General features: G+C 34.1%; 2 protein-coding genes across 2 annotated transcripts; one reads left to right on the plus strand and one right to left on the minus strand.

The window, feature by feature from the left end:
• The first annotated feature begins 280 nt into the window (after nt 1–280).
• Nucleotides 281–28,665, plus strand: LOC123565424 (neuronal acetylcholine receptor subunit alpha-7-like). Its single transcript, XM_053549105.1, has 9 exons — nt 281–409; nt 1,877–1,928; nt 5,983–6,242; nt 13,763–13,807; nt 14,210–14,319; nt 18,478–18,658; nt 25,696–25,963; nt 26,364–26,450; nt 27,513–28,665. Exons 1-9 carry the CDS (start codon nt 281–283, stop codon nt 28,319–28,321), a joined length of 1,941 nt encoding a protein of 646 aa, XP_053405080.1. The 3' UTR covers nt 28,322–28,665.
• Nucleotides 28,666–46,250: 17,585 nt separating this feature from the next.
• On the minus strand, nt 46,251–93,085 carry LOC123566612 (limbic system-associated membrane protein-like). The gene is made up of 8 exons (XM_053549709.1): nt 92,775–93,085; nt 58,875–58,984; nt 53,160–53,364; nt 51,442–51,588; nt 49,522–49,650; nt 48,300–48,587; nt 47,694–47,840; nt 46,251–46,936 (listed from the first exon to the last, which is right to left on the minus strand). Exons 1-8 carry the CDS (start codon nt 92,848–92,850, stop codon nt 46,821–46,823), a joined length of 1,218 nt encoding a protein of 405 aa, XP_053405684.1. The 5' UTR covers nt 92,851–93,085; the 3' UTR covers nt 46,251–46,820.
• Between the last annotated feature and the right edge of the window lie 51,094 nt (nt 93,086–144,179).

Below are 144,179 nucleotides of genomic sequence, written 5' to 3' on the forward strand. Positions count from 1 at the left end.
GGTAGAAAATTCCGCAGATATCTGAAAGATGATGATTCCGCGGTGGCTCTGGTGGCAGAAGATTCCGTGCAGGTTCTCATGGTCGATCATTCCGCGGGGCTCTGAAGGCTGATGATTCCGCAAAGGCTATAGTGGTTGAGGATTCTGCGGAGGTTCTGATGGGTGATAATTCCACGAAGGCTACAATGGTTGAGGATTCTGCGGAGGTTCTGATGAGTGATAATTCCGCGAAGGCTATAATGGTTGAGGACTGATGAATGATAATTCTGCGACGGCTATAATGGGTGAGGATTCTATGGAGGTTCTGATGAATGATAATTCCGCGAAGGCTACAATGGTTGAGGATTCTGCGGAGGTTCTGATGAATGATAATTCCTCGAAGGCTGTAATAGTTACTGATTCTGCGGAGGTTCTGATGACTGACTTCTAATCACAGATATTCTCGATTTTTACAAATGGCTTCTTTTATATACTATAAACAATGTCTGGCACATGTAACATCAAAGTTTGGAGAAATTACGTAAACAATTTTTGCCTGTCTGCACTTTTGTTAGAGCAAATAGTTTGCCTGGGAAAAACGCTATCAGCATAATGTTAAACAGAACCAAAGATCTGACCGCATATTTTCTATTGAGTGTCAAGAATCTCAAATGTCGGTCTCATTTGTAGGCTGTAAGTGACAGCGCCTTCGTTGATGATTAGCGTCGAAACTTAATAAACACCCTGATTCTTTGTAGTTTCTAGATACAGAAAACATCGTGTGAACCAGTCAGAATATCCAGTTAACATTCAGCAAGATAGTGCCAATCATGAATGACACAAAATCATTTGGTACTGTAATTATTTCAGCATCAATTTCTCAAATTTAGTCTCACAAGTGTCGTACAAAATTAAGCACTGGAAAATACATGGGAAATACGCACACATACATACAACGTTCATTATGCATTTCCATTTAAGGTCGTCGCACTGTCTCTGTTAATGATGTTGTCGATCTGTTTAGAAATTTTAAGGCTTTTACGTAAACATGAATAATTTTGTCTGAGATTTTTCTGCAGCCGTGGTACATGTTTTAGATGTGTAAATGTCTAACTCTATCAAGATAATGATAATTAATGTTTTCTCTCAGAAAAACACAAAGATAACGGGTTTTATCTCTATTGTATCTCAATACAAATTGTTTTCTTGAGCATCTGGATGTTTTGTCCTCCTCTTTGATACAAAATTACCAACCGCACGTTTACAAGCTTGATTTTAGCAGCTACGGTGGAAAAAGACCCGGAGTACCTCTCTAGACAGATGGCCACCGTAAACCAGTTTTGTTGTCACTTTGGACCTTTTGGTCATGGAGTCCTCTCAATATTTTATAGTAGTATTCCGCATTTATAATACATGAAAAAAATCTGTGAGTAGATAGAACACAGCAGATAGGTTTGATCGAGTTTATTCACGAGAGGCAAGGAAATGTGCAATACCCCTCACACCCACTAGCACTGGCTTAAACAACAAATTTTCCCAATGATCCTAAATGACCAGAAAATACTGAGTCCAAGTATGGCCGCCACACAACACTTAAAGACTGTATTTATCATAGTTAAAAATATATGTGAGAAGATCCTTTGGAAGTATAGAGCCCAACCGAGCAATATAATAGTTTCACTACCGCCGGTACTATGGGTGTGAGATATGTCATGGATATACTTGAACTAAATTAAAGAAAGTCTACTGATATTTTACTTGTTTTCGGTCTGTGCTTTCAAAGGATCTTTTTATAGCTTTGATTCCTTAGATAAAAGAACCTACATCTCCCATGGGGCTTCAGTTAAATGCATTTAGATCTAGGAGTTATTAAAAAAAGAAATTATATCTATTTCAGCCAGACATTTGCCAGGATAAACATGTTTTGTCTTTGTTTGACACTTTCAAAAGTAAACTTACCGTAGGATACATCTTTGTGGTCTTTTTTCTCAAGCAATGCGCAAAGTACTTCTACGAAACAGAAGCCTTCCTTGATTAGATAAAATAGTTAATTAATATTGATGATATTTCTCTGCAAACATTGGGTGGTCAAATTGTCATGAGAATGAGGAAAATGAATATAAATACTCGTCAAGTGTCACGAAAAAATGACTGTAATTGTCACATAGGAGAAACTTCTTGTAAACTGTTTACATCACGCCCCTTCAAAATTAGTCATTTCGATTCCAGTACAAAATATGTCTGATACTAAGTGCATGTGTACTTTTTCACTATGTGCAATAATTAGTGTCTATCGTTTATTTCATCAAGAATGTGAATTAGCTAGTCCTATTTTGTACGATCTTCGTGATTTGCACGTAATTCGCGTGAAATATGAAATGTACACTTTATCATGATTACTATAACATGAGCAGTGCAGAAAGAAAATGCCGGTGTACATGTTATTCCCTACCCCTAGGTATTCTATAAGAATCATGGTTCTTATAGAATAACTAGGGGTAGGTTATAACATGTACACAGGAATTTTCTTTCTGTTCTGGTGCCAGTGGAGCAATGAACCAAATAAAATCTTTTAATATGACAAAAGGTTAAGTAAAATGTACGCTACGGACATCTGATTGCCCTATGGTGACTAACATACTAGTAAACAAGATTGATTAAATGCTATTATGTGTACCCCTTTCATTAACTACAGCACGTTTGAATGGGTCAACAGTGTTGTTGCACTTATAAAATAGACTGGCCCGGTTTATAGGTTGGTCAGCGCTACGGATATGTATTGTTTTTGCCATCAAAATATTTCTATAAAATGCTTCTTCCCCTTCCGTTTGGAACGGTCCTAGTTTACAAACACGTTTGTTTATTTTATGGACTGTAGCAAAGCGCTTCTCTGGCAAGGTTTTTGGACAATATAAATTAGTTTCTAGGGCGTAGGCAGCAATCGATTAAAACTTTTTGCCACGGCCCCACTAGCTAAGCGCATTTTTCGATAACGTATTTGAAAACTCAATTCACATGTTTCCCACTTGAATGAAACCTATTTTGTTGATTTTTTAACGTTTTACAAAGCTGTTAAACCCTCTTGTAACATCTATATTATTTTACACACTCATTACATTAATGAAAAGACCAGAAATTTAAAACAGTTATTGCTGGCATTCAAGGACCATTAATTCAAACAATGTTTTGAATATTGAATTAACATTGATGCGACCTGTCTATCAAATTCCCTGAATGTAAATATTTTTATTGTCAGCTTAATACAATGCTCATAAACCTAACATAATCACATTCAAGAAGTCAAACCATCCATAAAGGTGCTGCCGTGAACTATAGAACATATCAATGATAACTCTTTGAACTTGTTCTGGCCATTGTAGTATTTTGTTTCTTTCTTTTGTTTCGTTCTTTTGTTTTTGTTTCGTACAAATTTGATTTATAACAATACAAGACAGCATTTCCAGCGATATATATTGAGAAAGACATTTGATAGCGTGTGTAGGCTGAACCTTGTAAAAGTACAACCTAAATTCAATATTTCATACCAACGGCACGTATTTAAATTTTGAAAAGAGTAAAACAGATTGCTGTTATCTGTGAAATAATATTCCGGGAAAGAAGGATATTTCTTGCATACCAGACGGGGATTTCCGTTCTTTTTACCGGTGCTGGAAAAATCTTACACCCCGGGCGGTAAGATGAGTCTCGTGCTTTAAATGACGTATTACGAACTACGCATATATGTGGGAGATTTATGTAGTAATTTATATTTTATTTCAAAGAAAGTAATAAAAATCCAATACCTTGACAGTTCCTCTTTGTTCCTGATGGTATATTTCTCGATTCAAAACACGTTGTTTTATCAAAAAATCATAACGTTACGCTGCAACTGATGAAACAAAACCGGAACTAAACATTGTTATTTGTCTTTGAAACGTCATGACGTCTTTCCTGTTTACGGACGTTGGTTTCCCGCGCTTTGTTTAAATGCGCTGCTATAAGAAATAGTTCTAAAAAGAAAGCCATTGGATTGATTTTTTTAAAATATTATTTCTTGTTATCGGTATGCAAGAAAAAGATTCTGTCACGCTTATAGGTTCAGGTAGGAATATCCGGCTCTTGGGTAACTGTTTAGGCGGTAACTCGGTAGGAACCTCGTTACCGCCAAAATAGTTACCCTCGAGGCCGGAAATTCCCATCTGCATCTGCAACCAGTGAAAGAATCTTATAGTTGTGTTATAATCCAGTATGTCCTAGATTATTGTAATATTTTCTGTCATTTGGGACTATAAAACCACGCAATATCTTTATATTAAGGTACCGCTTAAGTTAAGGCGTTTATAATCGTGGTAGCCATGTGACCGGATATGTCCGGATAGAGCGATGAACTTTTTCTTGATAATATGTTTCCCTTATCAGTCATCCACAATTCATTTTACTAACAATAAAGAGTTCAGGTTACTTACAAAACCCGGTTAACTGTGTGTAAAAGCTAGGCAGGGGCCAATTTATTACGATAATTTTCAACATAAACGGGACTAAAACATTTGCACAGTACATAATATTATACTTATAGTTTATATCTTCGACCAATTACGTAAAATCAACTTTCGTTTAGAAAGAGTATCTTTGTGGTTACATATTTCATTCATTTTGCCAGTGCATCAGAGAAACGAGGTAAAAAACGCCTTCGTGGGCTTCGATAACTTCGGTTGTTTTTAAACAAAATCCTATCATAATAGTGAGACTTTGAGACAGGCCGGAATAACATGCGTTGGTGTATATGCACTTGAAAATAATCTTTACCAAATAGTTGACATTTTTTCGAATATTATTGAAATTGTATGTTAACTATTTTAATGGTATATTGAGCTGATTGGCATACTTTTAATAGAAATATGTTGGTAACCTTTCTATATCGCAGTACTGTTGAATCACATAATTGTAATAATACAACAATACATCTTGTTAAAAAGACCAACAAGAACGTCACATTACCTGAACAGGTATACATACCTCCCATTTCTTTTCAAATACCTTTCCCAGATTGGTATATCATATTATTTCTGAGTAAGTTTTATTAAGTATGTCATCGCCTCCCACTAAATGCTCATTCTTGTCTGGCCGTCTGTGGGTTGTTTCCCGATTAAGAAAACCACCCACGCTGTGGCGTATTTTCATGGCCAGATATTTCTAAAAATCTATTTGTATAACTCGACTTTTATTTCACTCTGTTTCATATACATCTCTTATGGCTTAATAAAGCCCAGATATCAATCTCTACCTAGTCTTGTGTTGAATTTTTATCCATACAAGCTTCTATTGAGCATTTGGTGGTTGTCACGGGTAACATAAATAAGCATATTTCTCTATAAGATGCATTTCCTTAATTATGTTAGCACGACGTCGTTTTAGTTTCTTTTTCTTATGACTGTTTTCTTAAATAATAACGTTCGCTCATTTTAAAGTTCACTACAGTTATATGTATTTTGTGATTGAGGATGAGGTCGTAAAATTTTATGATGAAACAAATCGATTTTCGACCATTTTTACAAAGCGTATTTTGTCTTAAGGTTTGTAAAATGTCAAGATCTGAATTTGTCTGCAAAAAGATAAGTACATTTTTGAAATATAAATGACGTTCAGTAACATTTCAAGATTTCAACAAAATCAAGCTTTAATGTGTTGTGAGCATAAAGCCAACACAATCCGTTTTTTGAAATGTCACAAAAATACACTAACATTTAATACTTACAAACGATCTTGCAAACAGCTGAATAATCTTGCATTCATCTCCCAGCCAAAGCCAACAAAATATGTATACTTTCTTGTTACCTCTGTTTCCAACACGTATTCGACCTAGCATTTACTTAGTTATTGCGCGCCATTACTAAATAATCTCCAGAAAAAGTGTTTCATGGTCTGTGGACCATAGGCACCATTATCGTTACCATAGTAACATGTGTTTAAATGATAAAATAACACGGATTTCATTATTTTCAGTTGTATCATCCGAAACTCACCTGAGAATAAACGACATAAATAATAACCCTGTGGAAGAAGACACAACTTATAAAGTTCAACAAACGCAGACTGAGGAAGAATTGCCAAATGTGCCAAGCTACACCCGAGGCATTCCGGATGAGCAACGTCTCATGCTCTACCTCTTCAATGGATATGAACGTACTGTCCGGCCTGTGCGTAACGCCAGTACACCTGTAGTGATCAGGATGGGACTAACTCTGACACAAATATTTGATATGGTAAATTTATAATATGTTTGTCGTTAGATTTTCTCTTAATTTGCACAAGTTATTCCTTCCGTACTTGTAAATTAGTAAGTGCGTTAAGAAGGAACTTACATATTTTTGTATCTTGTTTATTTTACGATTTACAATACTGTGGTGACAGATTCTAACTAAATTGCCGATATTGCTAAAGACTGGTTGTTATTGTTGTTTTTGTTGAACTCTCTGCGAATTCCTTCCATAAACTCGGGGATGTTATACCCTCGGATCTACTTTGGCATAGGTTTTGGTGCGGAAATATAATCTAATATGTTTTAGCATTTCTTAATTTAAATATAGTCTGTTAATCAATGGCGTGGACCACCCTTTAGCTATTTTGAGTAATTTAGAAAAAACTACTTTGAGACGCCCTTTATTCAATCATTGTATTATGCAGATTTATAGACCTGAACTAAGGTTGACAGGATGAGGTGAACATCACCATCTTCATCATCATCACCCCCACCACCACCATCATCATCATCAACATCATCGTCGTTCTAAATACGTTCAATAGACATATTCTGGTGTGGGTGGCCATAATGCATATCAGTTTTCCACCTTAAATGTAGTATTTACACGCAAATATATCATAACGCTTTATCAAAATGTTTTATATCTATATAATTCTAAATTCGATTATGTATTCTAACTAAATTACTATGATTTCTAAAAATTGACTTCGTCAAATTCCTTAAAGTTTCTGCTGTGTTTGTAATTCTTAATTCATTTTTATTGTAAGCCATTCTACGATCTTTTACATCGAATGCAATTTTAAAGACGTTCCTTTCGTTTCGCCGGAAGTTTTTCCTCAAGATCTCAAAATTGCCTCTATCTTAACAAGACATCCAGTAAGTAGATTATATTCTTCACAAGCCTCAGTACGGAATGTCTAGCACGTTGTCATTTGTATTCGGCTCGCCTATTTCATTTTCGGACAAAAATAAATGCATTGGTAAAGGACGCTCTCTTACGAAAAGACAATCAAAGACAGTGGAGATAAATCGAACGTATCCCATGTGGATTTTACGAGAATTCTTCAGATTTCCAATAATTAGCCAGTGACAAATCACCAGGAATTATAAATTCCCAAAGGAAATCTTTTAGACATACAATACAACATATTCAAACCCACCGAGGCCTTAATTACATTTTTTGTTATTAACGTTTTACTCCTAAGTATGTTTTCTATTTATTCTATTGTCACTGAATATTATATTGTTTGAAACTTAATGCTGATATTGACTAGAGCACGTTAGAGCTCTCAATTATACCATTGTTTCATGGTGCATGAAATTAATTGTTGTCTTATAACACTCTAACTCATCCGTACAATATATGTAAATGTAACATTAGATACACGAGAACGCCGACCTAAATAAATAGCAAAACATTAACACTATCTTTTACAAAGCTGAGGTCAGATTATACATGCCATCAATATAATAATGAACATGTTTGCCAGCTTTGAAAATCTCTGAGTGCATCGGATGCAAATTGGAAAAGATGTCAACACTTTCTGCAGAAAAATGGTGATTGATATAATGAACAATTTGCGTTAAGCATCCAATAGACACCGTTAATGTAAAATGTCCTACTGTAATAAAATTGGCAGAACATCATTGACATACTGACATTTTCTTGTTACCCTATTTCTATCCGTATGTTGCTACATACCTTCAAAATTTATCTATGACTCCATTTTTAGTGTGGAACATAACGTGCATGGTATTTTATTTGGTTGTGGGAGAAATGTGGAGTGCGTATTTTTCTGAACTAAAAACTGGACGAATGAGAATTATATTCAATTGATTTTTATAGGTCATATAGCGACTTCCCATCTTTTTATGGTGGATTAAGACCCCAGGTGTCCCTCCGAACAGTATGTCATCACTGGCGGGCACCTGGATTGAACATTGACCTTCCGGGAGCCAGCTAGACGGCTTCCTGACATGAAGGAATCAAGGCCTCAAGTGAGGCTCGAACTTACATCGCCGAGAGGCAAATGATTTTAAGTCAGCGACCTTAACCACTAGGCCACCTTATTTGACGATACATGTCAAGTTTGAAGGTTTGCAGCAACATAACGACGGAGAAATGCCATTATGTCGAAGATAAAGTCATTTTCATTGTCGAGGTTTCATTGTTATTACTTAAAAAATGAGAAGTATATCAGTAAAACTGAAATAATGTGCTATGTTTTGTAATGAAATTCCGTTTTAAAAGGTGCCCCTATAATTTGAAAAGATTTACATTTAGATGATTTTAGTACAAACAATATTCCACAGGATGAAAAATGTCAAAGAAACACCGCCAAAGCGCGAGAAAATACAAATGACAAATCAGAATTACTTCATTAGTCTAGCCAAGTGCCACGATATTAGGTTCGTCATAGCAAACTTAATTTGATTCATGAAGAGTATTAGCTCTAGCAATTCCACATGGAAATACTCTGCCAATATTATATTATATCACATAAGAGAAAGTTGACAGATCATGCAATGATAGCTTGTGGTAGACTTGATCTGTGAGTTCAATATATTAAAGGTGGTTAATCAGACTTTGGCCAAGTAAATTGATTTTTTTCGTTTTACCATGTTAAACAAAGGAATATCATTTACAATTATTTTTGTTCACTGGCTGTCAAATACATGCTAAATTTTCACTTTAAATAATTTTGAAATTTCATTTTCCTATTCTGGTTGCTTAACTAAGAATTAGTTATTTTAGCATATGTATAAATCCAGTAAACACACTTTGCCTAAGGAATAATATAAATATAAGAACTATTATATAATAATTGTCAGAGATTTACATTAAAATATATATATATCAAATCAAAATGCATTAGAAATGCATGTTCGTAAATTTATTATTACCTCCCTTATCAGTTTTGGTTACGCAACAAGTCAATGAATTCGGAAGCTTTGAATTATCTTAAAACTTTACTTTTAGTTCAGACTGTTTAAACATCTCAAAATCAATCAAATGTAAATGTTACAAATAAATTGTAATGAATTCAAAATAAATAGTCCACTTTTTGAATATTTTAATATTAAACAGGTGTAATTACAAAATGTCGTAAAAATAATAAAACATCTAACTCTTTGTAAAGGGTCTTTTTGTATAATTAAATAAATCTATTGCAGAATGCACAAAACTGAAAAAAAAAAATAGAAAAAAAAATGCCTAAATGTGATGAACCACCTTTAATGATATAAATGCACACAGTAATACAGACGGTTGCTGTTATCTCGGCAAAACATGTAGAAACATGAAGTGCCAATCAATTTATCTTTTTTTCCATAATTGAATTCGGTTTATTTAGAATTTCCTCCAAGGAAAGTTTAATTGTGAGCAAGAATTCTTATTGACTTTTCACACGGAATTGTTAAGAAAACGAAATCATGCAAATTAGATACTGCATTGATAGTAATTATGACTGAAACATGATCGTTTTCATTCATATATTCATGCGTTGAAGCCCCTACATAACACCAATTTTAATATATTGCGTACATAATTATATGTTTTTAAATTCACTATAATGTATTTTGAGAAGAAAGAAAACGGTAACAATATTGGTGGCGACCTTCTTTACGAGACTGAACGTGAGAGCCGACACGCCGTTAGTAAACAATCATAAACAAAATGACGTCGTTTAAATTGGTAATCTAAGTTTCAAACACGAATATGTGATTTTCCTTTGGACTGAAGGATATTTCGATTTAAAGAAAATCAGGAATTGTATTTTAATCCAGACGGCAAAGGCAGGGTCTTTTTTGCTGTTCTATCACGTGATAGTCCATGATTTATTTAATGATTGTCTTATTATATCACTGGAAAGAAACTTCGTATTTTTGCAGTAAGCTGCTGTAAAAATATAATATGAGGATTGAACATTAATTCTTGTGCGTATATGGTAGTCCCATTTTAATTCATACCCGCATAAATAAATAATTCAAAGTAATGTATATGTACATGTAAAATAATAATTGTGCATATGCAGCGTTGTTTCAACACGGCTCAATATAACAACTCGAATATATACACTGTGTAAATTCTATTTAGTTTTAGATTGCTAAAGGCAAATGACATTCTGATACAGTTAACAAAAATCAATCTATAAACATTTCTATAGCTGCACGGTCTCCCAGGTCCTCTCAGTATACCGGCTCCCTAAGACCGACGCGTCGGGTTTTGCCCAAGCCGTCTTCTGATTGTGGTCCCATGTGTTGCTTTGATTCTCTCCCCTCTTTGCTTCACAGTCTGTATTTTTATAAAAAAATATGACCAAACTACTATATAAAACGTACCATATTAAGTTTTCAAACATGAAACTTAGTTCTCTATCAAAGTAGATAGATAGATGTTTATTCAGGTTAAAAACACATATACATATACAAGTTACAAATGACATTTATCACACATTAAAACAATTTACACAAATTTAAGCTAAAATATCCAGTAGTTGGGTAACTAAAAAGTTATAGTTTCACAAAAATAAAACACATATTAACTAGTTAACTAAGATCATAATGTAATTTGTATCACAGCTAGGCTTTTTAATACTATGTGTACCTTTATATTATAGAAACAAATGTTAATTAGACTAAGTACATATAATTATCTAATTGTAATGCAAACAGTGCTTTATCATATAAATTTGATATGATACTGTGAGATAAATTAAGTACATCCGACTTCTAAAATAATCAGCTGCTCACTTTAGTTATTGTGAATATCCTGTTGTACCGGTGGATAAAAATATTCAATAAGAAAATAAGGCATTCTTCTTACGTAACTACCATTATATAAATGAAATATCAATTTGGCATATTACGTAGTGTTAAATGCCAATGAGATACAGTACATTGAACTATTTCACGGAGAATCCACTACATAGCAAAAGCTTTTATTTAACATTAAAGTCAACATTGGGAATATATTTATAGATGTAATTGTTGGTGTCTCTTATGCTCGGCCTAAAATTACACCATACATTTTAGTTCTAGTTATATTTATCATGAATAAATCATGAACTATTTAATCAAATTCTTGTAGTATCTAAACATCCTGATAAATCAGACAAAAGATTTTATGATAAAACTGATTTGGTGAAACCTCTGTAAAATAAATCAGACAATTGTTTTGAAGATAAGACCGATAACGGAGACCTCTAAAATTAGTCAAACAAAAGTTTTTATATTTAGACTGATTTGGTGAAAACCTCTGTAAAATAAATAGATATAATGCTTAACCAAAATATATATGTAAGAAGTTTACACATATGTACACCCTCTCAAGAGAAATTCTCATGTTCGACTTTTACAGTTAGTTTCCAGTCTCATGCATATCCATAGATGAAATAAAACTAACTAAAATTATGAAATTCAAATTAGTCATTTTCGCATAAAACAGAGGTTTACCATTATCCCTAGTTGAATGTTCATCTCGAAATTTTGTCGAACCTCTGATGGATTAGAAAGAAATCACCAAGCTGTATTTAAATGGATTTCGTTGCCATGAAATGGAGAAATATGCCAATCACATCGCTTTGGTAACTAAAGAACGTTATAAACTTTACAAGAATGTTTGACAGATATTCTTGATTAACTGAAAAATCTGAACGAGTCAATTTTGAAACAGAGAAATGTTTGTTAATAGTTTATTATATTAGAATTATTGACAGATACTTTTTAAATGTGATTAACCATTCTTACACGATCAAATACAATTTTATAGCTTTTAGCATATCATATCCATATATTCAAAACAGGTAGCACATAAATAAAACAACCAATTATTCTTGGAATAGATTCCAAATCTTAAAAAAAAGCTGCAAACAACAAATGTGCAGGTCAAAATGATCCAGTAATAAACATAGCACACAACCACTTTTATGATACCCCATAACTCTACAGGGATCAGGAATTTAACAGATATGTTGATGATGAATTGATTCACAAGCAGTCAGCAGAATAGTACTGTGGAATCATTTAAATTCGCTGGCATGAAATTTCGCGCAAACGTGAAAAAGGACTGTTTCGCGCGGGCTTTTATTCGCGCATTTTCAATTTATAAATGAAAAAGTAAATTAAAAAAAAATAATAGTGCGGTCTTAAATTCGCGCATCGGTTCTAGCGCGAAATACGCGAAAATTCGTCCTACGCGAATAAAAATGATTTCACAGTAGTTTCTAATAGAGAGGCAATGCATATACTGCGATTGAAATTACTCTGTCTACTTTACTACGATGTATGTCATTCTCTCTCATTCCAATCATTTTCATGACTTAAAACTTGGAAGTCACCTTGGTCACATTTGTACTTCTGATTTTTGATATTTTTTTTCATATTGCTGGGACTTACAGAATGAAAATCAGTGAAGGAAAATGAAATATAAATAAATATCAAAGAATTTTAAAGAAAATTGATTATGTAATGATATATACCTACTACTTTTTAAGATTTTTAGCATATTGTTTCGAATTGAACTTGAATAAAAGCTGAAGCAGCTTCGCCATAGTTATACAGTTGGCTACAGCTTTGACTGTGTAATGCAGATGCGCCCTATGTCATATACTGAATATTTTTTCTTTCTTACCATTTCAACTCTTTGGTCAGTGGAGTAGAGATAATGTTGCTGTATATAAGGATAGAAAACCATTCTTGTTCTCGTACTAATGTTAAGATTCGATTCTTTCGTTTCTTTTATAAGATCCACATTTATTTTACAGACATTCAAATAGATGAACATAGACTTAATGTTTAATATTTTGAGTCACTTTGGCATTCCTAACCTTCAAACGTTTTGAAATGCCGTTCATTTTGCAGAACAAACTTGGTTATACACAAAGTTATCACAATTTCTATATCGGGTATCAGAGTTTCTGCCACTGATTAAATGACGTCACTTGTCCTCTCTGTGTGAATTTCATGCAGAGTTCTTCAAACATTTCAAAAATATTATCTGATTCATTTTATAATAGAAATCAATTATACCCACTTAGTAATTTCTGACCAATCAGCAGATGAAGCACACGTAACAGTGCATTTCATTTTCAAGAACTCGAAAACTTCAGATACCAGTTTGTTCGTACCTTTCCGATAGCAAACAGTCAGAGGCAAGAGATTTATCGTTTGTAAATTGAAAAATTGCAAATTTCATGTCTGAAAGTAAGACATAAGATATTGGGGGTAATAGAATCCAGCGTGAAGTCTGACATACGTAATAGCTCTCTTGTTTTATATATGTCTATGAAGTTTGAGGTTAACATCTTTTTGATTAAAAAAAACACTGTCCATTTGAAACAATGAATGGCACTTCAATGCTTGATTTTGACTTTATCATGTATTTTTTTGCAAATTACAGGCTGCAAACATGGTTTCTTTAGTTGTACATTGTTTTGTCTATTGTTTCATCTGGAACTCCCTAAAATCACAGCGATCCTTTTAGTCATATTAGTTCCAGTGTAAATATGTTTTCATTTTCAGGATGAAAAGAACCAAGTTTTGGTGACCAATGTATGGCTGGATCAGGTTCGTCAAAGATATTTTATAGAAGCTAGACTGTTTATCTTAATAACTTTGATGAAAGGTTTACAGATATCTTCCTTATAGAAGATGTTTTCCACGAAATTAGATGGATGTAGTCGTATCATTAAGGAAAACTCGGACTCCTCCGATCACGAGTCTAGCGGATCAGCTTCGTTATACTATTACATAATCATTCAGTTATGATTTAAATCACTTTATATTTAACATAAATGTTATCAACAATTCCTAAGTTATGTAAATTGTGCTATGAATCCTGCATGTACTTAATGTACAAGAGGTAATATTCGTTGTATTTATTTATATAAAATTATGACCAATAAATGATATCTTTACTTGATTATACATACGGCAGAAATACAAATTAAGTTGACGACTTCTTTTCAGGAATGGGAAGACGAATTTCTAATATGGAATCCAAAAGAATTTGCAAATATATCTACGATAAGAATCCCCTGCAACAAGCTTTGGTTACCCGATATAGTCCTCTATAACAAGTAAGACATTATGTGCTTCCCCATGCAAACTTACAGTGTCTAACTTAACTGACCACGAAACCATAATGCGTTACAACCTATACAAAAGTTTGCTTTTTGTTTTTCAGTACAACTACAAGCACGATCAAAATGACAAGGAGAGATTACATTTTGTATAAAAAATAGATTATTCCTTTTTTTCCAAGTTATCTATTGAATCACAAAAATCATATATATTTGCACCGAAAATGAAAAACAGTAGAAATACATGAGGAAATACAACTCTCCGAATGTTATAAGTACGTAATTCACATTACTTTGGAATGTATTAAGTATATATTATTCACATGACATGTACTTTTGAATGTTTTAAGTACGTAATTCACATTACTTTCGAATGTTATAAGTACGTAATTGACATTACTTTCGAATGTTATAAGTACGTAATTCACATTACTTTCGAATGTTTAAGTACGTAATTCAAATTACTTCCAAATGTTTTAAGTACGTAATTCACATTGCATTTGTTCTTTCGAATGTTATAAGTTCTTAATTCAAATTACTTTCGAATGTTTTAAGTACGTAATTCACATTTCTTTCGAATGTTATAAGTTCTTAATTCACATTATTTTCGAATGTTTTAAGTAATTCACATTACTTTGAAGTAACTTTAACAGCAATTATTTATATACATTTACCTTTCTGATCAGCTCAACTTCTGTCATGGAAAAAGTCATATACGTCAGCTAAATTTGGAAGTCCATGAATCAAGAATTAAGCGAGTTACATTGTGCTTTGTTTTTGTTTAAGACCATTCCCTAAACCCGTGCGATTCTCACACCGCCTTGTACTTTTCACACGCGTTGTAATATTACCATGCGTGATCATCACGCAATACTGGTCTTGAGAAAAACGCATTTCTACATAGATTTGTGTTAAATATTCTATGTGTCTCTGATCTGTTGCAGATCTGGGCAATCGAATTACTGGTATATAGCTATTTCCTTTATATCTCTATGGTATATCAATAAAAACGTTAATATGGCTTGCAGAAACAGAGAAACTATGGAATATCATCACATGATGCATTTCGATTTCTAACATAGCTGTCAGAATATTATTCTTTTTTAAAAGTTTTTCATCTTTCAAACGATGCTGACTAATGGAAAAATACCACGCGCAAATAAGTTTTCCTCGCTTTTAAGTCTCTAGCATCCGAACATCGGCGTTTAGTATTCATTCACTTTTCAATAGCCATACTAATCCATTTTATTGTGGTCACTTCTTTACTTTTTGACCTTTGCAAATTTCAGCTGTAAGTTGGTTATTATAACTTACCCAGTTATCATTTTATCTGAAAAAGGGCAAATATATTTAAACGGCTAGAATATGTTTGAATCCTCAGAATTTTTTGGCCTGTCAAGAAAAACATATGTATCCATGAAAATTATATTTATGCTTGTAGCTATTTGCAAAAGCACACCAAAATCACTCTGCTGTGACTTGATATTACTAGTCATACTAAAATTAAGTTTTAATTCACCAGATACAACCACAACCTTTTCTCCCATTTGTTTTCTACCAAAATGTCCAAAAATACACCCACAATGTGATTTAAATAAAAACTAGCCTTAATATTGGCCTCTATGGCCAGCTCAGTAGTACAATTTGTGTTTAATAACCTGTCCGCTATTTTGCGATTAGATCAGATGGCTCCCGTGCTGGTTTCTGTAATATAATCAGGCCTTGAACAGAGTATAGATTTAAGCTCTTCGCGGTAAAAAAAAACAACAACGTAAGAGCAAGTCGTCATCAGATAGGTGGTTCAACCGTTCCTTAAATAATGCTGGACGTTCACCTAGGGTCCATTAGGATCATCAAAAGTTGGAAAGTCGCTATATGACCTAAAATTCTGTTGGTGCGGCTTTAATTCCATCAAAACAAACATAATAAACTAACAGAAAGGTGCTGAAATCCATGTTGGATATATTAGTACCGGAGATTTATTGTTCACTTAATGCTGCGAATAATTGTAATGCCAGACATTTCTGGGAGTAATTCTCCCGACATATTATAAAAATAAGGCAATCAACACGTTTTTGTTTCTTTATTGGAAACTAGTTCCAACTGGTGGTTATCAGCGTGGCGGATGTGGATGTGTTTATTGGACGTTGGTTTGAAGGGCACAATGATGTACTGAAGACAATTGAAATTTAAAAAAAATCAAAGCCTTGAGATGTCTGGTGGTTGCGGATTTTGCTAGAGTTATTTTCATTTTAAATGCCCAATCTATAAATATACATGTAAAAGAAACAAATACTACTGTGCCTCATATCTAAGATAAACTCTGCCTGACCTTACATGAACAGCTGGAAGTCAGTGATGTAACCATGGGTTGGAATACCTAATCATTGACAGATCTTATATAATCTAAATGGTCAGTGTGAATGGATAGAGGATGAATAAGAACTGCTTGATCATTGATAATTCATCCGCACTGTTCATGAATGGGACTACTTTGTGTAGCACATGAACAAATTCCTTTGGATGTGATTTGGAATCAAATAAAGATGCAATATGATTGTCAGAAATACACTTAACTTTGGTAGCGGGATAAACCCGCAACCAAAAATGGATACATGAAGCAAATAATTTGCATTTCATGATATGATAATATCAATGAAGGAAGTTTTATTCTTTTCAGTTATATCCAATATAGTGCTTTATTGCATTTCTAAAATACCACGATAAAATCTACGGTCATCAAAAATTTTCGACCTACATTGACACAGAGGTATAAATACGTGTCTTTGTGTTAAAAAGTAGCGTATTTAAATGTTGCCAAAATGCAATAGTACTTATTCTTGGATATTATATAAAGTAGCTTTGCGTAGTCAACTATTCCTTGTGGAAGTGCTCAAACTATATCTACTTAGGATGGGAATTTCCATTAGCAGCGTTGTTTTTTTTTCACCACATCCAAAGCAGAGGTTTGTAAAAGTGTCTCTTATACTTGACAACACTGCAAATACATCACGTAATGTATATATACGTCTTTTCTCAAGCTATTGACTACTCAGTACAGTTTCCCCGCCATTCTAATACTTTGAACTGGCCATAAGACATGAAACAAAGTAACCCTGAAATTGTATATCATCCCCCCCCACCCCACCCCTTAAAATATGAACTGTATGATGGAGGAACACATTAACAATAACACGAACAAAATATTAACAATGTAATACAAATAATAACAAATATTTTGTGTTATTTCACAATCATTGTGATCTTACAAGCGGCCACATTAAACGGCGGGTTAGTTTTCTTGATCAGAATGTATTCCAACAATGCTAAATATACTAAAGTACAGCTGAGAATATAATTTACAAGTTAATGTCTGGTTGACACAGTCGGCAGTACATCTGCCAGACACTTTTACGATTTTCTACTGGAATATGTAAATGATTACAGTTGCTGAATTAATAAGGACTATTTTGATGCTTTGGTTTTGGCTTATTTTTTTTTTGGAATTAAGGAACGTTTTGAAATTTGCTTTTGATTGCGCTGTGCAAAGAAAAAAGGAAATTACAAAAACTACTATATTTGAAATATACGTAATAAAAGGAAATACTAACTGCTTTGCGGAACTATGCCCTTTTGCATTACTATATTTGAAACATGTTATAACTGGAACATCAAACACGTCAATTACGTATTTCTTTGTGGAACTATGCTCTGTTGCATTACTATGTCTGAAACATATGTAACAGCAGGAACATTAAAACATAAATTACTATATCCTGTTGCATTTCTTTATTTGAGATACAAACAAAAATGTATACTAAGAACATCTAATCGTACTTCGGTCGTTTCTGATGGCTGTAAAACTTTGAAATTGAAAAAGGTAATACTCCAGTTAATATAAAACTGTACATTTGAGTTTTTGTTTTGGAGTTTGGCGACGTGATTAGCATACATGCGCTTCCTCATGCCATGCGTCATAAAAGAGTAATTTGGCATGTTTCTCTGATTGCACTAATGAACTGAAACAAATGTTATTACGAGGCCTAAACAATCAAACTTTGTTTTACGTTTTGTCTTAATTTGCCGCAAAGACAAAAATTACATCAACCAGTTTTACTTAATTCATTTATCTGAAGCAATCAATTTTATTTACAGCGCGGCAGAATACACAGACGGTTTAATGCCAGCAAATGCTATGGTCCGTCACGATGGCAATGTCTTTTGGCCAATACCAACAAAACTCCAAAGTTCGTGTAAAGTTGATGTCACGTACTTCCCATTTGACATGCAAACATGTAGAATGAAATTTGGATCATGGACATATGATGGCTTTCAGGTAAGAATTATCTCTATACTTTCAGGTGATAGCTTACTCAACGTTTTCAACTTTAAATATCATTCCCATTTTGTAAATAGCATACTATGTACTTAAATCTGAGGAGGACGTGAAAACTTTCAAGTTAATATGTAAAATGCAGGTTAGATTTAAGTTTATGTCTAGGCCCTGATTTTATCCACTTTAATTATGTATGCTTATTTCAGATAGGGGATACAGCAAATGATACAGCGTTTTTCAATTCACGATTTTCAGGATTTATAATATTATGAAAATTTTCAGTTTATTTAAAAATCTGAATGTTATGTCCAGCTATCAAAATTTCACGATTCTGATATACATACCACCGACTGAACTTCAGTTTGGACATAATCATCGTTTTGGAGTTTCGACCGAAGCCCGAGGACTTTCGATACCTAGCTCGCAAACACTTATGCTTTAGTGACGTCATATAAGAGTAATTAGCAATTGTTTACTTACTGCTCAGTCTACTGCTGTAGCTTAAAGAACGTTTAAAGGTAAAATGATACAAACAACAAAAAAAATCATTTACTTTCGTAAACATTGCTTCTGCGACTCTCACAGTTAAGTTTCCCCAGACAATGGATTTACATATGCACATCAATTCCATTTAAGACATCTTTTCCTGGGAAATCTAATTAATAAAGAGATAATATATCTAATACGCAACATAAACATGATAAATTAGGTTTTATTTTCACGAAATTCGCGTGTTTACCGCTTATGTCTGACATAAAAGCAGCTGATAGGAAATTTTATCGATTTCTACGTACAACTGTTCCTTTGACACTAGTGTTTTTCCCACAACAATAAAACTGACAACATGAAATAAATTTTATTACAAAAAGAATAAAGTGCCATTTCTAAACTGTCAAGTAAAGACTGGTTTCAAGAAAATATGAGGTTAGTCATAAGAGGGATTTTTAAGAAATCTGAAACCGGTCTGTTGAAACTCTTCCGTAGTAATTATATACATGCTCAAATAAAGAGAAAGAATATGAACATTTTGTTGCTTTGAATATTTTACTTCAATTAACGTATTCATAAGTATGTGTGACAAGGTATAAGACATGTTGAGATAAATGATGTCAAACATTTAAAACGAAATGAAATATCAAACATATCAAAAGGCATTACAGTTGAAAACTTTGAAATTCAACTTCGTAAAGATGCGAATGGTCGATAATTTCATATTGTCAAATGAGAATATTGGCTCTAGAACAAGAAACTCAAATATAAGCTTCATTTAACATTCAACCAGCTGGTATTGTATACATTTCATGATTTTAGCGATGCAATGTACAGTTATTTAATGGTTTGTTTCGAAGAATGATATTAGAAATAAATTTTCATTAGCTTGACAATTCAAGATTAGGTAGAGCTATTGGATTCCCCGGTGCGTCGGCGTCTGCGTCGGCGTCTCGATTTGGTTAAGTTTTTGTATGTAACCTGATCTCCGTAATCACGTGTGGGAATGGATTGAAACTTCACACACTTATTCACTGTGATAAACTAACTTATATTGCATAGGTTCCATAACTTTATTTTGCTTTTTTTTTTTACAAAATTATGCCCCTTTTTCAACTTAGAAATTTTTGGTTGCGGTTTTATATGTAAGCTGGTATCTCAGTATTTACTTATGGGTATGGATTGAAACTTCACACACTTGTTCACTGTGATGATTTCACATGCATTGCACAGGTTCCATAACTCAACTTTGCATTTTTTTACAAAATTATGCCCCTTTTTTGGACTTAGAAATTTTTGGTAAAGGTTTTGTATGTAAGCTGGTATCTCAGTAATGGATTGAAACTTCACACAATTGTCCATTGTCATAAGCTGATATGGATTGTACAGGTTCCATAACCCTGTGTTGCAATTTTACAAAAGTTTGCCCCTTTTTGGACTTTAATATTCATTCACTTGACAAGGCTGTTGAATTGTCGAGCGTTGCCGTCCTCCGACAGCTCTTGTTTTTTTCAAGTTTTGACTTTGACCCAGCAAAATTTAGAGTAAATGAATATAGACTGGTCAGTAGCACAAACTGAAGACGGCGATTTATATAATGAGTCATGTTATAATGCCAAATACTGAATAAATGTCGTTATTGTTTTCATTGTTTCTTAGCCCATGTCGAAATAATGTAAATTGAATAAATAAAAAATTTACATGAGATTTTCAATGTTTGAAAGCAGTATATATTTCAGTCGCATAAACAATGATGAAATATATAAAACATATAAAACATTCAGACCTCTTACTGCAGTCAGATTAAAAGTTTCCATCTAAAGCCCCAATTACTAAACTGGAGTGAAGGGTTGTCTGGCTGAGTCTCTTCATTGCTTTTCATTGACCATATAGGTCGTATTACTAAGTATTTAAAACTTCATTCGATAAGTCCACTTTAACCACATCATGAACAGTTCCCTGCTTTTCTCCATCATTTAAATAAAGGTTTGCTTGTCCAGAAACCGGGATTGCTTCTTCTAGCCTCCTGGTACGTGCGCATCAAGGAGACTGCATATATACAATTAACTGGGTCAACATTCGAGTAAGTCGTGCCTGACTGAAGACAGTGGGAGTGACCGTAAAAAAAGGTACAGTCATCAATGCATGTTCATCTCGTCGAGCTGCAGCAGCTGTCTCTTTATCACGCTTCCTAAGCACATAGGTTCTCCTGCTTTCGCTACGTTGGCGTTTTAGCATGTTTTATGCGGCCTGGCGCATTTATATCAACTGTTGGCGTTTGCAACGAAGGACAAGCTGGCATTCCATAAGTAGTTAAACTAGTGGTAGACGGACAACGGATCTAGCCGAGGACAGTGGTGCTGAACCTGTTTTTAGGAACCGGAGTGCTGAGATTCTGTCTTGATATCACCACTCCGGACATGACAGTTGCCGGGAAAGACGAACAACGCCAGGGAAGGTTTGGAGGGGATTCACCACCGAATGAAGAAACAAATTGCCAATCATCCATATAACCAAGATTATAGAATTTAGATGTCATCAAGAGTCGAAGAACCGTAGAGATGGACCTTGTTTCCACTACACATAAAAGAACAATATATAAAAGCGCAGATATTTAGACAGACACAGAAATTCAAATCGAAGCAGAAAGAAAACATGATCTGCCCTATAGCACAGTGAATGCTTGCCCATATGGTTCGTCGGTGGCGGGGATAAAGAAAAGATTGTATAACAGGTGCTGCTCATGCAAGATAACCATTTATATACATCTGTGATAGAAACATTTGAATTACTTCCCTTTGAATTATAAATGGGATGAGACTATATTTGTCAGATATGTAGGTGTATATGCTGTTAGTCATAAGAGCAACAATTACAAACAGCTTTTTAGAAATCTGAAACCGGTCTGTTGAAACTCTTCCGTAGTAATTATACATGCTCAGAAAAAAGATATTTGTTGCTTTTAGTATCACTTTCTACTATCGTATTCATAAATATGTTGGAGAAGGTATAAGGCACGTTGAATCAATGTCAGTGATAATCTGAAGATGTCAAACATTTAAAACGAAATGAAATATCAAACATGTCAAAAGCCATAACAGTTGAAAACTTTGGAATTCAACTTCGTAAAGATGCGAATGATCGATAATTTCATAATGACAAACGTGAATATTGGTACTAGAACAAGAAAACTCAAATATAAGCTTCATTTAACATTTAACCAACTGGTATTGTATACATTTCATGTGTTTTAGCGATGCATAATACAGTTACTTAAAGGTTTGTTCGAAGCATGATATTAGAAATAAATTTTCATTTTTTCAAGTTTTGACTTTGACTCAGCAAAATTTAGTGTTTAAGAATGTAGACTGGTCAGTAGCACAAACTGAAGACGGCGATTTATATAATGAATCATGTTATAATACTAAACAATGAATAAATGTTTTTATTGTTTTCATTGTTTCTTACTTAACCCATGTCGAAATAATGTGAATTGAATAAATAAAATATTTACGTAAGATTTTCCGTGATTGAAAGCAGTTGATATTTCAGTCGCATAAACAATGATAAAATATATAAAACGTATAAAACATTCAGACCTCTAATTGCCCCAATTACTAACCTGGAGTAAAGGGTTGTGTGGCTGAGTGTCTTTATTGCATGTAGGTCGTACTGACTAAATATTTAAAACTCCGTTCAGTAAGTCCACTTTATCCACATCATGAACAGTTCCCTGCTTTTCTCCATCATTTAAATAAAGGCTTGCTTGTCCAGAAACTCAGATTGCTTCTTGTAGCCTCCTGGTGCTTTCACATCCAAGAGACTACATATAATAATACCATACTATTACCTGGACCAGCACTCCAGTAAGTCGAGCATGACTAAAGCCAGTTGGAGTTCTCGTAAAAAGGTACAGTCATCCAAGTATGTTCATCTTTTCGAGCTGCAGCAGCTGTCTCATTACCATGTTTCCACGTTTCCAAAGCACCTAGATTCTCCTGCTTTCGCTTCGCTGGCGTTTTAGTATGTTTTATGCGGCCTAGTGCCATTTATATCACCAGTCGGCGTTTTCAACGAAGGAATAGCTGACGTTCCATAAGAAGTTAAACTAGTGGCAGACGGACAACGGCTGCATCACATGGCGGGGCAATGTCAATCAGCTAGATCGTTTCATCTAAGAGCACATCTCGCTGCTGTCATTAGTGCTGAACCTGTTTCTAGGAACCGGAGTGCTGAGACTCTGTAAACACACTATTGATTGATGTCACCACTCCTTGCCTGGGAAGACGAACAACGCCAATGAAGGTGAGGGCGGGATGCACTACCGAATCAAGACACAAATTACCGAGCATCCATATAACCAAGATTATAGAATTCAGATGTCACCAAGATTCTGGGAACCACAGAGATAGACCTTGTTTCGATTTCACAAGAAAGAACATTATATAAAGACGCAGGAATTTAGACAGACACAGAAATTGTAAACGACGCAGAAAGAAAACATAATCTGTTATATAGCACAGTGAATGCTTGCCCATATGGATTGTAGAACAGGTGCTGCTCATGCAAGATAACCATTTATGTACATCTGTGATAGAAAGATTTGAATTACTTCCCTTTGAATTATTATTGTCATGTGACTATATTTAACAAACCTTTGGAGATTTTAGCAATTAAGCAAATAAAATTCATAAGCATTATAGCAAATTCGTTTTGGCGTTGGAAATTTTACATCACATGATGTTTATTTCTGAAATTTGTCTATGTCAATATTTAAAGATGATACCTATATATAATAACTGCATGGGAATTCTTATGAAATAAAATCAACCATAAAAATGGAACTTTCCAGAATCCAAAACCCTCAACAAATGGCCACGGTCATTTAAAAACGAACGGTCATTTGAGATAAGCGTACGTTATCGGACAATGCCCGTTGAAAATACGTTTTGTGACATGACGTGAGAATGTTTGCAAATCTAATGAATATGACGTTTCAGAGATTTTCAACCTTTAAGTATAGAGAACATTGAAACAGTTAAAACAATGTAAATGAAAGTGACAAATCAACATTACAAGAATTTGTGTATTGGTATAGAAAACACTAATTTATGAGTTGTGTCTTTTCGGTGTTTCAACACACTTTAAATATACATGCAATATATATCAGCCCACAGTTTATTAATCCCCCGCCGTGGCGGAGGGATTATAGGAATGGTCTGCGTCCGTCCTTCCGTCCGTCCGTCCTTCCGTCCTTCCGTCCGTCCTTCCGTCTTTCCGTCCTTCCGTCCGTAACAAAATCGTGTCCGGTCCATATCTCCTAAACCCCTTGAAGGATTTTCATGAAACTTGGGTCAAATGATCACCTCATCAAGACGATGTGCAGAACCCATGAGTCAGCCTTGTCGGTTCAAGGTCAAGGTCACAACTCAAGGTCAAAGGTTTGAGTCTGCCATTTTGTGTCCGCTCTATATCTCCTAAACCCCTTGAAGGAATTTTATAAAACTTGGGTCAAATGATCACCTCATCAAGACGATGTGCAGAACCCATGAGTCAGCCATGCCGGCTCAAGGTCAAGGTCACAACTCAAGGTCAAAGGTTTGAGCCTTCCATTTTGTGTCCGCTCTATATCTCTTAAACCCCTTGAAGGAATTTTATAAAACTTGGGTCAAATGATCACCTCATCAAGACGATGTGCAGAACCCATGAGTCAGTCATGCTGGCTCAAGGTCAAGGTCACAACTTAGGGTCAAAGGTTTGAGCCTTCCATTTTGTGTCCGCTCTATATCTGCTAAACCCCTTGAAGGATTTTCATCAAACTTGGGTCAAACGATCACCTCATCAAGGCGATGTGCAGAATTTATGAGTCAGCCATGTCGGCTCAAGGTCGAGGTCACAACTGAAGGTCAAAGGTTTGAGCCTTCCATTACGTGTCTGCTCTATATCTCCTAAACCCCTTGAAGGAATTTTATAAGACTTGGGTCAAATGATTACCTCATCAGAACGATGTGCAGAAATTATGAGTCAACCATGCCAGCTCAAGGTCAAGGTCACAACTAAGGGTCGAAGGTTTGAGCCTTCCATTTGGTGTCCACTCTGTATCTCCTTAACCCCTTGAAGGATTTTCATCAAACTTGGGTCAAATGATCACCTCATCAAGAACTCATGAGTCAGCCATGTCAACTCAAGGTCAAGGTCACAACTGAAGGTCAAAGGTTTCAGCTCTGTATCTCCTAAACCCCTTGAAGGATTTTCATGAAACTTTGGTCAAATGATCACCTCATCGAGACGTTGTGCAGAATTCATGAGTCAGCCATGTCAGTTCAAGGTCAAGGTCACAGCTAAAATCAAAGGTTTTACCCTTTCACTATCCATAGCAGTGGCGGGGGATTTAGCTGTCATTCAGACTGCCTTGTTTCTTATTAGAGTTGTCTTTCTAAAAATAGAATACAACCCCGCTGATTATAGCTGTCATTGAGTATGCATTTGTGTTGGTTTTTGTTGAAACTGACAGTTCAATGGTTCAATTTTTACGTTTTATTTAACAGGTGGATATCACAAACCGAACAGAAGAAGTAGATCTAAGCAATTATGTGAACAACGGCGAGTGGGAGTTAATGAGCATCAAGCCTGTCAGAAACGTTGTTACGTATGCGTGCTGTGACGAACCCTTTCCTGACGTCACGTTTACTATACATATCCGTAGACGTACACTTTACTACATGTACAACGTTATATTCCCGTGCATCATGATGTCAGCATTGACGTTACTTGTATTCTGTTTACCACCAGACTCTGGAGAAAAGATTGCGTTAGGTACATGCACATACCACCATATACTGTAAAGTCATTGTGTTTGTAAGGACTGGTTTCCGTGGATTTTGTGGTTCGGTCCATCTCAACAAAAGAAATGCCGCTCATTTTCTCTTTAAAAACTGAAATTCAAAAATTCAGTTCCTTTCGAAATAGCCATTTTGTCTAAAACCACGAATTTAAATGATCCCGAAATAAATGATATCAGTCTTTATTAATCTATTGTTTCAAACACTTTATTCAATTATGATTTATGTTGCATCGCAATCAACCTTTTAGAACAAATTTGTCCACATATTTACTTATTTACTATTTTTTTTTTTTGAAATATCACAATCATTTGATAGATTTACTGTTTTACTAACTTTCTACCAACATTTATTATGCCATTTTCCTCTTTCAGGAATTACCGTTCTTCTGGCCTTTTCCGTGTTTATGCTCGCCGTTGCGGAAAACTTACCCGAAACATCAGAGTTTGTCCCCCTAATAAGTAAGACATGTCTTTCAATAACCTGTGTAGTCGATAGGGCCGGTAGACCGCTTATAGACCAAATTAGAAGCAAATTATTTTTTATATTTATGCCCAACTTTTATTCATAATTTTCGTTCTGCAGCTGACTTTGTCAGAACAACCAATACCAGGACCCGATTCTTCAAAAAATAAAAACAAAACAGCTCTATGTTGTTTTCACATTTTATAAACGTAGAAATATACTTAAAGGCATTAAAATGTAATTTAAAACCGGACGCAGTCATATACAAATGAAGCAGTTCCAAGCATGTCGTCACTTACAGTCTTTTTTCAAAACATTTTACTTATTACTATTATTATGCTTTTCACACTGAATAAAAAAAGCGTAGTAAAAACCAGCTTGCGTTTAATTTCTACTTTTAAATGTATTTACCAAAAAGGTATTTACCTACTTTAATTGTAATATCCAAATGAGTGGACGTCGATTGCATATATATCTTTTTAAAATCAGTTCCTTTGACACAGACTCTTGTTATATCAAATAAGACACTATAACATAAAATGTCCCTAAAGATTCTTTAACTCTTACCCTGCTAGATTTAAACAAATGGACTGGTCCATCGTTCAATTTGTGCAATACCATTTATTATTCAAAGGGGTGTTCACTGAAAATTTACTGAGTGCAGACCATGATCTTGGGTCTGCACTGGTCGCAAAGGCAGAAACACTTGCCACCAGCTGGCTAAAGTTAATAAACTCCGTTATTTTTATGTTACATGTGCCAAAAGGTGACAAAAACAATTAAAAATAGGCCAATTCATATATTATTTCAAATCAACATAGGCAACATTTTTCAAATTTGTTTCAGACTTTATTGTATTGTTGTAATTATCATTTCCAGTCACAACATCATTATAACATTTTGCAAATGTATGAATCTAAACCTTTTCTATTTTTTTTATTTTGGAAACAAACATTTTAATTTGTCATGAAATAAATGTTTATTACTTAATTTGTATTTCGAATTTTATGTCTATATCTTCAAAATACAAATAAAAACATAATACCAATATTTTGCAGGTATATATCTAACCATTGTAATGGCGTTGACATCAATGTCGGTGATGATGACGGTGCTTGTCTTGAATCTACACCATCGAGGGCCAAACAAACACACGGTGCCACACTGGCTCAAAGTTATCTTACTGCATAAACTCTCACCATATCTATGCCTACAAGAGGAAAATAATGATATAGTGCGATTTATTGATACTGAAGAAAAATTCATAAAGAATATGTCCTTAAAAATCACTCTGGATAATATTCAACAAGCTCTTCAGAATGAAATTCAAATTGAAAACTCACAGCAGGCTCAAAACAACATCAATATCCGCCATCAGCCAGTGCAACCTGACCCACAAACAACCAATTCGCCGATCCTTGAACATCCGGCGTTTCAGTCCGCAAACCACGTATATAACCGCACATTAAATGCTCCTGCTGAACAGCCTCCACGGCAACAATGTTATCATAGTTATGATACACAAACAAATGAATACAAAATCCACACCAGTAACAAAACTGTGCAGATAACACAAGACTCCGCACGTGACCAAACAAAACAGCAAACACCGTCGCATAGTCAGAGTGAAAATAACCGACGAAATAAGCGCCGAGCGAATTCAAATTTAGGCAAAACAAATGAGGAAATATTAAACTCCCTAAAAAGAATTCTCGAAAAACATGAGAAGGAGGATAGGGACTATGAAATTATTCAAGAGTGGCGACGCGTTGCGCAATGTGTTGACAGAATTCTGTTTTTCATTTTTCTGATAGCAACTGTGTCGTCGACATTAGGGATATTGGTTATAGCTCCTGCAACTCAGTAGATTGATATCTTTGTGGATAAATCAGCGATTGTGCCATAGAGAGCTGAAAGAACAAAGTAATTGAAAACTAGAGATTAAGTCACGCAGTGTGTCATATAGAGCTAAAATAGCTAAATAAATTGAAAACTACGGGGGAAAGCCAATGATTTGATATATACAGCTCAAAAAGTAAAGTATATTCGTAACTGTGTGGGTAAGTAAGGGAATGAGACAAAAACAGAACGAGTAATGTAGTGAATTGACTATACTGGTAGGCCATTAATTGTGCCATATAACAGCATCACAGCCGTGGGGTTTAACCGACGACTACAAAGTTAGACATGCGCCTTCAAAATTTCCATAAATACTTTTCAAGTGCATGATAAAGTTAAGCTTTATAAAATGAAGGCATGTTGACGGTTGTGCCATTTGTCTAAAGAACTAAGAATTGAACATCCTATATCGGATTGAATTTCAGACAGACAGCTAGGGTTAGAGATACTGGACGGAAACCATGCTGATTACTTCTGAAGACGATCGTATATAAGCAGTTGAATGGCGACCATCTGCTAGCTATATTCTGATTGTTATTTATAGTATGGCTATAATCAGTATTTTCTGATTGCTATATATAGCATGACTATAATTGCTGTTAGATTTGGTGTACAGACAGACAGTTAATGCACTTATTTGAAATACATATATTCATTCGCAACTGGTTTTAAAACTTAAATGTGTTTGATCTGTATATTACCTGGCTAGAAGTTGTTTTAAACGCTTCCAAACAAAGTTGAAAATTCATATAGAACTACCTGAAGTTTTTTTATTGGTCGCTAAAGACCTTATTGATTTAAAAGTGAATGCAAAATATCGATTATCTTACATTGTATTCGATATCAAATTCTGAACTATTTTCATTCAAAGACAGATGCCTAATCACTTGGTGGGATGGCAAATACAGATAGGCCTCGTTGAAAATTTTCTGATAGACATGATATTTGTTTCCTTGCTATACGTCATACTGAATTGCTTTTTAGCTCACCTGAACATTGTTCAGGGTGAGCTGTGAGTATAGGTGGATGGTCCAGCGTCCGGCATCCATCGTCCTGCGTCAACATTTTTATTTACACATCTCCTCTTAAACTACTGTTCAGAAGTACCCCAAGAAAAAAAAACTTAAATAAATTTTATTTCAATGAACTTCTCAAAGCAAGTTCACCATACTGAGAAACTAAGTCAGATGGTCAGTGTCTTCTCAGGTGAGCGACTAAAGCCCCTTGGGGTCTCTTGTTACCGATGATTATTATTGACGCAGGAAACAATGGGATAACATTGCCAAGTTCCAGAAAATAATTGGTTAACTCAATGTATATTTTATTTTCAGTTTGCATATAAGTTCTAAAAAGTATTCTAACACTTTTCTTTTATATTAACAGAAAAGGATTTTACCGCACACGTTTCGCAAAATGACCTACTTTTAGCTATTCCGGTTTACTCCGTCCTTTTATGCCTAAAAAGGATTCCAGATAAGTATCTCTTCCCGATTTTCCTTCGATTACGTGATTAGATTACTACGCATTTGAACTCAAAACTGTGTTTTATTTGCCATCAAAGCACGCAAAACTAAAATATATTTCCAAAGTAAAAGCACTATTTTTCGCAGTGTCAGTCTGTTGAGTTTTCAGATGAACGGGTCATCCATCATCTACGACGTTTAAACCCACTTCTAAGTAACTTTCCTACAATTCATATGTTACAAGGGCCGGTCAATGAGTTACATATTTTCTTTTGATTTGTTCCTGATCGGTGAATTCCCACATGGCAGGGTGATAACTCAAGCTGCAATAAAACTTCTCCTCGAAAAAAAAAAGCTAAGGAGTTTTATTTCAGGCGGTTAATGCTTATTTCTTCCTTATGCAGAAGTAAAAGCTTCAAATATTTACAAAATTCATTGCCTTTAGAGTCGCCCCTTTCCCAGAACATGTTGGAATTTATCATGCAACTACTATGACAACTGCTGGATCTTGATATTTGGTAGAATAATAATAATGATAATAATAATATTTATTTTACCACGTTACAATGACCTGATAACAAAATTGGTGCCGACCATGTTAAAGAATTTATGTTTTTTAAATCAATTTAATTCCATACACCATCATATTTTCAGCAATAACCGTAGGTCACTGCCTAATTTTCACATATATAATTATCAACCAACACATTTTCTAAAATACGATGCAAGCAGTGAACCGATAAATAGAATAAAAGTTTTTTTCGATTTGATCAATTTATATTTTATTAATTTTATAAATTTTATATCAGAAGATAGTAGACGGTTATTTTCTATTTGCCATACACTTGAAGACTATGATAAGTCAAGTTTGGTAAAGAATAATTTTTTTCTAGAAACATAATCCATTTCAGTATCATAAGGGAACTAACTTGACTGCGGAGAATCTATTTCCATACCATGGTTACCGTTCATTGGCCAGGAACATGAGCAATACACTTTCTACGCAGGATGATAACTGTTCAGTTACCTAAACGTTCCGCTGCATGCTTTCTGCTTTCTTTCTACTGGCAATTCTCAAGAAATTAAATATCCACTTTCTAGATGGGCCATAAACCTTACAACTGATATTCAGGTAGAAATTTCAAAGTAGAATCCATCGAGTACACCAGACGTAGCCGCAGCTACAGACCGCAGACAAGGCCACGAATGTACACTGGAGTAGAAAGATAAAAGTAGATGAAGTTCCAACATGGTACCGATATACAGATGCACATGTGACATCAAGGTTTAGTATGGTAATGCAGCGTACTTCTTGGTTGCAAACAAGTCTGATCTCAGATGAAATATACCAAATTGTACGCATGTAGAGATAAAATGTTGCATCAAACGTTCAATGCCATGATGTTAACAAACTAGAGGTTTTGTACATTACCTTTTTTTTCATTTATAGGAGTTGTATAAATAAATGTTTACCTGCATCAAATGTATATACATGTAATCATTTTAAAAAATGTTAAATGATAATGAAATGATAAAGAAGGATCTTGAACCAGTGCAAAATAAGATAGATGCATAAATGCAACTTTTTATCACAGTGCCGAGTTTCGAAAGAAATGTGACTTAAAAGTTGTTTCACAACTGTAGGCCAGTCCTCTTGCTTGATAAATACTCAGGCGTGTTTCATCAGTTTTGTAAATGTGCGTTCATTGCAAAAGTCTTTGTCATGCTCGTGATGTATTTGGACGACACTGTTTATTGGCAGATTGCTCTCATATCTAGGAAAAAGGTTTTAATATTTTATCATATACCCACATAAATTCTTTAAAAGATATTGCTTGCATTTGCACAAGCAAATATGAACAGGCTGAAAACAAATTCTGTATTGTGCCTTTCATAAATTAATATTTATGAGCTGACCCAGTTCTATAGCTAGCACACACACAAAAAAAAAACACTTTCACTTTTTTTCAATATTGGTAATTGCTAAAGATTTCGGTCATTGAATAGATAAAGTCTTCTTACTGAGAATGTTTCAAGTTTCAAATATTTTTTTTGTAGTTTGTACCTTTTTGACAGATTTTCCTTAGAAAATAAAGCTTAAAAGTTTAAAGTGCCGCATAGCTGACGGACTTGGAACGGGACAAACAATGCTTACAATATAGTATTTCTGCGCGAGTACTTTTCAGCTAAGATAGCTATTTAGTGTTGTTTTAAAAGCAAAAAAAGGAGGGAAGGGGTGGGGGCAGGGGGGGTTAATAAAAGGTTCTTGTATGATCCGGCCAGGCAAATTCCATTCAAGTCGAATACAAAATCCCAGATAAAGCTACTATTATTTCACATGAACAGTTTAAAAATGAACTAAATACAATATTTTAAATGGACCTTTTGGCTAATTCATTTTAATCACAGACAAAGTAGGGACTGTAGCACAATATGGTATTTTCGCAACTTAAGTTCCTTTTAAGCAGTCAGTGAAATATGCCATTATTTGATTTTTGAAGCAGGTTAAAGATGTATTACTTAAAGTGGAATTATGCACATTTTTCTAGTACAAATCTAGCTGAAATAGATGTGTGTAACAAGGGTCTTTTAACCAAACTATCCCTGTTACTAGTACGAAATAATAACTTTCCAAATATGACTTTTCTTATTTTGACTGGGACAGTCTTTTTAAGAAAAATCAAACTGCATGCAGGAGTTGCTCCCCTTCCACTTCAGAAATCTCTACCTATAGGTAAGGGAGATCACTGCGTAGGAGATTGAAGAAAATAACTATTATTTTATTAGTCCGATTTCTTTATTTCAAAAGCATCAACTTCAAATACTTATGCGTCGTTATCGTTAATTGAACACATTAAAATTCACAGCAACCTAAAATTGCTTTTATAATATAGTCGCCAAAAACACACTTTGTGCAGTAAGATGCGCTTAATGCCACTTTAGATGTATTAAAAATGCACCGCACTTATGCGTGCTTGTTAAACCTTATCCTTAAACGAAGAACAACTTGATTGCCTGTAGATTACATCTTTAGACAATTTTAGGACAAACCCCAGCCAAAATTGACATTTACCAATGCAAGTATCAACAGAGTTTGCATCTAAATTCCTGTAGACCGTTTGTCTGTTTACTGTCGGACGTTCCTGGTAGTAATCAAACGTTGCTAATAGCAACGATACAGGACAGAATTAAAGGGGTTAACACCACACTGTTGCATCATGTTTAAATAGTAATGTCTTAAGTTTTTATTTCTCTACGCTGTTTCTATGTCCTAAATTGTAATTTCGTTTCAGAATTCTAAAATTGTAAAAAACGAAACCTTAAAACGTTTTCAACAAGTTTTATCAGTTGCATTTTTAAAATTCAAAATGGATTTTTATTAATTATACTGTCCCTTTTTTTATTAGATAATGAATTTTGCTTTAGTGTAATTGTTAAATTACAAGTCGTGTATATAAAATATATACCGATTATGTATTTGTTATATTTCATAACGCATGCTAACATGCACACTGCAAACACTAGTACTGACTGAACAACTTACCTGCCATTGGCTATTTTGCTATGTTAAGATTTACTGAAAATACATTTTTGAAATATGGATACGTTTGCGTTACAATAAGAATCAGTTGCAAAAGAAACACGAAATGTCAAAACCCCAAATAAAAGAGTCAAAGAGGTTGCATATAAAACTTACGTTAGACCCCAGTTAGAGTTCCACCATATGGCATCCATGGCAAAAATACCTAACCCTTAGAATAGAGCAAGTTTAAAGATCTGCAGCAAGATATGTTTATAATGACTACAGTTACACCAGTGGTGTTTTCAAATGTGAATATAATAGGGTTATTATAACAGCAGCTCGATCTGGGATGATGTATTCGGCTCGAGTGGATTTTGCCAGATCGGATCTCACGAGGCGCGCATGTGCCGAGTGTGATCCGTCCTTGAAAATCCACGAGATGTTGAGACTGTTGTAATGACCCTTTTATTATATAACATCATCTTTTTGTTTGTTTATTTGTAATCGAACGAAATCTTAAATGTTTGTTGATGTTAAAATGAAATGAGTGATGTTTTTTGTGTGTGTCATTTATATAATTGTGTCAGCTCATGCATATTAGTGATAGTAGTCCGGCAACATACAATACGGAAGGTACAATACGGAATTTTGGAATGTACAATACGGGATTTTTTCAGCCTGTTCGTATTTCCTTGTGAAATGCAAGCTGTATTTTTGACAGAATTTATATAGGTATATAATGAATCTTTTCCCACTTGCTTCAGCACAATATCAGACTAAATACATTTTTAAAGGTAGTATATAGGTCACAATAGCGTAAACAATACTCCCTATATATTCTATATAAAACAGACAATGTTTACAGAGTTGTCACATATAGCCAGGCCCATTTTAAATTACAATTCCTTACCTCATTGTAAAGAGTAGTCTTTAAACCATCAAAAAATGTAAAGAAAAGTAGGGGTCATGTATCTTCTAAGAAAGATTTCTCCTGTCACATTTGTTTACTGTAAAACTACATCAAAAATGACCCGGTCATGAACCCATATTACTACGCTTGCTGTCATTGGATTTTACTTCACAAAATACAGCCTTCCCTCTTGATTTTTCTACTAGAATGTCAGCAGTATATCCACAATGAAATTTAAAACAAAAATAGCACTAACAAATACCTGGATTGCCATCTCAGATGAAAAAAATAGTCCCAAATTAACTGTCCGCCATTATGCGACTAGACCAGATGGTACCCAGGCTGGTTCCTTTAGTTTAGTTAGGCCTATAAGGAAACTCAATGCTTCCCTTTCAGACTTTGAACACTTTGATTATCAAAAACAATGTATTTCAAACAAGACTACCATTTTTTTTGTAAAAATTCATAGAAATATTCTCAAAATTCAGTTTCCTATACGGTCACTGAATTTAACATAATTGCTCGGTTAACGCTGATTTTAAGACAAATTTCATTCTTTCACTATAACAGGCCTATTTCTGAAATTCCGTCAAAATTTGTTATCAAATATGTATGACTGTATGCGGATGTCTTCCTTTCACTTAAATATTGCTCTATATAGGATACTTTTTTTCTAAAATTGTATATCTGATATGAAAATGGCCCTTTTTTTTCAAATTTGGGCAGTTTTTTTCCCCATAATTTCTGGTTTGAAATGCATTTTTGCAAAATTATTCAGTAAAACAGGACTTCCAAAGCAATTTTAGCCTGCAGTATTCAAATCTGGAACTGAAAAACAGACAGTTTTCTGTACAAATGCACCTTCTCATGAAAAAATGACAATACACTGGGCACACCTGTCTGGTACTAAAAAAAAGGTGTGAAATGTCAGTCTGCTGGAAAGCCAAGTGAAAGTGCTGTAACTGAGCCCTTTCAATATCTTTGAAGGCTATCACTTCTGGTTCTAATTTCAAACTGCACGCATTAAACACTTAAAAAAAAAATTACCGTAATTACCCGTGAATTACCGTAAAACATAAAAATGGTTAAAAAGCGCTCTCGTAAAATGTTGTGTAAAAGGGTTGGATTTAAACTAGGTGAACAAAGTGTAAACAAAGGTAAAGCATATAATTACTTACCAAACTCTGTTGAAAACAAGTACACCAGACTAGATCAGGAGTCATATGGGGGTAGAATTGTTGAAAATTCTGGTACACTTTCTTTCAAAGACTCAGAAGGCTGCACCACTAATGCAACACCCTTGCGGCCACTGTTCAAACGTGAAAGGCTAATTGATGAGTATACTAGTCCAATGAATAACAAACTTCACCCAGATTTGTTTACAAATAAAGTGTACTGTCCAGCACTGGTACAACAAATGTTTAATTCTGAAATAAAAATGCACTGTGTTGGTAAAAATGCCTGTACAGGTGACTTAATCTTTGATGCCGAGGCTTCACGTCGGTGGGGTTTGGCTTGGAGTGAACGTTTAAAATGTACTAAATGTACCTATATCAGTGATTACTACAAAATGTATGAAGAGGTAGAGAATGAGGGTTCTAAACAGGGTAGAAAGGCTGCAAAAATAAACCTTGGGTTCCAGGCCGGCCTGATGACTACCCCAATTAGTAATACTGGTGCATCTAGAATTCTTGCACATGCAAATATTATTCCCCCAAGTGTACCAGCAATGCAAAAGGCTGCTAACAAAGTAGGAAAAGGGTAGAAATGCTAAAGGCTGATAATATGCAAGAAATAAGACAAAACTTAAAGTCTGAAAATGAAAAATGTGGTTACACTGACAGTTCAAAAGTAAATGTTGAGGGTGATTCTTGTTACAACAACCCACTATTCAACTCTGAAAGCACACCATTCCAAGCTGGCACTATTGTTGCCACAACTATGTGTGAAAATAATACAAAAAATAAAAAAATCATTGGTGCTTATGTTGGTGTTAAAATTTGTAGTAATGCTTCAAAATTACAAAACAAAGGTATTGATGTAAAATGTCCTAACCATCCGGGTCACTGTACAGCAAACTTAGAAGTGACCGAATCAATTGGTAATGAAGCAAAATGGAGTGAAAATGTAGCAAAGGAAATACAAAAAGATCTTAATATTGCAAGTTACACTGGTGATGGTGACAGCAAGAGTCATTCTGGTGTAGATAAAGGAAAAGGTAGCAAAGTAACACACTTTAAAGATGTAAGACATCTTGCAAACTCTCTTAAGCGAGAGTTGTACAAGGCTCCATTCAGTAACACTATGTTCTCTGTCCCCAGTAAACAAAAATCAAATATAAAGAATAGATTTGCATTATCAGTAAAATCTAGATGTATATCTGAGCTCAAGAGAGCTCATCATGTCTATAATGGTGAACTCAGTGTAATAAAATGTAAAATGCCAAAAATTATTCAAACAATTGTTCTGTGCTTCAAGGGCTACTGCGGTGAGCCTTGTAAACAGTACAGCCTTGTTTGTACTGGTAATTACCGTCAAGTTAAAAACTACCTCCCAGCAAATGTTAAAATCAAAATGACACTTTCTGATGAAAAAGCCTTGTTACAATGTATAAGACTATTTCTGGGTCCAGAGAGTATAGATAAAACCAAATTATTGTCCTCTACTCAAAAATGTGAAGCGGTAAATAGAGCATATCAAGCAAGTATGCCAAAATCTGTTACATTTCCCCGAAACTGTCACGGCCGTATTCACAGTCAAATCTTGAGACTTAATCACGGGCAAGCTGGGGCAGTATCTCTCAAGGCAAGGGCCTTGGGTACAAGTCCTGCCCGTGGTTCTGCGGTTGTGAAACATTTGCTAAAGGTAGAACGTAGAGAAAAGCTCTTTCGGTCCTCAGGCTACATTTCGAGGGCAAAAGCTGCAAGGTTTGCCCGTCGAATGCGCAATTACAGAGTACATTCTGAACTTCATTACACTAAAGGGCTCTCTGATCCTAAGCCAGATTACTCCTCAGCAGCCCTTAATGATCATACATATGCATAAAACCTTTCTGTAGAGTAAACTGGCTGGGTCAAAGTGACCTTAGGTGTGTTAATGTTTGTTGTTGTTGTTGTTGTTGTTGTCTCAATATTGCAATAAAATACAATATTCTATTACTATAACTCTATTTATCATTATAATAAACTGATAAATAAATAAACAAGTAAATAAAGTAGCAAATTTTACCAAAGAATACAATCAGGATAGTTCACTCACCCAAGTTGGTTAGATGTACATACATCACCACAGCCCTGTCTCTCATTGTTTATCATCTGAGGCTCTAAACTTAAATGTTCAGGGTTTACACATAAAGACATATGACAAAGATGGGACACATGAAGCCCTATAGGTAGTTCTAGTAGGCTGTGGTGAACCATATATGCCAGTCTGTGGGCATATTCTCTCCTACTTCTTTCCCAACTTGGGAGAGTGATTCTAATGCGGCCGTACTGAGGCCAATTTTGGCCCGAAGTGGGTCCAATCCATTTCAAACAGTGTTTTGTACCAAATGGTACTGAATTTTGTGTTAATTTAGCTCTAATGGCAGTTTGCATGAAATGTAAATCCATTTTTGCAAAGTGCAGACGATATTTTTTGACATGTGACGTCATCCTGATTTTCTTATAGGTCACAATAGCGTAAACAATACTCCCTATATATTCTATATAAAACAGACAATGTTTACAGAGTTGTCACATATAGCCAGGCCCATTTTAAATTACAATTCCTTACCTCATTGTAAAGAGTAGTCTTTAAACCATCAAAAAATGTAAAGAAAAGTAGGGGTCATGTATCTTCTAAGAAAGATTTCTCCTGTCACATTTGTTTACTGTAAAACTACATCAAAAATGACCCGGTCATGAACCCATATTACTACGCTTGCTGTCATTGGATTTTACTTCACAAAATACAGCCTTCCCTCTTGATTTTTCTACTAGAATGTCAGCAGTATATCCACAATGAAATTTAAAACAAAAATAGCACTAACAAATACCTGGATTGCCATCTCAGATGAAAAAAATAGTCCCAAATTAACTGTCCGCCATTATGCGACTAGACCAGATGGTACCCAGGCTGGTTCCTTTAGTTTAGTTAGGCCTATAGTCGTCCTCTGTATTCTCGCGTCATTGGTAATTTCGCGTTATTTCCGTTTTGCACTGCAGCGCCATCTGGACATTGTTTACAAACAACCTACTTTCATTTTCGGTTCAAATTTAATAAATTTATCCATTTTTGGTGAGTATACTTTCAAAATAGTTGAAATACCTAAATGTCCATCCAATTAAACCAAAATCCTGTATTTTTCACTTGTTAACATCGTTTTCGCCAATGTTTTGTTTATGTCGTCTGTTATAGATTGGCCCGATTCGGATGAACGACGATCCCACAATGCCCCGCTTCCCTTAATTCCCGCCTTGGTACTATAATTTCCGAAACGGACTGGATTTAGTGGTCAAATACCGTCAAATTACGCATTGAGATTCCATTTCGCGGAACGGACACTATCTAAATATTAGATCTTATTAATGTTTTGGTTTTGTAGGCTACATACCACTATATATTTAATATTTTTGTACATGTTTTGTATACACTGCAATAAATATTTAATTACAGGGATCAAAATCAAAAAGAGAGAGAAAAACATATGACAAAGAAAATCTTAAAAAAAAGACTAAGCAGACACTTTGAAAGGAATTTCCGTCTACAGGACTATACCAGGTGCCTGAATCAACCCTCAGGGATAGAACGAGGAATAAGGTTTACTTGGACTGTAAATCAGGCCCAGCTACGATTTTCACATAATCAGAAGAGAAGCAACTGATAGACCACATCGTTTATATGGGCAACATTGGATATGGTCATTCAGTCCAGGAGATGAAATATATAGCAGCAGATTATAACAATTATATATTATAACAGGTAATAACAACTTGGACATAATTTCTGGTCATTTTATTTAGGCTATGAGTTTATAAAACCATAAACAAAATCTGTTAAGCAATAGCTATATGTCTACTACTTATTGACGATGCCTTCTTTTTAGGTCACTTGGGTAGACTGTCAAAGCCAAGGAGGGACTCAGTGACTGCTGGTTCTATTCATTTATGGGCCGCTGGGAAAAGTTAAAAGTTGTCTCTCCCCAGAAGCTCGAAATGGCTCGTACCAAGTCTGCCTCAAAGGAAACAGTGGATGCATATTTTACAGAGCTAGGTACATTCTATATTTTGAATGATTATTTCTTTTAAGATAATGACGAAACAAAATTCCTAATTACACACTCGTAAGGTAGTTTATACTAATTTCTTTATTCTTATTCTTTATTGTGAAACAAGTTCTTACAGTGCATGATAAACCGCAATCTGGTAACCAGATGAAAAAAATATGTAGTTCATAGAAATAAGCTAACAGAAAGTTATTTAAATGCGAACCAGTTCTCCCTATAATAATTTCTGTTTTTGCCTATACAGGTAACCTGATGAGAGAGCATGACCTGCTGACTGCACCAGAGAGGATATATAACATAGACGTGTCAGGTTTCTCTACAGAACACACCCCACCAAAGATCATTTGTGACAAGACCACAAAGCCAGTCAGTAACATCACCTCGGTCAAGGAACGTCACCATCATTGGAGGGGTCAATGCCATTGGGAATCATGTGCCGCCGTTTTATATATTCCCAGCAAAACGGTGGAATGACAGCCTGCTTGATGGCGCTGTAGCTGGAGCAGCTGGGGGCATGTCTGAAAGTGGCTGGATCAACCGTGGTCTATTCGAGGAGTACATCATTAATCACTTTGCCAGACACGTTGGTCTGGACAGGGGAGACAGACCATCCACATTGATTCTTTATGATGGACACAAATCGCATCTGTCATTAACACTGACACAGTGGGCCAAGGATCATAGAGTTATACTTTTTGTCCTACCACCACACTCCAGTCACTTAACCCAGCCCTTAGACGTTGGGGTCTTTGGACGTATGAAGAAATTCTTCTATCAGGAGTGTACGCTTTACATGCACGCAAACCCAGGAGTTTCCGTTACCAGACACGAAGTTGCCAAGCTCACAAACAAGCCGTTTTCAAAAGCCTTCTCTCCCATCAACATCATATCTGCATTCAAAAAGTCAGGGATTTATCCTTTTGATTCAGAGAAAACATCAGAGAAACAAACAGCTCCTGCTGCTATCTACAATACTGAGCCAGTTCATGATGTAGAACAAGATCAAGATGTCATCACATCTCCTCTTGCAGATACTTCTACAGTCACAAGTACAACTGAACAACAGTCGTTTCTACAAAGCAAAACCATTACCAAGGTCGTTCAGAGGCCAAAAAAGAAATTCACCCTACCTGTAAAAGTAACTGGAAACCTCCTATCAGAAACAAATATTGAGGTATTACAGGGTCAGAGTGACACAAAAACAACAAAAGTGTGAGCAAATATTAATCAAATCTGTAAAGAAGCAAGATAACAAAACAAACAAACCCCAGCCTTCAACATCTGGTCTTTCAAAGCGAGGTGCTCCACTGTCTGCAGAGGACACTAGTTCTGAGGATGACAGCGATGATGACGAGGATGTGAAAGCCGTTTCCCTCCTCAGCTACGTGGATATCCATCATTGGTTATCATTAAATGGGGCGAATGTGACTTATGTGAGCACTGGATTCACCTTACTTACTGTTCAAAGGTCAGGGTTCTGAGAAGGGACAGCTCATTCAGGTGTACACACTGTCAAAATGAGTAAATTTTCAAGTACCGGTACTGGGTGTGGAAAATTTCACAGAATTGTACAAATATTGTTATAGTTAAACTGTTATTTTTACAAACGGACGCAGTATTCCGTAGTGTACCAGAAATAAACAAGTATAGTGGTATGTAACCTAACAATCATTCCACAACTACAATAACATCTTTAACGCGAAAATACCAAGGACATACAAAATCAAAATGATAGATAGTGTACATGTTGACACGTGATTGTCGGGAGCATTTTAATTATTTTTTGTGTTAAAAATTTTACGTTTTGACAGATAATGAATTATTTGACATTATTTGTTAAAAGAAATACATGTAACTACTATATTTCCATTTGCTAGCGTACTGTATTTATTGTCACTAGTACCGCGAGAATATAGGGGAACAGGCTAAAATCTACAATTTCGAGTACATATTCTCCGTATGCGACTTAGGCCGTCTCCGGTTGTTATGGAGAAAACATTTTCTGTTTTGGCCGTATAGCATATAAGATTATGTGAGCCGCACCATGAGAAAACCAACATAGTGCCTTTGCGACCAGCATTAATCCAGACCAGCCTGCACATCCGCGCAGTCTGGTTAGGATCCATGCTGTTCGCTTTCAAACCATATTGCAATTAGAGAAACCATTAGCGAAGTTTGTTTGTTTGTTTGTTTTGGGTTTAACGCCGTTTTTCAACAGTAGTTCAGTCATGTAACGGCGGGCAGTTAACCTAACCAGTGTTCCTGGATTCAGTACCAGTACAAACCTGTTCTCCGCAAGTAACTGCCAACTTCCCCACATGAATCAGAGGTGGAGGACTAATGATTTCAGACACAATGTCGTTTATCAAATAGTCACGGAGAACATACGCCCAGCCCGAGGATCGAACTCACGACCCCGCGATCCGTAGACCGACGCTCTACCTACTGAGCTAAGCGGGCGGAGTATGGATCCTGACCAGACTGCGCGCAGGCTGGTTTGAATCCATGCTGGTCGCAAAGGCATCATGTTGGTTTTCTCATGGCGCGGCTTTGTAGTCCTTTTAAAGTTGTCATCTTAAAGTAATAATGCAAATACGTTACTTCGTAATAACGTTGATATTAACTCTCAGAAGTATATTGCTACTATTTTCCTGAAGTGATTGTTTTCTTTAACTATATACATACGATTCCTCTTTGATCAGCTATAAAGAACAATAAAAACTGACGCATCAAACTGATAAATGTTTATTCTTCAAATGATGAACAATTATATTACTTATTTACATTGCATAAAAAGCATAAATATGCACAAATACGATCTCAGTTAATTAACAATTACAAGTACTTACTTAATACATGAAACAATTTATACAAGCAAAACACACACACTTTAAAAAGCAGTCTTTATATTCTACTATACTGTATGTTTCATACGGATAGGCAAAGCAAGGCTGAGATGTCAACACTAACCATATCGTCACATTAGCGCAAAAACTCGTTAACTGTATTTGGCCTAAAGAATCAGTGAACCAGTTTTTGCTCTTAGATGAAGATATCTAAATATGGCTATTTATCTCGCCTCCTGCAAGATTCTTGCATTTCTATTGGTCAACAGACGTCACATGGAGACAGGATATATTCCATATCCTGCTAGTACATTACAGGTATGAATTTTGATTAAAAACAAAATGGCTGCCGCATCGCTAGGGTAATTAAAACAAGTCAGATTATAAGCCCAAGCTATAGATATAATTTCCGAGATAAAAAATATTAGTGTTTTCTTGCCGCTCTCATTTTTCCTATCTAATTTAGGTTCGTGAAGTTAGTGGAAATTATATAGAAGAACAGTAACTCTGTAATGCACGGCCGCGATTGACAGGTTGAAATGTTGTTTTAGTTAAATCATCGTAAAGCAAAGGTAAGACAACAGTTTGTTGTAGGATCATTTAATCTACCTGCAAGATAAAGGAATTAACAGGAAACAGGACTAAAGCCGAAGTTTTAAGACATTTCTGACATCGTGTAATCTGATGATTTTTCGAAAGGATGGCACATAAAAGTTTTTCAAAACCAGTTCATAACCTGTATAAATGAGCTTCTGTGTTTTGTGATTCAATCAAAATACAGTTCATTTTGCATTTTATGGCTGGTGTTAATCAACTATAATCAAAGCATGAAAACCTGAGAAGATTTCAGGATTCCAGTCTGCACTGTAACTGTAAGTAGCTTTATTTATATAAAAATTGTGCCAATCAGTACAGCGAGGATGTAAAAGGCAGTCGGCAAGATAAAAGCGTTACAATGCTTGTTGGTGACAGGATACGGGATATAAGCTGTCTTGAAACTCCATATCAGGCTCGAGCTTCACTCTCGCCTGATATGGATTTCCACGACAGCGTATATCCCGTATCCTGTCACCAACACGCAGTGTAACTAATATTATACACCAGTTGAACAACTCATCCATGCTATGTACATAAACATTGCTATGTACATAAACATTGTTTTTTCTAAAACTGAAATACATTATTAGTTAAAGACTTAATTACTTAAAGACCTATATATGAATGTTGTATAAATACATATTGTGATTGAAACTTTAAAAGGATTTGCTTAATTTTCATGAGATTGCAAATATGGATTTTTTTTTTGAAATTTCAACCAGTCCCGTCCAAATGTCATAGAAATAACTATGTTTACCGACAATGTTTTGTTTTGAAAAAAGGTATTGCCCGGAAACTTAAAGGAACACTGTGTAAAATATATGTCTTTTAAAAAAATGGTTTCACCTATTGACACAGGTACTGGTAAAAATAGTAATGAACACGTTTTATGTTTGACCTAGTGCTATTGGCTTTCAATAGATTATTTATAAATACTCCTAATAAATGTCATTCAGAGTTGTGTCGCATAAAATATGAACATAGCGTATCTGAAAACATATCAGGAAAATGAATTTTATAAGCATGATTTTAACCTAAAACCTAGTTACCTATAAGATTCACCTTCAGAGTACATATTATGTCATTCCACAAATAATTGTCTACTGGCTAGAGCTGGAATGTTACTTTTACACCATTACAGTGATGCTCAATGAAACATATGAATTAAATAAACAGTTTTCATTAAAACCTACAAACCATTTTGAGTGGTGTTGAATAACTGCCATTCCTTACAAAACTCAGATAAAAGTAATAAAATGACTGTTTGTTTGTTTTGGGTTTAACGCCGTTTTTCAACAGTATTTCAGTCATGTAACGGCGGGCAGTTAACCTAACCAGTGTTCCTGGATTCTGTACCAGTACAAACCTGTTGGATAGCAAAATCTGTTAATCACCTGCAGACAATATTTCTTTTCTAATACCTTGTTTGCGAACTTGTTTCAAAGTCGACCTAAGATAAACTAGTATTAAGCTCATCTCCAGATCGGACTACTATAGATGCTCTTTTTAACAGATTACACAAGGGATCAATAATAAAACAGTGATATTTGATTTAACATCTTGTGAATATACTATAAAACACTTCTATTCGTTTCTTTTTTACATATAAATTTCACTACATGACTAACGCAGTGGGTAGCTTTTTATACATATATTTTACTGATTACATTTAAGTGCGTGAATACATTGTCGCTGCAATTATTTTATCTTTATTTCTGGATAGATTTTGAAACGTTTCCAACATTTATAAAGAATTAAAATTGCATAATTATGATCTAATGATTTCTCCTTACTCTGATTCTCCATTAATGGATCATCGAAATTGTTGCTGAACCTTTAAAAGAGACAACAAATCTTGATACAGTAATTTTCTTCTTAAAGTGCTTTTTTAGAAAACTGACATTTTCATACTTAATAAGGTGAAAAACATACATTTTGTTAATGTAAAAGAAAAGCACGAACACACCTGAATTAAAAAATAAAAGTAATCGATATTTAAAAAAAAAAAGATTATTTTGATTTGACACGAATCACGGTCTTTTAACATATTCTAAGGTGATTTTTATTTTGATCTGTTTTCATTGACGGTTAAATAAAGATACTTAACCAACAGAAAAGTATCAGATGACTGTAAAGTACAGAAATCAATTCACCCGAGGTATCTTAATACCTTTGATGTGGAATTATGTTTGCACTTTTAATGCAAGTGCCACTGCGTAATATATATTTACTTGACACATGCAAAATTAATTCAATCCTGCCATTCGCGTGCTGATGTGTGTGTTTAGTTTCTAATTTTAACAGATGTTGACAGAAAAGACAAAATATCTGATCTCATTTTCGGTACATTGTACTGCCTTGACGTGAGAGAATACAATGAAATTTGCTTACAAGTTCGTATCGGACATCAACTGGCGTTGGTCATACTCAAAAACACAGTCTAGCTTGACAGTGGTATAAATATATATATATGTCTTTCATACTTAAATATATGACTGGATCTGTAATTACATTCGGCGGTTTCCTTTTGATTTCGTATTCTTCGTATCATACTCCGACAATCTTCGACGTTCACAAGAACGTTGATTTTCGTACCTGTTGGGAAATGCCAAAAAATTTTTACGGTAAGGAGAAATGATAGTAACTACAGGGCCACTATTTCAACGAAAGGTTTTCTGCCTAGCAGCACAAGACAGCAACTAGACTTCAACCAACCAACCTTACAATACTATTCACATATTTAATGGCAATGGTGGGCCTGAAGTGGCTATTAGCACAACTAAGCCCTTATTTGCAAGAGCGCGAAGCCAGAGTGCCAATATAGACATAGGAGTGCTAGTAGCCACGTTACGTTCATCGTCGTTTAAGGAGCTCTTTATATATAAACACAATAACGATGAATCCGTTAATCATGTAATTTATGGCCGCAAACAATTCTATATAGCAATGACATAGGCTAAAATGACGTCAAAATGACATCACACGTTCATTGCGGTCCAGTAACCAGTTATTTTTCCCGCCTCCAGTAATTGTGCCCGCTTCCGGTCACTTGCCTTTCATTACAGGATTTTTCCTATGCAATTTTATTATAATTTATAGTAGGTATGTAATAAAATTCGAAACAAACAGATGCATTGTAGTCAATAAGTCTAACTAGCCGCGTTATCACTTTGCTGAATAAGGTTGACATGGTCTGAGACAACGAGCAAGTTGATCTCATTTCCTGCGGTAGTACTTTTCACTGTGTTAACACATCTGTTCATAAAGGATTAGATATAAGCATGATAAAAAAAAATATTCGTATCCATGTTTCTAACAACTGGTGACATGTAAATGGATATCAGAATAAACTATATAGCATCAATATAATCATATCCATGTTTCTCAAGATCACCGGTATCTGAACGGATATTAGGATCATCTACATCCATATTTATTATCTTAGATTCGTGTCCATGTTTCTACAGAATATTGGCATCAAAATAGGTATCTTGATACTTTAATCTTTAACACAATATATTCGTATCCATGTGGCATTTGAATGGATATCTGGATAATCTAATATTTAACAACACATATTAGAATCCATATTAGACCATCGGCATCAAAATGGGTATCTTGATAATTTAATGTTTAACATTATATGTTCGCATCCATATTTCTCAATATCTCCCTTATTTGAATGGATATCTGAATTATGTAATGTTTAACATCATATATTCAGATCCACTGGCATCTATCACCGCTGCTTTTACAAAGCTGTTTTTCTTTTAAGATACCATTGGCCTTGCGTTGACAGTGGAATGGAGCAAAGGTTTATCAGCTATGTTTTCAACAAATGCTTTCCGCACAACACGATTCACTATCTTTGAAGTATACAAATAATCAAGTGGGTTACGAAGCCCAATGTTACAACTGACATATGGTGACTCTGTCTACATGTTTTCTCTGACCCTGCACGTGACGCGCCGGCATTTCCTGCAAATAAATTAATGAAACTTTGAAAAAAGTATACGTTATGTTTATGCATGCCCTGCAAAATGGTATTACACATTTTGCTGAACAGTCAGAACAGTTTTCCATAGTTAAAGACTTTAGAACTGTTATCATTAACCGCAGTTAGCCTACGGTTGTGTCGTTTTCCAGACGCTTGTAACACTGTGTCATTTAAAACAATGTAAAACTCTAAATAAAAGTCATGAACTGCGATATCAGTATATGATTGCACATAGGAAGTTTTAAATTATTACTGTATGTCATTAGCCTCCAATTTCAAACCATCCTCTTTCGTATATTTGATAATAATGTGCTTAAAATAAACAGTCTTGCCTTTGTCTTACAAATATAAAGTGAGATATTTTATTTACCTTAATGAAAAATCAAGGTTTAACATCAAACATAAACTGCTTGTGAACCGTTTTAATTTACAATTACTGAAATATCACCACCTTATGCCATGACAGATTCAAAAGACGCAAAATTAAAAATTACGTGAAATGGTTTGTACTTTACATAAATAAATATTTATTTGACAAGCGTACAATCAAATTGCATATTGAAAACCTAAGCATAATGTTAAAACAGGTGCTTAATATATCTACCCAGTTAAAAGTTTTATGACAATACTTAATGTACAAAATTCAATGTAAAATACATCAATATTTAATGTAAGATACAAAAATGTTCAATAATTAAATACAGCAATGTTCAATGTAAAATACATAAATATTCAGACCACTGTATTTTGGATCGTCCCAGCTTCGTGTAGGACTATAACGGCTATCTGGGTCATAATAAACAGCTGGTTTCCATGAATATGTCTCTATCAAGGACCCGTCTGTTGTTGTTTTGGGTGTGGTCGTGATCCTTCTTTCCACGTGTTCTACATTGTAGAATATAAATTAATTATCGTGATATTATCAAAAAGTAACCGTTACATTTTGTACCTTCATGTAAGTTAGCCACATGTAAAACGAATATGTATGTAGGTTTCTAAAACTCTTACCCTGCTAAATTGCTATAATGAATTTGTCCCAGTTTCAATTTGGACAGTACCATTAACTGTTAAAAGGGATGCTTACCAAACAGATACGGACTGAATAGCGAACAGTGCAGATCTTGATCAGATTGCACGAATGTGCGGGCTGATCATGACCTACGCTGTTTGCAAAGACAGAATCAATCGTGTCCGGCATGCTAAGGGTTAATATGCGGAATACAGCTATCATAACGATTTATATCAATGTACGCATCACGTTTTAACATGTTGGTACATTATACCGAAATATAAATCTATGCTACACAGTCAGTGTTATTTACATCAAAGATATTTATGACTTACCATAAAGCATCATTTCCTCTGTATCAGTGCCATATTTATTTTCTGCATAGCATTTATACTTGCCAAAATCATCATCATTTAATCTTGCAATACGTAAACTCAGTGTTTTAGTGTATCTGTCATCTTCATAAACTGTTATTCCATACTTATGACTGTTTGTTATTTCCTTCCCTTTCCGTTTCCAGACAATATAACCATGTGGGTTGGCAGTTATCCTACAGTCAAGAATAGTTTCTTTTCCCTTGCTCTGTCCCATTCTGTTACTATATAACTGTATCTCAGGCGGAACTGCAAACAATGATAAATAAATCTGGAAACTTTCGAAACTAAGAATAGAATATGCAGACTGCCTGCTTTGTATCGTCGAGCAGCAAATTAAAATGAGCCACAATCAAAACGCTAAATATGAAGCTTATTTTGGCAGAAACATTTTTTGGTATTCATGTGCAACAAGCGGATATATCTGAACTTTAAGGACTACGGTAGACCTATACCATATTTAAATTTCCATATACTCAGGTAAGTTACGGAATGGTTGATGCTTAAAGTTCAATTTGTTGTTTCAAGTTGTTTTCAGACGGTAAATAATCTAATGCATTGGAAACATCAACAGCTCTTAGGAATTCAGTGAATCATTTCATAATAATTTCATTTTTTCTGCATTAATCAAAGATTCAATTTTGACAGTAAAAGCAGCCACTTTAACACGCGACTCAGCTATATTTTAACACTTTTATTCAGAATACAAAATACAGCTTAAAGTGGTCATATACCCCTCAATCTGGAAAGGTAAGTCTATGTTTATACTAATTATTTTTAGGTCGATTGTGAAGCAAGTCCTAAAACTTATACTAATCACTCTCGACACCACATTCCTGATGGAATCCATCGCCTCGAGGGTATGAGAGAAGAGGCCAGGAAGGGAGCTACATTTCTGTATTTTGGACAAAAACTGTAGCGGGAGTTATATGGACGGACCGACGGATGGACTGAGTGAAGACTATATATACCCACAGAGAAATATTTTGGAAAACATAAAAATGAAAGCATTCTATATTTACAGCAATTATTTTCAATTCTAATTGTATTGTTTGCGTACTTTGTGAACTATTAAGATGAGGTAAATATTCTGAGAGCTAACAATGAAGGTATAATATTCACACAATCCTGAGACCATGTTGTAACACAGCGAACCATACGAAGTCTTGAAAAGGATGCTTACATTGAACATTAACTTTCATTCGTTGACTTGCACCGGGCTCTATGTCATTATTAGCCATACACTCGTAAATGTCCTCACAATATCGTGATATGTTGTGGATTCTTAATGCTTCACCTTCCTCTCCAATAGCTGAAATATAAAGACAAAATTGTGATATGTGGTGGAGCATTAATGCTCAACATTACAATCCGATATCTTAATTAAGCACACAATAACTTGACATATTGCCGACCCTTAATGTTTCGCCTTCCTCTCTAATAACTAATTAACAGAATATCGTGATATAATGTGAATTCCTTTAATCCTTCACTAACCCCTTCCATATCAGAAATGCTACATAGTCTAAAACGGCACAGTTTAGGTTTTCTGGCTATCTCTGAAATGTATACATTTCAAATTATGTACATTTGTATTTGCAACCCTCTGTCCGCATAACTAGGCTTTCACGTCATTGTCATCCACTGCCAAACAATTTAATCTCTGCAATTACTGACTTTTTTCAATACTCGTTCTTCTATAATACTGCTGTCACTAAAGCCTTTTCATGGCTTTCTCCCTTCTCTCTTTTTCTCGCACATAGCAGTTAACCCTTGCTCCACAGTAAGTTTTTGTACACAGCTATAAAGTTTTCCTATTACTTTGTCCGATTAAATCTCAATAGATCTTAGAGAGCTTTATTTGTTTTTCTTTCGTGACAGATTTTCAATTATCTGAAGACTTTATTGAGTTATGTATCAGTTTCCACGCCTTGTCCAACAAAATCGTGCAGCATTTTAAGCCTGTGGCATTTCAAGTTTTCGTTTGTATATTACGGTCCAGCTTTGTACAATTGTCCAAAAATAGTTGCAAGTTTAATGTTGTTGTTTTATTGTCACTGTATCATTTAAGATCAGTTAAATAAGACTTTTATATAACGCTGGAGCCATAACACCATACGGCTGTAGCCCAATGATTATGATGAAAGGTAAGCCATTATAATAATTGCTGAACGGCATTAGTCAGCCTTTATATGCATACTTCTCATTTCTCTTCGTATTTTCATTTTCTTTATTTTCTTCATATTCATACGTAACAGTCTTATTGCTTTCTCTGACCAGGAATGTCACACAGATCTTAAAATATACGTGAAAACGATTCAGCACCTGATATAGGCCATTTTGACGTTGTTGTAGAGCTCGCTGAAATTCCGGTTATCTTTGGTTGTTATGTAATTGCACGTTAGATATATAAACATGGCTGGCTGGCTGTGAAACAGGTAAAACAAACAGAAAGCAGAAAGAGTTAAAGACCAATTCTCGAGCTGCTGCAATAGCATAACGCAAATGTGCACAACCAAGCAATAATAGCAGACTCAGACTAAGTGAGTCTGTACATGAACAGTAGTGATCTGTGTTAATCTTTTAGACCAAATAAGCACTAAGTGGAACTCTTTAATAAAACAATATTGATAAACACCAGATTATTCCAGAAGGACCAAAAACAACACTGTACCAAAGTAATAGTAGGAACTTTTCACAGTGATCCCAGTAACCACATGAAACGTAAAGACTGTTGTTGTGACGGTTTACAGATATCCTTAGGAACATATATATGAAAGCAGATTGGAAGATATAAGTTTCTCATGTGGGGAAGTTGGCAGTTACTTGCGGAGAACAGATTTGTACTGGTACAGAATCCAGGAACACTGGTTAGGTTAACTGCCCGCCGTTACATGACTGAAATACTGTTGAAAAACGGCGTTAAACCCAAAACAAACAAACAAACAAATAAAGATATAAGTTTCACTAAAATGCTCATCATTAAATTCTTACCTAATAATACAATTATAAGGTAATTATTTAAATGACCATGTTATCATGGAATATTATATTGTGACGTACTGAAAACAAATTGTAGGATAGCTATTCAATATTGGAATACCTGATTTCGCTGATTTTTGCTCGTGAATATAGTGTCTATACCACGTGACTGCTGGATACGGCTCTCCAACCACTTTGCACCATAATGCGACTGTTTCTCCCTCACGAACAGTCTGATCGCCGGAATGTTCAATAATAGAAGGCGGCTCTAGATATCAAAAGATGAAAATAATAATGATAAATGAAGCAAATTATTTTTGTTGGTATAACGTGCACGACAATGAAGATTTTTGTCCATTTCATTATTATTTGAACGTAAAGAGTAGCAGGACAGAAAATCTTACAGGCGTGACATGAATTTCGAACAAGTTAACCGTCAACGATGGTCTCGCCAGCACCTAATTTAATAAACGATAATTGAAAAATAGTCGCTTAAATCAGAGGACCTAGAACAGAGTACATTATCTGAAGCATATAGTAGTGTGCGTTAAAAAATTATACGCCAATCTGTAAAGTGTTTCTTAAAAGTCATTTCAACCTGTTTTATACTCTAAACTATCATGCACCTTTGTGAAGCAGAGAAGATTCTTCTAAAAACGATATCTTTAAATAAATAAACAAGAAACGAAATTATTAAGTCATTCATCCGTCATTGGTAAAAGTAGAAGTTTTACAACTTGTAGTTATATTTGTTCTAGCTTGATCCAATTTGAACATCTTACAATCAAATTTAGCTTCAGCACAAATAAGAGATTTATTTGAAATACAGGAACCAGTTGGAAGGGGAAAATCGACACAGTGACGCTATAAAACAAATATGGACTAAAGTTTGACAGTGATGCAAGCAGACGATGATTTTTTGGTTGTTTTATATTTAGTTATAGAGGGCATTTAACGATGCAGAACGTTTTGATTGGTACATAATACGTTTTTGTTTTGAAAAGTAATATATCTAAAATGTAGAAGTAGTACAGATTGAACGTTGTTCTTTTTAATCACTGAAATGCCAAGAGCATTGCAGTATATATAGCATAAGATAATGGTAGACGCAAGAAGCCGAACACCCCTTGAACTACCATGGGAATTTGTAAGACACACGGTAATTATGAACAGAATGAGGACTATGAAAAAGTGGAAAAGAAGGTTTTGGCAAAAGATCACAGTTATTTGCCCTTGGTTGACAATAAGGAAGTGGTTACGCTGTAAATAGTTCCTCTGTTTGATGGTGAATTTTTAAGTGAAAGACCTTCAATAAATGGCATAATTAAATAGAGAAGATATGAAATAGTAGGGCCATTTGGTGGTCAATAAGAAATAGAGAAATAGACAGCATGAGTTATCAACTGTTACATAAATGTTTCCATCGTAGGAAATAGTTCGTATTTGTTTTGAAAAAAAAAACTTAACTAAAATTCATATAAGGAGATGTAAACAAACACATGACCTGAACCTTATTTCATAAAATAAAAAAGCTAAATGGAGACCATATCAATTTACATTGCAAGTTACCCAGTACCTGTATAAATGCGTTAATTATAATCATATTACCAATGTATATATGATTGTGTTTTGGCAACATTGCTTGTTATGAATGTACATGTTTAAACTATTATCGTGTCACTTGCAAAATAAGTAAACATTTTGTCTACTCGGATCTAGCCTCAATATCGTTTATTCTTGTCCCCTACATTTGTCAAGTTTAAAACAACCTTTTTGCATATGAACTGACGTTATACTTTATACAATAATTAAAATATGCACACTTATTTGAAAACGCACCATGAATTGTGAGCAATATTTTCATGCTTTTAACTGGCATAGTGTTTATCTGACATAGATATTCTCCGCTATCGTTCAGCCTCACACTTCTTATGTGCAGATTCCAGTCTTTGGTGAAAGGTCTCTCCACGCTGATACGGAGATCTGTGATGATTCTTTTCTCAGCTACAGTTAGCAGTTTCTTCCTCGGATCCACCCATGCAACCTTTAAAACAAATTTAAATTGTAATTGAAATTATAAGACAATACGAATGATATGATTTCAGGTCTGAAATGGTTCTTATCAACTATAGAATATTAAACAAGATATTCAAACTCGCCAGTTCAGTAAGCGGCTGATTTGTCATTGGCCCGATCTTGAAGGAGTTTACCCACTCCTATATCGAGGAGTTAGAGCGAAAATGTTGTTATAGTCTTTTTGTTTATATTTACTAAACAGTTTTGCTCTGATCTATCGATATATTGGACTCAGTCCTTCCATTTTGATGACGCGCTGTAAACAGTTGCTTGTTCGTCGCTGTTATTCAAATCAAATTTATAACCATCTTCACTTACTCTTCCTATTGCTCTTTCAGTTAGTGGTAACTTGACAGCACTTATACAAAAACTTTGCTGCATTAGCCCCGCTAATCTTGCGAAAATGAATCACAATTTTGACCGGGAGAGAGGTTAACTTATTGCAAGTAACTCGTCAGTGAGGTATCGTTCTTTGTTTAACATCAGTTGTGTAGGCTGATTGCTACCAAATCAAATGTAAGCCTATGCAAGTCTAGTCACAAGTAGTCTGAATATAAATAGTCTTAATCTGTTTTCCTTTCCTTGTGCCTTCCCTCAATAGCAATGTATTTTCTTTTACTCTTTCAGTATGTATTTGAAGCACTCTATCGAAATCGGCATGTTCCTATCACCAGCTAGATAAGAAGTGTTGGCGTAAGTACTTTATGTCTCCAAAATATACATTGAAAGAGGCTCAAAGTGTTTTTTCTTTTTCTTTTTCTATAATTTTTTATGGAAACAGAAGTCTCCGAAACTGATATTCTAGAAAATGTGGAAATAGTGTTATTAAGTGGATTTCATATCTGAAAGAAGTTGGATTTAATGGTGTTCAGCCTGTAGACAATGAACAAATACTTATGCCTGCATGAGGTGTGTAATAAATAATTTGTTTCCAATGTTGGCTATGTATTTTACATACAGCCTCACACGATTTCTAATGTTTTATGCAAGACAATCATTTCTCATAAAATCCATTTAGAGTTGGTGCATAACAAAGTCAAACAGCCTCTACATTCTTTTACGCTTTACACATACCCGCAAATTAATTCGTTTCGAACACCTTATATCTTCGTCTGCAAACAATTACGAAACAAGAAAACAACCAATTTACGTTTGAAAATACTAAATGATTAAACTGTACATTGTATTTGCTAAAAACTTTGTTTGATAGCATCACGGTCACAGAAAAATCACTAGAAGACAGACGAAATTACATTTCAGTGAAAAGTAATACAAAATAGCCATGTTTTGAAGACTAATAGAGGAAGATAACTGATCTGGCCGAGTTGGTCCCTGATGTACAATTTTCCATTTAAGCTAATCCTGCCTAGCAGACCAAACAAATTGCTTTGTTCCGCGGACAAATTTAGATGTAAATGATCATACGGCAATACAAATGATTCATTAGGTACATCGCGTGCAAAATTCTGTACAACACAAAGCTGTCGAATAGTTTAATTTTTTTCACATCATACTTTATAACTGTTTTCATGTTTTCCAACATTTCAAAAGAATTACTGAAGTATGTGTGTTTTCCCGTTCAACGTCTTTTTCAACAATTTTTCAGTCATATAAACGACAATGTCTGCTTGAAGCAGTGAGCATAATACCCGAATTCAAACATCTGCCTCACTGGAACTTCACGCCGTAGACAAATGACATGATTTCCCACCCAGTTACATTATACTAACACAGGGCTGTTCAGTTCTAGTACTATCCTCTCAATGCTGAGCACCAAGCGAGGAAGCTACCAGTACCATTTTTAACGTCTTTGGTATGACCACCCTCACTCTATACACTGTAGTACTTGCCTTACATAGACACGTGGCATGATACCCTACCAAGTCACATTATACTGACACCGGGCTGACCAGTCCTAGTACTAGCATGTTAATGCTGAGCACCAAGCGAGGGAGCAACTAGTACCATTTTTACGTCTTTGGTATGATTCGGCCAGGGATCGAACCTACTACGAATTGTTTTATTTTCTGCTTGACATACCTCACCTGCCTTAAAAAGCCACATTGCGTTCCTCTCTTGGCTAGCTACTGAATACAGGTCTGATTGTATATTTAGCGGCAGTGTACCATTTTAGGTTCTGTTGTTCAAAATCAGGCCGGAAAATTGTACATTAAAAATGTTAACATTTTTTAAAACTTCTTTTTGTCTGTTTTACTTTCAAGTTTTTATATTTTCTCATATCTATTTTCTATTATGTACTTATATATCGTTTCTGAAAACAATTTTCATTTGAAGAAATCAATTGATAGGTATCTTTTGCGTGACTTCATTACATGTCTAGCATGCAGAAAGGAACCGCTGAAAAACCTGGCTAGATAAACATGGAAAATGTTTCCTTTTAAACGAATTAAGTTAAAGATAAGACTTATTTGTTGTTGCAATTTCCTGATATGTCAGACAAATTTCAGTTTTGAACACATGCGTCCATGCTGCAACCGAGTGTCATGTTACAGTCGCTATTTATATTTGACGAGAAAATATATGCTAAATAGGAAATGTCTTTGACAAGGCATTCAAATAGAATTGCAAGGACTAGTTGTAGAGGCAGAACGTACTTTATAGAAAAAAGGTCTACACACAGTTAAAAAATCTTTGAGTAATGTGGCATTTGAATACAATCGCATCAGCCAGCAGGTACCTTGAATTGGTCAAACTTAAGGTAACTTGTAAATTATAAAACGTCTGGTGTTTGTTTTAATCCCCCGCACCAGGCGGAAAGGTGAATATGATATGGCAATGGTCTCCGTCCGTCCAGGCGTGCGTAAATGTGTCCGTCTGTCCAAGAATAGAAGGGCTATTGTCAAAACTTCAAACAATCACATAATTCTTTGAGAAAAAGTGCAGTGTAAAAGAACTATAACTCTATCTTGCTTACTTATTTATTTCCCTTTACTGATTTGGACTTGTACCTCCATTGAAACTTTTGAAATGAATTTATCTACTTCACGAGCGTGGAAACCCAATATGTATAAACCATTATTATTGCATATATATTCAACACATTAGTTATTGATAACATTCTTTTCTTCTCTAACTAATACGTGTATGCATCATGCAATTCATTACTTCAAAAAATTTCTTCTTCTTTGTCATCTTTTACACACGAAACATTTGCTTTGGCGTGGAAATGTTCATGTCCAACATTGCTCTTGTTTTATTTGCTTTTTGGCAATAACTGTAAAAATTGGCCATAAAATGATTTTGCCGCCTTTTTTGCGAGTAACAATGACATATTTTGTAGCCTACACGTATAGCATCCCGGTCCATCTATTACAAGAACAAAATATCAAATCAAATTTAAGAGAACTTCATCTTTTCTATGGAAATTCTTGTCATAAATCTAACGGAACAGTGAAGCAATTAGCACGCTTCCAGAACTCGGACTATCTCACTAAAGTGTATAATTATTCAAAACATGCTAATAACACAAATGGATATTTCCGAGGCCAGCGACTGTCAAAATACGTCATTTATCAAAATGTATTAGAAGCATTGTTTGACAAGTGTAAACAATAAGTATGTGTCTGCTGAAATTAATCATTTCTGATGAAAATCAATCTAGCAAAGTGCGTCTGACGCACCTCTCATTCCCTCATCATAGAGTTAATGTATTGATTAATAAACAGAGCTAAAACACTTTGGAAAGTTGTTGTATCGGACACTCGATCACTTTGACAATAACCCGAAAATGAGAAAAAGCGTCCTTTTATAGCTCATATAATTCTTGCATACTTTTTGACTATTTGTCTATTTCAAGTCGAGTATAAATGTTTGTTATATATATAGAAATAATAAAATTATGTTTAGACATTGGTGTCAATTTAAAATATGCAGAAACATACATAAAAGTATATAAGCTGTGCAAACTAAAAACAAATCTCTTTTGTTGAGATAGTTCATACATACTTTCTTCTAACTTCACTGATGTTCTTATTTTGTAAATTAATAACAATTTTGATTTTTAATATGCAATCAGCCTACGTTAATCTAGCATTTTTTTGCACTTTACTGTTGTCTAATACTTTATCAACAAATTCACCTAAGAAAATGTTTTATACAGAGAGAAAAGGCAATCTTTTATTTGTTGATTTTTGTTATCAGAAAAACCAGTTAAGTATTTCCACTATGCCAATCAAGGTTTTATAGTGACGGCGTCTTGGCGTAGCATGTTATGGTGTTATTTAATAGTGTTAAGGAAATTAAAGTATTACTTGAAACTGTTTCGTCTTACATTTTCTCCATTGATTTTCTCTGTAAATTAATTTAGATTCCGACTGTAAAAAGGACAAAGAAACAGCTGGGCATAGCATTCTGTAACTTCTGATTTCTGATTTCAGAACGAGGCAATAGAGTGAATCGTATTAACTATACGAGCGTCTAGATATCCTATGTCTAGTTTATTGCATGCCCTGCTTGCTTTATTTAATTACTTTACGATTTGTCTTTGGTCGGGTTAGATTAGAAAGAATGACTTCTTGATTAATTAAATGCCATTCCGGGAATCGTGGTAGATATAGACAAATATTTGATAGGTTCTCTAGCTTAATGAAATCACACTAGAACACAGCTGTATACTTGAAACAAAGACAGACGGATTTAATGCAACTTGTTCGCACTTTTTTCGCGAAAATGTTTTTCCTCTCAAAACTTAAAAGAAATGTGTGAAAGTGACTGTTGGAACACACTTACAAATAGTTTTTAAATTGGCAAAGCATGCATTTATGTATTTACGGCAGATTTTCACGTTTTCAAAATGTTATTTAAATTAAGGAAAACCTGCGTTGTATCTAAAGATCTTGAAAAGAACACCCCAAAAATACATCAACAATAGAATTTTGATATAACAAAGACTAGATTTTAAAATCTTTCACAGGTCGAAGGTGTAAATGGAATAACCGGCTTGAGGGTAACTGTTCTGACAGTAACGAGGCTCTGCCGAGAGCCAGGCATTCAACTAGTGACAGATTCATTTTTCTCACATATCGTATATATATGAAGAAATAGAATAGAACGAATGAATTTTAAGCACTGTGTAATTAAAGTAGCGTATGAATTTACGCATTCATTCGTAAAATATAACACGAGAATCATCTTACACCGCTGGGTGTAAAACGAGTTTTTCCAGCACTGTCAAAACATGGGAAAATTAAGCAGATATGATTCGGTCTTTCTGCATGAAATCACTAAAATAATCGAAAATACAATTTCGATACGACAAAAGTTACCATATCAAGCAGTTACATAGGAATCAGATTTTTTTCTGTTTAAACATATAAGGTTCATCCACAAATGCCTCAAACCTGTAGAACAATATAACATATACCTTTAAAAGTTAAACAGCTCGAATATCAGTTTTTTGTCATCTTTGTTAATGCCCAGAAATATACATGTTTTCTGTTTAAACAAACACAACCTTACCTTGTTATCGTCGGTAATACCAGTGATAGTGCACGGCAAAACAGCAGTTGTTCCTGACACAGCTGTCACGTTCAATATTGGCACATCAAAATTGGGCATCTGTCCTTCGGCTGAAATAGAAAAACACAAAAGGTTGAGACAGTTTAGGCTAATTTATTTATTTCATGTTGACCGCTACATCAACTTATTTCATCACAATTGTCTCCTCATTCTTGAAGTGAGCAATCGACATGAGGTAAGAGATATGAGTTACCCTCAAACAACGGAACTAATGGTATCGTTTTTATGCCTTTGATATGACGCAACCAGAGAGCGAACCCACGACTTCCCGCACTCTAAGCGAGCGCTCGGTAACTAGTTTACCTTACACTGTATATAGTAGATGGGTTTCGGTGAGTCTGTTGTAGCTATTCACACGTGTGAAAATACGAACAATCACTATGTCAACATAAAATTTGTGTGTATTAACAGCACTGTAATAGTGCACCATAAATTTGTAGCTAAACACAGATTAAATGTGCACTACCACTAAAAACTGGATGTTTTTAACATAACGTTCTAGCATGACATTTAATAATCATAATGAAGCTACATATCTACTTTGACAATTAACTTGTTAATCTAGTCAAGTTAAATGAATTTAATGAGAACTTTCTACAATTAGAGTAAAGTAAATTTCTCTGTGAAGGATGGGTTTTAGACACTTTTAAGAACTTACAGACTTTTAAAGATTAATTCTATAATTGAATTTCCTGTTTAACAGTTATTTGTAATGGTATGGCAAATTTTAGTTGAGGTGTAACATCCATCAGAACAGAAACACAGAAATATGATAATTTAGATGTGGTGTAGAAAAAAGTTGTTTATCATTCACTGACAGAATTTTGTAAAGTATGCAGTCGAGGACTGGTTTAATATTTAAAACTAAGATATATCTCATTGTATTGTAAATTATGTTGAATTTATTTTAAAATTATGAGTTGTATTTTAGAGAAACAATATTCAGGAACACCGAGTCAATCTATATCAAATCTGATTTATTAACAACATTTGAAGAGTAATTCTGTGTCGTTTTCATGTCTTAGAGCAGCTTTACACTTTATCTGAGCATACAACATTTATCAGTCACAGACGGATTCAATGTTTCTTTATGTTTGATTTTTAACATAGGGGCAACTTTTGAAAGTATAGTTATTAATTATAATTTTTACCAACTTTATGTTTATGACTAATGCATTTTAGTACTATTGAAAATTTGATATGTTAATATCGATCTAACTGTGTCCTTTATTTAAGTATGTACTTTTAAATTAGTAATTTTAAACTATTTGCAAAGTAGAAAATGACGGGTTAGTTCTTTGGTTCAGTATATGTAGTCACTTATGACAATCAACAGACAATTTGTTTAAAGTAAACGTATCAATAAATCAAAATTACTCACAACAAATGTCAATAAACAAATCTCTTTTTTATCATAATAGTTTCTGAACGGCAATCGAACTTCATAAAAGAACAGGGAATAACAAACCTGTTTGCATAATTGGTCATAATTTTGGAGAAAGTAAAACATGTTTGTTAAACGTAGCAATTTGTGATCGATTTGCGGGTTTTCTACAGATGTCATATATTTGTTCAGTTCTAGACGGTATGATTATTGTGTTATAATCATGTTATGATGTTGACTTTATGCTTTGATTTTATTGCCGCGTGCTTTGATCAATTAGAGGGCCATTGTCTGTAGAAGTACTATGCTATTCAATAGGAAATAAAGGAATGGCGATTTTCTAGGATTATCAATTGAAAGATGTCTCTACAGCGTATGCTAAACGTCTTTTGTTTCCCATCTTCTTGGATGGTTATTGATATATATTTGGAAAAATCAATGGTTGCTCACAACTGCAATGATATTAAGGCGCATTAGTTTCTGGGTTATTTTGTTCCATTTTGAACTCATTTTTCTTTTACCAGAATAATGAGAATTTGATACTTTAAGATGCCACATTATAATGTAGGCCTTAGCAGAATACTTTCATACATTTGAAATATAACTTTAGTTTCTGGGTTATCTAATTTTAACTCCTTTTTGTTTATCAGAATAAAAAGAAATCAATATATAAGATACCACATTATAAAATAAGACTTTGCCGAGTTGTTAAAAAAGTAGCCCGCAATTCCGATCAAATTAAAAAAAGAAAGAAACAGTTAACTGTATAAATAACATTTTATATATGTTAATGTGTGATATGTGACTCAAGCTAATGCTCAACCTTTTGTCACGGTATAGAACTTGAAATATATTAAAACGGGGAGAAAATGTGTAGGCAGCCGGGTAGCTCAGTCGGTAGAGCATCGGAACGGTATTCCGAGGCCACGGGTTCGAGTCCCGGTCTGGCTGCACATTTTTCTCACCCTGTGACATTTGGCGCCCAACGTGGGGCCGTGACGGCATTACACTGGTTAGTCCCCGACGCCTGTAATTGCTTATATATAAAGTACCCGCTGAAATTCGAGGACGAATTTCAAAATGGTGGGGAAATATGTCACGGTATAGAACTTGAAATATATTAAAACGGGAAGAAAGTGTGTAGGCGGCCGGGTAGCTCAGTCGGTAGAGCATCGGAACAGTATTATGAGGCCCCGGGTTCGAGTCCCGGTCTGGCTGCACATTTTTCTCACCCTGTGACACTTTCAGGGACATCAAACGTTTTGACGACGTCGTTTAATGTTGAAAACCATTGACGAACACACCAAGGATATGATGGTAGACATATATCTCTGAAAATATTCTCTGTAAATCATAAGTTATAACGTCGTTAACAAGGCCAATTACTTTTCTTTAAAGTACCCATTTTCATACGTTAGACATGTGTTTTCATACCTCAATATTATTTTTGCATTTTTGACGTTAGAAAAAACAGACAAACTGTTTGTATGCAAACTAGCTTCCTCCCATCAATTTATGGTTTGAAAATTCACACGGGTCTGCTGTAGTTTTTACCGATCTAGCAGGAGAAATTCCATTAACTCTTTCAAAATTACTGTCCTTTTTTGTTTTGAATCTTTTATTACGATAATTTTCAATTTTATTGCCGTTGAAAGATATGAAGTATTACTGCAGATAAAAGGTAATTATTTTAGATTGAACAAAATTTTGACGAAATTTATCTTTTTCGAGACTTTTCTTTGACAATCGTGAGCGTCTTGGGAGGAAACAACAATTTATATAATTTTCAGATTGCAAGAAAATGTAGACAAGTGCACGGCAGTCTACAGACAGACAGGAAGCATAACTGTAGAGAGTTGGCAAGCAACATTATCGCAACTCCCATTAAAACGTAAACATTCAAAACTTGAAAAAGAAATGATACACCATTTTAAAAATGCTATTAACCAAAATACCTATCAAATGGTCATGAAGTCCTACTGCATTGTTAGAAACCACAAAAAAAAATTTAATATTGTTTGCGATTTTAAATCCTCTTTGATTTCCTTAATAATGATAAAACGCACTGGTCTGTGCGACAGCTGTTGAGTAGCCCTTAGTTAACAATTGTCAAGGGACTTGCAACATTTTTTTCATTCACTTACATGATACTTTGATTATAAATGAAATAAACTATTTCTATCTATTCTGAACTCCTACGCGGATCGGTGCCATTTACGCTTATTAAAAAAATGAATAGCATACGATAACAATAGTCACAATGTAACTTAAAGAAAACTGAAATGAAAAATTATCAAAGACCTTCAAAATAACCTTACCTTCGTTTTTGTGAATATAACCCCCTTGTCTGCAACACGATGGTTAGTAGTTTAGAAAAATGTATATTTAGGTCTTCAAAGTGAATTAGGCATTTTTAAACATTGCTGATTCAACTGACTAATGCTTTATGTAAAGTAAGGTCAGACTATACGATTTTAGTATGACATTGTGTAGACACACGTAGGATGTCATATTAACGTTGCATGGTATCATGAACTAGGAATTTGGATAGGTTCTATAAGTCGACACAGCTTGCCTTTTTCTAAATTTCATCCTTTGGGCCTTGGCATCATCAGTTTAACAGACTTACCTTTTAAAAATCAATTTTGACTATAATTTTTTTTGTATTTTGTGTACTATAGTAGTCAAAACTGAAAGTTTTTTCCAGGTTTACTCAAGTCTGTCTTGCCTTAACTTTTAGAAGTATGTTTACATAACCCAATTTAACACAAAGAAAACACTATTGCTCTTTTTTTTGTACAAACAGAAATGTAGTTTCATTCAAGATCTTACATAGCAACTTATATGAGCTGGACCAAAAACTTGAGCAAGTTGTGACTAAGTTACTATGCATACCAAAGCTTGGTATGCGACCATTATGGTACAGCCTTGAACAACACACACAAGTGTTTCACACCGTCGATTCAATTCACCGAGACAGGTTGTAGCATTTGTGTTACAGTTTAGACAAGGACATGCTTGCTGAAACCACTCTTCGTAAATTAATTTAACTAAGAACAAGGCATAACGTTGTCCATAGGTTAGAAGAGCAGAATCTATCATCGTATATAAAGCAACACTATTTTAACATTGCCAAGAACGGACAAAAGTTTTAATGCAAGTAAAATTTTATAACTGCTTAAATAGGTGTCAAGATAGACAAGTAAGTTGTTCTGTTGCCATTTTATAACTGTGCGCAATTAGGCGTTATGGCAATTTGCAGACTGAGAGGAAGCAGAGCTACAGGCAGCTGGCGGCGACTATCCAAGCAAAGCCACTTTAAATACGTTGCATTGTCTGCGAGTTGTATTCCTCTGTGATTTTCTATACAATGACATTACAGTCTGATCCGACCGACCATTGTATTATTGCAATTTGTTACTCATAACCAGTATCAAGAGACTCGTTGACATTTTGGCCGGACTTAACTGAGCATTTTGTTCAGTGACACTTGCACATTAATTATAGAAGAAATATATTTCTTCTTTGTCAGTTTGTGTTAAAATATTTCCATTTCAAACTGTTGTGCAAGTTATTACTTTTTCAGATTTCATTAACATTTTTTTTAATTAGATATGTTAACAATCATTTGTTAATATAAAAAATGCAATGGAACAAACATTAAAGAATATAGATTTTAATCTTTATTTAAATATCTTCAATGTAGATCACAAATCACATGTACACAAGTAGAAAACATAATTAACGAGAAATACATTGCCATTCAATCAATGAATTATAACAGACTATGTACAATACAAAACAAATACATTTCATCTAGAAGTTTACACAATTATCTACAAAATAAAACCAAGGAAAAGCTGCTAATCGTTGTTTTAAAAAAATAATTAAGACTTGAAATAGAGAACCTATATGGTTAAAAAACTGAAACAAGATATATGCAGAAATAATCTTTTCGTTTGTTTGAAGTAAAGCCCTGGTTTGGATTAATTGTAAAGCCAAAGACAAACCATAATCTAGTGTTTTACTTTTTCCTCGACATAAACTTCAATGAAACTCTGATAATAAAACAGCTATGCCACAGAATGACAAGTGGGCAATTTAAGAACTTCTTTCGGTCAATGTGTTTTTACAACTTTATGTTCTAACTCTTCAGTGTTTTTTGATAGTCTGTCAATATCTTTTCAGTATCTTTAAAGGCTTAAAAAATATTAACTATTTTGTACTGTAGACACCAAGTTTAGTCTAAACTTGATCTAAGTACATTAAGTTTTAAGCATACTGCTAAATTTTTTAATATAAGGTTAACAAATTAAAGGCATTGCCTTGGCCCGCTGTGTTTCATTGTCCGTTTATAACTGTAGAAACACAGTAGATAAAATTTTAATATATATCTCATTTTTTTTTCAATGCAAATCATGTAAAATTCTTTCATAGAAACACAAAAGAATAAAGTCTTTATGGCGGGTCTTTAAACTGATTCTGTAAGCTGTATGCATTCGGCATTGCTTAACACTGTAAACAAAAATAGAAAAGAGTTTATATAGTTTTTATAGTTTAGTTTAGATTATGTTATTTCTATGTATATTTAGGTAGTATCTTTATAACAAGCGACTCAATGTACTGTACATAGATTCTGCATCACTCTGAAGGTAATATCATTATAACCAACGACTCAAGGTATGGTACATAGAATTAGTATCATTCAGTAGGCTGCGTCTTTACAAGCTCGGCTCAAGGTACTATACATAGATTAGGTTATATCTTTACAACCAACGACTCAAGGTATTTTATACAGATCTTGCATCATTTAGAAGATTCTTAATATTGAATACGTTTTACCAATCTTTGAAACTTTCTTAATATCATTGACTGTGCACGACTGCATATACACGCTGTTTCATCCACACGTTCTTGCATGATTAGTGTAACCCAGAGATTGTTAGTACCTTTTACTCGGAGGACAGCTCAAATCCAGAAGCTTCCCTGGTTCTTTAGCGTGCCAAGAGTAAAGCGCCCATACACGGAAGTCTTATCCCAATGTTAGTAATTTTGGTTGGACGAGCGGATGCTCGAATTCAAGACCCCTTGTTTTGTTGTCAGTCAGTGTTACCGCTTGACCACTTTACATGCGACCACTACTATATTAAATAGCACAAATGTTTGTGACACCATCAATCAGTATTACAAAATCTAAATGCAAGTGTTTAAGTTAATAAGTTTATTTTATTTTCATCCAGAAGGTCATAGACTCATATGGCATAAAATATACCTATGACATACATTTTGTTCGGAGAAAGAATTTGTAAACCACTCTTTATGTAACTATAAAACTTCGAATGAGTCATAACATCCTTAGCAAATTACATTAAAATAATTTGATAACAATGTCGAGCAGGTCGTTGGCATTATTATTTTATCATCAGCAAAGAGCAGGAAACCCTTCCTGAAAACATTCTAACGAACCATTTAAACTAGTAACTAATACAAAGAGGAATGTCTCTATTACTTTGACAACTGTTGAGTTTCTTGTCTTTCTGATTTTGAATCTATTATTACCACCGTTTTCGTGTTATAGCGGTTGAAACATAAACTCGCTTGACGGAAAAGACAATTATTTTAGATGGAACAAAATTTTGATGAAACTATTCTTTGACAGTCGTGAGTGTCAGCACTTCATTTAATTTTCAGATTTACAAGTAAGTGTAGACAGGCGGTACGACATTATTCAGACAGAGTGGAGGCGTAGCTTCAAACAGCAGACGAACACTTTCCAAACCACTTCCTCCAATAGTAAACCTAAAATCGTTTGATGTTTTTTGTTTATAACGTGGCTGCCACATTTATTTTGTGACGAACATAAAATGTATTAATTTCTTCCTATAATCCTATATCCGACAACTGTTTTCTCTTACATATGTCGGAAACGGTTTAGCAGAAAATATTAAAAATCCAATGTTCGGATTACCTCCCTTTATGGTTAAAACTTTACAAATTCATGTGCAGTTTGCATAACATCTTAAATTGCATCGCTTTAAAGCATAAACTTTAAAGACTTAGGGAACTTTAAGGCAACTTAGAAAAGAAATCATACACCAGAGTATGTTCAAGTTGTAAATACGTCCTTTTGAATTGATAGAAACTGTAGAAATGTTACATCTGCTTAAGGTCCTTCAGGCTTTATGATATTATATTCCTGTCCAAACGACAACTGTTTACTCTTTATTTGTATCAAGGGACATTTTGACATAGCTGAACATCCTTTTCGATGACATTTGTATAATATGTATAAAGAAAATATATAGTGGATAAGTGTTTGTTTCAGACTAAGATTGAACTTTTTTTTCAAGAGTGAACACCAGATGCAATATCTTTTCGAGTGACATAGCCACGAAAATGTAAGATATATTACGTGTAAAACATACAAATTTTATTTTTGTTTCATGTTTTGACTAAATTTATCCAATTTATAATTTCTTGCCGGTGAAAAAAAGATATATGAAAATTTTCACTTTGAAAATACCAGATATATTTCACTGTAATAGTTCGATAATTCTCTGAAAAAAAAAACAACAACATGTAATAAATTGCTTCTTTTTATCAAAATATTTCTATTTTAAACTCTTGCAGAAATTATTCCTTCTTCAGCTTTAATCATTGATTATTCAAGGGAATGAATTAGATATGATAAAATCTCATGTAAATAATAAGATAACAACACCTTAGAGAAAATAGGCCCGGGCGAATGATCGAGCGGCACGTGCTAGTGAGAAAATTTATTACAAATCGAAATCAATGTAAGATATCTGTCTCTAATCTAACGCAATTCAAAATGCCTTGAAATAGTTAAATTGCGTGGTATCCCAAAACAAATCCTTAAACGAAAAGAAATTAAGTCATAATTATTATTTGCATTCTTTTAAAGCCACTCCTTCATTTATTAAAAACGTCGTCACCGACTCATAGCCACAGTTTATCGGGTTTTCTTTGTTGTTATTGTTTTTAATTAATGTTCTGCCTCCCTGACGCGAAATGATTACGTCACAATGTTGTGACTTAGAATTTCGGATACCAATAAGGCTTCATACATTCCTGAGTATCAATAAGGCTTAATATTTTATGGAACATCATAAATTCTGCAATTTTGCAAAACTGATTAGGATTTGAACAATAGTGTTAGCTATTGTCTGTCGAAGTCAGCACCACCTAACCATTTAATGGCAAAACCCCGAAAGTTATGAAGAATGTATCAACTGTTTAACGGATTCGCCCTTATGCTCAACTGATATTACCTGGCGCACCTGACAGCTACAGTTGGTTGGGACTGACAGAGCTGCGCCGTATTTCTAAAAAAAGCTTAAAGACTATAGGACAGTTAATAAATAAATTTTCACAACTAAAATTGCGGATTATTTAAGAAATAAGTATCAAAATTAGGTTTATCGTAGAATAACCCGAGTTTTAGAGTTTTTATGCATATGAATATATCACGAAGGCCGAATAACCTGAGATAGATTTTTTTGCTCTACAAATATGTAGGTTATTAGTTTGTCATGTTATATAATAATATCGTTTATTTATGTATCACGTTATTGGTGCAGTGATATGACATAAAAGGTTACTTGTGTTGTATTTGACTTTCCTTATAACTTAATTACACCTAAAATGAAGTTATTTCTCACGTAGCTGAAGCGGACAATCTATTTTAGCAAATGTGTAAGTTTAAATATTTGTCATCCATCATTCTGGTTTATGCACAAGTAACCATGGAAACAAAATGTCTAAGATATTTGTAAAATGTTTAAATTTTCAACCCCCTCTCCCCATGGTTCACATGTTTTGAAAATATGTATTTTACACTGTACTAAATTCTTTCAAAAAAAGTTTTCACTAAGAATACATAGACATGGCTACTTTCTATTTTTCCTTACATGAAATTCACAGAAAACGTTTAAGTCAGTCCTAACATAAACCTTGATCATGAAACCACGAATTATATCTTTAACCAAAAAAACAAAACAAAAAAAAAACGAACAACAAACAAACAAAACACACACACACACACACACACCAATAATAATAATAATAAAACACGAACAAACAAACAAAACCAATCAGTTTTTATAACCGAACTTATGGTCTAAACACGATACTATGGTAACAAGGCAGTCTGAAAGACAGCTAAATCCCCCGCCACTGCTATGGATAGTGAAAGGGTAAACCTTTGATTTTAGCTGTGACCTTGACCTTGAACTGCCATGGCTGACTCATGAATTCTGCACAACGTCTTGATGAGGTGATCATTTGAACCAAGTTTCATGAAAATCCTTCAAGGGGTTTAGGAGATAGAGCTGAAACCTTTGACCTTCAGTTGTGACCTTGAGTTGACATGGCTGACTCATGAGGTCATCATGAGGTGATCATTTGACTCAAGTTTAATGAAAATCCTTGAAGGGGTTAAGGAGATACAGAGTGGACACAAAATGGAAGGCTCAAACCTTCGACCCTTAGTTGTGACCTTGACCTTGAGCTGGCATGGTTGACTCATAATTTCTGCACATCCTTTTGATGAGGTAATCATTTTACCGAAGTTTTATAAAATTCCTTCAAGGGGTTTAGCGGACACGAAATGGAAGGCTCAAACCTTTGAGCTTCAGTTGTGACCTTGACCTTGAGCCGACATGGCTGACTCATAAGTTCTGCACATCGCCTTGATGAGGTGATCGTTTGACCCAAGTTTGATGAAAATCCTTCAAGGAGTTTAGGAGATATAGAGCGGACACAAAATGGAAGGCTCAAACCTTTGACCCTAAGTTGTGACCTTGACCTTGAGCCGGCATGGCTGACTCATGGGTTTTGCACATCGTCTTGATGAGGTGATCATTTGACCCAAGTTTGATAAAATTCCTTCAAGGGGTTTAGGAGATATAGAGCGGACACAAAATGGAAGGCTCAAACCTTTGACCTTCAGTTGTGGCCTTGACCTTGAGCCGACAAGGCTGACCCATGGGTTCTGCACATCGTCTTGATGAGGTGATCATTTGACCCAAGATTCATGAAAATCCTTCAAGGAGTTTAGGAGATATAGTGCGGACACAAAATGGAAGGCTCAAAACCTTTGACCATAAGTTGTGACCTTGACCTTAAGCCGGCATGGCTGACTCATGGGTTCTGCACATCATCTTGATGAGGTGATCATTTGACCCAAGTTTTATAAAATTCCTTCAAGGGGTTTATGAGATATAGAGCGGACACAAAATGGCAGGCTCAAACCTTTGACCTTGAGTTGTGACCTTGACATTGAACCGACAAGGCTGACTCGTGGGTTCTGCACATCGTCTTGATGAGGTGATCATTTGACCCAAGTTTCATGAAAATCCTTCAAGGGGTTTAGGAGATATGGACCGGACACGATTTTGTTACGGACGGAAGGACGGACGCAGACCATTCCTATAATCCCTCCGCCACGGCGGGGGATTAATAAAATACAAATAAATGAAGGGAACGAATACAGCCAACGCAAAGTTAATAGTCATCAAAAAATCTATAAAACTAGCGTAACGATAAAAGCCTGACAATATGTCAGATTTCTCACTAATTAGACTTAATAAAATAACAATTTTGTGTATTGACAGAAGTATTATTTATTGCTTTGATCTTTTGTAATAACCTAAAATACCCGCTGATTGGACCGTCTTAAGCTAAATAAACAATTCGAAGGTCATTTATTCAGATTTGCTTCCTTTAATACCTTCCCTAAAACATGACAAATTTGTCTACTAGAATAAAACTAATTCCGCTTCGAGAACATGTACTAGTTGATAGATAACTGTTAAAATTCTTTAAGATGGCATCTAATTGTTCAACTTTTTCACTGTGGTGAAACTAGTTTTAGACATCAACCATTCGACGGTACTTTGTCCGTTTTATTAACATTTTCTTTTTAAAATACTTGTCAATGACAGATCGGAGTTTTTTTTCTGCGCTCTATCAAAGAAAAGTAAAGCTTCTCGTTGTCGCGGGTTTGTGTAACAGACACCATTAATGTATATTCAGTAAAATTCGCGATTGCTTTTCTTTCGCTAATATTTGCGAATATTTCAACTCTTTTATACTAATCTGCACCATGTTGTACAACACCAGCACTTGCGTTTCGCGAATTCTCAACACCGCGAAATGGGATGATAACTACGAAATCGCTTCAGCAAATATAACAAACGCCAAAATTTACCAAGTTCAAACTACAGATATCAAATATCTACAGATATCAAATATTTCTGTTGTATAATCTTGAAAATCATAATTTATGCCGTGTCATGACAAAACCAACATAGTGGGCCGGTTTGCGACCAGCATGGATCCAGACCAGCCTGCGCATCCGCGCAGTCTGGTCAGAATCCATGCTGTTCGCTTTCAAAGTCTATTGCAAGTAGAGAAACTGTTAGCGAACAGCATGGATGCTGACCAGACTGCGCGGATGCTCAGGCTGGTCTGAATCAATGCTGGTCGCAAACCCACTATGTTGGTTTTCTCATGGAGCGGCTCATTCAAAGAAAAATCTAATTTCGTATAAGTATAAAAGTACACATAGGTCATTTGAACTAAGTAAACTGTCTTTGATATTCTTGTATAGAAAATTCGATCACATTAATTAATTAATCCATTATAGCACGGCACAGGAATAAGTAAGTTCATTAAGTCTATTAAACTTACGTATCTATCCCTTTCAATGGATTCCAGTTTTACGAGATATATTTTTTTTTTCTCAAGAAGGAACAAATAAGTAAAATTTAAATATATATTCTGTATTAATCTTGATTAAGTTTACTGTTTGATTTTGCAAGGACATAGAGAGTTATACTGACACAGTGTTAAATGTGCACAAGCGTCTAGTTACAAGTAACCGGATCAAAACTGAGACGCTTAATGTCAAAAAAGAACTTGCATTTAAGTTTCCCACAATGAGGTCCTAAATCAGTATATTTTATGATTTTTTTCTTTGGTTTTGATGTTTTTTAATGTACACAACAGTTAAGATCGACACATGAAAATAACTAATCGGAAGTAAAAGAAACAATATAGACTTGTTCAGTTCAATCCATAAATATTTAATAAAACCATTATGTTTGCGAAAGCATAAATACATAAATCATTTCTCTCGTGCGTGATGAACATACCAATACGAGAAGGCATAGACATATTTTAATTAATATCATATTCGGCCGCCCATTTCGTCTATAAACAAGTGTTACTTCTATTAACTGGATGCTAGTGTTTCAATTGTCCCGCAGTAGAATCCTCTCTTACCGAAAATAAATAATCCTTCACAGTTTTCTGACATTCTAATTGCACTTGAGAGAGTAAAGATATTTTATGATGTGATAATTTCCATGTTTTAATGTCGAATACGGCTACTTCCCCCTGCTGAAGCAAATTATCCGTCAAAAAAATATGGGTATTTTCATTCATTCTTTGTGAGTCATTTCTTTTGAACAGCGATACAGTATATGAGTCAATGTCAAATTTGGGCAGATTTTGCCGTGTGCTTTTTTCATTAAAATAATGTGAAGTTAATCCAGATGTTCGCTATTATTAATATTGCTGTATGAACACTGAAACGCAAAAAGTAGAGTTCTACCCTTAAGTCATAATAAAAAAACTAAGAATATGTCCAATGCATGTCCCCACCAATAAGATGTCCTTCATGTAACAAAAATAAAAACAAAACAAAAATGGTTTATTTCTTAAGGTAATTGTAACTTAAAGGTCTTATCTGAATTATTATATTATATTCCGAAGGTGTGACAAAGACATTTCATTTATTTTTCGATTAAATTTTTTATAAGGATAAATATTTAGAGAAGTTGGAAAAATAACAAAATGACAAGTATTTACAGTATTGTTACTAATGATTCCCAAAGTGTACTGGATATTTAACAAAGCCTACAGCAAACCATATTCTAACTTAGTTTAAAACGTCCTTTTCATATACTAAACAACATTTTCTTCTTATTATAAACCTCAATTTGTGTTTGTTACTCCAAGGACATATATGTTACTGTAAGGACTCAAATTTGTTACTGAAAGGACAAATACACATATATATTATTTTATGAATTTTATTTGAACATTAACAATGGAATAACTGTGTTAACTGTCAATAGAAGAAAACATGTTTTAACACTTTAACTAGAACATAAGTTTTTGTCCGAACATTGTAAAAAAACTGCACTATTTCCTTAAAAGTGTTACAGCAAAGACATAGTTGTTGCAGAAAGGACATATTTAGCATTTCTTGAATACTTTCATAATTCATGTAAACTGTCAGTGTCTCTAAATGTAAAAAAAACTATTATACCCTAGAGAAATTGCTTTAAAATTAACTCTTGAGCATGCTAGCAGCATACATATCTGCCTTTGTGACCAGTGCAGATCAAGGTCAGCCTGCATGTCCTTGCAGTCTAATCATGATCTGCACTGTTCACTATTCAGTCAGTAAATTTTCAGTGAATACCCCTATGAACTATAACTGGTACTAATTGAAAGATGGAGTAGTCAATTGTAGAAACTTAGCAGGGTAAGAGTTAAAATACTTCGCTGTAACAAAGAAAGTAAACATCAAGATTTTAAGAGAATTCTAAAAAAAATACACGAACAATTGAACTAGTAAGGAACATCGTTGTTAGAATAAATTGAAACAAGAACTGTCTTTAATAAAGTTAACAAAATGGTCTTCGAGTACATACATACAGTTAGGAGATATACGCAAAAGGCAAAATAGAAGTAATAGTAACTATATGCCATTTGAATGTCTAAGGTTATCAAGTTGTAATATACTGAAAACACACTGCGTAATCATTGTCATAGCTATATGTAATGTATCAAGTTGTTTACACCCTGTTTTTACAAACTTTTTAATTAATGCTCAAGATAACCGAGGGCTGATTTCCAAGCACTTTCATCTACTAGGAAATGCCTGCTTTTTTCAATCATTTTTGGTTCAGGTATTATGCACAATATATCTTCATAATTGTACCAACTTAGATCTTTCATTTTTTTTGGCCAGTAGAAACAGTTGTTTTGTTTTTTTCCTATTTGATGCATGCAGTTGATCTGTACATCGGACCCTTCAACATCGTCTACATACCCCGGATAAGGTCTCTTTCCGTATTGGACTAACACATATTTTCCGTTAAACTGATTTATGCTTTGAACATCGCACCCTAATGTTTGTTTATCTTCATTCACATTAATACTTTCTACATTTTCTGATTGTCTAGGTTCAGTATTGGCATTAGCTGCATTTTGGTCCGATTTCTCGGGGTTTCCTTCGGTTTTGGGTTCCCAATCATCATTCAGTTTTTTTGTACTGTTAAACTGTTCTGATATTCGTTCACTCATCACAACATTGTTGTTGTTATCATGTTCCTTGTCAGTGGTTACATTGTTGTTGCTGTCATGTTCTACATCAATAGTAACTGCATTTTGTTCTAAAACTTCAGTGTTTTCATTGTCATGTTTTTCTACTTCCAGGTCTGCGTCAAGTTCAGAATTGTTGACTCTTGAATCTTTCATAAAATTACTGCTGCCATCAGTACTGCCTTGAGATTCTGTTTTACTGTCTAAGTCGTCAGGCATTGTCTGATTTCTGGTTTGTTCACTTGTTTCAAATGGTAGAAGAGGCACAAAATGGTTTGGAACCCAATGTTCATTTGTAATATCGTCTCTAGTATTTGTCCATAATATATACACAGGTTTTGTTCCAGGATGACGATTAATGCGGGCAAGTATTAATCTATTCAGATTTTGTCTAACATTCATGTTTCCTTTCAAAGGGTATACAGAGTAAATTGGAGCACCAAGAACACTGGCCAAACCGAATAACTGCCATATTCCCATAAAGGACTGGTCCTCTGTAACTGAAACCACTTCTCGTCTGTAAATTGACTTTACAATTTCACTGCTAAGTTTGACTCCAGGAAGGTAATATTCGGAATACTGACTGTATTTTAAAGCAAGTTTTGGATTGTTTTTAATTTCAGGTATACCATGTGCTAAAAATGAGTCGTTTATATAGCATTCTTCATGAATTGCTAACTCGTTAATTATTCGAACTCTCAATTCGTCATTTTCTGTGACTTTTCCATATGCGTAAACACTTCCACATGAAGGTAAACAGTTTCCATCTGCTTGTACTTCACATGGATACAGTTCTCTTCTGTCTGGCACATCATCTGGTACATCAGGAAATGCATCAAAGTCAACGTCTAGTTTGTAATTGTACAAACTAATTTTCACAGGATTTGCATTTAGATCTTGCAAATCGAACTTTCCGCAAACTTTTTTGAGCTCAGTGAAATTCTTACACTTATTTAGTTTCCTTAGTAGTTCAGAAAAGTCGATGGCTCTTCGCTTTCTATTGGCATTCATTTCTGTTTGATCGATTCGCTTTCTCTTTCTATTGCTCTTTTCACCCTTTTCATCACTGTTGTGTTTTACAGTCTTGGACCGACCTTTCAGGTCTGCTGTTTTATACTTTGCTGCTTTTCTTCCACTTGATTTTTTCTGGGCATTTTTACCTTCGTCGCAAACACTGGCTTCTATATATTTGTGTCCCTCATGTTCATTTTCAATCTGACATTCACAACTTAAATTTCTATGTGCTATTTTTCCTGCACATATGACCCTGATTTGATGAATATTTAATGTTCCAGGTACGGGTTTCAGTGAGATGCTAGTTAGGCATTCCTCTTCTTCACACACCAAATTCTCTGGTATGATATACATCATCGTTTTTGTAGCTCCTGACAAAATCGTATAAAAATCTTCAGCTGATCTTATGTCTGTCCCATACCGAACTTGCTTGTCTGCATAATTCTTCTCTGGTATGATATACATCATCGTTTTTGTAGCTCCTGACAAAATCGTATAAAAATCTTCAGCTGATCTTATGTCTGTCCCATACCGAACTTGCTTGTCTGCATAATTCTTCACAGAACCCCCAACTGCATCCGGTACACCCTTACCATGCCCTGACTCAAAAAATGACCAATGAACAATTTTAAAACCTAGTTCATATGCTTTTGTTGAAGTAAGATAAAAGTTGCCTTTTTGCTTGTACTGCGTCGCTGGGCCGTCACTAAATATTTCTATAGTAGTAATGTTTGGATTTTTTGACCTTATATCGTTCAGTATAGGTTTCAAATGGCTCCATACAGCTGCAGGTCCATGGTGCAATGATTCACTAACACTACAGAATGTAATGGGTGCTTTGTTTTTCATATAGAATACACCAGTATGAAGGGTTATTTGCTTCTTAGAAGCTCCGAAGTGTGTTGACTGTATTTCATTTGCATATTTGCAAATATAATTTTCTGAGAAGTCAACGTTCAAAATGCATTCATTTTCTGATAAATTTTCAATTTTGCGTTTGAAATAGCTATACTGGGCATTACATCTATAAATGTGCTTCATGTAACGATGCAACTGATCATCAAATGTGTCTATGAGATCATCAACCTGACCCTCCATTTGTTCCTTGACTGTTAAAGTTATCTCCTTTTCCTTAGTTGTTTTGCCTTGTTTTATCACCCTTTTTTCCGTTTTAGTTTTCCACTGATACCAGTTAATCTCTTTATCGAGTACTTCTTTGTTTACTTCCATTTGTACAGTTTTGCATATTTCACAATCGCCGTACATGCATTGTTTTTGGCTTGTTTCACAAACCATTGCACTAACAAGTATATCTATGTCATCTGTTTTAATTGCTTTGACCTTCATTAAAGCTTCAGCCATCAATTCAGTGTTATTACAGATCTTACACATGCAAGTATTTCTGTCACTTTGTCTAGGAAACACCACATAAAATGGTCTTTGTCGACAAAACACAGAGTAACTTATTTTTGTTCTTCCCTCACTTAAAAATTTTTGATAAAGGACTTTCAGACTGTGTAACAGAACTCTTCTTTGTCGTTTGGCCTTGTTTTTTGTTCTAGTCTGCCTTTTGCCAGATATAAGACGCGAGTTGTCATTCCGTGTATAGAATTTTTGGACTCGTTCACAGATCCTTTTTGTTAGACAGTGGTATTCTTTTTTGTTACCAAACCTTGAGTTTTTCGTCTCAACACCAAGTAGTTTGTGCAATTCTGTTTTCAATTTATACTTTTTAAGGACATGCCCAGAAAGAATCTCAGTGAAATTGTTTTTGGCATTCTTTCTTTTTTCTTTATATTTATGTCTCAGCTGTTCTATTATAACATTGTGCTTAAAAATAATTCTTTTAGTTTCCTTCTTTGATAGATGTTTTAATAATTTCCTAGTTTTGGATCTAGGGGAATCAACTTTGTTTTTCTGCTCAGATCGCTGAAGACGTTTCTTATACATTTCTAGCTTTCGTTTCATCTGTTCCATATCATCCTTAAGTCTTTCATTATCTCTGTAACATTTGGCCTTTTCCCGCTTCTCCTTCTGTTTGTGTTGTTTCTTTTGACGACTGATATTGTTGATATGTTCGGGATTTGTTGGTGGAGTTAGTTCAATGGCCACTGCATCTGATATGGATTTCAACCGATCTCGATCTTTCTGTTTTTGTTTTCTCCATTTTTTTCTTATATGTCTCTTTTCTCTACTTGTCATATCTTTTATACTTTTGTTTTTGCCACATTCTCTATCTTGTTTATATCTTTGCTTTGACTTTTCAAGATATTTTCTACGCTTATCTGGATCAGTGTCTCTGTTCTTGCGGAATTTCCTTTGCCTTTCAGCATTTGACAAGGCCATGATGAATCTAAAAGACAAAGAAAATAATATTTTACTTTAACATATAGCTTACAAAGGACATGACATTTGTTTTACTAATATCAAAGTATTTTGCTTGCTATAAGTATTATTCAAATTTTGACTCGGAATGTGTCCTCCATTTGTAAAGGAACATGATAAATTTAAGAGAAAACATAAAAAGATGTCACTGATAAATAGATCTATCACTAAATCGATGACAAACTCTTGTAAAAATGCTGTGTTTAAAGTAACAAAGTAAGAGCGTTGGTCTACGGATCTCGGGGTCGCGAGTTCGATCCTCGGGCGGGGCGTATGTTCTCCGTGACATTGTGTCTGAAATCATTAGTCCTCCACCTCTGATTAATGTGGGGAAGTTGGCAGTTACTTGCGGAGAACAGGTTTGTACTGGTACAGAATCCAGGAATACTGGTTAGGTTAACTGCCCGCCGTTACATGACTGAAATACTGTTGAAAAACGGTGTTAAACCCAAAACAAACAAACAAATTAAAGTAACAAAGTGCGATAATGTCTGCTTTTTAATTACATTATTAGTGAAATGCAGGTCAAATGAAGGTCATGGTCACAGTTCAGTTCGTTTCATAATATTGCCCAAAGGAATATTGTGTGTGAATATAAATCAATTATATCATGGGATAACAAGTAGGAAATGTGTTGGTCAAGTAAAAGTCAAGGTCACAGTTCTTTAGGTCAGTGTAAAGATACAATTATTAATTACATGGACAATAACTACAGCTTGTCAATGGTCAAGGTAATGTCACAGAAACAGTCCAGCATAACTACAGTTAACTACTAGAGTTTAATTGTCCTTTCCGTAACAATTTGGTCTTTGCAAGTAACATCCTAAAATTTAATAGAATTTAAACAGATATTGACTTCTTTGACTTATGTTTTCATGCCATACTAAAAGGAAAGTAATTGTTAACGTTTGGTTAAAATGTCTGCACAACTTGTCATGCTTGTTTTACCTTTCATTGCAAGCATCAATTGAAGTCCTTAAAGTAACAAATACCGTCCTTGCAATAACGATTTTTATGTAAACGACACTTTTCAGCATGATACGCATTTAGAATAGTGCAAAAGAAAAGTCATCGGTTTCTTGTTTTACTGCAATAATGGAAGACGTCTAGCAGGAGTTAAAAGTTCAATATTTTGTTTCCAAAATACTAACTTACAACACAATGTCTTTGCAATAACGATTTATGTCCTTGCTGTAACACAGATTAGCGTTATTTTGAGGACTGTTATTGCAAGGAAGTATTTGAACTTTTTTTCTAAAAATAGCACAAATGCTCTTCTCAATGGCGTGGTTGTTGTCCACATGATAAACATACCCACATTTACTTTCTACAGACAGCTGGTTTTCATAACTTACGATCTTCGGTTTCCTATTTATATATGGTATATTAAGGACAAACTTTGAAAGTACGGTTGTACCTACTTACCAGAAATATTTGAAATTTTTCTTCACTACAAAAAAAATCGCTTCAACATGGTGGCTTCCATTTTGTATCAAATGACTCTTCTTCTTGGAGGTAATTGTCTCCCTTCCAGCTGTAGGAATAGGGTTGCACACTACTAAAATTGTACAGCGTTACTGCAAGGACATCCATATAAGGGACACAATATATAACCCTGTCTCTTTATCAAAATAATGATTTAATGCGCATTTTAAATTTTCGGAATGAAGATTAAAGGTAGTTTTTACAAACTAAGGCAGAAACAAATGCAAATAACTGTGTAAGTTCTTGAAAAATTTGATCTAAATTTGCATTTTAGGTTTAAGGACAGCAAAAATGATAGAAAAATGAGTACAACTTAGGTTCAGAGAATGATTTAAATAACTAAGTATCAATTGCCTTCTTTTCAATCACTAGGATATTAGTCCATTTCCACTGTAAGATGTGAAAATTATTTCAGTAACATTAAAATTTTGAGTAAGAACGAAAAGACAAAAAAACTGCCCAAATTTGATATTTGCTCATATATACTATATCGTGTATTGCAAGTACCAGACAAAGCCTTTTAGGTTGATATTATGTTCCCTATTTTGTTTTATGAGTGGATACTGTATGCAACAAAATTACTAATTCCTTTTTGGTAATATCCGTATTACCTTCGCATAAATTTTCATGTCTGACACTATGTACCAAAAATTTCAAAAAATGACAAGTCTTAGTATCAAAGTTCTGATATGCTATAAATATTGTCGTTGTCTCGTTAAGAGGTGTTATTTCATTTTGGAATCTCTTTTTCTTTTATATAAATAATTTGTATATTTAGTCGTTTATTCACAGATTAGGTGAACTATTTCAGCATAAATGTATACAAGTGTAGTGTTTATCTTGGATAGAAATAAAAATAATGATAAAAAATCATTCCCGTTTTTACTTTTTGATAAGTACTTGCATTGCTAGAACATATAGATTAGAGAATAACGTACATACAACAGTAGTATGTACAGCACCGTCAATTTGTATATAGAATATATAACTGTATTTAACGTAATATTCATCGCAGAAAAGTGAAAATTAAACATTATATTTATTTCAGCACTGTAATTTTGCCGTATAAATCGAGTTTTACGTTACGCGACTCATGTTACATGCAAATTTCTAGTAACACACGTATATACAACAGTGAGCACAAACTTATTTCGTGAAGTAAAATGCTTTAAGTGTAACTTAAATATGAACTATTTGTTCATCCACGTAATATATTTGCTAGATATACAAAATGTTTTTGCTGAGTGTCTTTCATTAAAGTTAATTCTGAATTTATGTAGATTAGACCAAGAGCAGCAATATTTTGGTAGTTGTTCCTGTCGTAATTCTCTATAATAGGTACAAACAAGTAAAATGGTACTGTATTTCAACTGCATTCATATTACATTTTAAACAAATTCTCTGATCTCTTTTAATATTTCAATATAACAATCATACACACATATATATATACACTGTGTATCGTTATTGCATTGCTGTATTATTGTGCAAGTGACATGATATGATACAACTGAAATGACTTCATAGTTCATAGTTGAGAGATTTAACACTAATCAAGTAAGTAGAAATTTGATGTAATGTTTCAAGGTAGCCGAAACATTAAAGCATATACCTCTTGTCTTCAATTTCAATTACTGAAGAAGCGTCAGTTTTCTGGCTTGAATAAAAACTATTCAATAAGGAAAATGGACAACGATGATTGCAAACTGATATCTAAATCCAACAAATGATCCTTCATGATGGATACTATGAGCTCTACAGCGGGTAATATGACTACAACCAAATACAGCTTACAAAATATTCTTTTACGTGTATTTCTTGTACAAACAAAATACAGCAAATTTCATGTATAAGAAAGTAAAGGTAGTCTAAACTTTATTCAACTTTTCAGCAAAGGGATTTTCATTCTTGACATGCTCGTAGCTTAGTAGGCACAATACAGCTAGTCAGCGGCCCGTTTATTGTTCCTTCTCTTGAGAAAGAACACTTATGGTCAACATTTCACACATGACTGAGCAGGTAATGGATAGAAGAGTACTGTCAAAGGCATCCGAATACCAGTAGGGCGCCGCAATCTTGGACTCATGCATATTCATTGTTTGGTCTATAATGAATTATGCCTGTATGATTTGGGGCTTCTCAAAATCAAAAGAACTAGAAAGAATTCACTTGAAGTATTGCAAAGCTATATTAGGTGTTATTATAGTTATTTCGTTTAAACGAAATGATTTCGTTTAAACGAAATAAAAAAATTCTCACATTACCTAAGTGGAAAAAAAGTGCGTAACATGTCACTTTAGGGGCACCGTAGTTTCTGGATTATCAGGTAACACTTTTAATCCAGCAAATATTTTGCTGTTCGGTTTTCAGAAATCAATTTTAGTGTTAAAATATAAACGGTGCTTCAAAAATCGTCCGGTTTTCAGAATTCGGAAGTTCCGGTTTTCAGAGGTTAAAAATATATAGAAATAAGAACAGGAAAAAACGGGACCTTGACTTTCGTGAGGTTTTTAAAGGTTTCCAGTTTACAGAAGGTCCGGTTTTCGGAAGTTACACTGTATAACTGTGCAATTTGCAAATGCTGTAGTTCAGATTTTCATTTTTGTAACCTGTCTAGATCATTTTTGCAGATACGGGCTTGTGTTAATCACGTGACGAAACATACGGGGGAGTGCTCCTTCTGCACAGTATTTCGAAGATTTAATAGTGAACATAAAGTATCGATAAACTAACAGACTTTCATCACTGTCATATTGAACATCTGTTACATGATGCTAAAATCAGATTTTCTTAAAAGACAAATCATTGCAAATGCGCTACAAGGAACCTTTTGGTCAGCTAAATCTTGTTATGCTAATGTTCAACACAAGAAACGCGGCAATGCCACGAAACCAGGTTTTCAACACTTTTCATAAGAATAAAAATGTATACTGAATCACAGTGCACCACTTTAAAGCACAACCCTAACCCTAACCCTAAACCCTAACCCTAACCCTAACCTAACCCTAACCCTATTTTTAGTAACAATGACCTTGACCTTGATCCCAGAAACCCCAAAATCAATCCCAAGCTACAACTTTAAAGCACAACCCTAACCCTAACCCTAACCCTATTTTTAGTAACAATGACCTTGACCTTGATCCCAGAAACCCCAAAATCAATCCCAAGCTACAACTTTATATAAGTTTTCTATACACCAAGTTTCATCATGATAGCTCATTTCTAAGTTAAGTTATTGACCGGAAACCCTTTTTCTATTTTAAGTAACAGTGACCTTGACCTTGACCCCAGAAACCCCAAAATCAATCCCAGCCTTTATCTTGATATAAGCTACATACACACCAAGTTTTATTCAAATATCTTTACCGAAACAAAAGTTATTGACCGGAAGCACCAGTTTGACGCCGCCGCCCATCCGCCCGCCCGCCCGACCAATGACATACCCCAATCTAATAACTCAGGTTTTCGTTGAAAACCTGGTTAATAAATTTTTATTTAGAAATAATCTCTTTGATTTAATATATTGCAATGCATTTGCAATTGCTAGCACAGAAAGGTAAAAAAACGTTCATGGTATTCGAAGGTTTCGGCCTTTTTCGTTGTTTATAAACAAAAATCCTACTGTAATACCGACCCATGGTGACAGGCCTGGAAAAATCTCGTGGATTGAAAATGGATTAAACACTAGTTCAAGCTTTGTGATACTGTTGTTTTTCAATTACAGAGTACGTATAGTTTCCACACAAAAAGTTAATTATTGTTCATTATTGTGCATTCATATTTGAAATATTTTGCCATATAATCTTGTTTACTCTTTCTTCCTGCAAAGTTTTATATTTTCCTTGTTTAAGAGATTATTCTCTATCATGAGCAAAATAAATATGGCCGCCAGCATCGCCCAGCGACTAATCAATCAGCATATCATTTGAAAGCATATGACGGAACCAAGAAAAATAATACCAGACTCGGTATAGTTGAGCCTGTAACACCCCTCACGCCCACAAAAACCAGCAACAGCGGAACTTCTTTATTTAGAAATAATGACTGGACTGTGTGATCCCAAATGCCAATAAAAGAAATAACAACAACGAATCCTAACACGGGGTGACATTTTACGACTACCGCAAGGCATTTAAAGACTGCTGTTGCGATAGTTAATTAAAAGCTATAAGAGAATGCTTTGAAAGAATAGAGCACAATCAAGCAAAATAATAAGTCATAATTGAGGAAATAGATGAAATGATGTAAATTCATATTCACTTTCCCTCCTCGGCGATTTAGAATAATTTCAAATGAAAAAGGATCCGGAGTATGGTATAAAATATATGATATATAAAATAACTGTTACAAAACTTGTGTTTGAAATTCACCTTTGTCTGTCCCTATAACATTTCACTTCATTCATTAAAAATTTGTTTTCCTGTATACTCATCTATCGTAAAATTAATATATTATGTTCATAACGAAAAATGTGGCAGGCACATTATAAGCCCAGGAATCATCAGCCTTAAACGTCCTTCGTACGATTGATAAGTTTTTGCAAAAAAGTTTTTGTTGAAGAACTGTTGAATTGCAGAACTGGTGAATTAAACAAAGGCACAGCTTTTTTTTTCGAAAGTAGTTGATTTAAAACTCATAAGCTTTGCTTTGTTCATTTTTATGTCTGTTTCGATGTATACATGTAAATAATGAGTTAAATAAACACGCTGCGGTAAAATGTTATTACCAGTTTACAGAGCGTCTAAAGTAGAATTTTTTTATATTGTTTTTTTGTCGTTTGTTTGTTATTATCCTTGGACAAAACATACACATAATTAGAACAAAACTTTTATTGTTAAGTATCTAATTGTTTTTTTCCATGAATTAATTAATAAACAACAAGATAGAATAATGGCAGAAAATGTTCTCGAATAAATGTTAATTATTGCATCATGAAATTGGCATCGCTTATTTACCTAACTAACAAACAGTTTTATTTCTTCGAAACCAACCCGGTGTTGTATTATTCAAGAAATCTGTAAACACATATTAGGAAATGAAGCGGACATTAATTATTCAAAGCAACAACACTGTACCGTATACAACATGCTATTAATTATTAACAGGAACCCTTTGCGAATTAGTTTAAATAAGCGACCAATTAGGCCAAACAGTACCATACGGTATCGTATAAATATTTAGAGAAAACAAGTTAATTTGCTTACAGAATTAATAGGAACTAAGGGAAAAGAAATTAGTGGCTTCACGTTCTTTCAACTAGAATACTATCTAAAGAAAAAGAAATAAGAAGGTCAGTCAATAAATATTTGAGCGATTATATTATGGATAGAGTTTGGACGCTGTTAAGTTTATGCGAATGATAAAACAGACAATATATGTATAAAATACACAAATTTACCAAGCTCCTCGCACAGTCAGTTACTAACAAAGAGTTAAAACTTACGTCAAATTAAGTTTGGAAAAAAAATCGCCATGATATATGCAGATATAACGAAAATTCATGATCCCAATTTGAGCATATGTAGCTTATCGTGTGTGTGTCTCTCTGTGTGTGTGTGTGTGTGTGTGTGTGTTTTGCTTTTTTTAAAAAATAGTTTGTAGTTAAATGTTTAGAGAACATCTGTGAAGTTACGGCAATTTGAATTTATTTAGGTTTACAGCTTGATTCTAAACTCCAAACTTAAGATCATTTAAGCATATTTGCGAATGTACTGACAAGGTACATTTAATCTTAAATACGTTTGTCAGTTCAAGCAGTACAGCCTTTCAGCATTTTGACAAAAATGGTACTGTCATTATGCAGTTACCTCGCGGTAAAATTGTCCAGTTGACGTTAACAAAGTATTGAAGCTACCACGGTAATGAAATTTAATGCAGCACGGGTTTTCCTTTACAAATTTTTGTTTGTCACGTTAATGGACTGTATAACCTGCATGCTTTTTTTATTCATCTGAAGCTGGAATAATTGCCACTAAACATGGTAAATGTAATTATAAACTTCAATTTCAGAACAAAACTGCAATACCTAGGCTTATATTTTAATCCGTTTACCTTTCCATGTCTACGTGTTTGGTATAAATGGATCAGGTCATGTGACATTCACCCTTCCTATTTGCTTTGATCGCTAATACGTGGCATTAATTCTGACACTTTTAAATATTGTTGCTAGACATGAAACACTCCAATCTGACTATATTTCTGCTGAAAATCAAATTAACTCATACAAATCGGATATTGTGATAAAAAGATTTCTGGACCGAAATGTTTCTTTATGGCCGTCATGATGGCAAGAAAATCCATATTAACAAAATAAAATCTCGCATATTGGCGTTGAATGCTCTAAAAGATATTTAACTACATTAAGAAGTGAAATAAATGCTGGGAACGTGTCATAAATAGTTCGTATCGCGGAGTGATATAAGCAGTTTCTGTGCGGAATTCCATTACGATAGATGTCGCTTTTATTAGCATACTGAAAGTCTTGGATGCAAAAAACATTGAAATCATGTGATTTATTCTTTTTTTTTACGATACATTTTACTTAGTTTGATATACGTTGTATGAAATGTTCATTCAAAAGTGTACAAATATACTACCTCTATCTGCAGTGCAAAGAAATCGTATTTTTCTTTCATCAGTATCAAATCAGTTTAAATTCGTATTAATGATTTGAAAAGATTCTTTAGGGGGTAAAGTGTGCGGTTCCTCGAAAACAGTATCAAAATATTGATGACTTCTAGCATAGTATTACAGTCCATAAAATAATCAAACGTGTTTGTAAACATGGACGGATCCAAACGGAAGGGGAAGAAGCATTTTATAGAAATATTCCGATGGCAAAATACAATACATATCCGTACCCCTGACCAACCTATAAATCGGGCAAGTCTATTTTATAAGTACATCAACACGGCAGACCCATTTAAACGAGCTGTAAATGATATATATCTCAAGATATAGCGTTGTTTGCTTTTTTTTATTTATCCATTACTATCAACAGTTATTTTTTCATAAATCTCATACACAAAAACCCGCACTTACTAGCGTTCCTTATGACCTTGACACATTTTTGAAAGTACCATCCATAAACAAACTCATTCACACACATCTAATTTGTGCATAACCGTGCCACTATTTTACAGAAATTATTAGTCGCCGGTAGAAACTGGCGACTATATTTGATACGCTTTAGGATTCTGCAAATGGTAGGAGAAGTTATTAAAATGCGAGAATGAAAAAAAATGATATTGTAAATAAAAGGAATATAAGGCAGTTAATAAAAGGCTTACATAAAGGAATTAGGAGCTGAAAATCACATACATGTTTTTATTATTTCAAAAGATAGCTTTTTTAGGAAAATAAGAAAAATGTATGAAGAACTTATTCCTATATGCTCCGGATCAGTAGCCCTATCACGTGATCTAAAACAGGTAAACGCAGAGAGAATGCCTTTAAAATGGGTTTACAACCATATCAGTTAATCTATTTCTTACCACTTGCTAATAGATAAACAATGAGATCCTCAACCTACAAAGAATCCGAATTTAATCTCATTCTTTAATACAACAGTCTACATAAAATTTCAGAAATGGCCTCTAGTAGTTCTTTGAATTGGAGTAAAAAATCAATTACATAAAATAAAGCGGAAATAAAACAGAGTCTTTGAAAAAGGATACATTTTTTATTGAAAGTTATGTACACGATTCTTTTGTTTGTAAAACAGACAATAAATTCATTCTAGAAGTAAAATGTTGTCGAAGTCAGAGGAAAAATGAATTACCACATACATTATCTGCAGAGATATATGATAATCGATAAGAATCAAACGTTCTCGACGGACAATGCAGCTGTATTGTGTACATTCATTTAAACAATTGAAACTTAATAATTTTTTTGTGTGTTATTTATTCAAGATAATATAATTTATTTTATGCTAACTAATGAAATACTGTATTATATCAGTTAAATATTTTCATATCTCATCACTCATACTGTGAAAATATGAAATCTATATTTTCACACTGTGAGAGATATAGCTCCGCCCCCTCATTACATTGTGTATGAATTTTAAATTATTTGCTTAAAACAGGATGAAAACTGTAGTCGCACTTTGTTCTTTATAGTATATTTCTCGATTCAAATTATTTTACTTAAAAAGAATTTCAAACCGTTATGCAGCAAAAGATAAAACAAAATGGAACTTTATGTTGCATGCGTCTTTATAACGTCACAGCACGTCTGACGTCATGTCTGTTTACGCGCGTCTGTTTCCCGCGCTGAGATTAAAACAGTTGCAAAATGCACATCTCAACGTAATTGAGCATAAAATAAAAAGAAAATTTGTTTGTTTTTCGTGAATATTGAATATATCTCACCTCGAAGTGAGAAAATTTTCACATTTTCACTCGCGCTACGCGCTCGTGAAAATATTTGAAATTTTCTCACTTCTCAGTGAGATATATTCCATATTCACTCAAAACAAACAAATATCCTCTATGTATCTTTGCAATGTGTGCTTGTGGTAAGTATATAAACACACTGGCTGGGAAAACTCTCTTTACCTGTTTCTGATCACGTGACGAATTTTGTCGATATGGAGTATATGAATATCATCAATTTTCGCGATTTTTTAAAACTTTGTTGTAAATTCAGTTCTCCGGCGATTTGCATCAAAATTTTACTTGTAATACTTTTTACTACTTTCTTACAAGTAGACAATGTATTTCATATGGGCGTAATGTCGTTTCAACGTTTCATGTAATTAGCGCAAGTGAAACAAATTATGTACACGTATTTAGTGAGACAAATTACTCATTGTCAGTCTCTTGTTGCATTTGATGTATCTCAAGCCAAATCATGTAGTATCTAACTAGATTTTTGTGAATACATTATGCCACCTAATACATCTCGTCTGCTGAAAGACCGATGTGACATTACATACCGAAATACATGCCCAAACCAGTCTGTAATTGACGGATGACTTAACAGATGTTGTTGCACTAAACAGCTGCACACCTAACTTCCTAGAGGAAAATGTTGTTGAAATAGATATTTTGGAGGTAACATATAGTTTATTTTACTTTTCCTTTTGCATCATTATGTTCGAAAGGTCATACGTTGTTCGCTGGGAGCTAATTAATTTATGTACCGAATCCACTGCGAAACACCACAATGCGGAAACAACAAATTGCGAATGATTTGATATCTACAAATCCCCTTCACAGTTTTTTTACAATTTTTGCATGTTTGTGAAAAGAATAAATAATAATAAAAAAACACAACAATTTATGAACATGAACTGGAACAAGTAAATAAAAAAAACTTTCGAGGCATGCATGCGAAACAGGTTTTTTTTTAAGTATGCATTTAGACCACTTTCGCATTCACTCCTCGACTGATGCAATGACAGTATCTTGATGGACAATTGTCGGTTACACACACATCATACTTGACTTAACAGGATTTTCACGTATTCCAAGTAATTCTTGGCAAGGTGATCATATAAAAATTAAAAAGCGTAACAGGATCCATTTTTCCTGCGGATAAACTCTGTAATAAAATATAATTATGATTAATTTAACCATGTTAATTTTAGTTGCTCAGCAACACAAATTTTCATCAATGTAATTTAATGCTCCATAATTCTGTTGCTAGGGACATGTTTAGAATTGAATAAATGATTTCAGCAGCTTTATCTTTTCTATCCAAATAATTAGATATTTATAGAACTTTGCTTGAAAAAGATGAAACAAATAGAAATTTAAATGTAGGATTAAACGTACAGAATTAGTTTTTTTCCCCATAATGGATACTCTTTGATATAAGAAAAAAACAGGACCTGTGAAACAAAGGCATGGATCAGAGACCCGCAAAACGCGTTTGACTGTAGACTGTTTTTAAAAGGTTAAGCAACAAGAGAGGTTAAGCAAAATTGAAAAACATGTCTTAAAACTATTTATCCAGACGTGTTAATAGAATCGCATGAAATTCAGATCCACGAAAAGTCAAACTGTATCTCATATCATATAATTATCAAGTCTTCGAACCAGAGAGGGTTCCTTGAAATTACACTTTAACGCAAACCAACAGAAAGAAGGCCAAAACAAAAGTATTATTTTAAAGGGATTTATATTTTTCATCAATTGAACGGCCAGGTTGTTACAAATGATCCTTTCCTAAACATAAAATGCGCAGATGTTAGTACATACCTGCTCTAATTTCTTTGTTTCTATGTATGAAATTTCAAGTGTAATATGTCTCGTCTATATAATAATGCATGTAAAATAACGGCAGTGCTTTAGGGTATAGCGGATAGCTAACTAATTTTTCCTGCATTTCAATTCAAAGAAACAAAATTTAGTGTTTTTTTCTGTATATCAGAAAGAAAACAGCTATATTTTTCAAAACATTCAGCTTTTAATTAAAATTCATGTGCTTTTTCTCTCCATGCCAGTGTTTACATATGCGCTGATTTAGGGTGTACATGGATAGCTTTGGTCATTTTTTCCATTATTACTTTAAAATCAACATCTAAACAAACTTCCGAAGATTTTTTTTACTATAAATCAGAATAATAATGTATTCTCTTTTCAAAAACATTCAGCTTTATAAATTTCTATCAAATACTTTTCATTCACTAGGTTACACACTGATTTAGTTAGTAGAGGATAGCTTCAGTTTTCTTTTGATGACATATGAAAAATAACACAACAAGCAAACATTTAAAATGTATGTCAGAATGTCTGTCTGCATGCCAGTAAAAGAATGATATGAAAATTTATACAATAATTCAAGTCTAAATATAAAAATTTTCAACCTGTCCTCTATACCCTAAAATCCGCTATACCCTAAAGCACTATATACATACTTTTAATATAATTACGATAATTTAAATACAGCAGATGGTTCTAACCACGAGTTTTAACAACAACAATAACAACAAAAAATGACAAAAACGCTTAAAATAGAAATACAAAACTGTTACGTTTGCAGACTTATTTTTCTGTAGGTTTAAACTTGTTTTGTTTAATATAATCAGCGATGTTCGTCTTAACTAGTGGCAAACCCGTCCATTTTATTACTGTATATAACTTATTTTATAATATAAACAAAACTTTCTGTCTGGTTGTATACAATTCATGTTATTATTTAAACTGAGATGGTATGTCATAGCCTATGTTCAGCTGCAAAACAACGTTCAGATTCAAATGTCAAACACATTTTTCCGCAATGCGACACGATGATCAGCGTATGTTGATATATTATTCAAATCGTTACGATATATACAAAATTTACAAAATGCGTTTTAATTTATCTCGGTTCAAGGTGTGAGACGGGACCGTATTGTAAAAATGTCTGCAACAAGAAATTAAAAGGCCCATTACACTTATTTAATTATTTAGAGAATAGTTATCTTAGTCTTTATCACCCATCTAAAAGAAATCAAGTTGAGCTAAATGAAAGCTTTACAAAACCCATGTAAAAATCACAGACATTTAAAATGAATGACGTCACAAGAAGACATGACGTCATCAAATTATACATAATATACGGTTTCACCGATTTATTATGATATTTAGGACTCCGAATTGAAAATCGGTATTATGATATAGAGTAAGGGAAACCCTTGTATTTAACAACGTGAATGCGCGATAATATCATGCGTGTATTATTTATAAAATGACGTATGTCAGTAAAACATTTATGATACCTGCGTAATATCCGCTTCTATCAGCAAGTAATAGTATACCATTGTGCATATTCTTAATATTTGTTTACGTTCATTTATCAAGATCAATTTATTTTATTGATTTTACTGTTCATTTCTGTATTTTCAAGCAAAGGTAAAACGTAGGCCTATATGCTATCTCAGTTTTTTTTCTGACCTTTTGAAACTTATATCATATGTTTCAATTTGATTTAAATGTAAAAATATAGAAATTAAAAAAAATCTGTCAACTGATTTTAAAAATGTGTCATTTCTATGCTAATAACTCGTCACATATATATTGATTGTAAAATATTAATGCTCTTTTGCTTCTTGGAAATAAAAAATGTACAATAACTTCCAAAATGGTATTGTATAATGGCGATATCACATGATTTTCCCATGGGTATACGAGGGTTTTAGAAATGTTTCCATAAAAATGCCATATCTCTTTTATTTAACAAAAAATAATTTTGCTACATTGCTCTTTCTGTATACATACACAATGCATTTAACAAGCAACAAAGTTGTTTTCGGCAAACCGTATCACGCGAGAATTTTCTTAAAAGAAACTCTTGCATATCTTACACATTTTTTCTCATCTATGCACCTAACATTTTAGACATGTTTAACCTTATTTTTATTTCAAGGTAAAAGAAAATATACAAACCTTTATGCAGGATTTATACGCGCATGTACACGAAAACATTATGCATTTTAACTAGGTTTTCGTAAAAAAAAACAAGTAACTTTGCTTTGTTTTATTGAAATCCTTACATGTGATTTGGTGTGTACAAACTTAATAGGTAGAAACCACGGTCACACATACAAAATTATCAGGTAAAAACCACTGCTACACATAAATTTATTCTAGGTAAAATCACGACCTAACATAAATTCATTAGGTAAATACTACTGGAACACATAACAATTCATTAGTAGCACATTTAAATTTATATGGCGAAAACCAAGGTCACACATAGACGTAAGTTTCGGTTTGATAACACGGTAGCTGGGTAAAAGCTAAGTAATCAATTACATGATTATATGATCAATCATATGTATTATATACAGGTCATGTTGACCTTGAAGGTGAATGTGTAGCTGACCATGTGCATCCTTGATGCCAAAGTTTCGAAAGTTTTTTTTCTCTACTGGTAAGAACCTGTTTCAGCCTCAATGCCAGTTTTTTTTTTTTTTTTTTTTTTTTTTTTTTTAATATGTTCAAATATTTGTTTTTGTTTTGAAAACACATACTGCAAGCTTTTGCGATTTTTATAAGTTTTAAGAAGCGGAATATTTCTCACATTCTTGTGGTATAACCTGGTTCGGACTCGACATTTAAACACTTTTTCATGTTTTTTTTTTCAAGAGATAATTTTCGGAAATGGTATCTGATAAAAATAAATCAATTTGATTTAAATGACTATGGGGAAAATATTACATTTCACGGTACAAAATATACTATTACGCGCAAAATTGCATGCCATAAGATGACACTGACCTGTTTCACAAATAAAGTATATAATGCAAATACAGATAAATATGAATATAAACGGTGTACAATTATGTAATGGAGACGTTTGACATTTGAAAAATTGTCAAAGCTTTCCGCGTAATATCAGTATAATTTCTTCTTTCTGTTACTATTGTCCGCTGTATTTAAGGATTTGATAATTTTATTCCTTTGAAACCGTTAAGACATTTATGTACTCGTTTATTTCAACGAATGTCTAAAATTAATTAAGGGATATTTTGGAGATACAATAACATTTATATGATCAAGAAAAATGTTTTTTGGCTCGTATACATTGTATTTACCGCCATGTATATGCTTGTTGCTGAAAGATTGCTGTAAATATTTTCTAAAATGTCATATGACTGTACACTATGCTTGTTTGTCATATTTCTAATACATATGCGTTGTGTGTAATTGAAAATTTTACATATTTTCTTAAATGTTTTAGTTCAATTTACTGAAAACAATAAGACAGAAGGATAACAAAATGTAATTACATAACATACAAGACTTGTAAAGGTGTCCCTTTTTTCTTTCGTATTGTAGATGTTTTCCAAATAACCCCGCATTATCCTTTTTCAGCTAACAATAAATTAAAATGTTACTTTTTCCAAACTCACATATGATATAATGTTTCAACAATAAATAAATAATAAATAAAACAATATATAAAAGTGGTTTTGACAAATTTAGAAAATGTGATTCTCTTTTACATAATTATGACCGTGACACTAGTATTTACTGCAGTTAAAACTTATTTTTAAAATCTGATACGTAAAACTTGCAATCATTCTAAATAATGTTTCTCTGAATTAATCGATTTAATTTCATTACGTTAAACAATAACAACTCCATTTAAATTTAATTATCAGTTGTATAAAGTTTGACGTTTAGTTTATGCCTGAGAACAAAGAAATCAACACTTACAATATACTGAAGTTCCTGTCTGAAGAAATAAGAAAAAACACAAAAGCACTTCTATAAAATCCACGCAAAATCCCATCTCAACTTTATAAGTACCGAAACACGAGTTAAAGAATTGTAACTTAACATCTGGACAAGAGACGCATACTCCAACACAATGAATGACTTCCTTGTTGCGACAGTATCTATCGCAATTGTATGTAAATAAATGACCGCATGTCAGATATACATATTTAATGGTATTGTTAAAACCATTATTTAATTTAGCGCCTTATTGTTTAATCAGCCATTTCAGATACGCCGCAGTCGCGTGGCCTTTTTCATTGATGATATAAATACCCAATCGGAGATAGTGTAACAAAAAATCGATTCACGCGCCCGGCTCCATCCAAAAACGGTTTTAGCAGTTTCGATAGGTCAGTTCATGGCGTATTGATATATCGGCAATACAGAAGTAATTGAATTACATGATAGAATTAATTTCGGTAAAATTATCTCGGCCTTTTAACGAAATGATTTTTCTTACACTCTTAAGTGAAGAAGTCTATAACAGAAAGATATGTTCTGAGAATTATCACATGTTATGGGGTCTAATGACGACTCAATCAAGACTGTGCCACTTTTAGACACTTAGCAATTTATTAATTGACATTGAGGGTCGTATTTCTGTGTCATTACTGGCTGTTTGTAAAAGTTGATAATTCAGTGCTTGACTATTCACAGTCCTTAATGTAATGGATTCGGCAGAATTCTTCCGCCTAGCTTTCATTTCTGTATTTTCATATTGCTGAAAACCGAGACGATTTGACCCGTGCCACAAATGTACTTTCTTATTACTGTACGCAGAAGTTCAACGATATGTGTAAATATGTTTCAAGAGAAGTTACCACACATTTTACCTTCGTTCCAAGGCTATGTCGTTACTTCCAACTTGTTTTTATGTCAGAACCTTATTATATACATTTTTTTTATTTCTGTTTTTTCCCCTCATGGTGTTACAATCCCATAGTCCCCATCTCCCCCCCAACCCCTCCTCCCCCACACACACACCTTCCAAACACACACACATTTTTATGCCAGCTTCAGCTGTTTTTGTAGCAGAATTTTATACGAATGAGAATCATTCTGTCCGTTATATCTTTCCAGTGTCTGTTTGTTTTTGTAATCGTGAAATATCGTGTATTTCCGTGTCCTCCGTATAAGTCTACTGTGTAGCATAAAGACCGAGGTAATCCGACTTTCTGTGGGTGTCTTTGTTGTTTTTTTGTGCTTGGAGCGGTCAATACTAGACGAAAAATATATTTAGTTATCAAAATGTGCACAACTCATTTGTGTTTTACATACTCACATGAAGTTGTTATTTTACACTAGGGGAAAACTCTAAAACTTTTAAATATTAATCTGGGAAAACCGTGGCATCAAAAAATAAAACTGTCATAAAATGTATGCATTTTAGCTATGGACACCCTGTCTTTTATAATCATAAATATTATAGAAGACTCCGAAACTCCCCTTTTACATCAAAAATGTATTTGTTTTAAAATATTGAATTCTTCATGCGGCGAAGCCAACCAGTTGGCTTACGGAAGGTCAGTGGTTTGCCCGTGATAAAATAATGCACGGAGGGGCACCTGGGGGTCTTCCTCCACCATCAAAGCTGGAAGTCGCCATATGACCTATAATTGTGTCGGTTCGATGTTAAACCTAACATAATAAATAAATAAATAAATTGTTTAAATATAAAATATTAAATACATAATTTACATTACTCACTAACTTAATGGCTTCGGAGTGACTAGTCCAAAGGACGGAGGACTTATAGTTTTGACTACTGACTTACAAGCCATTAAGTATTTTAAGTGTTTTATTACGTGATATTAGAAAAGAATTTAAAAGTACTTTTTTCAGTTTTTGACTAAAGCCAAGCAAAACTGCGTTGAAATATGGACCGATCATTGGCGCAAAATATAGATATGTTATTTATATAAGTCATGTAATAATTATTAATAACACATCTTCAGTGTACATCAGTGCAGTTTTCTTAATGTATTGATTAATCACGCTCAATCTTGTTTGACCCAGGTCTAAAATGGGTAAAACTTTATGATGAAAAAACTTAAAAACTTTATAGTAGTTAAAACTATTAAGACACTCAAAACATATAAAACAATCTCTAATTCGATCCAAAGGGACACTTAAAATGAGATACATTTATATACATGTATTCATAGAACTTTTACATGTCTGTTGCAAAATACCTAAACAAAATATTAATATTGGTAGCTAAACATAATTTCTGGACAAATTTCTTATGATTACATATTTTCGTTAGACCATTAGGCATTTTTCAGACGTAAATACAGTTCGACGCGCCAATGTCTTTCCGTAAAAACTGGAAACCGCCGAAATCACAAACGTTTACAGATTGTGATTACGGATCCATTACGTTAAGACAATCTTAAGTTAGTATATTTCTGTATAGAGGGAAAACGATGATTCTGAGAAGGATGGAACCTATTTTTGAATGATACCTTTGGCTTTTTGAAAAAGAAGCTGTGGGGAGATTAACCATTTATTATGTCACTTCTTCTGCTGTTTCTCTGAAATTTCAAAGACATTTTCTGTAGATACAACTACATATAAAAACAGTGACAAGTAGAACACTTAATTTCAGCGGTCAATCCCTTCCTTCCCCATACCCCCACCCCACGGAAAACAAACGAATGTGGCAGTATGTTCAGTGTTTTATGTATTAAGTTGTCTTTAGATCACACTTTATTTTTACGTGGTAAGATAGTTATTTATCTATGTTTTTAAAACTATACTGAAAAGAAATTGACCTAATAAGTCTGAAGATGAAGTTGTGAAAACACATTAATTCAGGGATGGCCTGTAATATCCACAAGTAATTGTGTAATATAGCTGTGTTATACAGTATTAACCCATACCCTGCAAAATGTCTATAATGAACTTGTACATCTTTCAGTTTGGACGGTACCATTAACTGTTAAAAGGGGTGTTTACCAATAAATACTGACTGAATGGCGAACAGTGCAGATCATGATCAGACTGGTCGGAAAGGCAGAACCAGTCGTGTCCAGCATGCTAAGGGTTAATGGAATGATTTTCACGAAGTTTATATGGGAAGAAAAAGTAGGTTGTGTTTGACTGGGTTGTGGTGGGTCTTTAACTACGCTTTTAGGCTCTATTTAACGTCTTACACATAGTAGAGACATTCTAGGTTATATTGTCAGAATAAATAACACAGTTCTTTCCGTATTTAAAGGGAAATCAGGACGTGGTTTCTTACTATACTTGTGTTCTTTCAACCAAATGACGTATTTCAGCAACACAGTACGGTATGGGAGCTATTAATTTGATTACTATTATCGGTAGCGGCATCTGTCATTAAACCGAATGTAAGACCATCTGGGGTTAACTGGATCTAAGGTCGTTATATTTCATCGGAATGGAGCAAACATTTCCGACGATGAATCATACTGAGAATATCATTTGGTTGTTAATCATTATATCTTTTAAGACTCAAAGTCTAACCAAACAACCCCTCATCATGTCATTTCTCCATATTTTTCCTTAATAATTTGATGAATTAATCATCTGATGAAATGTTTCGTAACGGAATATTATCGAAGAATTAGAGCAGACCCAAGTAAGTTGCCATACTTTGAGCGCTTTATTATATGTTTTATTTCTTTACCGATCAAAACAGTAAATGTCAAAAGTAGGTCAAATCATTTAAACTGTAAATCAATACTGTTTCCATCACTTCTTGTATATAACACATTCTCTATGTTGGCCACCCATTGAAGAGTTTGCATTCACGAGGACTAAAAGCAACGTCCGTGCTGATCACTCGCTAAGGACTAAAACAACGTCCGCGCTGATCACTCGCTGAGGACTAATAACAACGTCAGTGCTTATCACTCGCTGAGTACTAAAAACAACGTCCGTGCTGATCACTCGCTGAGTACTAAAACAACGTCCGCGTTTATCACTCACTAAGGACTAAAACAACGTCCGTGCTGATCACTCGCTAAGGACTAAAACAACGCCTGCGCTGATCAATCGCCGAGGACTAAAACAACGTCAGTGCTGATCACTCGCTGAGGACTAAAAACAACGTCAGTGCTGATCACTCGCCGAGTACTAAGACCAACGTCCGTGCTGATCACTCGCTAAGGACTAAAACAACGTCCGTGCTGATCACTCGCTGAGGACTAAAAACAACGTCAGTGCTGATCACTCGCTGAGTACTAAGACCAACGTCCGTGCTGATCACTCGCTAAGGACTAAAACAACGTCCGTGCTGATCACTCGCTAAGGACTAAAACAACGTCCGCGCTGATCACTCGCTGAGAACTAAAAACAACGTCCGTGCTGATCACTCGCTGAGGACTAAAAACAATGCCCGCGTTGATCACTGGCTAAGAACCGTTACATTGTCATGCAAACTGCTTGCTAAGTACCGAAACAACTTCAGTGCTGGTATTTAGCCGAGGACCACGGCTGTATAAATAAGTTTCATTTTTGGTCCTCTGATGAAAACTGGAAGTGACTGTAAGCATCCCGTATGTATATATATGGATGCATTTAAATAGTTTGACATTAGTTATATTTTGAATAATTTTAAAAATAACTTTCCTACTTAGCATTTTATTAACAAAAATATTCGAACTGAGGGAATGTAATTTGATTGGTTGATTATTATTATGTGACAACCGATGTTTATAACACCCACAGAAAGCTTACTGTTCTAAGAACATTAAATATGTATGTGGCATTCATGATGTGTAAACAAAAGGATAAAGCATTTAAGAAATAAATTACGTAAATTGCTTATACTTGTATACAGAGACTCAAGTTTAAACATAAACATTATAGTGCCATCAGAAATAAGATAGAAAAGCTTTCTTTTGTTTCGCTTAAGCCTAGCAAAATCTGTGTTAAACTACATGTACGCTGAATTTGTACAACCTGAACATTTCTACCTGTTTTTTAAAAAGAGAATCTTATACCAAAAACACTTTGTATTCTGCGTTTTATTTGCACATAAAGTTACACATCTTGTAAGACAGATATCTGGAGGCTGATTCTTCGAATGCTGACCCATATCTATTTTAATGTAAAATACCGCTAATTAGTAATTTCAAGACACAGACGCGATTATATTTCATATTTACTGACAGCGAATTTATAACGAAATCTCAAAACGAGACATTGTGTGTAGTTAAGCACGCGAGCATTCGATACGGAAATGAAAGAATGCTTTTAAATTGGATCTTAGGGAATCCTAATGACCTATAATGTTTGCTTCTATGAAAACTGGAATGTTAGATAGAGTTACAGGAATTTTCACCCGAGCCCAAGAAAGTTAATTGAGCAAGGGATCAATAGAAACAATTATTCATTAGCTATTATCGGTTCATATTTGGCCATAATGATAGACGGGCGACAACTGCATGTTTCACAATAAAGGGAAACATTGTAATACATGCTTTCAAACACGCTTTTATAATGTAATTGTTGTTTTCCAGGTTTAATCACTGAAAGTCAAACAGTCTTCTTTACATAACCACAAATCTGCCCGCAACTATCACAACATGAATTGGGTTAAATTTCCTCAATGAAATGAAAATCAAATCGTTTAGTAAATAATTCCTTTAATATATGTTTACGGGCAAGGAGTTTGAGCCCATTACCGTACTGAGTTAGCCGGATCGTTGTTTAGTTCTACATCCGTCATAAAAAGTTACGCTATGAATAGAATACATACATACATGTATCCTGCCTCAGTCACATAAAAATATTGATTAAACTTAAATATATCGTGCTTGGTGTGAACACTGTACACATCACTGCGACCTACCTGAATTTTCTGTCGTTCCTTTATTTGTTTACAATCATGTAAAAAACAGACTCCAAATATTTTCTGTCTTCCAGCAGTAAGAAGTTGCTTTTGATAATCAATTATCATATTTTATACAGAAAGTGTCTGAAACACTTACACTTACACTAACACGAGCATGGTAAGGATGATGTAATTTTGGTGTTTGTTCAAGGACTTCGTTACGTGCTTCATGCGATGAATTACTAGTATAGGAACTGGTTTGGTAAGTATGAGGCGTTCTAAATTCTTGAAAAGTTTTTCAATGTTATTAACGTTGTGGTTTATCGTATGGTTTTCAAAGTAGGCGTTGCGGTCCACAGTGAGTGGTCAATGTGGAAAATGAAATGGTCATCAGCGAGTTGGTAAGATCAAACTTGTGCGGCCCTTAATGAGCAGTCAGCATGTAATTCGTAGTGAACATTGACGAGGTTGTGGCGGTCATTGCCGGCGAGTTTACAGGATAGACTGTGTTGCGACCTTCAACGCACTGTGTGTCTACATAGAATTTGTTCGAGTCACTATCGTACTGTCAATATGGAACATATTGCGAGCCAAAACAAGCTGACAACATGAAATCAGAGTTGTCGCAGTTCTCAACAAGGTGTTGGCATTAAAATATTGCTATCCTCAGCAAGAGTTCAGCGATGACGTTTCTTGGTGACGAGCATAGACAGATAACATTTGTGGACCTCGGCGACTGGTCACTGTAGGGTGGGGTGGGGGGTTGCAATCCTCAGGAAGGTGTCAGCCTGAAAAAGATTTGTCTTCATTATATGGTCGGCATGGGAAATATTTAGAGGGTGGTGAGTGAAAATTGTGTTATCTTAAAGGAGTGCCTAGCACTGATATACCTGATCTACATAAAGTGATAGGAACTTGACCATAGGAACCTGTTTCAACTATTTACTGCAAGTGTTCATCACCTAAAACCCAAACATGCAAAATAAATACAATAAGTTTACTGCTTTCTGGAGCTTTCTTAGATTCTTTGAAAATTTCAAATATAAAAAAAATCTTATCAGATGATTAATTGATCAAACAAATAACGGAAAATATTGAGAAATTACACGATTACGGTTTGTTTGATTAGATTATGAACATGAAAGAAGTTATAATTAAAAACCATGCAGTTTTCTCGGAATTATTCAGTTTAGAAAAAAATTTAGTTTAATTTTTAGTTTAAACATATTCTATTTCAGAAATTCATGAAACATTTACAAAACGTTATTTAAGGAATTAGACAGAAAGCTGTGACAGCTCGTAATTGCCCTTTCCTAGAAAATGTTTGCTACCTTCCGATAAAATGTAACAAACTTATCCAGATAGACCTTAGAACCCTAAATGGTCTTATATTCTGTTTGCCTGGAGAGTTCCTGTCGATAATGTTATCCAATCAATATTGTTTCATATCCTTTAATATTGCTGTAATATACCTGTTTTTAAAGAGGCCACACGTGTGGTAAAACGTTTATGTACAATAAACAAAATGAGCTGACTAGAGTCTTTTAGAAATTTGACATTTTTCTTAAGATCGTCTGCCAGCTTTCTACTTTGAACAATCTTCCGCTATTATGATCTATTGTATGCATTTTTGTGTCTGCAATATCCATATAATTTCACGTGACAGGAGAAAGGGGCTGTATATTGTAAATGTCACAAATATCCCTCATAAATAAATTGTTCATACCATGTAGTGTTTGTCGTGTGAACAGGATATTGTTGTGCATTACTTTCTAATGTAATCGTATTTACTTATACGTCATTAAAGTGAAAATCAAATGGAATAATCAAATTATATTTAATAAAGTAAACTTATGCATCAAGTGCTTGTTACAATGTAATATGTAAATTAAAATAATATAAGCTATCAGTCTTTCATTATCACTAAACTATGTTTTAAAAATGTTTCACAAACGCTGAACTGTGGTCGCGTTAATTCCTCTATATATTCAGCCAGTATTTAGAGAATATGTGTTATTAATAATACCAGACAGGTCAGATATTCATGTATGTTTTAAGTCTAAATATGTTGGATTTTCATTTAAGGTAACAGTATTCTCATTTAATACTGAGTAATGTTATGCTGTTTATTTGTAAATTAAAATTTTATACAAGAGACAAGCACTGTTTGAGACATATTATTTCAATTTTTACACGATGTGAAAATTACCAGGTTAATCAATGACGAAAAGGAGTTTGGCACTATAACGTATTAAATGTGACGTACAAATAGTGGTTTTGTTTCGAAATATGACCACACTTTTAACCTTCGTTGTTTCAGAAGGAAACAAATCGGTTTTTGCTAGACTATGTACTATTATACGTGAAATTTACCAGTACTTTAAGAATGTTTTCATATTTTACAGAAAGCGCTGAGATTTTCTAAAACAAATATTTCCTGCTAGGAAAAGTGTAAAACTAGATCCTAATTTCATTTTAAATTGTGTGAAGTTTTTGCTAGCAAAGAATGATATAATTAGCATGGAAATCAAGCCTGTTACTCCATTATTTCCACTTTTACCACACCTACATATTCTTACAGAAAATTTGAAAAATAGTCCGTAAAATGCGCTATGATAAATTTCGGACATGGACATTTCAAACATAGCCCATTGATCCTAGTACAGTTTTTGACAGCAAGAATATATTTTATTTGTCTGGCAGTAAAATAATTTTGCGTTCCTCTCATGCGCAAATATTGTTTACTTATGAATGTGAGCAATTCCAAATCCTGACAACAACGTATTATCTTGATGTTACTACAGAAGATAATTACTGTATTTATGTTTAATTTGTCAATGATTTCCTCTCTAATAGACGGCACTAGGAAACAAGCGAATGCACGCATGTCATATTTATTTGAATATATGACAAATCAAACTTGCTCCAGTAAATCAACGTATAGGGCCTGTAATAAAGTTCTTGAACAAACAAAAACCAAAATTACATCGTCAGTATCGTTCCATCGTACCGTGCAACAAATCAGCGTGCATTTGGTTAACGCCATTTGATTAAACACACTATGAACTATGAACTCGAAGTCGTTGCTGGATGTAAAGATCTTCTTTGTCATTTGGCAAGTACAGATTAAATACTACGATACAATGTTCACGGATTCAAGGAACTGTGCAGCGTCCTCTGCAATATCTATATTTCCAATTTTCTATTTCTAGTCCAAATGTCTAAATAAAACAAGTGCAGTCTTTAAATAAATTGTGAATACTTTCTTACTTCATCAGTAATCTTGTCCGTGTGGTACAAATGATAAACCAACTCTCTAACTTGTCGGGAGGAATATAAATGATCATGTTAACAACAATGGTGTTTCACTGAAAAATGATAGATTCTCAGAAACAGCAATTACATTATAAACTTATGTTTGACAGCATGTATACCAATGTTTCCTTACATTATAATAAAATCTGTAAAACGATCCTTCGGAAGCAAAGACTGCAACAAAGCAGAGTGTGTGTGTGTTCGGGTTTAACGTCTTTTTCTGTTCATGAGAGGTAATGTAATGTGCATACATGATATACACAATGTACTATTTGGCTAAAATATGGATCGATAATGGCTAACGGATAATTGTTTCTTTTGATCCATATCTGAGTTAACTTTCTAGGACTCGGATGAAAATCTTGGTAACTCTAGCATTCAAGTTTTTAGAGAAGCTAAATTATGTTACTTGGTGACTCCCTATGTCATAATCTAAAAGTTTTTTTTTCATACTCGCGTCGAACAATGGCATGATTAATTACGCAAACAGGTTTCGCAAGACGTCTTTATAACTCTCTATCAGTAATATAAAATAATATAAAATAAATTATATGTTTTATAAAATTCTAATAAACGACATTGTTCAGTATTACAAATTTTGTGCGGCCTTTTGTCAATATTGAGCAATTAATTCTAGAATTACAACTCTACCACCCTCAGCTCCCAATACCCACTCCAGAATTTTGTCAAAACTTTGAAATTTAGAAAGTGTGTTTATTTGTTATTAGTTGTAAAATTCAAATAAAAACGAAATGAGATTTGGCGCTGATTGAAAAATTACACATTTAGTAATGTTTTCTGATTTTCGAGATTTCCATATACGAAATACGTTTTTCTAATTCGTAATTCATAACATAAACATAGCACAAGGAAACTTTGACAATTAAACAATAAGTAAATAAACATTTAGTCCCTCGGTGAAAGAATCAATTTTTACAGTATACTAGTATACTCCTTCTAATGATTACATAATTTGGTCATTCAATATCATATTGTTTTGTTAGAATAAATAGTAAAGGTATTTCATATTGACACGAAAACCAGCATATCTTACTAAATGTGTATTTTTCCAATATCATATTTCAGCAACATGTTTAAGGAACATAGACATATTATTTGGATTACTGTTATCGGCAGCGGCATTTGTCAGCAAACCGAATATAGGACCATCTGGGGTTAACTGGATCTAAGGTCGTTATATTTCACTGCAATATAGCAAATATTCTCGAAGATGAATCATTCCAAGAATTTCACTTGATACTTAATCACTACATCTTTTAAGACTCAAAGTCTAACCAAACAACTCATCATCGTATAATCTCCCCATATTTTTTCTTATTTATTTGATCAATTAATCATCTGATAAAATGTTACATAACGGAGTACTTCCCAAGAATTAGAGAAGACCCAAGTAAACTGGCATACTTTGAGAGTTTTATATCATAACTTTCATTTCCTTACTACTTGCAGTAGGTGTGTGTGTGTGTGTGTTCGGGTTTAACGTCTTTTTCAACAATTTTTCAGTCATATAAACGACGGTGTCTACTTGTAGCAGTGAGCACAATGCCCAACTTTATAGTGCTGCCTCACTGGAATATCACGCCGTAGACACGTGGCATGATACCCCACCCAGTCACATTATACTGACACCGGGCTGACCAGTCCTAGCACTATCCCCTTAATGCTGAGCGCCAAGCGAAGAAGCTGCTAGTACCATTTTTTACGTCTTTGGTATGACGCGGCCGGGGATCGAACCCACGACCTCCCGCACTCGAAGCGGACGCTCTACCACTAGGCTACCGAGGCGGTGCCACTTGCAGTAGGTCAAAACTTTTAAAATGTACGTCAAGTCTGTTTCCATGCTGATCACGCCATGTATTATTTTGCTTATCTATGTAGCATACGCGTTGAAAAGTTTGCGTGTAAGCTGCCCACTCGCTAAGGATTAATACAACATCTGTGCTGATCACTCGCTGATGACCGTAACATTGACATGCTTTCTGTTTGCTATGTTCCGCAACAACTTCAATGCTGGCATCTAGCTGAGGACCACGGCTGACTTTTCTATGTTCTCTGATGTAAATCAATATTAATATCGCATGCTTTTATAAAAACAATGTATTTAATTGTTTATTTAAAGAACTTTAGTATGCAGTGTGTTAACAAGAAAATTCGGCCAAACTGGGGCATGTAATTTGATTGGTCGATTATCAACAACAGATTATTATGTCACCCAGAAAACACTTGCAGTCCTAGAACAATTAAATATATATGTGGCATTCATGATGTGGAAACAGAAAGATAAAGCATTTTAGAAAATAAAAATGAGTCTCAGTTTAGTTGCTTATACATTGACCTAAGTTTAAACAATAAAGTGGCATCAGAAATAAAGTTGAAAGGTTTTATCCCGATGTTTGACTTGGTACTTAATAACATGTGTAAATGTTGAGTTCTGCTCACCCCGGGGCTAGTGGGTGTTGGCGGTAGCTTGCACTTCCACTACCGTCCATGACCAGGCTCAATCAAACCGAGCCTACAACATTTTCGTTTATGTCGTGTTGGGCGACCTGTGGTTATCCATTTTTTTTATTTTAAGTCTTGCAAAACTTGTGTTTTAAACAATATAGATGCTGAATTTGTGTAACGTTAATATTTGTACCTGTTTTTCAAGAGAATTTGATACCAGAACTCACTTTGTGATTTATGTTTTATTTGCACATGCAGTTTTAAAAATGAACACAATTTCAAAGACATATATCTGGAGACGACCGTTTTAAAAATGATTTCTTGAATGCTTGAATGCCGCTAATTACATGTAGTTGTATCAAGACACAGGTTTGATTATATTTCATATTTACTGACAGCGAATTATAAAAAAAAAGTCTAAAAAGAAGATATTTTGTGTAGGTATGTATGCGAGTAGTCGATACGAAAATGAAAGAATTCTTTTTAATTGGGTTTTAATCATAATGACATATAACTTTTGCTTCTCTGAAAACTGCAATTTTTATGCTAGATAAAGTTTCCGGAATTTTACACCAAGCCGAAGAAAGTTAATTGAGCAGTGAATCAATAGAAACAATTATTCATTAGCCATTATCGGTTCATATTTTAGCCAGAATGATAGACGGGAGCAACAGCATGTTTCACAATATAGGGAGACATTGTAATAGACGCTGTCAAACACGCTTTTATAATGTAATTGCTGTTTTCTAGGTTTTATCGCTGCAAGTCAAACAACTTTCTTTGCATAATCACAATCTCCGCAACAACCTTAACATGAATTTGTTTAAGTTACATTAATGAAGTAAAAATGCAATCGTTAAGTAAATAATTCCTTTAAGTATGTTAACCAGGAAGAATTCCGAACCCATGTCTGTAATGAGTTAGCGGACTGTTTCGTTTTGTTCTACGCACACATGTATATCATAAAAAAAGTACTGCGATCAATCGTATACATACTTGTATCCTCTATCAGTCACAAAAAGCAATTTAATTTTATTTTATTCTTTTTATTACACTTAAATATATCACGCTTGGTTCGAACGCTTTAAACACCATTGCAATCTACCTGAAGTTTCCATTGTTTATTTATTTGCACACGATGGTTTGAAAAAAAGAAAGAATTCAAATGTTCTCCGCCTTCCAGCAGTTAGAAGTTGCTTTTGATATTCAATAATCATAATTTATGAAGAAAGTGTTTGGCGAAATTACGTTAACAAGTGCATAGTACTCATGATATAATTTTGTTCTTTGTTAAAGGACGTCGTGTCGTGCCTCATACGGTGATTTATAGGAATTCGTCTGATGCGTTTGAGGCGCTTAAATATATTTTTGTCTTGTTAATTCATGAAACGTTATTCGATGTTGTGATTTTTCGGGTGTTGATCATAGTAGGTGGTGTGGTCAGTATCAAAATTGTTATTGTCATCAGCGAGTTGGTAAAATCAATTTTGTTGTGGCCTTCAGTGAGCTGTTAGCATGGATTTCGTTGCGGCCATCGATGAGCTGTCAGTATGGAAGTTGGCGGCGAGCAAACAGCATGGATAGTGTTACGACATTCAGTGCACTGTCTACATAGAATTTGTTGGAGTCACCAACGAGATGTCAGCATAGAACATATTGCGACCCTCAACAAGCCGTCAACAAGAAAGTTGTTGCATTCTTAGGATCGAAATTTTGGCTAGCATGACAATGTTGCTATCTTCAAAAGAGGTCAGCAATGACTTCTTTAATAGTGGTTAGCATATAACGGCTGTATCTCACCTATGCTGGAACTCTTTTTGATGTCATGTCCAATTCCATATCAGTCTACGGGTTTGCTGATGATCATATAGCAAATAAAAGCTTTCGTAGACCCACAAGCGATTGGAGACCTCGAGCGGTGCGCAGTTATAATCAATGACTGGATGAACAGAAACAAACATAAAATAAACACTTCAAAAAACCTTAATTGAACAAATGTTTTACAAATTCGATTAACATTGCTGGTTTGATATCAAACGTGAAAACACAATTAGATATCTTGGTGCATTTCTTGACGAAACCTTGAACTTATTTTAGATTTGTCTCTAGTTATTTCACATCTGGATTACTGCAATGTCATCCTGCATGGTAAAGCTAACGGTAAGGTGCGAAAGATGCAACGTATTCAAAACATGTGTGCAAAACTTGTCCTTAAATAGAGAAAGTTTGAGAGTTCCAAACAAGCATTGTATAACTTACATTGGTTGTCGGTGAAAGCAAGGCTTGAGTTTAAGATACTGTCTTTCATGTATAGCTGTCACATTGCCAGAGCACCTATGTACATTAGCTAGCTTTTAAGTCCTTAGCAAGGTGTAAGCATGGACATGTTGTGGTCTTCATTGTGTGGCGAGCATGGAAAACGTTTAGTGGGTGGTAAGCATAGAAAATGTGTTACCATAAAGGAGTGACTAGCACTGATATATCTAATCTACATCAAGTGATGGGAACTCGATCATTGGAACTTGTTTTAACTACGTACTGAATTAGTGTTCATTATCTGATACGCAAAAATTGAAATAAATACATCAAATACACTGTCTCCTCGAGGTTTCTTAGTTTCTTGGAAAATTCATTTACAAAAAAAACTTATCAGATGATAAATAGATCAAATAAATAAAGGAAATTATGAAGAAATTACACGGCTATGGTTTGTTAGTTTGTTACGGAAAATATTTCCGACGGGAATGAATTCCAATAGGAATATTTCATATATAAATAAGTTCTGTATATAATTTCCTTAAGAATAAATACCTTTTAAGAATTTGTATATTCTTTACTAAGTACCTATTTGCATATTACAAAACAATTCGGCAGTTCTGGAGTATATTTCGCGTACAGATATTCGGAGGGTAAAGTAATATCGTTCCCGAACTATACATTTTCGGAAGCTTAGTGTCATAATGAAATTTACATAAAATCATGTATGTCGCGTTATCACTATTCTGATATGGTCACTTTGTGGTTAAATGCCAACTTTTGTGTCAGTTATCTATATACTTGAACAGCATAGATCTGAGAAACTAGAGACGTGTTCTTCGGAACACCTTGAACACTTGTGTCGCCTGCATTCAAGCAGCTGTCATAAAAAAGTAGTCCACACTTTCAGTCTTCTTTGCCGGTGTTCGCTAAACTATGTACATTTACACGTGTAATGTCAGCAATTCCAAATCCTAACAACAACGTATTATCTTGATATAACCACAGAAGATAATTACTGTATTTATGCTTAATTTGTCAATGATTTCCTCTCCCATAGACGGCACTAGGAAACAAACGAAGGCACACATGTCATATTTATTTGAAAATAAGACAAATCAAACTTGTTCCCATAAATCAACGTATAGGGCCTGTAATAAAGTTCTTGAACAAATAAAGACCAAAATTACATAGTCAATATCGTTCCATCGTAAACTGCAACAAATCAGCGTAATTTGATTAAACACACTATGAACTCTAAGTCGTTGCATGTTGCCATTTAGCAAGACTTAGTATTGATTAGACAGTATGTAAAATTTTCAGGGAACTGTGCAGCCTCCACTTCAATTTCAATATTTCTAATTTCCTATTTCTAGTACTAAACTGTGACGATGGTGCACCTAGTCTAAATACAAGTAGTGTAGTCTGTAGATATATTGTGAATACTTCCTTACTCCATCAGTACTCTGTTCGTGTGGTACAAGTGATAAACCACCTCTGTAAGTTGTCGTAAGTTGTCGAGAAAGAATATAAATGATCACGTTAAAAATGGTGTTTTACTAAATAATGATAAATTCTCGAAAACAGCAATAGCATTATAAACTTGTGTTTAACAGTAAAATCAATGTTTCCTTGCATGTTATCCCCAATGTACCACTCTGGCTAAAATATGAACCAAAAATGGCTAATGAATAATTGTTTCTCTTGATTCTTATCTCAATTAACTGTCTAGGACTCGGATTTTGGTAACTATACCTTGCATTTCAGTTTTTAGAGAAGTCAAAATATGTTACAAGATGACTCCCTAAGAATTTAGAAGTATTTTTTATATTCGTGACCAACGATCGAGTGCTTAATATCACAAACTTTTCCCCAAAGAATTCCTTATCGTTTTCTACCAGTAATATGCAATATTATAGAATCTGTCTTATAAAATTACTACTAAACGACATAGCTCAGTATTACAAATAATGTACGGCATTTTATCAATAATTTTTCAAATTAATTCTAAAGGACCACCCACCACTCTCAAGCCAATACCCCCTCCAGGGAAAGTGTGTTGATTTGTTATTAGTTGAAAAAGTCAAGTAAAAACGAAATGAGATTTGGCGCTGTTTGGAAAATTACAAATTCAGAAAGATTTTCATGTAAATACGAAATACATTTAATACGTAATTCATAGCATAAACATAGCGTAATGAAAATATGACCATTAAACAATAAGTAAATATGCAGTTAGACAGCTGTTTGCTACTGTATTGGAGTTAAGATGATAAACACTGAAGTGTTAAAAATCAGTCTGAAGGGAACTACATCTAATTTCGAAATGACATTTTGAAGATGGGAGTTGTACGAGATATAAAAATATATATCTTGTTTTAATTGTCTCTTAAATATTACAGTATGTTTTGTAAATATAAAAATGGCTTACAACATAAATATAATTGTGGTAGATAGTAAGAGGTAGAAAACATTTACGGAAGTCTCTTTGGAAAAGTTTCAATTTTTACAATACAATGTATACTAGTCAGCTACTTCTACCGTCTTACTTAATTTTGACCATTTAATATCGTATTATTTTGTTAGAATAAATAGTATACGTATTTCGTATATACGCGAAAATCAGAATATCTTACTAAATTTGAAGTTTTGCAAAATCGTACATATACTATTAATTGGATTATTGTTATCGACAGCGGCATCTGTCAGCAAACAGAATGTAAGACACCTGAGGTTAACTGGATCTAAGGTCGTTATATTTCATCGCAATATAGCAAATATTTCCGAAGATGAATCATTCTAAGAATTTTACTTGATACTTAATCATTACATCTTTTAAGACTCAAAGTCTAACCAAACAACCCATCATCATGTTATTTTTCCATATTTGTCCTTATTTTCTTGATCAAATAATCATCTGATGAAATGTTTCGTAACGAAGTATTTCCCAAGAAAGTAAGTTGACATACTTTAGGCGTTTTATCTCATACCCTTTTAGTTGCTTACTACTCGCAGTAGGTCAAAATATATCAACTGTAAATAAAAAAAATGTTTCCATGCTCATCACTTCTTGTATATTGCACATTTTAGTCAACGTGCATGCATGATGACTACTCTCTAAAGACTATAACAACGACATGCTTACTGCTTGCACTGCACCACAACAACTTCTATGCTGGCATCTAGCCGATGACCACGACTGTATAACATTTCTGTGTCCTCTGATGAAAAATGGAAGTAACTAAAAGCACCCCATTATATCGGATGCTTTTAAATAAAATGAGTTTGACCTTACTTATGTTTTATTTCTTTTTAAAGAACGTCCGTACGTGTGCATTGTATTAACAAGAAAATTCGCCCAAACTGGGGCATGTTTGACTGTTCGGTTATTTTTACGGTTATGTTTACGTAATAATCGATTATTACATCACCAAGAAAACTCTTACAGATACAGGACTATTCTCAAGAAATATGTGTCATTCCTGATGTGTAAGCAAAAATATAAAGCATTGAAGAAAAATCTGAGATTAGTTGCTTATACTTGTATACAGTGATTTAAGTTTAAATATTAAAGAGGCCCCAGAAATGAACTTGAAAGTTTTTTCCCCGATGTTTGACTTAAGCCTAGCAAAATCTATGTTTAACTACATGTACTCTGAATTTGTGTAAATTTAATACTTGTACTTGTTTAACAACATAATTTTATACCAGAACTTTCTTTGTGTTTTACGTTTTATTTGCACTTACAGTTTTAAAACATGAACACAATTTTAAAGACATATATCTTGAGAAGACCGTTTTAAAAATGATTTCTCGAATGCTGACCCATATTCACTTCACTGTACAATACCGCTAATTAGTGATTTCAAGACACAGATATAGTTATATTTCATATTTACTGACAAAGAATTTATAAGAATATCTAAAAAAATATTTTGTGTAATCAAGCAGGCTTCTCAACTGGATCTTTGGGAATCATAAAGACATGTAGTGTTTGCTTCTCTGAAAACTGCAATGCTAGATAAGTTTCCGGAATTTTCACCTAAGCCCTAGAAAGTTAATTGAGCAATGGGTCAATAGAAACAATTATTCAATAGCCGTTATCGGTTCATATTTTAGCCAAAATGTTAGACGGGAGCAACGGCATGTTTCACAATATATGGAAACATTGTAATAGATGTTGTCAAACACGCTTTTGTAATGTAATTGCTGTTTTCTAGGTTTTATTAATTTTCTTTACATAATCACAAATCTATCTGCAACTACATTAACATGGGTTTGTTTTAGTTTCTTTACTGAAATGAAAGCAATTGTATAATCTAATACATAGAAATTAATCGAAAAAGCAAGAACGATTCAAAGTTTTTTTTACAGACAATAGATCGTTGAACCTCAATACTACATGTACCTATTCACATTTTTGTAATATAAATACGAAACTTAGAACATAGCAGGTAAAATAAGCCGTTATTTTCCCATTTCAATCTTTTATTAAATAATTCCTTTAAATACGTTTACCAGCAAGGAGTCCGAGCCCATGACCGTTCTGATTCACTGTTCGTTATGTGCTACGTATATTATGAACTAGTAGTGTCATGTACATACATGTATCCTCCATCAGTCGCATAAAAATAAACTTAAATACATCGCACTCAGTGCGAACACTTTAAATATCACTTCGATCTACCTGAATTTACTTTTATTCTTTTATTTGCTTACAATGTTTTTAAAAATGAAAGAATCTACATTTTCTCTGCCGTCCAGCAGTAAGAATTTGCTTTATTTGATATTCAATAATCATAATACATACGGTGTTTAAACAAACGTCATGGTGTAATTTTGGTCTTTGTTCAAGGACCATGCCTCTTACGGTGATTATGGGAACTAGTTTGATACGTAAGAGACGCTTTAATATATATGAGCCGTGCCATGTGAAAACCAACATAGTGGGTATGCGACCAGCATGGATCCGGACCAGCCTGTGCATCCGCGCAGTCTGGTCAGGCTCCATGCTGTTCGCTTTTAAAGCCTATTGGAATTGGAGAAACTGTTAGCGAACAGCATGGATCCTGACCAGACTGCGCGGATGCGCAGGCTGGTCTCGATCCATGCTGGTCGCACACCCACTATGTTGGTTTTCCCATGGCACGGCTCATGTATGGAAATTTATCTAACATCATTAACGTTGTAGTATATCACACGGTCATCAATGTAGGTGATGCGGTCCGCAATGAGTGGTCAGTGTGGAAATTGAATTGTTATGCTAATCAACGAGTTGGTAAGATCAACTTTGCTGCGGCCCTCACCGAGTTCCTACCTTGGAATTTGTTGTAGCCATCGATGTGCTGTCAGTATAGAAGTTGTTGCCGTCAACTTATTGCATTGTAAGTATAAAAATTGTTGCGGTTCTCAGAAATGTGTTAGCATGGCAATGGTACTGACTAGCGAGAGTTCAACAATGACGTTTTTGAATAGGAAGATAACATCTTTGGATCTCAACGAGTAGTCACTGTAGCTGGTTTTGCAGTCCTCAGCAAGGTTTTAGCATGACAATGTTGTGGTCTTCACTGTGTGGTGTGGTGAACATTGAAAATATTTGGAGAGTGGTGAGGATAGAAAATGTGTTATCTTAAAGGAATGACCAGCATTGATATATCTGATCTATATCGAGTGATTGGAAGTCGAGCATGGGAATTCGTTTTAAGTATGTTCATCACTTAAACCGCATTCACGGAAATATACAATAAGTCCACTACCTTCTGGAGTCTTCTTAGGTTCTTGGAAAACTTCAGATATGAAAAACTTTATCAGATGATTAATTGATCAAACAAATAAGGGAAAATATGGAGAAATTACATGACTATGGTATGTTTGGCTAGATTCTAAGATGAAATATATTATAGTTAAGAATCAAGGAATATTCTCGGAATGATTCATCTTTGAAATCATTTGCAACTTCCGATGAAATATTACGAACTTATATCTAGATCCACCTTAGAACTCCGGATAATCTTATATTCAGTTCCTTGCCGATTAAGTAATCCAATTAATACGATTTTTATCATAAAATGTTGCTGTTTAACACATGCTTTTAGAGAGGACACATATATGATAAAAATCTCAAAAGTTTCATGTAATTGTAAAAATGTATACTGGTATTATTTCTAAGTTGAAGCCACGAAGCGGTTGAGACCTATCACTACTGCCTTTTGGAGCTTGCAAGAATATCAAACTGACTGTTTTTACTGAAGACAGATTAATCCGCCGTCCGAGGAACATAAAGACTTTTACCGTTTTTTAGGCTAACCAACAGATATCTTTTATTGATATAAACTGTTCCTTGAACCCTGTTCTACAATCCGTTGGTATTGATATACATTTAAATACAATAAGGTTAAAGAATGCGTTATTTCGCATGAGAAAAATGTGTTTCTCACAACGTGAGGTTTGTGTGCACATTTATTACCTCTCACGAACAGATTCAATCAAACCGACACAATAGCAAGCTTTAAGTCGTGTTGTGGCTGTAAAAGGTCTCCCCGTACTTGGATTCATTGTTGTTATATTTTCTGGTCCTTTGGGAACATGGAGTCCATTCAACATATGTGTAATAGAGTTCCGCTTTAGCCGGTGTTAGGGGGCGTGAGAGGTGTTGCAAGTTTTATTACCTCTCATGAACAGACTCAATGAAACCGAGTCTGCTATTATCTTTTGGGTTGCATTCTATGCTTCTTAGGGATCATTTTTACAGATTTTATTATTTATATCTATTGACCCATCATGGCTAATTTGAAAAGTGAAGGTGTATTCATTTAAAACGTTAAAAAAAATCTAGTTTCTTGTTTGGTGGACCCCATTGACTTCTACTGTTGTTTCAGCAGGGTCCGTCGTTTGTAGAAACTGAAGGTAGCGGAGTTTAAAAGAAACAGTCCATTAATTAAAGAAGTGGGGTTGCAGCACCAATGTAAGTCGTGACATCATGACATTGAATGTCGAGGGTAAACTAGAAGTTGATTTCGCAGGAGATTGTTCAAATGCATTTTACGTATTGTTTAACGGTCAGGCTATGATTATACTGCGCATTACTTTCTAATTTAGTTTTTGTTTGTTTGTTTGTTTTGGGTTTAACGCCGTTTTTCAACAGTATTTCAGTCATGTAACGTTGTTTGTTTTGGGTTTAACGCTGTTTTTCAACAGTATTTCAGTCATGTAACGGCGGGCAGTTAACCTAACCAGTGTTCCTGGATTCTGTACCAGTACAAATCTATTCTCCGCAAGTAACTGCCAACTTCCCCACATGAATCAGAGGTGGAGGACGAATGATTGCAGATACAATGTCGTTTATCAAATAGTCACGGAGAACATACGCCCCGCCCGAGGATCGAACTCGCGACTCCGTGATCCGTAGACCGACGCTCTACCTACTGAGCTAAGCGGGCGGGTTAGTTTTTTGTTTTTGTTTTTGTTTTTTGTTTTACTCATAAGTCATGTAAAGTTGAAATTAAAAGGAATGGTTAAATTACATTTATCAGGTAAACTGTTGCGTCTAATGATTGTTATAATATTCACTCTATAACTTTCATTATCATTGTATTATGTTTTAAACGTGTTTGACAAACGCTGAATTAGTGTCGCATGATTTCCTCTATATATTCAGCTACGATTTAGAGAATAGTAATTATTACTAATACCATCCAAGTAAAGTACTCATGAATAATTTCAGTCTGAACCTTAAACTTAAATAATGCTACATTTTCATTCACAGCTCTTGCATTGTCAAACACTTCAGACTAAGCAAGATCTCCATATGTCAAAGCTTGATAAAGTCGGTAGGCGGATCCTTTCAAAAATTGACTCGAAAAGCAATAGTATCACAATAATTGAATGACTGTGTAATGCAGTTTATTTGTAATTTCAAATGACAAATGCAATGAAATTTCATATTTACTGATGCAAGGTTGAGAGATTATAAGCAAAAGAAGTTAAAACGGACATATTTATGTTGTTAAGCACGCGAGCGTTCGATACGAAAATAATAAAATGCTTTTTAATTGGATCTTGGGGAATCATAACGTAATATAATTTTGCTTCTCTGGCAACTTGAAAGCTAGATAGAGGTTTTAGAAATTTCACCTGACTCCAAGAAAGTTAATTGAGGCACGGGTCAATAGAAATGATTATTCATTAGACAGTATATGTGAATGGTAGACGGATATTGCATGTTTCCCCATATATGGAAACATTGTATTAGATACAGTCTAATACGTGTTTATTACGAAATTATTATTTTCCAGTCTTTGTCATTGCACATCAAGCAGGTTTCTTGCATAATCATTCTATTCAGTCGCAACTACTTTGAGATGTGTTCATAATAAATTCCAACAGTATTGGTATTCTGAAAAATGCAGATGATTTAAGAAATGAAGAAGATCATTGGTAGGAGTTTAGATGCATGCGAAATAACTAAATAACAAAGGCGCAGTCTCAATGATAAAATGAGCCGCACAATGAGAAAACAAACATAGTGCATTTGCGACCAGCATGGATCCAGACCAGCCTGCGATAACGGTTTCTTTAATTGCCATAGGCTTTGAAAGCAAACAGCATGGATCCTGACCAGACTGTGCGAATGCGCAGGCTGGTATGTATCCATGCTGGTCGCAAATGCATTATTTTGGTTTTCCCATGGTGCGGCTCAAAAAATATGCATCTGCATGACAAACAATGATTTTGTAGAAGAGACGGGCACTGTTTGAGTTGAGAAATGATATTTCGATACTAACACGATTTATCAGTGACGATATGAAGTTTGACGATATAACGTATTAAATGTGAATAGTGATTTTGTTTAAAAAAACAAATTGGGTCTTGTACTATTACACGTGAAATATACCAATACTTTAAAAACGTTTTCATATTTTACAGAAAACGCTAAGGATTACTAAAATATTTCCTGCTAGAAAAGAGTAAAAGGAGCTCCTGATTTCCCTTTAATTTACTATCACAGAATAATAAAATCAGCAAGGAACTCAAGCCCATTACACCATTATTTCCTCTTTTACCAACCCTATCTATTCTATTAACGAAATAGTCCGTATAATGCGCTATTATCATATTCAGACATGGACATTTCAAATATCGCCTAGTGGTCCTAGTACAGTTATTGACAGCAAGAATATATTTTATTTGTCTGGTAATGATATAAGATTTTTCACTGGTTGTAGGTGCATATAGGAATATCCGGCCTCGAGGGTATCTATTTAGGCGGTAACGATTCTCTGCTGAGTTACCACGTAAACAGTTACCAGAGAGCTGGATTTCCCATCTGCACCTACAGCCAATGATAGAATCTTTTTCTTGCATACCATATTCAAGAAAAAATAATGAAAATCAATCGAACGACTTTCTTTTCAGAAGTATTTTTATAGAAGCATATTTAAAGAAATCGCGAGAAACCATCGTCCGTAAACAGAAAAGACATCCTGACGTATTGAAGATAAATAACAATGTTTAGTCCCGTTCTTGTTTTGTCAATTGCAGCGTAACGTTATGATTTTTTTTATAAAATAATGTTGAGAAATATATTACCAGGAACAAATAGGACCTGTCTCGGTATTTGATTTGTATTCCGTTTTACGAAATAAAATATAAATTACTACATAAATCTTCTACATGTATGTAGTTTGTAATACGTCATTTAATGCGCGAGTGTGTAAGATGTATTTTTCCTGCACCGGTACAAATACCGGAAATCCCGGTCTAGTATAAAAGAAAATAAGTTTGATTTTCTCTCATGCATTAATATTGTTTTCTTATGAACGTGAGCAATCCCAAATCCTGACAACAACGTATTATCTTGATGTAACCGCAGAAGATAATTGCTGTATTTATGTGCAATTTGTCAGTGATTTCCTCTACTAGACGGCACTAGGAAACAAGCGTAGACACGCATGTCATATTTGTTTGAATAGTTGACAAATCAAACTTGCTCCCATAAATCAACGTATAGGGTCTGCAATAAAACATTTGAACAAATGATCGTCAGTAAGGTTCCATAGTATCATGCAACAAATTCGGGTAATTTTGGGAAACGGCATTGGATCAAAGACTAAGAACCATGAACTCAAAGTCCTTTTTGTAAGTAATATCTTCTTTGCCATTTAGCAAGTATAGATATACTTTTCAGGGAACTGTGGCCGCTGCAATTTCTTTATTTTCTGATTTTCTATTTCTTGTACCAAACTGTGATAAAGCTTTTTTCATATTCGTATCGAATAATCACGTTCTTAATTACATAAACTTCTTTCCTAAGGCTTGCTTATTATTCTCTATCAGTAATATGAAATGTTATCGAATCTGTCTTATAAAATTACTAATGAACCTTATTGTTCGGTATTACGAATAGTGTGCGGCCTTTTATCAATCTTTCAGATACCCCAAATACTCCCTCCTGAATTTTGTCAAAACTTTGAAATTTAGAAAGTGTATCAATTTGTTTTTCGTTGTAAAATTCAAGAAAAAATAAAGTTAGATTAGGCGAGACTCTGATGTCTCTTTAATATTTCTGTATGTTTTGTAGATATAAAATGACCTACAAGTGCTACAACGCAATATAAGTGTGGTATATAGTTAGAGTTAGAAAATTTACATGTACTTACATAAGTAATTCGGCAAAAGGTTTTCATTTCTACAATATACTAGTCAGTTCCTTCTGACGCCTTACATGATTTGAACATTTCATATTATATAGTGTTGTTAGAATAATTGGTAAACGTATTTCGCATTAACACGAAAATCACAGTATCTTACTAAATGTGTATTTTTCCAAAATCATGTTTCAGCAACATATTACGGTACATTTACTTCTAATTGGATAATGTTATCGACAGCGGCATTTGTCAGCAAACCGAATGTAAGACCCTCTTGAGTTAACTGGATCTAAGGCCGTTATATTTCATAGCAATGTAGCAAATATTCCCAAGAAGAAGCATTCCCAGAATATTACTTGATACTTAATCATTGCATATTTTAAGATTCAAAGTCTAACCAAACAACCCATCATCATATAATTTCTCCATATTTTTCCTTATTATTTGATCAATTAATCATGTAATGAAATGTTTCAGGAAACGGAATATTTCCCAAGAATTAGTGCAAAGTTTTATACCTTGCTTTTTATTTGATTACTACTCGCAGAATGTCTAAACATATTATTGTTTCCGTGCTGACCACGTATATATTACACCTCTATGTTGAACACTCGATGAAGAGTTTGCATAAAAACTGACCACTCGCTACGACTAAAAACAACGTTCTTGCTGACCACTCGCTGAGGACCACAATATCATCATGTTTGTTACTTGCTAAGTACCATAACAACTTCAATGCTGGCATCTAGCCAAAAAACCACAGCTGTATAGCTGAATAGTTACTTTTCTCTGTCCTCTGATTAAAATGGAAATTAACCCATTTATATCGGGTGTCTTTGAATAATATGTATTTGAACTTTATTTAAAAGAACATTCGTACGTACATGTATGCACTGTATTAACAAGAAAAATCGAACTGATCGGTCTATTATCATTAAAATATAAAACCGATTATTATATCATTCAGAGGATACGTACATGTCTAAGACCATCCTCAAGGAATTTGTAGGGCGGTCGTGATGCGTAAACATGTCGTATGTAGCAAGAAAGGGAGACTTATTGCTTGTACCTGTATACAGAGACTAAAACATAACATTACAGTGGCTTTTTACATTGCAGTGTCGTTTCGAGTGATCCTTTCACATGAATCTAGTTCACACTCACGTAGTGTATTTTTCCGTTCCGCAAAGTATCTAATCGAGTGTTTTCGACTTGTTTACACTTAGACTAGTTTCTCTGGTAGAAATGTTGGACTTGCGCAGTTAGTACACTCGAACACGTTACCAGAACTCGTTAAGTCAATTGATTTTAAAATAGCCGTAAAAATTAATATAAGTTATGTATTAATCATGGCCAATATTTGACAGATTATGAAATAGGACTTATACACACGGAAGAGGTGAACATGATTATGTGCAAGCTCTTTTCGAGTAGCCCGGTCATTCGAGTATCAATTCTTGACGTCATAGTTGCCAAAATGATACACATCTGAACTGCCACCAAAAGCCAAATGATTTGAAGTAACTAGTAGAATTTATAGAAAAATATAGCAAAAATATGATATTATAATAAATGCGTTGGATTTTTTATGCTTATAGTAAACACTTATTAAATGTCTTGCCGAACAATAGTTTACTCGATATAAATAACCTGACATCAGAAATAAGGTTGCATTTTTTTTCTCGGTATTTGACTTTAGCTGATGAATTATTTATCCGTTGTGTGTATGTCGCGTTAACTTTTCTATCAAGTTAACAAGAGTTTGAGAGATTTTTGTACGAACAAAAATCGTCCAGAACTTATTTTCTGTTTAACTTTTTATTTGTTCCGGTAGTAATAAGACATAAAAGTGTAGCGCGGCCCTTTTAAAAATGATTTTTGAATGCTGACCTAAAAAACACTACAATACAATATTTATTTTTCTGTATAATACAGTTTAAGATATGCAGTGGCCATCTTTCACTACAATATGTTATCTTTAGATATTTATTTCAAATGTATAAAATCCTGATCAAATGTTATTAACTTTACTAAACATAAACATTAAGTTTGCATATAGAGCAACATTCACAATTAAATGCAATGCAGGAAAAGTTGATTGTTAAAATAAAAACAGCCAGTGTTTTTTTCCACTGGTAGTACACATTTATACTTTGTTTATCTATTATACATGTATACAGTGTGTAGCACATAGTGCTGTTAATACACATAAACTTGTAAATTCTTTGAATACATAAATTATATGAAGCAATTGTTCATGTTTTAACTATGAAATTTGGATCTAATATATCTGAATTAGTAATTTTAAGAAACAGATGCGATTATATTGGAGAATTTATGAAACAATCTTGAAAATCTCGTGTAGTTAAGCACGCGAGCATTCGATACGAAATGAAAGAATGTTTTTTAAATTAGATCTTAGGGAATCCTAGTTTCTGGGAATGTTTAACAGAGTAACAGGAATTTTCACCCGAGCCCAAGGAAGTTAATAGAGCAATGGATCAATAGAAACAATTATTTAATAGCCATTATCGGTTCATATTTTAGCCAGAATGATAGACGGGGGCAAGTGCATGTTTCACAATATATGGAAACATTGTAATAGATGCTGTCAAACACGCTTTTATAATGTAATTGCGGTTACCGATAGGCAAAGAGATTTCTTTACATAATAACAAATCCGTCATCAACTGTTTTAAGTTGGATCTGTTTTTTTTTTTTTTGTTTCATCAATGAAATGAAAGTAATTGTATAGACTAATATATATAAAGGAATTGTAGAAGCGAGAGCATTTTCGTGTTTTTACAGACTTTATTTGTGTGTTTTACTATAAATACTGCCTAATCACATTTTTGTACCAGAAATATTAAACTTGGAATACAGCAGATGAAAGGAAAGCTGTTATTTGTCATGAAGTGGATAAAGTCCCTTAAATATGACTTATTATTTTATTTATATTAAATAATAACATTTATTTTGGCGCATCAAGCTTGGTGTGTATCCAAGGTTACCAAATTAAATTTGGTATTTGGATACACTCGGCATTTTCCGTATCCAGTAATCATTAGCGTGTGACCACTGGTCAGTCAATAGTCGGCATGTGTACAACCAACAGAAAATGAAATGGTTTCTAAATATATCTGTCAACATCGTTATTTTGCTTCAAGTAGAATGCTTAGCTTGGTCTGGCATTGATACAAAATGCTGTCAATTATCGTAAAAATGGATATTGGCGGCGAAAACCAGGATTTCAAAGGTAATTTTTATCCTCGAAATTTTTGTTTGTTCGCACTCGTGAAATCACAATTGAGTTTATGAAAATGGCATGGCATCTAGCATTAACATTGTAAAGAATATTGCAGCTGTATTAAACATACATTTGAAGTAAAAGTTTGGTGCCACTTGTAACCTAGTAGAAATAATGAATGTTGTTTCGTATTTTCTCGGGAACCAATAATTTCTCGGTGGTCGTATACTCGTAATAAAATTAATTACATTGGTGACACACGTCATTCATTAGAATCATTCTACGTGCAACCAACTACTTAGACAAAATGTATTCTCTTAAATGTACGTGTCCGAGGAAATGCGCTAAGTTGTCGTTTTAGTCGTGCTGTCCGATTATGTCTATCCGAAAATTTGCTAGTCAGATAAACACGCGAAGTCTCGTGGGTAAATGCCTGTTAGAAAAATATAGATTATTGTTATTATGTGGGATAGGTATGGATTATATCATTAGATAGGCATGTTTTCCTATCAGGTCGGGCTATTGTCTATCTAAATTAAATGTTGTCTGGATTACAAATTGTTTGTACTCGGAAATTGTTGTTGTTTACTACATAGGAAAGATAACTACGGTTTCAATACTCATGTTTAGGCCAGGATAGAAGTATTAAAAAACTTGGTTTAATACACTTACGTAATTGGGTAATTGCCAGGAAAATATATGGATTTAATTTCATTTAAGTAATTGTTATTTTTATACTCGTAGAGTCTGAAAGAATGTTTGTATGGAAATACTTTACATTGTATAAAGAAACAAAACACTTGTGATCATTGATATTAATGCCGCCTATCACAGTACTCTGTCTATGGTCAGAATTAAGGCACAACGATCTGAGTTAAATGTCATTATTGAAGTTTTTAATTTACCATTTGTTTACTGCCTTGCATTTTAATTTAATAGACATTCTGCATGTCCTTATTAGTCTAAATAATGAGACCTCGGGTAGGTCGATTTTACATTCTGGTATTTTACGTTGAATATTTACCAGTCAAAAAAAAATAATATATATATATATATATAACAATATTCAAGGCCTGAGTACAATTACTGGGACTAGCATGTCCTAGGCCTTTAGTAAGATCAGTGATAGAGAATTTTGGGGGAGAATTATCTGCTGCGAGTACTCATCACCAAAAACTCAAGCATTGAAATAAAAATATGAAATCCACTTTCTTCTGGAGCTATCCTGGATTCTTTTAAAATTCTATTAGGGAAAACCTGATCAAAGGATTAATTGATCAAAAAAAAAAATAGGGAAAAACTAGAAAGAACATATATCTATGGTTTGTTTTGTTAGGTTTGATTATGAAAGAAGTTATGACGAAGATTCAAGTAAACAAAAGAATCAAGTAATGAAGCTTCAAGTTGTCAAATTATGTACTAAAAACAAAAAGAGCTGCCTAGCGTATTTTAGAAATGTAATGTGACATTTTTTTGTTGATCATCTGTCAGTTTTCTACTTCGAACAATCTACCGCTGCCATAATCTGTTATTGGCATTGTTGTGTCACGGAGACAACAAAAAAGAGGTAAATCTAAAAAATCTCTGTCACAGATGTTCCCCCAAAAATATATTTTATTCTTCTCAGAAAGTTTCTCAAACCCATTAGTATCTGCCGTTTGAACAGGAGAAGGTTTAAATGCATGTTTGTGTATTCTTTAATGGTCGTGCTATGATTATGTTGTGTAATACTTTCTAATATAATCGTACTCACAAGTCATTTAAAGTTAAAATCAAATGGCATAATTAAATTATATTTTATAATGTAAATTTTTGCATCAAGTGGTTATTATAATATTTATTTTCTATCTTTTCTCATTATCTTTGAACTGTGTTTTAAACATGTTGTCAAATATTTGCATGGTTTTGGGTTAACTCCTCTATATATTTGGCCATAATTTAAACAGTAGTTATGATTGATAAAACTATCCAGGTTACGCACTCATGAATGTTTTATGTCGGCAATGTAGACTTTAAAATGTTGAATTTTCAATTATATCTCTGGCATTGCTGGGCAATTCATACTTTTAAGTTAGCAAACTCCCTCTATATAATATCTTGAAAAAATACGGTAGGCGGGTCCTTTCAAACGTTACCCCGAGAAGCAATACGTTGACAGTATTCTAATTACTGTGTAATGTTGTTTATTTGAATTTTCAAAAGACAAATACAATAACATTTCATATTTACTGATAGAGATGTTATAAGCAAATCTTTAAAAGGGACGTAGTTGTGTTGTCAAGCACGCAAACGTTCGATACGAAAATGATAATATTATTTTAAAATGGATCTCGGGGAATCATAACGTAAAAATTGGTTTTATGCGATCAGGGAAGCCAAGTACAAGTTAAACAATTTCATCTGAGCCCAAGAAAGTATTTTGAGGCATAGATCAATAGAAATACTTATTCACACAGTATTTGTAAATGACAGACAGAGGTTGCATGTTCTCCGTAGGAAAACATTGCAAAAATGCATTCAAACTCGCATCTATAACACAATTGCTATTTTCTAGTCTTTTTTTTCCAAACTGGTTCCTTGCATAATAATGTTATTCATTCTCAACTACTTTGAGATGCATTTCTTAATCAAAACTAACAGAAGCATCTTTTAGTTTGGACAATAATACGCATTTGAACGACTAACAATGATTCTATTCAAGAGAAAAAAACTGTTTTAGGTAATTGTTTTAGATTTTTCAACGGTATAAAGAATAACTATGTTCTGCAAAGACGACATAAAGTTTGGCGATATAAGGTATTAAATGTGACGTCCAAACAGTGATTTTGTTGTGTAATATAGTCATACTAGCAGTTATATGTGTTTCATAAGGAATCAAAGCGAGTTGTGTTAAAATATATACCAAACACATGTAAAACACCAATACAATAAGAACGTTCTGGTATTTTACAGAAAACGCTAGTGTTTTCTAAATCAAATATTGCCTACTAGCAAACGTTAAGTGTAAAAAGAGTTTACCTATTAAACATGTCTCATCGCACGAGATTTTACAGTAGTTACTTTATAGAATTTCTGCATTTGATATTATCGAGTTTGTTTATTTTAATAACCCTGTTTTACCAACCATATGTATTCTTTCAGAAAAGTCGAAAAAAGTCGTATATTGCCCTATAATTAATTTCAGACCACTCAAATATTGTCCCAGTTATCCTGGTACAGTTTTGAAAGAGGGAATATAATTATTTGATTTGTCTGGCAATAAAATAATTATGTTTTCCTCTCATGCATACAGATTGTTTTATTATGAATGTGAGCAATTAAAATCCTGACAACTACGTATTATCTTGATGTAACCACAAAAGATAATTACTGTATTCATGTTCAATTTGTCAGTGATTTCCTCTACTAGACGGCACTAGGAAACAAGCGAAGGCGCGCATGTCATATTTATTTGAATATATGACAAATCAAACTTGTTCCAAATAAATCAACGTATGAGGCCTGTAATAAAGTTCTTGAACAAATACAAAGACCAAAATTTCATCGTCAGTACGATTTCATTGAATCGCGCAAGAAATCAGTTTAATTTGGTAAACGCCATTTGATCAAACACACTATGAATTATGAACATTGAATATTGAAATGAAACAGAAATTTCTCACCTCCAAATATTTGGTTTCTTGCATTTAAAAGTGGAAAGATGACAAAAAGTCCTGTACCTCACAAGGATGTTTAAATTGTTCGCTTTAGGCATGATATACTGAAGTTATAAATTGTGTTAAGTAATTGATGTGTAATACATATTTGCAGCTCTTAAAGAATATGAATTTATTGCACCACTTGTAAGAGAGAGTCAGCTAAATTATTAGAAGCAACGGACTTGAAGTTCTTTCTGGATATAAGTTCTATTCTTTATCATTTACTAATTACGATACTTCGATATAACTTTCACTGAATTGTGCAGCGTCCATTACAATTACTTTTTCAAATTGCCTGTTTGTAACTGTGACAATTCCGTACCTAGTCTAATTATAACAATTGCTGTCTGTAAATTAGTTGCGAAGACTTTTTTTATTCCATCTGTACATTTTTACTTATGGTACAAATGGTAAACCACATCTTTAAGTTGTTGGGGAGGAATATAAATGATCATATTAAAATTGTAGTTTCAATGATAAATCTTAGAAAATAGCAATTACATCATAAACTCGTGTTTGACAGCATGAATTGCAATGTTTCCTTATATTGTAAAACATGCTTGACATCCCAAATGTACCATCCTAGCTAAAATTTGAACCGATAATGGCTAATGAATAATTGTTTCTTCTGATCCATGCCTCAATTAACTTTCTACGACTCGGATGAAATTTCGGTAACTCTGTCTAGCATTCCAGTTTTTAGAGAAGCTAAATTATGTTTCATTATGACTCCCTAAGACATAATTTACAGGCATATCTTTTTCATTTTCGTATAGAACGATCGCGTGCTTAATTACACAAACTGTTTTCTCAAAAGACTTCCTTATTATTCTGTCAGTAATACGAAATAGTATTAAATCTGTCTTGTGAAAATACTAATAAACGGCATTGTATAGTGTTACAAATAGTGTGCTTCTTTTTTGTCAATATTTGAAAAATTAGTTCTAAAAGACCAACCTCACCCTCATCCCCAACACCCCTTCCAGAATTTTGTCATAACTTTGAAATTCTGAAAGTGTGTTAAGATAGTTCGATACATTTTGTGCGCATGCGCTAATGCTCTCGGTTTACGTAAAGTCGAAAAATTTAAGTGTGTTGAATTTTACTTATTTCTTGCTTGCTTTCCAAGAGAATCTTCAATAATCGGCGTCTTAATGGAAAAGGTAGAAGGAAACTATTCGTTGAGGCTTTAAATCTAAGTTTATCGCGGGATTTTTAACGACATTCACCGGTTTCGTAAAGCGGTCGTTTGTTTTGGCGCAATGCGGAAGTGTCGTCTTGATGCAGTTTTCTGGCTAAAAAGTTGACGAATCTTCGTCTCACTATGTCTGTCAATTGTTTTACGTTTGCCATCAGTTTTAGGCAGTAACTGTTAGCTGTCGAGAGTACCGGAACAGACTGTGAAGTATTTCTATAGATCTAAATATGGTTCGTAAAAAATGACACTTTGTCTGGCATTCGGAATTCCTACACTAGCGATCCATGAGGACTTTATCCAGTTTCCAGAATGGCAGGAAGGAAGGACTTATTGAATTGGACCACTTGTCAAGGCAGCTTACAAAAGTCAGAAATTTAAAAGCAGCCACTCGGCGACAGTAAGCTTGTCTACATTTTCCATAAAATTTCCAAAATAAATACTGGGAAAAAAACATAGAAATACATACGACATCAACACAAAATAGCACAGCACCAGAATGAAAAATGTGGAAGTTGTCACGAGTGGTGTGGCATTGTTCCTGTTCATTTATAGTTTACAGATTCCAAGAGTCTGGTGAGTCATGTAAAATATATTGTATTGTCATTTGATTGTAGATCATACTGTACTTTAATTGTTTATTAATTATTTTAGTTCATTCTAAAGCCCTCAACAGACGGTAGGTTTTTGTTGTACAACACCAATTAAATTTAAGATGTACAGCCAAATGTTATAGTGTGTTCGATGCTATTCCTTGATTTCGTAAATCTTTCTTGACCTACAGATTAGAACATGTTCTATTTTGTAAGATTTGAGCCGCGTCATGAGAAAACCAACATTGCCTTTCCGACCAGCATCAGCACAGTTTTGTCCATGCTGTTCGCTATGAAATGGTTTCTCTAATTGCAATAGACTTTGAAAGCAAACATTGATCCTGATCAGTCTGCGTGGATGCACAGGCTGGTCTTGATCCATGCTGGTCGCAAAGTCACTATGTGAAAAGTTAAATGATTTGAGCCGCGTCATGAGAAAACCAACATATTGCCTTTCCGACTAGCATCTGCGCAGTCTTGTCCATGCTGTTCGCTAACGGTTTCTCTAATTGCAATAGACTTTGAAAGCAAACATCATTGATCCTGATCAGACTGCGTGGATGCACAGGCTGGTCTTGATCCATGCTGGTCGCAAAGTCACTATGTGAAAAGTTAAATGATTTGAGCCGCGTCATGCGAAAACCAACATATTTCCTTTCCGATCAGCATCTGCAGTCTTGTCCATGCTGTTCTTGATCCATGCTGGTCGCAAAGTCACTATGTGAAAAGTTAAATAATTTGAGCCGCGTCATGAGAAAACCAACATTGCCTTTCCGACCAGCATCTGCACAGTCTTGTCCATGTTGTTCGCTATGAAACGGTTTCTCTAATTGCAATAGACTTTGAAAGCAAACATCATTGATCCTGATCAGACTGCGTCGGTGCACAGGCTGGTCTTGATCCATGCTGGTCGCAAAGCCACTATGTTGGTTTTCTTATGGCGTGACTCATTTGTGTCATGCATTTATAATCATATTCATGGGATATTATTTTTTATTAAGAATGGTTACATTCTTTTCAGTACCTAATGCACTATGTTTACTAGGTAAAGCTCTGTTATTTAAATGGGAGTGGAATACTGTCTAAATGTGAAAGATCATGTACAATTTTAAAATTGTACATCTTTGAGATAATTAGTGTTGTACAACTAGAACTTAACGTCTGTTGAGGCCTTAAGGTTCTTTTATCTTTTCTGGAGTAATGGACCATTGTGCTTAAATATGTTTTATCATGATGATTTATGAATGAATTAATAAAGACCTAGTATACATAATTTTAAAATATTTAATTATAAGTATTAAAGTAATCAAGTTAGTATTCTGTAACAATGCGAATTGTATTGATTGTCAATTTTCAGAACCAGATATGATTATGTCTATTTTCAGAACGAGATATGAGTAGAGTACAGTTTGAGTAATGTCTTGGTAGAACAGATACTAAGGAAATAATAAAGAGCAGAACAGACCACATTTCTCCTTCTTATAACTGGTAAAGTTCCAAGTAAGGGCGAGTACAATAATGCAGCCCCATTGAGAGTTCGTGATGAGGTTTCAACTGTAAATGTGTGGTCGTTAAATGATGTGCAGTCAGATTGACAAGTATTTGAAGTAACATTAATTTATAAATTATCAGTTCTGAGAGAAATTTTTGCTTAGCTTTGTGCAGGATACTCACTAATTTTATATTATAAGTACAATGTCAGATGTACTCCAGACTTCACACATATGTTGATGTTTATACATATGTGGTGATTAATTTGTCAAGTGATGAAATTTTATGAATAATGTTAGTGGGTGACAGAACAGAAGTACAAAGTCAATTACAGAGGTCGACAACACTGAGTTTAGGATACAGAAAAATCCGGTGATTCTGACGAAACAACATACATAGTAAGATTATACTAGTAAAATGAAAACTTTGAGTGTATGGAAAAGTTTGGAAACAGGTTTATCATTGACAGAAGAGACAGTATTTACAGACTGGTCTACACTTATTTTGATTTGACTTTTACATGGTGATTCCTCCAGTAAACAGCTAGTGATCTGAGAGAATTGTGTTCATTATATCATACAGGTTTAGAGTGGATGTAAAATTAATGTGTATTTAAATCAATCAAAATTTTTCAAAACTGGATGTTGAAACTTTACAACTGTTTAGTATTTCAGTAATCAGATAGGATTTTTGAGTGATTTCAATAAAGTACAAATGAAAAAAAAAAAGAATCACTATCAGCCAAGATGATGTGCTATTGTAAAAGATAGATAGAAAATTCACAAGTCACATTAACTTGGTAAAAGGGATTTTAACAGAATTAAACTATAATTGGTGAAGGATTCTGCATGTTGTATCAAATAGCTATAATGTATTTTATAGTTCTTTGGATGTATCTTCTATCTATCTCTTTTCAAACTAAATTTTATCTCTTAAATCTATTGAAATCTATTGAAATTGCCATCAAAATTAAATTTATTTTAAAAACAATATATTTAACAATTAAAAGGTATATTCAACAAGCCAGTACGGTGGCAGGGGAGTGCAGATTCGCGAATTCCACATTGACGTGTGGGTACCAGTGTTGAAATATCCATAGAAATCTTGTTTTTGCTTATTTTTCTTTGAAACTACTATGGACTATTGCAGATACTATAGACTACATAAAGACGACTCTCCGGTCCTATGCACCTGTCGCTTTCCATGCCAGATGTAGTGAAAATTGGCTAAATCACCCAAATTTTATAGACCAAAATTAGCCTAACCGGGCCTCACTTTGAACTCTGCCATTCATCCATTTTGTATTTTTAAATCCAATTTCGTAGCATATATGTATAGTGCGAACATAGAAGCATACCCAGGTGGTGTGGAATGTGTCTCCCAACCACCACTTTATTTCCCTAATTTTCACTTGAAAAAAAGTGGATGGATGACAGCCGAGCGTCTGGCCGACTTTTTGTTCTGATGTTTATGTTTTAGCCTCAACCGGAAGTACGGAGCTAGGAATTTTAAAACACCCGCCATGTAGAATCATTAACCGTTCCTCATTCCCCGGATATATTAAAGAATTAATAATGATAAATAACCAGTAAGATAGATATGCCTTTATATCTACCCTGTCCTGTTTATACAGAAAATCGACCGGGGCCAAACTACGAAACCACTCCCCTGCAACCTTAAGTTTTTAAGATGTTTAAATAAAATAAAATGTAACCTGTCCTGAATCCTAAGACACTTATAGTGATATCAACTGAACAAAAAGTGTTGCCGTACCTTGCAAGATAGCCGGTGAATAAGCCAACGAAAGTGCCCACCCCTCCACGCAAAAATCAGCCAAAATTTGCATTCTGAATCAAAGTAACCCCGAAAAACTATTTACTGCCTTTAAAGTTAATTTCACACGATATTAACATTTTAAAGCCTTTCAAATGTTAAAACCATGTACTTTTAACATAATTTTGGTACACAAATGCAGATTACCGTACTTATCCTATCGGGACACCCCTTAAAGGCCACCCATCCATCATTTGGGGCCACCCCAGCCATTATATAGCTTAATGGCATTGCTAGATATAGACACAGGTGTTGCTTTTAAACAAAATGGCATGAATAGTCATTATCTAGGCACTAATTTCTTCTTTTGGCCGTTTTATGATACGAATCCTACAGGCTGGGGGTCCTTAGCTTCATTATTATATGGCCACCTACTGCCATTTTGGGTTTCGCTAGGCCGAATTTAGTACTCAGAAATGAATAAAAACCACTATAGGTTACAGTTCATTCCGTAATGGGTTTAAATACATGCAAAAAGTCAATATTTGAGTGGTTTGAAAATTTGCCTATTTTCCTTAATTAAGGTGGCAGGGGAGTGCAGATTCGCGAATTCCACATTGACGTGTGGGTACCACTGTTGAAATATCCATAGAAATCTTGTTTTTGCTTATTTTTCTTTGAAACTACTATGGACTATTGCAGATACTATAGACTACATAAAGACGACTCTCCGGTCCTATGCACCTGTCGCTTTCCATGCCAGATGTAGTGAAAATTGGCTAAATCACCCAAATTTTATAGACCAAAATTAGCCTAACCGGCCTCACTTTGAACTCTGCCATTCATCCATTTTGTATTTTTAAATCCAATTTCGTAGCATATATGTATAGTGCGAACATAGATGCATACCCAGGTGGTGTGGAATGTGTCTCCCAACCACCACTTTATTTCCCTAATTTTCACTTGAAAAAAAGTGGATGGATGACAGCCGAGCGTCTGGCCGACTTTTTGTTCTGATGTTTATGTTTTAGCCTCAACCGGAAGTACGGAGCTAGGAATTTTAAAACACCCGCCATGTAGAATCATTAACCGTTCCTCATTCCCCGGATATATTAAAGAATTAATAATGATAAATAACCAGTAAGATAGATATGCCTTTATATCTACCCTGTCCTGTTTATACAGAAAATCGACCGGGGCCAAACTACGAAACCACTCCCCTGCCACCTTTGTTACTAATCTTAGTCAGTGGAATTTATTTTTAGACTTGTCCTATTTTTTTTATTCAGTTTCTGGATCCCCATCTATTAATTACAGTACACATTTTGGGATTCCAGCAATTTTCAACATCCTCATTACAAGGTAGTATTGATTTTTCATTGGTCCAGTGGTTAACTAATTTTAGCATAAAGTAAAACTGTTCTATTAATAGATTTTCAGAAAATCTGTTTGAGTATTTATACCCAGTATACAAATTCATGTACTTTTATTTGATTTGAACATTACTGTTTAAGGGGACGCATACTTTGAAATTAGAAAAAAGTGGGTGGGGTATGATAAAATTTACCTGCAAAAAAAGTACAAGGTTTTGGTACATGAAATGGATACTGTTTCAACTGTTATAAGTACATAAAGGATTGCTCACTAAAATAAAAATGAGAAAACTGAAACAAGAAAGTTATTGTTGAAGTACATAAGACTTATTGTGTACATTCAAAGTCAACAATTAAGACTTTTTGGTGCGAAAATAATAGTGCTTCACCTTGTCCAAACATTTATCAATGTCCTACAGATTCTAATTTAAAGAAAGAATGTGAAATATGGTCACTGTCTTGCTTTTCATTTCGCATATGTAAGCTAAAACACATTATTTAGTTTGTTTACAAAGTAGTGCATAAGAAAAGATACGGTGGTCAAGGAATGCCACATTCCAAAACTAAATGAGTATATTCCCCTTAATACATTAAACATTTATCGTTACAGATGTCTAGTGGCTTACAATAAGGGCCTAGAAATGTTGCCATTATTAATATTTAACTTGGTATTCATGAACTACAATGCACTTAAATATCAAAACACATTCAACAAACTTTTGAAAATGTGTTGTCTTAAAAATCCCTAAAATAAGGTATGAAATTTGGTTGAGAGGTCCAATCAGTGTGTATATGTTCAAAAGTAACATTCTAATCTTGTTCACAAAAGTTACTAATAGACCTTTCTAACGTAAACGTAAATCGGAAATGGAATACTGAATTCGTAAATATTATTTTCAAATAATGGTCTAAGGGAGATACTATTGCATTACTATTGGATGAAATTGTCTCCCCTAGACCACAAATTAGCCTAAAATTTTACGAATTCAGTATTCCGTTTCGTAATTACGTTTACGTTAGAAAGGTCTAATACACAGCAGGCATGTCAATGATCAAAACTGGACGAATATACAGTTATCCTCACTTTAATGTCATTTATAATTTGTCCTTGAATTCTCCACCATACTTTTCATAACTCTGTTTGCACGAGTTGCACGAGAATGCTGTCATTCACGTAAAAAATGGGGTCAAATAAGTTGTAAATGCAATATCATCTAAGTATAGGATAGACAACGAGTGCCGTTGTCTACGGGATATATACAACGAGCAAAGCGAGTTGTATATATCACGTAGACAACGGCACGAGTTGTCTATCCGACTTAGACCACGTGACATAAAAACTGCAATTATTGAAAACTGTCCCACGCGTTCTATAGAAATTAGGATTAACGTGTTTTTATAACAGTGATATTATCTTTGTACCGTTAGCGCTTATTTGTCAGTAGGGCATATGAAAGAATGCAGGATATTTTGTATAAATTCAGTTTTACTCAAATACCGATTTACTAAAATTTGACGTTCATTAACACTTTGAGTCGGTTGCAATCGAAAATGCTAAACAGTTAAATATGGATTTCTCAAAAATACCCAAAACTGAACTGCTGAACAATTACTTTTGTGAGGAGTTTGCATGTTGGCAAAACACAATGACAGATACGTTGATTCAAGAAGATAGCCAGGTTCCGAAACTGCAAAAAAGGCTGACAGCAAATCGGAGGTAAACATGTTGGATAAAAAAAATACTGTTGTTTGAAGTAATCTGGTATTTTAAGTAAGGCATAGTGCTTACTGGTAATATACATAAACACATACAAATTATCAGATTCTATTAGAAATCCCTTTTCAACAATCGGTTTAAAGTGACAAAATAATTATGGTTATATTCATTTTTTATTCTTATAAAAACAGGAACCAGTGTCGGTGTTTATTTATTTATTAATTTTGTTTATCATGATATAGTTAGTGCGTAGATGCTCGTAGTATTATGAAAACTTTTTACTATATCGTGCCTTTCTTGTAAGAATGATGTAGTTGTTCTACTATCTCACAGGGCCCAGTTCGAAACTTTAACGGGCTATTAGTTAAGTTTTTTTTAGTTTATACTAATTTGTTTTAGCTCGATTGTGATGAAATCTTTAAGCTTATTGTAACCACTCTCGAGTCCATTTCCCGCGTAAACCAGTACTGGTGTCATATTAAAAGTCATGGTCGTGACCCCAATGATGCTCGAACCCACGACCCCTGCATTAAGCTGTTAAACTAATATACTTATAAAGTTAATCGACCGTTAGCTCAATCGCCTGTTTAAGTTTCAAACAACTGGATCCAGTTGTTTGCAAATGTAAGGATCGTGCTGACATGTCTTTTTTATAACAAGTGAACATAAAAGTTACAACTGTTGGAGACGTTTCAGTGAATGTGTGAATTACGTATTTACCCAGTTGGTTCTACACTACAAATATGGAGTTTCTTGTAATTAAATTTGATTTTTATATGCATAGTATTTCCAGTATTGTATTTCAGTCATGTGAACCCTTTTATTGATATCCAATTACATGGGCTCATTTTTAAGATATTAATATTTAGACGTTGTCAACTGAATTTACCTCCAAGTCAATCTTATTTTTTTATCTCATTGATAACTGGTAAGAATATTGCAAGGTCATTTAACTCCGGCGTTAGCCTGTATTGTTAGATGGTAAACTGACACGAAATTCACGCGTTTTTTGCCCAAGTTTCCCCCGATATATACAACGCTACCGTTGTATATGAAATATAGACGGGTACAAGTCTGCTTTGCGATTGGCTATTTACGGATTATCGTGGTCAAAACGTAATTAATGGATTATGCAGTTCAAGATAAACTTTATCTCATAACGTAACGAACATGTATAATGTTGTAACAACAACTTTACTTACACTGATTTAAGTAGCAGTAGGTTTATAAGTGACTTTATTAATTCATTTTGTGTTTTGTTATTGTTGTCAAAAAGTATAACGGAAGTGCCTCACAACTGAAGCGGAAACCAGTTTGATGCGCAAAGTAGTCCAATGTAAGTAATATTTTTTGACAAATGTCCACAGAAATTAATAATTTTCTAATATTAAAGACGAATATCTGAATAGGATTCATTATTTGATAAGAAATTATAATCATCGACATGTTTTTTTTTAAAAATCGTACACGTGCTGACACCTGAGTTGTCTCCCGTTGTTTATTAGAGTTACCTTTCGTCCGGCGCAGTAATACATTTGCAGTGAATCGCCGAGAAGTCGTGGGAAAATTTAAAACCATGTAAATAAACTAAAATTAACCACCTTTTCAAGATGAATTTCAAGTGATCGCCATTATGCATTTAACCCGCCTGACCTGTGTAGCATCTTAGATATCTGTTCTAAGGTATTCATTGTGTAGAATGTCATGTTATGCCCTTGCAATGCTAATCCCACTCTGATTTTTTTTTGTTTACATTTTTATCAATGATAAATATGGCGTCCATCCCGAGCTGAAATGACGTGGCGTTAAATTTTTACATGTTTAAGCAAACCTGGTGTGTTAGAAACAAAATCTCATCCCTTCAACATTATTTGGAACACTGTTATTGTAAAAAACCTGTTTTTTCCTTATACAAAAGCTTAATATTTTGTGTTGAATGTACTTTCACGAAGACCTCTGTTTTCCTATTACATTCATAGTACCACATCCTTATCCACAAAATACTGAATATTACAGGTGTCCATCAGTATTGTATCAGTTTAGGAATATATTTTTTATTTTCCCACCATCGATTTCTTGATTATGCACCCCTTCCGATTTCTGTATGAATTGTGAATGTAGCAATATGCGTCCCCTTAATATTATCCTGAACAAATTACAGGTTTTCTTTGCTTTATATTAGAAATTTTGGTAAATTTCATTGATGAAAGGTCCAAGGTACTTTTCTCAAATAGTCAATTAATAGAAATTTTCAAATATAATGTCTTGTGCAGTGAATTAAAAAGAAATTTATTTATTTCAGTACTAGTCAGTTCTGAACATGAAAGATACTTTGATAGGTTTTTGGTCAACTACACACTTTATATATTTCTATGGCCTGATTAGAAGTAGCTTGTTGGTTTAATTCAGTAACTTACTTCAGGAAGAATTATTTAAGGTAGCTCAACACAACTTCTGGACATTAACGTGATTTATTATCATATATGATATAAGATGATTTTCATTCAGAGTCCTACATACGAGAACATTTTTGAGTGACAATTAGAAATATTTTAGATTACTTGGGGTGGTTCACTACCTGTTAGAAATATTTAAGGTGACTAACCATCTGTTAGAAAATGATAAAACGGTACAGTGCTGGGACTTGTTTTTGTAGGCAATTATCACAACATGACATTTTATAGGTGCTGAATTGAAGGTATTGTCGTGGTGTTTATAACTCCCCCGCCACAAGTGGTGGGGGTTATAGGAATGGTCTCTGTCCATCCTTCCCTACTTCCGTCCTTCCATCTTCCGTCCTTCCGTAACATTTTGTGTCCACTCTGTATCTCCTAAACCCCTTGAACATGTTGAAGGATTTTCATGAAACTTGGTTCAAATGATCACCTCATCAAGACAATGTGCAGAACCCATGAGTCACCCATGTCGGTTCAAAGTCAAGGTCACAATTCAAAGCCTTCAATTTTCCGTCTGATCTGTATCTCATAAACCCCTTCAAGTGTGCTGTTAACAGACAGCTTTTGTGATATATCAGGAGCACATAATTCCGGACAAGCTGGTCTGATCATACCCAAAATCGAGTTATTCCAAGAGCTTGTGCTCGTATACATTGCCATTAAATCTGATCAAAATTGTTATGAAATGTTCAAACTAGAGCGTTAAAATTGTCAAATATTGCAACTTTTTATATAACAGGGACAGATAACTCTGGACTTGCTAGTCTGAAAATGCCTGAAATCTAGGTCTTGCAAGACCCTATGGCCGTACTAATTGTCTAGTTTAGACAATTTTCGAAGTTTATTAGAGATTTCTTTAAATAAAAATGATACAGTTGTAAAAAGTGGGTAAATATTGCTATTTTTTACTATATCAGGGGCACATTACTCTTGATATACTGGTCGGATCATCCCTATAATGCAACACATTCCAGATTATGTAGCCATGAATATTGTTTTTTTTTTACTTTGGTGAAGATTGTTATAGTAATATTCATGCTGGAGTGTTAACAATGCTATATAATTCATACTATCTTTAGACTGATACAAGAACTGGTCCCATTGGAAAAAAGTGGGTGGGGTAATTATATTGCCTTGTGAAAATGAGTAACAGTATTATGTGAAAATCATTAAAATTTCATACTGACTTCATAGCATATTCAAACTGAATTGTTAGAAATACAATTATTTTACAATTGATAAAGATAGTTTGTGTTTTGAAATGTACCCCCAATTTTTCCAGGTTTTTCAAATTTCACTTTTGTCTTGACAGTGTGTGTAGAAAATGGCCGATATAATGAAAAGGAGTCCGGTTACCTACCGTTTTTTTGCTTTTATATGAAATAGATACTAAAGATCTTCAAACATGCAAAGTATGAAAAATTCTTAATTGTAGAACAAATTGTCCTGAAACGTATCCAACATCCTTAATTTGTTATTACTTGTAAATATTAAATAAAAAACAAAGTGAGATTAGGCGCTGTTTATTTGTTACATATTCTCATATGTTTGTTAAATACATATAAAACTGTTTGTAGGGAGTCAGTGGTGCAGTGATTAGCAGGTTGGACTACAACGCCAGCGGTCATGGTTCGATTCCCGGTCGCGGCTGATATCCAGACTAGTATACAGTGCTGGGTGATTTACTTAAATTGGCACTATGTCCAGCAGTATCGGCCTAGACTGGATGCTGGGGAGGTAAACATAACACCTGCCGTGGGCTCGGCTGGAAAAAAGTTGTTCCATCCATTCCAGGTGGGGACTTTCGTCGACTACCCACGTTAAACAAGAAACTTTTTTAATGATCCGTAAGTGCAGTGTTATTCAAACATGTATAAACATAATTACATAAAAGAAAAAGAGAAAAACTGAGACACTGACGTATATCAGCAACATACTACGTTACAGGGACTATTACCTTGACTTTTTATTGTTACCGATAGGGACATCTGTCAGTAAACCGAATGTAAGACCATCTGAGGTTAACTGGATCTAAGGTCGTTATATTTCATTGCAATATAACAAATATTTCCGAAGATGAATCATTCACAGACTGTTATTTGATTTTTAATCATTACACATTTCAAGACTTAGAGTGTAACTCATCATCATGTAATTTCCCTATATGTGTTTTTATTAATTTCATTAATCAATCATCTGAAAACATGCTTTCGTACTTAATACTTCCCAGGAATTCGGTACAACCCGTTTTTTTTGTATTTCTTTCCATGCTTAAAAATTCATTTTAAATCATACCATTTCTTTACTGACAATGCCCTTACATTCAACATATTTTGCTGTATATTAAAACATTTTGCATGCTCACCACTCCTTTTATGTTAAACTTTCTTACATTATAACCTGCCAATATTTTGCTGAAGATCGCAACAATATCTATGCTGGAAACTCGCAGAGGGCCGCAAAATTTTCAATGTTGACCACTCACAAGGGCCCGCATGATTTTCCATGTTGACCACTCGCTGAGGGTCGCATTTTACCATATTGACCACTTTTGACCACTCGTAGAGTACCGCAAGGATGATTTCAATGCTTACAACTTGATGAAAGTCACAATTTTGTTATGTTGACCACTTGCTTAGGACCGCAACATTTCCATCCTGACCACTTGTTAGGGACCGCAAAATGATTAGATTCCAAAGAGATCCAAAATAAAAATTACTGGATATTTCACGTGTCTTTTAATGTTATGTATTTTAATCGGCCCATGTTACAGGAGTAAAGTACTTTTACATGTATTATCAGTAAATCTGGTCTTTGTATGGCTCTTTTATAAGACTATATTGTTTGTTCGTTTTTTTTTGGTGGGGTTTAACGCCGTTTTTCAACAGTATATAGTTACATAACGGCGGGCAGTTAACTAAACTAGTGTTCCTGGATTCTATTCCAGTACTTACCTGTTCTCCGCAAGTAACTGTCAACTTCCCCAAAGGAATCAGAGATGAAGGACGAATGATTTCAGACACAATCTCTGATATCAAATCGTCACGAAGGACATACGCTCTGCCCGGGGATCGAACTCACGAACCCCGCGATCCGTAGATCGGCGCTTTCCTAATTGAGCTAAGCGGTCGGGCTAAAGTCTATATTGAAATGAAAACAACAACATAAAGTTTGATTGGTCGATTATCATCACAATCTAGAACTTATCTTTAACAGGAAATGGTAATGTTAAAGTTCAGTGTTCATTGCAATAGACTTTTTATGCATGTATACGGAACAGCATTTTAAATATGTCTTTAATAGCGTCTTTTTATTACTTCTGATAAATAAAAAACCAAGGATTCTGGTTTGATATTTAGTAGCCAACTTTAGCAATTTTTGACCTGGGTCATGCCATTGGCATATGTCAAAAGGTTTGTCAACAAATACCGTGTTTATGAATTTTTGATTTAGTTCTCTTGTGTCATCCTTATATCCTTACAATAAAAATCGTCAGTAAAGTGTTGCTGTTATTTTCAGACATAATGTCAAATATCACTTCAGTGATCCATGTTGAGTTTTGACAGTAAGAATATATTTTACTTGTCTGGCAATAAAGTAATTTTGTGTTCCCCTCATGCAAAACTATTGTTTTATTATGAATGTGAGCAATTCCAAATTCTGACAACAATGGTTCATCTTGCTGTTACTGCGGAAGATAATTGTTGTATTTATGTTCAATTTGTCAAAGATGTCCCCTCTGCTAGACGGCACTAGGATGCAAGCTATCACACGCTTGTCATATTTATTTGAATATATGACAAATCAAAGTAGTTCCTATAAATCAACGTATGGCGCCTGAAATGAAGTTCTTGAACAAACAAAGATCAAAAATTACATAGTCAGCAGAGTTTCATAGTACCATACAATAAATGAGCGTAATTGTGGTACACGACGTTAAACATTCTCCGTATGAATTATGGATATAGATTGTTAAGAGCAAACTCCTGGAAGACAGAATATGTAGATTCTTTTTTATTTCTAAATCATTTCTGGCAATTGAAAAACTTACAGACAATCCGGTAAAAATTCATGAACATGTTAATTGTTTAAATTCCCCGCCGGATTAGCTAATAGACAGAGAGCAGATCTACACAGATTGCATAGTTTTTAGTCCAAACTCCGGCGAGTGGCGATTACATAAAATACATTGTGTTAAAAGGCGTAAGACCTCCACCTTAAATATATGAGCCGTGCCATGAGAAAATCAACATAGTGGCTTTGCGACCAGCATGGATCCAGACCAGCCTGCGCATCCGCGCAGTCTGGTCAGGATCCATGCTGTTCGCTAACAGATTCTCTTATTGCAAAAGGCTTTGAAAGCGAACAGCATGGATCGTGACCAGACTGCGCGGGTGCGCAGGTTGGTCTGGATCCATGCTGGTCGCAAACCCACTATGTTGGTTTTCTCATGGCGCGGCTCATATATGGTAAATTTGGTGGTTACCTGCGGTATGTAGTTTGGTACATAATTCGGGAACACTGGTTAAGCCAACGGCACACCATTACATAACTAAAACACTGTTCACAGTTGAATGCCAAATTATTGTACTGAATGTACAATGAAAGTGGCACAAAAAAGAATCGGCAGAGAAATAGATCTAGTTATTCTAGTTTTCAAATTTCTTTTATACAAGAATGTGATTAGGTAAAAATAAATTTGCATACCAACTTGAAACTTGTAAAGACTGTAAAAAATGAAAATGCTGTATTTCAATCAATATTATGTATTCATTTTCATAATGTAAGTTGTTTGTTCAAAAGTTTAAACGCATTTTGAATCTCTTGAAGTTGGACAAAATATAATGTAAAGAAACATGTTTGACATTCAATGGTTAAGAGTGAAACATAGCAATTACATTACAAACGCCAGCTTAACAGCATCTATTACAATATCTCCCTATATTATGAAACATTTAGTTACCCAAAATATGAACCGATATTGGCTAATGAATTGATCTATTTATTCGTGCCTCATTTAACTTTCTGATGCTCAGGTGAAAGTTCCAGTAACTTTCTAGCATTCTAATTTTCAGAGAAGGTAAAATTATGTTGCAATATGGTTCTCTTTGGTCCAATTGCAAAGAATTCTTTCATTTTCGTATCGAAGGCACGCATACGTGTATCCTTTTTCTCAAGATTTCTTTGTGACTTCTCCATCACTAGATTAAAATATCTCTCTTTTGATTATGTAATGGTATTGTTTAATACATCGCAAGAATAGAAATAATGCTTGTGCTTAGAGAGGTATACCTCCAGATAAATATAAACGTTTGAATTTTAGGTTGCTGCCATATTGTAGCCATATTTTCATAAAAGTAAATCATTAATTATTCAGTGTGATTAATTACAAATAATTGTAGTAATTTGTAATCGCAAAATAAAATTTTAATGCCACTTTTCATTTATTTCTCGCAGCATTTGTTATTTTGCCTAGTGGGAAGTATTTAAATGTGCATATACCAGTAAAAACGTGTTGATACTGTCATGCCAAGCTCAATATTCTTCAAGATAAATAAAGTACAAAAGTACTTCTATAAGTTTAAGAAAATTGATAATTTCATTCGTAATCATATGATATTTGTTTTTAAACAATGCAAATATGTTATAAAATGTGAACGTCTAAATTTAATACTATTTATCTCTATGTAAAATAAGCCGTTTAGCGAAAATCTTATTGTATTTCAATATCTACTGCAGGTCTTTTTGTTAAAATATATTCCTCTTAAGGTGGAATGCGCCTAATTTGAAGTTATTGGGTTTCGTTTCGACATTTTGTTTAATATAAAATTCAACATATTCCTCATAGACTGCGTATTTTTAACTTTCAAACCTTCAACCATGACCATTGACGTTCATCTTTTATGAATCATGATTTCACGTCTGTTAGAGTATTTTCGTAAATAGCTTTATTCATTCAACAAATATCGATTTGCTTGTTGAGTTTTAAAGAAAAATATTGCTTTAATCTTGTCTCATGTAAAACTACTATACATGATATGTATAGCTAATATCTAGCATCATACATCAAGTATAGTTTAGAGTTGTTATTTGATCGTTTCCCGACAATAAGAATATACACAAATATAGCAGTGTTTTGAGCAAGGGGTGACATATGTCATATTTAGGTGACATTCTTAGCGGATGTTTGTACTTCATCGCAAATGTATTGAAAATCAACTTGTTTGGTTTAAAAAGAATGATTGTATGTCGCTATCTTTGTTATAGTAAATATATTATAGTACTAAATATTATAAACCTAACTGTATTAATTGGAACATGTTCTTCAACTAATCTAGTCAGACCCTACACACCAACAAAATATAATTATTGTTTCAAATTAGATAAATAAAACTGCAATTTTGCTGTTAGTTGTAATGCATCTTTAGTTTGTTGTTCAGGGCATTTTCATATGTATATAACAAGCTGTAGAAATCACATATGATCTTAAAAATGCACTGAACAACATACCAAATATATATTTAAATACAAATTTATCATGCTTGATGTTTCAAAACTGATTCTGTCAGTATAATATTAAAAACAAGCATTCTGCCTTCCAGCGGTGAGAAATTCCAGTTTGCTTTTAATATTCAGTATCCATAATTCATAGTGAGTTTGATCAAATTGTGTTAACCAAAATTACACTGATTTGTTGCGCGGTACAATGGTACCGTACTGACGATGCAATTTTGGTCTTTGTTTGTTCAAGAACTTCATACCAGACCTCATACGATGATTTATAGGAACTAGTTTGATTTGTCATATATACAAATAAATATGACAAGCGTGCTTTCGCTTGTTTCCTGGCTCCGTCTAGTAGAGAGGAAATCAGTAACAAATTGAACATAAATACAGTAATTATCTCCTGTGGTTACATCAAGATAATACGTTGTTGTCAGGATTTAGAATTGCTCACATTCATTATAAAACAATATTTGCGCATGAGAGGAACACAAAATTATTTTGCTAAACAAATCAAATATACTCTTACCGTCAAAACTGTACCAGGATCACTGGAGCGATATTTGATATGTCTGAAATTAATAAAAGCGCAATATACGGACTATTTTCGACTGAAAGAATCATGAAGTTGGTAAAAGAGGGTTTTTGAAATAAAGAAATGGATACTATAAAACACAGTATTTTAGTACAAAGGTACTGCTGTAATGTAACATACGATGACGAAACACAGGAGTAATGGGCTTGTGTTCCTTGTTTATTATATTATTCTTTGGTAAGCAAACATGTTCAAACTATTTAAAGGGAATCAGGAGCTCCTTTTTACACGTAACCTTTTCCAGCAGGAGATAAATCTTCATGCAATTTTAAAGTTTTCTGTTAAGTATTTATATATTGTTGGGTTTAACGTCGCATCGACACAATTTTAGGTCAAATGGCAACTGTCCGGATTTCCAGCATCCTCCGGAAGACCCTAGGTGCCCCTCCTTGCATTATTTCATCACGAGCGGACACCTGGATAGAACCACCGACCTTCCGTAAATCAGCTGGATGGCTTCCTCACATGAATAATTCAACGCCTCGAGCGAGGCTCGAACACACATCGATGAGGGGCAAGTGATTTGAAGTCAGAGATATTAAGAGATATTCGGCCACGGAGGCCCCTTCTGTTAAGTATGAGAAACGTTCCCACCATGTTTTTATGTGTTATGTAATAACACGACCCCGCTTTGTTTCCTGATTAAACAAAGACAACTTAAAGTGAGGCGATATTTTAGTCAACAAAATACTATTCGTATGTCACATTTAATATGTTATATTGTCAATTATTATTATTATTATTATCATAAACTTCTTGTCGTCATATATGAGCATGATAACCCTGTATATAGTATTAGAATTGAAACTAAAACATAAAATTGTTGGCATTGATTATGAAACGCATCTCAAAAAAGTTACGACTTTATATAATTATGGAAAAAAACCTGTTTGCCTTCCTCTGATAAAGACTGGAATTTATCAATTCCGATATAAATGCGAGTTTGACTGCAATTACGATAGTTTCCCTGTATGGGGAAACATACAGCCCCCGTCTATCATTCACCAATAATGTCTAATGAATAATTATTCCTATTGATACATGCCACAATTAACTTTCATTGATTCTTAAAACCCATATCTAGCATTCCAGTTTTGCAGAGAAGCAAGATTCCTCAAGATCCGATTAAAAGGCATTCTTTCATTTTCGTGTCGAACACTCGTGTGCTTAACGACACAAATACGTTCTTTTTTCAAGATTTGTATATAACGTCGGTATCAGTAAATATGTAATTGTTTCCCATTTGTCTTTTGAAATTAAGAAATAATATATTAGCAGAACTATGTTTTAACATATCGAAACAACACGATAACGTTATACGCTTACAGAATAATTGAACGAGGTAGCATACCGAGTAGATTACATGTATACACGCGGTGTATAACTAATTCGTATTGCTGAGATATGTTGTTTATGATATTTCGATTCTTATTTCTCTTTTATGTAAACAAGCAGGTGAAATGGGGAAGCACTATTTCATGGTGCATGTATGGCATAAAATGTAATAAGTAAACGTGACGTCAACGTGTAACTGTTTTAACAGCGTGAAAATACGGGATGGAACACGTCTCGTGGAATAACTTAGGAGTGCGTAGACATCTAATCATTTATTTTTAATAAGCCTATACAGTACGTGTGAATTAAATGTACATGTAACATCAATCCGTTACATCATTTCCATTGTTGAAATGTCTTTTGTATAAAAAGTAGATAAAATGTAGTAGCAGTCTTTCTTGGCGTCTATATGGCGCCAAATAATACGTCGACGTGACGTCAGACTTAACATAAATGTTCACTTATCGCATTAAAATAACAAATAAACAGCATAACAGAGTAATAAAAATACAGTTACAGTACTGCTTTTGTGGTTTAAATTTGAAAAGACCCGCCTAGCGAATTTAACAAAGCTTAGATATATATAGTTGAAATATATATAGTTGAAACTGGGTATCTCGAATTGCAAGGGATCATGCGTTTAACCAAACTTCGATTTGAAATGATATTTTGTTCACTTTTGTTCTCGCAGGACGGGACTATAAAAATATTCGACATGACCGGAATTTTGAGCTAAGCGAGTTCGAGATAGAAAGTTTCAACAGTATATGGTTTGCCAAGTCTTAATAAACAAAGCCAGACCTGTAAGAGAAATTTAAATTTCAATGTTTCAGACTTAAGACAGTTGTGAATACATGATGGTATTATTAATGGTAA

Source organism: Mercenaria mercenaria, chromosome 8 (genome assembly GCF_021730395.1).
Source record: "Mercenaria mercenaria strain notata chromosome 8, MADL_Memer_1, whole genome shotgun sequence".
NCBI lineage: Eukaryota > Metazoa > Mollusca > Bivalvia > Venerida > Veneridae > Mercenaria > Mercenaria mercenaria.

Bases quoted from the DNA above. Each gene is read 5' to 3' on its own strand.
- LOC123565424 (XM_053549105.1), top strand. From the start codon at position 281: ATGGGTGAGGATTCTATGGAGGTTCTGATGAATGATAATTCCGCGAAG. The intron at 6,243-13,762 runs GTAAATTTATAA...TTTCATTTTCAG, and splicing joins TGACACAAATATTTGATATG to GATGAAAAGAACCAAGTTTT. The intron at 26,451-27,512 runs GTAAGACATGTC...AATATTTTGCAG, and splicing joins AGAGTTTGTCCCCCTAATAA to GTATATATCTAACCATTGTA.
- LOC123566612 (XM_053549709.1), bottom strand. From the start codon at position 92,850: ATGGGATTTTGCGTGGATTTTATAGAAGTGCTTTTGTGTTTTTTCTTA. The intron at 58,985-92,774 runs GTAAGTGTTGAT...TTTCTATTTCAG, and splicing joins GACAGGAACTTCAGTATATT to CCGAAGGACAGATGCCCAAT. The intron at 53,365-58,874 runs GTAAGGTTGTGT...TTTGTTTTAAAG, and splicing joins GTATTACCGACGATAACAAG to GTTGCATGGGTGGATCCGAG.